General features: G+C 40.2%; 1 protein-coding gene across 2 annotated transcripts; it reads right to left on the reverse strand.

The window, feature by feature from the left end:
- Nucleotides 1-14,278: 14,278 nt before the first annotated feature.
- gnao1a (guanine nucleotide binding protein (G protein), alpha activating activity polypeptide O, a) lies at nt 14,279-121,455 on the reverse strand. 2 transcript variants are annotated; one of them, XM_073472366.1, is made up of 8 exons: nt 120,691-120,894; nt 119,788-119,830; nt 95,829-95,970; nt 48,437-48,597; nt 37,895-38,023; nt 34,775-34,904; nt 18,792-18,945; nt 14,279-14,556 (listed from the first exon to the last, which is right to left on the reverse strand). In XM_073472366.1, exons 1-8 carry the CDS (start codon nt 120,806-120,808, stop codon nt 14,369-14,371), a joined length of 1,065 nt encoding a protein of 354 aa, XP_073328467.1. In that variant the 5' UTR covers nt 120,809-120,894; the 3' UTR covers nt 14,279-14,368. The 2 variants fall into 2 exon arrangements, with proteins under 2 accessions (XP_073328467.1, XP_073328466.1); XM_073472365.1 differs by lacking the exons at nt 14,279-14,556; nt 18,792-18,945 and adding exons at nt 25,040-26,606; nt 28,001-28,154 and having other exon boundaries at nt 120,691-121,455.
- Nucleotides 121,456-121,896: the final 441 nt, after the last annotated feature.

Genomic DNA, 121,896 nt, shown 5'->3' on the forward strand with positions numbered 1-121,896 from the left:
ATGACAGCAGCAGGACAGACGCTCGGTTTTCAAACTGGTATTACGAACATTATGGCGCTGCTGACATGATCGAATGTGCTCATGAATATCAAAATATACTTAGTCATTACCAAGACAATGGGTTTTATATTAGCAGCCTTTTCTTTGGGTCGAGGAGCAGCAATACACCAAATCATATTTTTCCCAGAATGTCCCCACAATGAATGAGATACCCATCAGCCTCAGCTATAGGTACTAAATGTTGAGTGCTCATCCAAAAAGACGTACAGATATCTCAACTGAGAAATGAACCCAATACTATGTACAGTAGATACCAGAGGGAAGCAATAGGTCATTTTGTATTTAATTGACCTGGTGATATGAACTCAATGCATTGGTGTGAACCAGCTGTAAATGTTCTGTGAAACAATAATTAAAAGTTGTTTTGTGCTGTGTATGATCACTGTCACTACCTTGAAGATGAACTGGTGCTTCAGTGGATTAGAACTGGCAGCGAGCCAGGTTCATTAAATTGGCAGACTCCTGGCTAAACATCTCAAGGTGAATGATGATTGCTAATTCTGCTTGATCTCAGTGCGGGCCTCTTAAAAATTATTGCAAAGCTCTGACAGGTGATAAGCTTTGCACTCCCCTTTCTGTCCTCATCTGCCTCCATCTCTCCTCCAGCTGCCTCCCACCTCTCTCCTCTTTCCTCCCTGTCCTTCTCTCTGCTGCTGCACTTCCTCCTAAACCTCCTTAAGTTTTTAGTTTAACCTACACAGCTTTTTTTCTGTGCTAAAAAGCAATGCTAGCAAAAAAAAAGCTGCCTTTGAAATTGATGCGTCAGCCTCTATGCCTCTAATGTACCGTGAAGTACATCATAGCTTATACAGGGGAACATTTGCTATGAAAATGAGACAAAACGGAGCATAGTCACCGGGCTTTAAACTGATTACAACACAACATGTTTCTGATACTGATACAGGAGTCATGGGGTTAGCTACCAGCGTTAGGAAAAGAGTTTGCTGTGACTCAGATGATCCAGCTGTACAGTTTCATTCATACTTTCATTTATTACCTTCGTCAAGGAGGTCATGTTTTCACCCATGTCCGTTTGCTTGTTTGTGGATTACATGAAAACTACTGAATGGATTTCCACGTAACTTAGATGGAGGATGGGTCTTGGTCCAGAATAGAGCCCATTAACTTTTGGTGCGGATCCGGATAAAGGAATGAATCCTGGAAACCCATGCTGGAGTGTTATTTGTCGAGGATATTGATTGCCGTTTATAATAGCATTAGCTCAGAAAGTGAATTACGCCCCCCCCTGCCATGTAGCTAGACGTCAAAGTGACTGCCCAGCCATTAACTCCCAGTGAACACAGTCGATTACATGATAAGAAGGCTGGCCAAACATGGCCTGAGCAGGACCTGACACTGCAGCCAAGACTGATGGCAACCGGGAAAAAACCATAATTGCATGGCAGCCATTTTCCTCTGACGTCGAGGTCAGGGTGTGAACCTTAAATGTTGTACAGCTGTGTTTCAGGTTGCACGTCCTGTAAACACAGGGAATCTGTCAACTTGTTATAATTTCATTGCTTCCTGATTGATCACCAACTGAAAAGACAATGGACGGTGAAAATCCTGGGTAACATTGGGCCATATTTCAAGGTAAAACAACATATTAGCTTCTGTTAGACAACGATTAGCATTAGCATTAAACCACCTGAAAGCTAACATTAAGTATTTCATAGTGTTACACGATGCAATAGGAAAGGCATGAATTAATTCTACACGTCTTAAACACATTCATTTAAGCCTGAAAGTAAAACGCATGGCATGTAATCCAACTTGGCTAGGACGTGGGTGAATGCTAACTTTCGTTTTATCTTGAAATATGATCCGCCGTCGGTTTTGATTTTCCCAATTCATTTTCTTTTCAGTTGCTGATCAATTGGTAAGCAGTGAAATGATAAAAAAAATTGTCAGTTCCCCTACGTAAACGTGAATCAGAGAGAGATGGCCACCGTGTGACGATGATCTATACTGTACCAAGGTGTTTTTTTTGCCAGGTTGGGCTCCTGGCAACCCAGGGCTTAATGTTAGTCAGCTAATACAGCCACTAACTTTAGCTGCATGACTAAAAAAGCAAGTGATAACTGTCTAACAGCAGCTAAACTCTATAAACCACCTCAGTAAGCCCCACCAGGATTTTTTGTCATCAAACTGGTCGCAGTTGGTCTCTGAGTTTGTGTTTGGCCCTGGAGCCAGCCATTTTCACTTGGAGCTTAGTACAGTTAGCCACTGTTGGCAGTGACTTTAGCAACAAGAGAAGCCATCTGTTCATCAGGAAACTCCGTAAATCACAGAGCCACCAATGTCAATCACTGGCAGAGCAGCCGGAGGACATCAGAGGGAAAAACAGAAAACATTGTCTCCATCTCTGTTTATAAAGTTATGAAATTATGTTTTTGTACAGTGAGGCTCCGGCAGCGTCTTTCTGACATGAAATCATAGGTCTGTGCTACTCGCGCACTGATTTATGGGTGTATCTTGGGAAAATAGGTTTATTTGCTTTGTTGCAGAGAGTTAGACGTTAAGATCGATACGACTCATTTCTGCATGCATTATTTTGAAGCTACGGCCAGAAACCACTTAGCTTAGCTTGGGAGAATATGGGCTAAAAGCCGCTAGCATGGCTCTGTGCCAGGGCCTACCAGAACTAAAGCTAATATATTAACATATTTAATCTTAACTCTATTTAAACCATGTTGAACTCAACACACATTACATTGAATCCAAAAACTTAAGTGATATGTTGTTTTTTCTGAGGAGTCTTGTCTTGAACTGCAGTCTCTTGCTGTTTCACCCTATAATGTTCCCAACAGTTGCATGCGGTGTCATACACGTTGCCAGCCTTCCTGTCTTTAGGCTGTACCAGCAGAGATCTTAGGGAGGGGAAAGGCTTCTGGAAAGTGAAGACTCCTTGTGACTTGGAAACTCATGACATTGCCTCAGTGGTAAACACCCTCTAATTAAAGCTGAGGTCGAGCACTTTAAGCCTCATAATCATAGTTTAATTTCAAATTCAATAGTCTCCAGGACAAACAACGTGTCCGAGTATATTTTGCTGCTGAAAGGCAAATCTAACTGTACGTTTCATTGTTGGCTTTGTTGTCAGCAGGACCAGAAATGTCTTTTTAACTGTGTGGGGAAAAGCTCGACAACTCCTGACCAAATGGGATATTAAACCACAAAGTTCGCTGAATTAAACCTGACAGGGATTCCATTTCCATATACAACCCATCTTCTTTTATTGATCATAATAGCTTTCAGGCTGGCAATGAACATCGTATTTCAAGTATTACTTTGTACTGTTGGCTATTAAAATGACAGCTGTTGTAAAGAACCTGCACTGACTCATGCACACAGACAATATTATGCAGAACTAAATGTTAATTTCCCTCTCCCCAGTGAAAAACAGAAAAACATTTTGCATTGGAACTCATCATTATCAGAATAGGTTGATCTTTTACTTGTGTGCCTGCAAGCTAAAGAGTTGTGCATGCGAGGCGGCATGACACAAGATAATAAACACAGAGTGCTGTGTGGTAGAATGGCGTTTGCCTGTTATTTTCTAAAGCAGATAAAGCCTAGTTAGGAGGAGAATGCTCCATGCAGCACTTCCACAGTCCCAGCCTGGCTTGTTATTCAGTAAAAAATGATCAAAGTCTTCGCCACTCGCAGTCCTGTTAAATATGACTTCCATGTGTGAAGAAGGCACTGTGTCTCTTTCAGCTAGTTAAGCAGAGAGCTGATGTGACTGCTGTTATCTTCGGTTTCACTTGATGATTCATTGATGTTTTCTCCAGGATTTAAAAATATCTCACTAGCAGCGAGGAGGTGAGGCCACTCGGGGGTTAGGATTTAAGATTCTTGACAGTCGACTGTCTAATGCAGCTGTCAGTCAGTCGGCTCATCAGTCAGTCTCTTCCTGTCAGTCTTCACCCTGATAAATCAAAAATCAATACCTGCCTCTCTCCAACTGTGGCCTCTCTACTTCCTCTGATTTCTTTGGGTGTTTTTACTCAAACTTTCTGTCTTTAAATGATAACTGGTCAGTGATTGGTCGATTAGTTGATTAGGTGATGGAAAGTTGCCAACTATCTTGATAAGCGATTCATTATGTGAGTCATTTTTCAAGCAAAAATGTCAAACATTTGCTGTTTACAGTTTCTAAAATGTGAGCTTTGCTGCTTTTCTTTGTCATTCATGACAGTAAATAAAGAATCTTTGGGTTTTGGACCGTCGATTGGACAAATAAAGCAATCTGGTGACGTGACTTTGAGCTTTGGGAAATTGTGATGAGCACTTTTCACAAATGTTTTGAGACTAAATGATTAATAGACTAATTTGGGTAGATTAATCAACAATTGCAGTAAGTCTGTCCTCATCAGAAAACGGACCATATAGGTAAACTGAAAGCAACTTATCACAACCAATATTTACTTTTCTTGTTCAGTGGAGACCTTAAGTGGCCCTAGTAATTATTATTTTTTTTTTCACAATTTCTTTATTGATTTTCCATTTTAATTAACAAACATTCATTCCTCTTACAGTACCAATACTCCAGCCGTGTAACCCTTATTGGGCCATTCCAAGATCATGAAGGTGGTGGCAACAGATCTTGTCCAGCTCTAGGTTGCACATTCAAATTATTTATGAAGGTTAGGAAAGACAACCACATTTTGTTAAAGTCCTCAACTTTTCCTCTTGCCATGTAAGTCAGTTTTTCCAGTGCCAAATTAGATGACAGCTCTGTAATCCATTGGCCCACGGTAGGTCCCTGAATCTCCTTCCACTTTAAGGCAATCACACGTTTAGCTTGCAACAGACAGAAATTAATTAGTTTACGTTTTTTTACAGTCACTGGGAAGTTCTCAGGATATATGTGCAATAAACATATCTTAGCTTCAACTGGAATTACCTTTTCTATGAGTTTAGAAATTAAGTCAACAACCTCTTTCCAGAATATCTGCAGTTTTTGACAACTCCACATACAATGTAGCAGGGTACCAACTTCTTCCGTACATTTGGTGCAGTAGTCAGGAATATTGGGATCAAAGTGGTGCAATTTCACAGGTGTGATATAAGTTCTGAGCAACCATTTATACTGTAGAAGTTTGCATCTTGTGTTTATAGTTTGAGTTTGAGCCAGAAGACATGCCTTCTCCCAGTCCTCTATGCTAATGTCTGATTGAAGATCATTTTTCCATGAAGATAGATAAGAGAGAGAGTTTTCTTTAGAACCTGCTAGTAACAAACCATAAAAGATTGATATTTGACCTCTGCCATGTAGGTTGTTCACCATGAGTCGTTCAATAGTAGATAATGAGGGTTCTGAGGTAGTTTTAATCTGGGAGTATATGAAGCTTCTGGCCCTAGTAATTATTAAGGCAGCAAATGAGGAAGTTAGGCGAGGTAGTATAAAGAGCAACAAAGTCTGCATAGGGGAGGAGGAAGTCAGGGACGGATGGTTTCGTCCAAACAAACAGGATTCGCATCATTTGAGAGTGAAGTCAAGGTGTAGGTATAGGAGGAATAGGGGTGAAACTGGTGATATTTCAAAATTAATATTGATTTTGTATAAATAATACACATTTGATAAGATTGTGCAAATAACCCAGTAGTCGGTTAGAGTCCGGTGGCTATACATTGTATACATGGTAGCTAGCTAGCTACTACCTCATTGTGTGGCTACTACTCATTGATTTAAGACTGCCGTGCAAAACCATGACAAAGCCCACAGATGAGAGCGAGACCCACACCCTGAAAGAGTGTGCTCACCAGTGGGAGTTTTTTGGATTCTGAAAAGAGACAGCATGTCGGTGGACAGCCCAGTCTGCAGTAAATGCAGATCAACAGTACTGCAAAAGGGGGGAAATACCACCAACCTGTTCACCCTCCTTCGCCTCCACCTTCCTGCAGAAAAGTGGACATGACTAATAATAATATAATATAATATAATATATCTAATATAATGTCAGTGCATCACAGTACATCACAGTGGTTAGTTGTCAGCCTGTGACTCCTCTGCTCCCCACAAGTTATTTTGTTTCAATTGACACTGAAGTTATGGCAGATGTTAGGGGTTTTGGCTCTTTATCTGTTCATCTGGTTGCCTTGTCACTATTCATTGAGTGTAGTTGTTCTTTTTGTAGAGTTATGGTTACACAGACTCTCCCCAACCCCCAAACTGTGAGTGTACAACCAAGGTCTGGTATGTCTGTCGCTGGTACGCTGCAATGGTGATGTCGTTTTGGGAGTCACTGGCAATCGGCCTATTAAATGATTTAATAGGCCGATTGCCAGTGACTCCCAAAATGACATTTAATTTAAATCGTGTAGGTATGAGGATGTGTTGATGCAACTCTACTTCATATAATACTGGTTTGTTTACAAAACTGTGTACACAATTTTATTCGACTGTGGAAAAATATAACAGTCACAAATCATTTTATTTCACTGGTAGTAGACGTTCACTTACAAAGTAATGTGCCAGGACTGTGCACTTACACATATCTGACCGGCATGCAACAGCTTGCTGGATGACGGTGCACTACGTTGCAGCAGCAGCAGCCGTGACTCCACCACTTGCATGGCATAAGAACCTTGTTGGACGATAGTTACACACCTCAGACAGCTACAGTGGCTACTGACACCGCCATAAAATCAAAACTCAATAAGATGAAAACTGACACCAAGGTCAGCATATTGTTAACAGTAATAGTTATTGATACTAGTTATGATAATATGATGACTATAATAATCCAATAACAATGGTAATAATCATAAGGACGCTGCACTCTCATTGTCGTTATGTAAATGTGAGTTGGAGCTGATTTGTACTGTCAGCGTCTTAAATTATATTCAATTATTAAATTATGTGCACCGTGGAAACAGAAGCTACTGTGATACAACAGCCAACAGGCATCCAAATAAACAAACCAGATATTCGAAACTGTCAGCGTAGCTGTGAAAGAGCAGCAGAGAGGGAATTAAGAGGCATGGAGAGGGACTGAATGATTTTTTTTAAAAAAGCAATTAGGGCGAGTGGAGTCGATAAGATTCAGAGCTCTCCTTCCTCACACCTCCTCCCTCCTTCTCTGTAGCTGTTTGATGGCTCTCTCCATCTGCCCGGCCTCTCTCCTCCTCTCTCTCTGTTATGCTTGAACCCGGTGAACCAGCCTTTTCCTCGCAGCTACTGCCACGGCAGCGAGGATGAAAGACTCCTCTTCTTCATGTGTGAATGAATCCTGTCCAACACAACTTATCTCTCTCTCTCCGCCTGCTATCACTCCAGTTCACATTTACTATTCTATCTGCTCTGACAGTGATTCTTTCTGATCTCTGTGTGTGTCTATGATGTTTCCAGTCAATAGCACCTGCAGTGGAGTTGAAACGCACCTCTATAAGAGGCCAGAGTGTGTCATCTGGTGAAGTGTGTGTGTACAGTAGGTGCAGGATTACTCCCCTGCTTTATATCAGTGCACTGACAGGATGTGGCTCTGTGTACAATGTGTATGTGTGTGTGTTTGTACTGCAGACACACACACACACACACACACACACACACACACACACACACACACACTGTATATACATTATCAACACAGCAAATACCAATAGAGGATGAAGAAGAAAATCCTATTCCCTGACAGTGTGTGTGAAGAAGTTCAGAACTGATTGGAGGTAAAAACTAACTCTAGTAGGCATCTCCAGTGTGAGTGAGTGTGTGTGTGTGTGTGTGTGTGTGTGTGATCATGATGGAAAAAATGTGTTTGTGTTTGTCCTTCTGAAATATGTCAACACACGCCACAACTTCCTCCCACCGGGGGGTCAACTGAGGAGAGGACAGGAGGGTTGAATCTGTGTTATCATAATGTGTGTGAGTGTGTGTGTCGATGAGGAGGGACAGATATTTAAACCGTGAAAACCTTTTCCGGCATTTCCACTCTCCGTCCCTTTAGAGAGAGAATCTCCCCCTTTTTTATGACCTGGGTCTTCATGGTTCTCATCCTTGTAATTCAATAATTGTTCACTCATTTCATTACAGAAGTCTGGGGACACAGTGAGGATACTTAATAGAGCTGGACAAGGTAATGCACAGGTCAACCACATGAGCGGATATATTTAAACAAGAGCACTTCTTAAAGGGGCACTCTGTAGTTTTGGAGAAGAAATTCAAACTCAGAACTTTAATATTTACAATATTAATGAGGTAATAATACAAACTCAGAAATAAAAACACACTACACTTCTGCAGCTTCGACATAAAAAAGTTTCACGTGTGTGTGTGCGTGTGCGTGTGTGTGTGCACTTATGGATAATTATAACATTTCACGTGCTATTTCTGCAGCTGAGAGAAAATGTGGTTTTAACTGGTGATTTGTGAATAAGACAGTCTACAGCAGCTCTGTGAGAAGTTAGGCTCCTGGCACCGGATGCACAAACAGGACTTACAGCTGGTCTGAAGCTAAGTCCGTTTGAGTCTCATTCCCAAACTTGTCAAATAATGACGCACTGGGTTTCCAAACTCCTGAAAAACTGACGCTTTGGGATGGCGGCTGGCCAAACGAGTTGGGAGTGAGACTCAATTTTTCTTACAAATAGGACCTTTAAGCCTTCGTCTCATGAAGACCGGCTGTAAATCTTACACCTAGGCACATAATTGATGTAGTGACAGAGAGCCTACACGCTGGTACTGCAACCCACTGTGACAAACTGACACAATGTTTTTTATACAAAGAATTACCTAATGTATTACATTTGCTGAATTCACATGAGGGGACAAATCATTAAAGCTTGTTACAGACAATGTTTCAGTTTATCAAGTTTCCTCAATCTCACAAAACTCCATGATTTTTGGAGGGAGTCTGTTATTACGTTGGACTTATGGCAGTCAACATTTTATTGTGTCTACACAGATCTTTCATTTTCTCATCTCAATCTCTGTGAAATTGCCTTTTCCACAACGCTGCAGCCGATTAGAGATGATTAGCTACACAATGAGTAGGACAGTCTCGAGACCAAGATTTACTTTGGTCTTGAGAAGCTGCCTCGTCTACTTACTGACAAACTGTGAACTTACTGCTCAGCTTTCTCTGTTCTGCTTGTATTAGCCTCTCTCTCTCTCTGTCTCTCGCTCCACCACACACTTGTTACACACATTACACACTGCCCTATTCCTTAAAGTAGCTATACCACTGTTTTAACTAATGTATCCTAGTAACACAACTGTTCTTAGCCAACGTGGACAGGAAGTGTTAAGGCTAGGCCTTAGTCTTAGTCTTAAGGACTTGGCTTCAGTTCAGTTGGTACAACCTAAGAAACTAAGAATCCATTCTGGACCGATTCAGCAGTTAGGACCAGGCTTTGTAAAGACCAGTTGGTGCAACAGGCACCAGGCCTCTCTAACAGACATTGCCTTTAGGAAGTCATGGTAATGTGAAGAGTAAATGGATGGATGGGTCAAACACAGGACTTTTACCTCGGGCATCAGTCCTTCCCAGAAAAAGTTGTTGGCGTTCACCTACGCCGTCCATGTCTAGTCAGAACTCATGTGCACACACACTCACAAACACACTGAATGAAATCTATTTTCAGGTAAATTGTATCCCTGGTACAGGCAACATAATGAAAAAATGATTCCCTAGTCTAAAATATTTTACTTTATTTCTTCTTCAAAACCATCTGGCGCCCCCTGGAAAGTAACTTGCAACCTCTTTGGGGATCTTGACTCCAGATTTAGAACCAATGAACTATGAGACTGAGGTTTGTGTCCCGTGTGAAACCTAAAGTCCATGTTGACTTTTTATCTTTAGACTTGGTTCACTTTTTATTATCATTTTAAAAAGATCAGTTTTTACTCAGTTTATTTAGGTTTAGGAGAGCAATCTACTCGGTTAGGTTTAGGAAAAGATCATGGTTTAAAATGATAAGTCAGGACTCACCTTTGGTTTCATGTAGGACACAGACTGCAATTTAGGCACAGCGGTGCTTTAAGCTAAATGATAACATCAGCATGTCTCACAGGTAATGCCTACCTTGTTAACCACCTTTGTGTAGCAATGTTGATTACTAGCATTTGCCTTTACTCACAAAGTACAGACTGATGGGAATGTGTATTATAAGAACTGGATACAGGACTCAAAGATGGCGCCCAGTCACTTGAATTAAAATTGTGCTTGGCTGCAGTTCTGCTGCACACAGCTCTTATAATGATGGTCTAAGGGGGAAAATTCTTCTTGGCCACAGGGGGATTTATTTGTTGCAATATTGTGAGTGGCAACCAGGACACATTGGCAGCGAGGCTGAGTTGCAGCACTGTATCCAACTCTCTTGATACGTCCATGGTATTTGGTCAAACACCAAAGCCAATCAAATCACTGACCTGCTGATGGTGCTGGATGAAGACAGTCTGCAGAGTAATGCATCCAACAGATTCCACAGAGAGCCATCCAACAGTGCTTGAGATACTTCAGTCTAGACCAAGGAAGTGAGCCAGTGGAAAGATATTGTGAGGGGAGGCAGCCACCCTGATACAATTTGCTTATATATATTTTTTTGATACTGATATTTTTATTAGGTACTAGTCATTTACAGTAAACAATGATGAAAATAAGAAATGCATAGCCAGCCAGCCACTTTACAATCAGAAATGTCCAATCAGAAATGAGTAAAATGCTATCACAGCTGATGGGAACGATGCAGTTACCATGACTGTAGAATAATCCACTTTGTCAAACCTCCCAGGCTCATTTAGTCTCACTTTATTGCAGATGACATTAAAACAGCCTTTGACTTTAATACGTGAATCAAAAAGTAGAAGTAATCAGTCACTGTGAAGACAAAAAGTAAATATTTTCCCTTTGAAAAGTCCGAGTGCATATTCAAGATGATGCATGAGCTGAGATGAAACAATGGGCTATAATATCTGTGTAGAGGTGTTCAGGAGATTAAGTTGTGCTCGCTGCAAAGCTGGGTCAGCCCGGTATGTTTTACCGACTCCACTGTAAGTTTCGTCTCCTGAGATAATTAATTTTCTTCCTCTGTGACTGCGGCAATATCAGGCTGCCTGCTGCTGGCCATAAGACGCCCAGCTGTAAACAGCGAGAGCTTATTAAAATGCAATTAAAAGTGATCATCTGTGCTGTCTCACCGGGTGTCACATTGTGTGCCAACAATAATCCTGAAGCTGGTTTTGTTTCAGCTATGGTACTGGACTGACTTGATTTATATTTCTGCTGGCAAGCTTTTCACTCAGGTGTTTTAACGGTTTTGGTGCCAGCAAGCCATCTGACGACACGGTTTACAAGGTGTTTGAACTAAATGTAGCATATGTGACCCTAGCATCTACAAGCTTTTTTTTATTTTATTTTTTAGATTTTGTGTTTCACTTGCAAGGTTTAACTTTTTTTCTACATGGAAGCTAACTGGAGACTCAAAAACACAGACACAGTGATACTGAATGGCTTTTTTGTAGTCATGAAAACAGTGGCTTTTTAATGTAAACACTACATTCGATTGGTTTTTCCAGCACGGACATCCCACATGAAATAACAACCATTCACTAAAGAGGAGTAGAGGGAGAGAGAGAGAGAAAAAAAGCTGCACAGAAAAAAGCATTCACTGGGTATAGAACAGAACATAGAGGAGGTAAAAACAAAATAAAAAAAATTAATGAAGGTAACAGGAACAGAATGCCAAAGAAACAGGTATATCATGTCATTATACACAGTTGTTTTCTCTTTTAAAAACTAGAAATAAAGAGAGCAAGAAAGAGAGGTCTATATAGATAGATGGATAGATAGATTGATGAGGGGTAACATAGATTAGGTATGAATAGATATCAAATCTCCAAATCTACTTATTGTGTGTGTATGTGTGTGAGTGCGAAAACGTGTGTGTGTGACGTGAGAACTGTGCTTTTCATTGTAGACCTGGAAGTTGTGTGTCGAACTGAAAAGAGACAGAAGAAGAAGAAGAAGAAGAAGAAGAAGAAGAAAGGAGCATGACTTTATACAGCGTCGATGTGTGAACATGCGGCGTCTCTAACTAGCAGACGCAGCGAGAAACGTGCTCTCCCCAAAAAAAGTGGTTTGTCTTTTTTTTCTGAAATAATAAAAAATAGATATTGTTATAATATTATATTTAATCGTTCTGAGTCAGGCTAAAGTGAGGACACTGTTCTAATGCAGGGAAACAGGCAAAACGGTAGAGGAGAGGGGGTGGGCCACAGTTCAGAGCATTACAACAACACGGGGTCAGTCTGAGATCGTCGTGGTTCCAAATCAGCTCGCTGTCAAACTGGAACCCTTTGCAAAACATCTTTTTATTTTTAAAAAAGGGGAGATATAGAGAAAAGAAAACGTTTTGTAGCTACAAAGCACAAGAAAGAATATCTTTTGAGAATATTACAGGGTCATCTCGATCGCTGTTGTAATACCCACGTTCATTGGTTTTATTCATTATTGTAGTTACAGGTGTAGATTTTTTGTCCTTTTTTCGACGGTTTGAATTCTACTTGTCACTGTAAGAATCCCAAAATCTACACTTCTTCTTCCAAGCCTCCCACATGACCTTTCAACCCTTCGAAACTTTCGAATTGTATTTTCGTCAACCCCGCCCCGTCCCATTCAGGAGCCGATCATCTCTCCTGTTGTCACTGCTATCCGTCTTCTCAGAGTTTTTTTTTTGTATTTTTTTTCCATATTTTTTAATCATCTTTTGCTATTTTTATGAAAAGGATTTTTTCTTAAAAATTATTATCTCAACGGTATCTATGTGAAGCGATTTTTTATTAAGTTTTATTAATTAACTTGTCTCTTTATACAAAGGCTTGAGTATCTCATGCTATCTGCGTCAGGGCTTTAGGTAGAAGAGGAGAGGAGGAGGAGGAGGAGGAGGAGGGGAGAGAAGGGTGGGAAAGAAAGGACGGGCCCTGTGGCGCCGAAATCAGGACGGCAGGACACCGTGCAAAAAGAAGACCAAAAAAGAAAATGAGAAGGATGGAGGTGTGAGAAGTAAAGGCATGATGGTGGTGTTTAAATGAAAAGAGAGAGAGTGAGAGAGAGAGAGAGAGAGAGAGAGAAAGGGGTATGTGTAGGACAGGTGATCAATCAATAAATAAATTAATAAATTAATCAACCATTATCAAACCAGGAGTGAGTTTCCTTACATGGAGAATGTTAGTAGGTCTAGAGGTTATAACAGTGAGGAGGGTAGAGTTATAACGTTGTGTACTTGCTTCTAAGCGTAGCTATCTACAGTACAGTACCTGTTACATGGCACTGATAGGACATTTTAGCACATTTCCTATTGGCTCTCAGGCTCGGCCATGACCTGTGGTTGGCTAATGGCTAAGGCCAGGTTAGAGAGACAGGAAGCCTCACTTCCTGTCGATGAAAACCCAATTGTGGGGAGTGAAACAATACAAGTTACTCTAAAAAAAGAAAAAAAAGAAATTGACAACAAACATCTTAAAAATGTCTTGACTAATGTAAACAAAAGACTAATGTTAAAATCAGTGTTGTCAGTTTCAGCAGGTCTTTAGAGTTTTTTTAAGGGTTTTCTCGACCTGCCTGGTGTTTTTTAGGTGCTATCGACATTTTCACAAAAAATGTTATCACATCATCACTACTATGACTAAAAAAATAACAAACAAAATCAAATCATACACAAATAAAGGTGTCAAGGTGAGGCAAAATGTGAATAAAAATCAGTGTACAGACTGATACTCATGTAATAAATATACACACGATCAACAAAAATAAAACAGCAGTCATATTCATAGTAATGATACAAAAAAATCTGCAAAAAAAGTACAGGATTTGAATTTGTTAACAACGAAAAGACACAGTTGAGAAAGAAAAAGAAGAGGAGAACAGGGAACAGAGGCTTTCATTGACTTTGTTCAAGAAGTTTTCACGGCTGCAGGGTTTTCGTGTTTTCCACTTAAACAAATTTGTTTGCTTGGCAGCAGGCCAAAGAACATCAGGAGGAGAAGTCGAAGCGAGAAGAGAAGAGACAAGAACTAAAAACATTATATATATATATATTTATATATACGTATGCCTATTTTTTTTAAATTATCCTCATTATTAATATGTACCTAGTTGCATTTTTCTTTCTTTTTTCTTTAAATAATCAGCAGAATCATCACCGTCATCATCACTGTCATCATTTCCACAGCAGTGTCAAAGGAACAGGAACGGGGTGGGAGGAGGAGGAGGAGGAGGAAGAGGAGGAGGAGGAGGAGGACAGGAAGGGTGAGAGGGAAGAGGGGACAAAAGGGGGAGGACATTACGGGGGTGTGTGGGCGAGCTCAGTACAAGCCACACCCTCGGAGGTTGTTGGCGATGATGATGTCGGTCACGGCGTCGAACACCACCTGGATGTTTCCTGTATCCGTGGCGCAGGTCATGTGACAGTAGATTTCCTTATTTGGGGAGCGATTCTTGCTCTCGAACTGTGCTTGGATGTAGGCTGCTGCGTCCTCGTAGGTATTGGGTCCTGGAGAGAGAAACACATGATGCATTTATACGATATATTTGTTAAAATGGTGATCCCAATGAGATCCCTGTAAACCCCAGCCCCAGTCTGTTCACCCTGATGCTGTCTGGCAAGAGATACAGAAGTATCCGCTACCTCCACCAGACTGCAGAGCAGCTTCTTTCCTCAAGCTGAGAGATCCACACTCCTTCATAAAGAGTTTATTTTTGTGACCTATTTATTCATTAGTTTGTATAGTTTTTTGTCCTACAATAGAGAACTAAACTGCAGTTTTGTTCCAATCTTGTGTTGAATATTGAATCTTAAACTTACAATAGACAGCTTTCATTCTAAAGTAAATACTGATTGCACAGTGTAATAGCTGTAGCAGAACGACACCATCGGCAAGATTGGTTCCCTATAAACCTCTCTTTTATTGTGCAATTTGGCGTGGCCCCTGGGCTGGATTTTTTCCCAAAAAACGAAGGATGAATTACAGCACAAAGGAAGCACATCTGCCATTGTGCAACCAGAACAGGAAGAGGCATTGTGTTCCCTGGTACAAGGAACCTAAAAAAGAAGGAAGGGTCATTACATCACTGAATCTTGCTTTGGTGTCAGACTGTGGTGATAGCTGTGTAAGGGTCAATAAGAGACACATTGAGAAACACACTAAAGCACAACATATCACCCTCATATGACTTATGAAGAAGAAATGCCTCCAGAAAATTAAAGAACACACTTCAGAGAGTAGGTTAAACACATTTTTTTTTTCTCCAAATGATTGGCAAGGCTAATAATATTGTGACTAAATGGGGCAGGTTAGACCAAATACCGCTGATGAGACTGCAATTACACTGTGAACAATGCGTTGACAATGTGTTTTAGTGTGTTACTCCGTGCATCTCCCATAGACTTCAATACAGCTGTCACCACGGTCTGGCACCGAAGCATAATTCAGTGATGTAATGACTACACTCCAGTGTTGTGTCAAAGTCTGTTCCCCGATTGATACATGTTCCCCCTTACCACTGGGATTTAAGACGGTTCAAATCTGGCAGTCTTTCTACAAGATCCTAGCATTGAGATCAGGATTCTAGCATACAATTGTGATTCTAACGGTTGTCTTTGCTTTGTACAGTAGCCAGGTGGTTAGCGGTAGCCATGTTGCTTACCCTGTCTTTGAACAGTGAAACAGTGAAAGACGGGGGAAAGTTGAAAAGTTATCACTTTGTTTAAGACGATTTTTCTCCTTGTTCTGAAATTCTGATTCATGAACGGTAGTTAAGATTTTCCCTAGTTAATTTTGTTGCACAGAACAAGAAGTGAGGGTTTAAAAACAGTATGCTATTTGAAGAGGCTTCTCGCGGGAAGGCAGCAGAGGATGTGACAAGGGAGCAGGAAAGAGCTGCAACATGTCAGACAGGCTTACTGTGATTATCAAGGCAGTTAGCAGAAAGCGTGAGAGACAGAAATGAATAGGATCGACTGAAAGGGCTGCGTTTGTGTGAAGACGGCAGGAGACAGCTCTCACTTGCCATCACCTCTCTCCTCTCTTCATGGCTGACCAAGCGTGACTGTCTCCTGCTCTTTGACTCCCGACCCTTTCCTTTTCACTGCCACGGCTACATCTGACTCTCACCTCCACATGAAGAGATCTGTCTCCTGTTCTCCTCCTCACAGCTTTAATTTCAGCCTCTCCGCTGTTGCCCTCTCTCCTTCGTTTATCACTGACTACTTCTCTGCTATCCATTTAATCACAGTAAAGTAAATCTTCATGTATATTGCTCTTTTCTAACCGAGGTTACGCAGTTCTTCAAATGGGCCACATCAAACATTTGGTTATTTTGTTTCTCTCCTGCCGACACCTGATAATTCAACCCGACTCAACGCTGTAAACAGCTGCTTTGATTTAAAGGGCCGCATTTCTCCAAATGGTTTACGGCTCAGTGACAGTAAATGTCAAGGTTGGTGCTCGCAGCTCAGGAGGTACAATGCAGAACAAACTAACTAATCCGCGGTATCAGGCAACGATTAATCAGTGGCCAGAAACACGGGAGGGATTTCAGAAAGCTATTTCACTTCTGGGAATCACATCAAGATCAGACAGCTGGCAGTCATTCAGACTTTTAGATCAACTCTTTTTAACTCTCTTTAGCCCTCCCTCTTATAGTATCAGCTCAGCTTCATAAAGGCTGTCAGGCAGTTTTACAACATGTCTTAAGATAAAGGATAGTTCACAAGTTTGGGAAATGTGTGAAGACTCGACGATTTATACCACTCTTGTGTCTGTACAGGAAATTTTAGGCTTCAGCAAGCAGCCGTTTAGCGTAGCTTAGCATAAAAAAACAGAAATGGGGAAACAGCAAGCCTGGTTCTGATCAAAATCTGCCTACAAGCACCATTACAGCCCATTAATTATGGGCAAAATGTAGAAATGGAAATTCCCCACTCTACAGGGGTTTATGTGCTTTTTTTTACCAAACTTATGTTTGTGCACCAATTAAGCAGATAAGATTAAACTTGTAAATCAGTGAGCTTTAGATGAATGGCTGCTTGATCCAGCTTCATATTTAACATACAGGCGTGAGAGATTACCTTCTCATCTAAATGTTCAAGACGGCAAATAAGTGTATTTTCCAAAAACGTCAAAACTGCACTCGAGATACATTTTCAAGACTGACTTGTGCTCAAAGCTAGGACTGGTAAGTTATTCTAGAAGCTCTGTTATGTTTGAAGGAAATCTATTAAACAGGCTCTATGTAACAATTTGTAGCAGTGTACACGTATTCATCACCTTTTTATCGGCCATAAGCGAGCGGATTGTAACGCGACATGAAAAATGAGACCTTCCCCGTTTCTCTTGGTTGCCTATACAAGCCTGTGGATGATTTGTTTAAGTTGTTTAAGTTAACTTAAAGCTGCTGGACTGTGGGTTTCTTGTGAAGGACTCGAGTGTGAAGGCTGCGACAGTCCAAAGGATGTGAATTTATGCTTGTTCTCCAGTGCCTCGTCTCAGTTCCTCTGAGAGGAACAGTAGCTAACGTTAGTTTAGAAATGGAGTCTGCTAACAGAAACTAACGGCCGGCTTCCAGCACACCACAGAATCTCCACAGCTTGTCACACATGAATGGCAAAGAAAGTTCAACCAAAATTTCACAATACCAACTTGACATTGGTGAGTAACAATAGCCATGTTCAGTGTTAACATTCATTATGATTGATGATATGGTAGGTGTTTTCTTACATGTGAGTGACACATGAGGCAGTTGGATACAGTTAGCAATAAGGACACGCTGTGCTCACAGTACAGTAGCTAACTGAGTAGCACAAAGCACACTGCCTCTGAGGCAAAGAACCAAACAAGTGTGGCAGCAACAGACTTGTGCAGTGACTAAACCACCTAGCACAAAGCACAAACCTAGAGCAGCCATTCTCAAAGTGTGTTTTTAATATTAAATCAACTTGTATGTAAATTTAAACGTTGTTCTACTATGTTGTCAGACTTCTGCGATGTAATTGAACATTTTGTGACTATTTTGCAACACTGTCATCTAATTTGGCTACAATTTGTACAACATAGTTGTTTTTGGGGATGTTGGAAAGTTAACGCTAGGTGGTCCCTGAGTTTTTTTTTTATTGGTTAGGTTGTTCTTGGTCTAAAAAAAGGTTTGAAAAACACTGACCTAGAGCGAAGTGCAAACTGTTGGGTATACTTTTCAGACTGACGTACATTCTTGACGGCTATTTTGCTTGTGTTTATCTGGTTATGGCGTTTAACAGTTGTTTATTATGTATGTATTAGACTCAAAAAGCTAATAGAGCTCGTAAAATGTAGCGGACTAACCGCTAACTCATCTCCCAACTGGTCAGTGAGCGCTATGGGGCGGTGTCAGTGTAGTCAGGCAGTGCGTGTTCATGTGTTTTGGAGGAGTGGCTCTGGCTCACTAGTCTGCAGATGAGCAGCCCTGTGAACCTCTTTCCTCAGCAATGTGGGCGAAGTTAAAATGGTTTAGGTGTGTTTTAGACATGCTTTTCTCATTTTAAAGCCTAGAGAATCTGCCAAACAATTTATGATATATTGGGATCTCCTTTCCTGTCCTGTGTAATTGGATTCCATTTCACTGGTTCACATCTTTTTGTGTTCTTGAAGAAATCAATGTTTTGCACTTGTCAAGTGTTGTTGCTGACATGTTTGGAGATGTGGTATTTCTCAGCTCTACACTCAGAAACAATTTGTCCTTTTCTTTTCCTACCTGTGTATTCGGGGAAGCAGATGCTGAGTGCAGACTTCTTGATCTTCTCTGCGAACAGATCCTTCTTGTTGAGGAAGAGGATGATGGAAGTGTCGATGAAGAACTTGTTGTTGCAGATCGAGTCGAACAGCATCAGAGACTCGTGCATGCGATTCTGTGGAGGAGGAAGAAAGATGAGAGGGGGAGAAAGAAGTGGATGGGGAGAGATGAGAAAATAAATTAGACGATGAGGAGGAAAAAAGATGGATGGGATTAGAGGAGATTAAGGGGACAGGTGAAAGGAACAGAAGAGGATTAGAAGGACGGAGAATGAGATGAGGAGAGAGGGGAAAAAGGAAAAGGCAGAGGGCGGAGAGGGAGAGGAAGAAAAAGGGGATGGGTGATGATAAAGAGAGAGGAGGAAAGAAGGGGAAAGGTAAAGTTACCACCAATCTATAACCTTTGCATCGGGGCCAGACTGAGGAAACACTTTCATTGTTATGGACAGACCAGAGTTCAAACTCAACACAAATGAGACAACAATATTTTTACAGAGAGAGAAATATTTATACATCCTCTCTCTGTTCAATTAAAACTTAGAGAAAAGAGAGAGAAAAGAAATAAAGGGGAAATAGAGACATCAAGGGAAATAAAACTTTTTCTGCACAATTATTGCTTGTTCATCTTCAATTAAATTAACAACATTCTGATGCATATTATGCAGCGATTTCCTCGTCTCACACCCACATACAGTCGCAACAACATACAGTAGCAGTGTTAGTTTACAGAGTGGGTGTGCTCAGGAAATTGACACAGAAAATATGAAAAAAATTACAAACATCCTCATTTATTATATATCCTGCAAATGCAAAAACACACAAACACAGACACAGATAATTGGATCAGGAAAAAATAATCACACATCTCAAGTTACTCATGTGGTGCTTTATTATCATTTGTCTTGTATAAATACAACTTTCAATAAATTATCACAGCAGTGAGGGAGATACAGCAGACATATTTTACTTACAGTGCTCAGTAAAATACAACACACACTCACACACGCACACTCACTCATACACATGTACTGTACAAGCAAATGCACACGAAACAGCTTTGCAGATTTTGCTGTAGTTGATCTGTACAGTATAGTCAGGCCTTGATTGGCATCGACAGAGGGGGTTGGAGGGTTAAAGCCTGAAAACATTGCAGCAGTTGATGGTTGAGAACATGAAGAGCGAGGGGATTTTTACCACTTTAAACTCTGCCTCCTTAATTCTACAGAGTTCATCACAGCCTGTGCCCTGCAGCTTTCTGAATCCTCTCCCGGTCCAGCAGTGGATCACCACCTCCCTGGCTCTGCACAGGCTTAAGTGCTCATTTCATCAATTGGCAAGGTTGAGTGGGAAGTGAACATGTTATGAGACGACCAGAAAGCATTTACAGGCAAAACTATACTACTCTGAAGCATAAGTAGGTCAGCGAAAAGACACCACAGAAGCTTGTTTACATTGTGCTTGGCAAACATCATTTGGCACTAAACTCCAGGATCAAACTTCAGTCAGAATACTTCTTCGTTTGGCTGCCACTGCGGGAAATTGTTTATGCTAACTGACACAAGGTGCTAACATTTCTTTTGTGCCGCCACCTGCTGCCACATGAACTAGGACCTTTGTTACCTGAATGAACCACTGATTGTATTATTCAAATCAGAGCCAGACACACAAAAAAAATACACTATTGGCCATAAACCCTCTCTAGCATAGCCTCAGACTACATTACCCACAAATCTCTCCTTCACTGCAGCCTAAAGGAGTCCATTATTTATTGCTGGGGCTGAAGCAGCACATAAACTATGTTACCCACCATCTTCCTCTGGTTGTTTGGGGTTTATTGGCAGGTCATCAGGAGTAAGGACAGGTTGTGACACACACACACACACACACACACACACACACACACACAGACACACAGACACACACACACACACACACACACACACACACACACACACACACACACACACACACACACACACACACACACACACACTTCTGCTGGTAGTTCCACTCAGAGGAAGCCTGAACCTTGTCTCCACCTTACGAAGTACTAATGAGGAGAAGTTTAAGTATAATACACAAGAGGGGAAATTAACTGGTCCCATGTGAGGTGAGACACACTGTTTGGCTCCTGCCCTATGTGTCCATCCTCATTAATAAAACAAGGCTGAGCTGAGTCCACCAATGTGCTTGATCAAACTGCTCTCCTCCATAATCGTTAAAGAAAAGTCAAAGCTTTCAATTTTACACAGTGGGCCTTTTTTTTGTCCTTTTACTATACATTCCATACAGAACACTGTTTTTCCAGTGTGTGTTTTAGATTTGTTTTGCAGAAACATCAATGTTCAATGAAACATCAAGGGAGAAAAAAGTTGATGGTATAAAAATATGTTTTTTGAATTGTCCTGTTTGCAACAAAGCTAGAAAGCTAGCTAGCTTGCAAGGAAAGCTTATTTTTACCTCCTTTACAGATTCTTTATTGACTGAAATGTTGAATGCTGGCTGGCGTATAAGGGGTAGTTTTCTAACCAGCAGTACAAGTAGTCCAAATGTCACCAAGCCTCTAGAACAGGGCTGCCTGAGCTGTGGCCAGCAGGCCAAATATGGTATGCCATAAAGTTTGATTTGGCCAACCAGATGTTTTATTTCAATTTTTTAAGGAAAATGCTGTTTAACTATGTAGGATCCCAAATTTTGAATACTTTTTCATGATCTGCATATTGCAGCAGAGTGACACTGTGCAGTAAGTCTTTGGATCATCGTACCATTTTTGCATCATAACGATACAATACAAAAGATGATTGCCTTTGGCCCACTGACTGTCATTAAGTTTTAGTTTTGGGCCCTCCAATGGAAAAACTTTGGGCTCTCCTGCTTTAGAACCTCATCAACCTGTCACTGCTCACTTCCACTTCTTTTCATTCAACTTGCATAGCTTTGTTATTTGCTTGAGATCACCATCACCATGTCTGTGTTTGCTATAGTTGCAATCTAGGTGCTGTATCGTAGGCAACTGGACTTTCAGTTCAGGATGCTGTTTCAGTTCCTTGAAGACGTTTCACCTCTCATCCAAGAGGCTTCTTCAGTTCTAACTAACTGGAGGGGAGTTGCAGGCTGTTAAACTCTGTGTGGGAGTGTCCTTACAGAGTCATTAAGGACACGTGTGAGCTCTGAGTTTCAGAGTCGTTAAGGCCACTTGTGGGTTTCTAAGGATAGGTGAGCCCATATAGTTTCAATATTTTAGTGTGATGATGTAATAGATACAAAATCAATCTGTGCTAAGAGCTGCATGTTCACACAACAATACTGTCTACAAGGTGATTTCAAGGCGAATTAATACAACCAGAAGGCTAAAAACCCTACACAGTAAGTATACTATATGTGATATGCATATGATGCAAATGTGCAGTAACACAGTTATGGTCCTTTAAATTCAGTCCCCTGCTAATGTAGTAATACATTTAAGTGTTTGTTACTTGTTATGAATAAATTGAGGGATAATCTACTCTGACTGATTAAGTATGCCACTGATGAAGCCATACAACAGAATCTTGGATACATCCCGCTCTGTGCGCCGCCTGAGGTTAACACGGGCATGAAGGAAGTTGGAAGACAAAGCTCGAACAGTATGCTGCCATTACCACCCTGAGGGCAAACATAAATGTAGGCATTTCCTTTCATCTGAATGTGAATTGGAGCTTGTTAACTCATTAAGGAGGGAAATTTCACCAGCTCATGTTCCACAGCTCATGTCTACTGTTGGCTGCTCCTCGGGCTTTCAGGCACAAAAATAAGGACAGAAATGTATAAAAAATTTTTTTAAAAAGATTAAGGAGAGGGGTGTCTTCATTTAATTAAAAAGAGAAATTTCTCCACCAGCGTGCTGCCCTGCTTTAAGTGAGGAGGATGCTAAAATATACTTCATACAGACAATGAAACGTGTTATGACACTGTTACAGGGGCAGGGCGTACAGGTGAACAGAAGAATTGTTAATCTGTTTGGCTTTTATGCAAATTATAAAACAAAACTGGACACATACACACTTTGATAGGTACTCGAAAAAAGCAGGGAAGCTTCTATTCACACTGACGTAAAGAAGTGAATTAATAGAAATCTTTTATGTGGACTTCTTTTGACATCATTCCAGCACGAACACTTGATGTTTTATGTATATTTCAAGTTATGTCACCGTCGGCGACGCACTTCCTGAAACCAACCAGTAAGATCACTTTACTCTCTCATCATGTCATGGGTGTATTATATCAGAGGACACAATCATAAACTAAAAGCATTCAGCAGCTGGCTTCATTTGGCAAAAGAACCAAAGTCATGTGAGTCTCTTTGGTTCGATACGGTGGTATCATTTGGCACCAGCAAGCAAGGTGTTGTGACATTTTGAAGTCCCATGGGGGTGTTTGTGCCTTCAGTGCGTGTGTGTACGTGTGTGTGTGTGTGTGTGTGTGTGTGTGTGTGTGTACGTGTGAAAGGGTAGACAGGTGCCTTCTGGGTGATTAATCCACAGTTACTGACTCTACCACAACACCCATGGGCTGATGTTATCTCTCGCACCATGAATACATGTGTTCATAAGCATGCATGCAAACACACACACACACACAGATACACACACACACACACTGACCTTTCCTGTACTATCAACAGACACACATGTAGGTAACTATATACAATGGAAGGAAACAGAACCCACAGGGGATACACAGAGAGAGACACAGACAAATGTGTGCACACAAACAGACACACACAGACACACACACAGAGCAGGCTGATCAACAGCCGTAGGCAGCTCTCTGTCTCTAATTGGGAAAAGTTGGCACAGATGTGTTAGGAGGAGCCGATGACGTCATCTACCTGTTTTGTTTTTTTTTTGTCAAAATGTCAGCTTTGAGCGGAGTGTGGAGACACGCCGTCGCTGTTTGAGAGCCGAGGAAAGAGTGGAATATATAAATGCCCTGCTCATAAATAAATAAAGAAGCTCTCTGCCTCTGTTTGCCAGGGAGCACTCACAACAGTAACGCTGCAAACACACTCAGCTCAGTCAGACAAACAAAGCTCAGTTTCTATGTGGAGATGTAAACTGTTGCTTATGAAGAGAGAAAGGACAAGCTGATGATATTTTGCTGGCATTATACAAATCTCTTTGGCTTACAGATCGAGGCCCAAACTGGAGCCATTCCCACGGATCGCACACATCACTTTTCATTTCACCGAAGCTGCTCACTACAACAAACCTCAATCCTGCAGCAGCTCGGGGATGACCACCATCCGGCACAAATGGAAGTCGCTCAGCAGAAAGCAAAAACATCAGGGCTAAAACAAGGTTGACATTCTAGTCCTAGAGGAACATATGTACTCACCAACACGCAATCTTTCAAAGCTCACCTCTGGCTTATTAAGGCAGAGTGGTGGACAATAGGGATATTACACTGTGCAGCCCCACACAATAGATGCGTCCCCACGGCCCTATAAAATCAATGCTTCCTTTGAAGCATTATCTGGGAATGTGCGGTTGAGTCAGCACACTACCTCTTGTAGCTATTTTTTATAGTGATTTTAGAGTGGACCCATGCACTCCGCAACATGAGAAAATCAATCAATGAAGAAAGATAGCAGAAAGATTGCAGAGATAACAACTGTAAGACCATAAATTTAAATATAAGCAACACATTTAAGGGATTTTGCGAAGAAAACAAGAAATTATACTGTATACCTCCTCTAAATTTGATCAAAGCACGATTTTGATTGCATTCCTCAACAGGGACCAAAAACAAATTTACTCCCAAATGAAATGATCTCAAGGCCAAAACACCACGGCTTTGTGATAATGCTGCTGTTGAAACACATTCAGTTCTGCTGTATGAACTCCTGCTAGGTTGTTTTCAACAAAATGATAATTACTCAAAACACACGACGCTACCTAATATTCAACAAAATGACTGAACTGCCAACGACCATGACTATGCTCAAGTGAATGGACACCAAAAATATAAAATAAATATTTCTTTGAATAATTTTCAAAACAATAAAAAACAAAAATCAGAAATGTTCAAATCTTACACATAGGGGGGATTAAGCTGGATATAAATGTGGAACTAGTCGACCTAAGTTCTGTGAAATTCGCATTTAGTAAAAAAAAGAAAATAAATGTGACTATAGAAAAACAGTCATGTTTGACAAGTGGGATTACCTTTGGTCTCATTACATTTAATATTGTGAGCAGTCCACTCTGATAATCCCTCTCCTCCCACAGGTTTTCAGTGAGCGAGGCTTTGCTATATTGAAGCTGTTGTGAGGCTGTTTAGAGTCTGTGTGTGTCTTTGGGGAGGACAGGACGAGATGAACGGACTCTGGTTTATTAATTTGTCCTACAGTACTTGTTGAATCATTGTATTAAGTAACTGTTTGATATGGAACGACAAAATGGGCAATAATAAAGTGATGAATAAGACATTTTTATAATGAGACATATTATTGTCACTAAATCATCTTATAAAAAAGTACAGAAAAATATACAAACTAATACAATTTGACATTACTTTATACATAATTAAAACTTCTTACATATTCTTATTTTGACATTCCATTCCATTACAGTTCATTTTTATTTTTTAAAGCACTTAAAGCCAATTCAAAATATCAGTGACAGTTTTGTAATGCCAGTGTTACTGTTATCATTCTGCTGACCTCTCTCACATTAAACAATCACATGGTCTGATCCTCTTAGAAGGCTCAGAAACTGCTATGATATTAATTACTGTGAAAATAACACACTTAATAATGATGATGAGCTATTTTACAGTCATTGGATTTTTTCTGTATTTATTCATATGATGATTTAGTTCATAATGTCTTATTCATTTACAGAATATGGGTAACTGAAGCTCCATAATTAACAGAGCATGGCTTAGTGCAATGATGTAGTCAGACACTATGAAGCGCATCGCATCCGTTAGAGCGAGTGTCATCAGAAATCAAAATAAAACGATGTATACAATATATCAAAATAATTAAGGCAAAATACATAAATACTGTTTCTTTGCGCCTTCTTAGATGGCTGAACATAATCTTGTCAACCGTTTAATATCTTGTGCACATGATGAAGTCTGGAGAACATCTTTGTGACGTAAACTGAGATTGACTGGGACAAGTCGGAAAACATGCTTAAATTTTCAATTCTAAATCAAAGAATGACGACTCAAAATTAAATTAAAATGGTTAGAAATACTCCAGCATAGAGAAGTGATTGCTGCTATACCAGCTTTGGCGACTGCTGGTGATCCCCTAAGATGGCACTTGCTTGAATTTGCAATCAGTCTAGTAACACAGTACTACTGTATGTACAAACAAGTGTTAGGATCCTACAAAGTACTGGGTGAGGTAAAAAAGACAAATACATTAAAAGAAGTCTCAACCAACAAATGAGTCAACCAACCAAGCAGCCGTTCAACCAATCAATACATTAACTAAGTGATGACATCACCGATATGGGCCACATAACCCATGTTGTAGCAAGCAAAGGTAAACACAAGTCAAGCATTCTTCATCCATTGGCTAACATTGACCAGAGTCATCAATACAGGCCACACCCCCGCAGGTTATTAGCTATGATGACATCAGTGACAGCATCAAAGACAAACTGGATGTTGTTGGTGTCGGTGGCGCAGGTCACATGGGAGTAGACCTCTTTGTTGGGCGACTTGTTCTTGCACTCGTACTGACACTTAATGTAGGCTATTCCCTCCAAGTAAGTGTCTGGACCTGAGGAGAGAGACACAGAGAGAGAGAGATGACTTACAGTGGCAGTGAGATAAAGGCTTAAAAGCTGTTGTTATCTAAACCTTTATATCAGCGTGCTAGCCAATATTTTCCGTATCAGCACTATTTTCTGATATTTTCTAAAAACATGACCTTTGACCTTCTAGCTCAGCACACATTTTGCTGAGGTGTGCGGAGGGCTGAGCTTACTGCTGGCCAAGCTGGAAGAAATATGACACATGGACGACTTTTTCAGACAAAATAAAAAGGTGATTTGGGGCTGACAAATGGAATGTAATGGAAAATGTTATGTCTTGTTTTTGTTGGAAAGGTCTGCCAGTTTTGTCTCTATTGCCAGTGTATCACAGTCTTTATACAAGTGTGACAGATATGAGGTCCTAGAGCCAAAAGGATGGAACCATTACTCATATTGTACATTGATTCATTTTAGTCCATTATCAACAGCGAGCGTTAGTTCTGCTTGTAACATAAGCATTTGGCATGCAGTGGATTTAATCGAGAGCCTTAATTTGTTATAATGAGTTTGGAGTGAGTCAGATCTCGGTGACTGGAGTAATTTTTGCTCCAAGTGTCACTAACATCTCTCTGGCTCTCAGCCATCAGCAGCACTGTGATTCGTCTGTCTCATTCAGCGGCAGCGTCATCAGAATAGGCCTGAGGTCTGGCCATGTAAAAGGATGAAGAGAAGAGAAGAAGAGGAGAGGAAACAGGTTTGGAATCCTAATTCTCTCTTTCTCACAGTCTCACAGTTTTGGTCTCTCTCCATCTTGCTTTCCCACACTCTTGCTTTGTCTATTCTTTTTCTTTTTATTCTAATTTCCTCACACACTGCTCTCTTTGTCTTTCTCATATTCAGTTGCTTCCCCCTGTGTTGTCTTACAGTATCTCTCAAATTCTCTTGTATCTAGCACACTCTTTTACTTCGGTGACTCTCATCTTTGTTTTGTTCCACAATCTGAGCCGATCTGCTCTTTTCTGTTGCCTTCGATCTTGTATTTCCCATTCTGTCTGTCTTTCCCCTATTTGCTTTTGTCTGACAACTTTTTGTATACTTCATTCAGAGAAATAGTACTTTTTACAGACAGCTGAACTCTTTAGTAATTTATGGATATGTGCTGAATTCACTTTATTTATCTTACATCTTATCCTAAGATAAAGGCCAGAGTTGACCCAAGATGCTACAGTAACTGATTGAGCCAGCTGGTTTGTGTCCGTTAATTCAACATAGTCTTAAAAGTAGGATTATATTTCTTTTCTACTCTTTAAATGATCATACTCAACAGTCACGGTGCCTCCCTGTGTCTATACCATTATACAGTTCTGTATACACTATGAACTCGTCTTGGACTATAAATATCAAGTGTATGGATATGTACCTGTGTACTCGGGGAAGCAGATGGCCAGTGGTGACTTAGTGATCTTGTTTTCAAAAATGTCCTTCTTGTTCAGGAAGAGGATGATGGAGGTGTCATTAAACCACTTGTTGTTACAGATGGAGTCAAACAGCTTCAGAGACTCGTGCATGCGGTTCTGTAGAAGAGACATCAGCAAGGGTTTAACAGGATTTAAAACGATTCTCAAAGATTCAAGCATATGTATGGTGGTCGAAATCGACAAATGTGTTGCAGCTTCAGAAGATACATGCAAATGAACAGTCAAGTAAATTAAGAAAACATCTTCATCAATTTGACAACACATGCACTGCACATGGGGGTGCACAGTGTAATATCCCAACACAAGCATTTAGAAAAGTTTAGAAAATCTTGCAAATACATAAATGATGCAAAGTCAAGTGGCCTCTATGTGGAGCGCCCTCCACAGACTGCAAGAACCAGGACTTAATTCTGTTAGCAGAACACATGTTGTGTGGCTGATGTTGACATTTGGTAGTCACAGAGACTACATATATTTAAGGGAGCTCTGATTGACTGGCAGATATTCATTTTAAACAGTTTGATCGGAGATCTCTATAAAGTTCAATCAGGGGATGAATATGAAGATTCATCTCAGATCCATTTATCCCCTAAACTACAAACAGCTTGCTGGCTGGACCTTGCGAAGATGTTCTGCAGTAAACCAAGAGGGCACTGAAAGCTAGTTAGCTTTTAGCAGCTGGTGAGCATCAGAGCATTTGTTTGATTTTGACTTTGCATTGTTGCTATAGATCCACGCTTTCACGTTTTTTGGGAAGCGTGTTCATGTATCCGTCTGTTTGTGTTGTGTATTTGCAGCGCATTTCCTAAATGCTGTGCACGTGTTGTCAAATTGATGAACAGGTTTTCTTAAGTTTCTCGTTTTTTTCTATTTGCATTTGTTTTTCTTAAGCTGAAGCGCATTTGCACTTGTCGATCACTGTACACATAAATAATAAATGATCCCCCTCCAAAAAAAGAGAGAAAAAAATCAACCAGGCTTACAGAATCAATACACGTGTGTTCATAAGACACATGCACACAAGTAGCCAAATCAAGAACACAAACACACTGCATACACAAAGAGGAATTGAGTAAATACATATGAGGAGGTGGAAGTACTGAGGAGTTCCTCTTGTACATGGACACAGCATTTCCTTCTGCATGGTCAGTGTGTATTTGTGTGTGCATGTGTGTATCAACACATCAGTAATAGAAGTTATTAGTGAGCTGGTTGTTGCAGCAGAGTTAAACAAGCCATGCACTTTTAGCTTTTAAGCTGTGAGTCACTGCCTACTTTAACTGTAGTATGTATCCATGAATAAATGATAGATTAAAGCTACCCTGTGGAGTTTTTCACCACTAGGGGTGCTGCACAGCAAAGGCTGAACAGGGATTTACATAACTGACATTTCTGAAGACTGCAGAAGGCAGCAACAGCTTGTGAAGGTAATGAATTATAAAGGTAGCAGTGTACCAATGATAGAAGAGAAGAAGATGAAACAAGCTTATGTACACATGGCACATTCAATTAAAAGCTTTGAAATGTTTTCTGAGGTACACACTTTAACATGTTTTATAGGCCCAATACAACAAATGCATTTTGGTCAGAAATGTTAAATATAAAATAAAAATAAAAATTACTGAACAATAAAAACTCCACAGGGTACATTGAGAATATATATATACGATGGAGATGTAAGCATTGTTAAATTAGCATCTAAAATGGTAAGAACGCATGAAAACTTTATGATTACCTTAAAATGATCAATACTTTAAAGGTTAAAATCAATTTTAGTATTTTATGTTTTTCATCATTAGGCACTTTTTTGTGTTAGTGGATCATGGGACTTTTGTCAGTCGTTAGCACTGGTAGAATGCTTTGTTTGCAAAAGTTCTTCATACATCAGTCCATGCTGGCTTACTACACCATAAGCCACAGCTCTGTTTGCTAATGAACTAACTGTTGGCACTGCTTTTTAGAGCTCATGCAAAAAACTAAATCAGTGAAGAAACCAGTACATACTGCATCTCAAAGTGCCTAGTGATGAAAACAGGATCTGATTCTTTTCAAAGAATGAGTTGAAAGCAGTTTTTCTCTGGTTATGATCCTTTACTGCCTAGTTTAGGATGGGGGAGGGGAGAAAAGGTGAGTGATGGGGCCCATTAGCCCATCAGATTACAGGAAAACTGGAATTCAGATAAATTACTGCCAATTAAGGCAATGCAAACTCACATATGGTGAATGACAGTAGAGAGGAGGTTAGATAGCTAGTGCAATAATTAAGAGATATAAAGATGTGATCAGTCAGACATAGATAGATAGATAGATAGATAGATAGATAGATAGATAGATAGATAGATAGATAGATAGATAGATAGATAGATAGATAGATAGATAGATAGCATGCAATAAGACATTTGGTAAACTGAAAACAAAGCTGTGCAAAGATACACACACTCAATTCCTTGGTTCACAAACAGAGGTACTGCTTTCAACTCATGGTGAGTGTATCAACCTATTGAGAGGTTTCATACCTGTCTGTGGTTGGAGCATCTGCAGAAGATCTGACTGCTGATTGGTTAGAGAGGACAGTCGATGGCGAGAGTGACAGGAGGAGCGGAAGGAGCCAGAGGTGCTGCAGGGTGGAGCTTAGAGCAGGAACAGAAAATGCAAGGGACCCGCCCACCCAGCTACGTCCCACTTCCTTTTAAACGACACCCCCTCTGCCCCAGATACACATACGCTAAGAAGGTGTTTAGAGGCAGGAGGACAGGACTTCAGTTCACCCAGAGCATTTGTCATTTCAGAGTATAGTCTGTGTGTTTGTGTGTGTGCTTCACAGAAACAGGACAAGGAGAGGCAGAGAAAAACACAACGCAAGCAGTTCTTCAATAGACAGAAGGGAATTTCAAAGCGAAAGTAGTGTGTTGTATTGCATGTGTGTGCGTGTGTGTGTACACAGGTATTTATATAGATACATACAGTCAGAACATGTCACATTGGCCTAGTGAGGTGGTCTATCACCTCTTTATTGACCTCTCAGAGGGACAAAAACAAATTCCTATACATAACAGACAACCTGTTCCGTGATCATTTGCCCTGGCACAACCACACCGTCTCATACTGTACAGGTAGAGCAAATGACAGGGTTTCTCTGTTGTTTAACTGTTTAATTCCGTTTCCTCAAAAAAGGCCCCAGGAGGTATCAAAAAGTCTAAAATGACATTGACAAAGGTCTAAAATATTTACTTTTGCATTAACTGTTTGTTTTTGTATCCGATTGTTGGCTGTTTTGAAGCGTCATCCACTTCTAAACTACAAATGGGATTGTTATGACAGTGGATTGTGCTGCAAGAGGTAGCTGAATCCTTTTTTGAAGAGTTACAGTCAGCACTGCCACACCACTCAAGCTCCTGCTGGCTACAGTAGCATCATTTCAAGATGGGCAAGTGTCAATTTTATCAAAAACCTCAATGAAATGAACTGTTCATTTTCCATTAGTTAATCCATCGCTACTTTTAGGTCACTTTTCTGGGTCAAGGTCACATTAATTCAAATTATTATGTCATTACAGATTATTCCAATATGCTGCAGGGGAGTAGTAAAAAAAAGGGGACAGATATGAAAAGGCTGCGCAGCTGAGCAATAAAAGGTTGAATCCCTGTTATAATAATAATAATCATGGCCATATAGTCCCTACAGGATTCCATCATTCTTTCATACGTTAGATAGTGTGATCATAAAGCAAGTACTAAATTGCATTCCGTGTGTATTAATAAGGTTTTTGACTTGGCGAATACTTCAGAAATCATGAAATGAGAGAAGAGCAAAGAAAAAGTCTCTTCTTTAGGGTAACTGTTTAAGTATAGTCATATCAATAAAACTGTTTCAGCAAAAATCTTATTTGTTTTACTACACAGTGGTTAATACACTGTACATACTATTAGTCACAAGACTATTAAAGTCCACTAGTGTCATTCAGCCCACCCATGAAAACTATGCATACTGGAACTGACCATCAGGTAGTGTTGTAGTACTTGAGATCGGTCTTGGTCTCAAGACCACTTTGTTGAACATCTCAATCTCATCTTGGAATCGACCACATTTTCACTCAGTCTCGTCTTGGTCTACATGCTGACAATGGCTTCTATGGGAAGACGAGAGGCACCCAGGAAACCTTATGCTTGCACAAAAATTGTATTGTGTTAGGTCAATGGTAAAAAATGGAAAATCCATTTGTTTGTATTTGTTTGCTCATAGAACATAAAAATATAAAAAGAATCATAACAATGTTCATGTGTCCTCTGTGGGTGTTTAAATGCAAATGTGGATCTGTCAGATCAATTTTAGGATGCCTATGGCTTTATTATTTTATTGTACGTGTGTCATGCATGGTGGGACTCGCAGTGGTCTTGGTCTTGACTTGGTCTCAACCTCTCAAAGTCTTGGTCTTGTCTCGGTCTCAATACACTCTGGTCTTGGTCATGACTTTGCCTTGGTTTAGGTGGTCTTGACTACAACACTACCATTCGGAGCTCCAAACATTGCGACATGAACACAGTATGTGGGCATTATTTTATGTAAAATAAAGCCTCATCAATGAATAATAAATATAGATACAGTTTCTTAATCTGTAAGTGGCTGGTGTACTGAGAATTTTAGACAGGATTAGTATTAAAGGGAAAAGCTGTAAATCTAATTACATTCATGTCGTGTGAGTTACTTTAATGATCTGCTCTAAAGGGATACATATCTATTACTTGATCACTCCCATTACTGTAGAGGGGTTGTGATCTTTCCTGTCAGATTGTGGAATATTTTTTACTGTGCACAGTACGAGTCATTTCTGAATCACATGCCTGGTAGTGTGTCTGATAGCTGAGGACGTGGGCGCTTGCCAAATAACATTTGGTTATTTGCCTTGTAAATATAACTCCCACACTATGTTTGCTCTTTAATAAAAATAATAACACACAACGTCACAATGTTGATCAGAATGCTGTCTCACAGATGAAGAAAAAATAATAACAGTCCTGCCATTAATGCTGTCTACAGAGATTTGAATCTTGGATGTTGCTTTTTCGTTTTTGTCAAACCCACGCTGCTACATATTTCCTGGTGTCAGTCTATTTGAACTTGTGTTTTAACTGTGGGTTGCGTTGGTGGAAAGGTGATAGTGGACGCAGTATCACAGCGAAACGGTCCCTTTATCTTCTCGCTGCACTACAGTCTGATCGATTGAGGTGTAGTCAGAGAAAATAGTATATATGACAATGGATTTCTCCCTGGGAAATATTTTACTATTAATGTTGTATGTAGCAGCTGTGCTCAAAATATCACCTTGACCTTACATTACCTAGAGTTGAACGGATACGTGCGAGGACAAAAGACACCACGCATTGACTAAATAGACTGAGATATGGGGCACTAGAAGCTGTTTGTTAGCGCCTTTATGATGGATATTTCCTCTCCTCATGTGACGTTCTTGTGGTGCTCCCAGCTCAGAGGGAGGCTTGACGACATCTGCATAAATAGAGCAGCTACTGAACACAATTTCCCAGCTTGAAATTCTCAGAGGATACACTGCAGGCTTATAAATAGCAGTGAGCGCCGTGCATTCAAATCAGCTTATTTGTTTTAGGTTACATGGCATCGTTTTTACTGCCACATGGCACGTTGCGGCCTTTTGTTGAGGAAACACACAGCTACTCCATTGTAGATGTGTCTTACTATTTCAGGAGCCTTATTTTCCACAAATATCAAATAGGTGTACAATTTTCTTTTCAGGTTGCAGTTTTCATAGCTCTTGAAATACACACACATTGATAGTTGTTAGATATTAAAACAAAGTGGTAAAGCATTGTTTTGAAAAAAGAAACTATAAAGAAACAGTACTGTATAAGGTTTTTATTTACCTGTAATGTTCTATGCTCACTGTATATGTAAAATTATAACGTGAATACAGGCATCTCAACTACTTCATGAAAGATGTCTTTACTGTATCTACTGTATATCTCAGAATCTACCTAATTTGCCTGAACAGAAACCTCATGAACATCAGTTACCGCAAATGTCTGTCCTGTTGTTTAAAACAGTCATTTGCTTTGACAGATTTGCATGGAGAAAAATAAGTATTGTAAAACAGTGTCCTCTTTTTTGCATTGAAACCATCCAACCAAGAGACCGACAGGTATTTTGAATGTGACACCGAGTCGTGTTCTCTGTTGGTTTATTTACATGTTCTGTTGTGATATCAGAGCCGAGCGAGAAGAGAGGATCATGGAAAGACCATAGAAATGATTATGTATTCTGATCGCATGCAAAGTATGAAGGCAAACCACTGCTGATGCTTCAGTGTTACTACATGACACCAGATATGTCTGTCTGCGCCCGTCATTCCTAAATCATTCTTAAACATGTATATATAAAAGAGAAATATAAACATTTTAAGACATTCATGCTTTAATTCATTTAGCAGCTCATCAAAGAGCAGAGCAGACATTTATCCCTTCCTGTCTCAAGCGTTTACACAGACCATGTGTTTAATGTCAGCTTACACGTCGTTTCTACATATAGAACAAGCTTACACTCTATCTTTACACTAGCTGTTATATAGCCTGTGTCAGGGGACAACAACCCATGTTGTTACGTGTGTTCCAATATTTGAAAATGGGTCATAAGGCCACAAAAGTGACAGAGAAAGAGCGTCAGTGAGAGAGAGCATCTGTCCTTACCGTAGTCTCGTCCTCATGCAGCACCTGGTCGTATCCGCTGAGCGCCACACAGAAAATGATGGCTGTGACGTCCTCGAAACAGTGGATCCATTTCTTCCTCTCCGACCTCTGACCTCCCACATCAAACAGCCTGATGGACAGAGAGACAGACATGAGTAAACACACTTGTTAAAATGCACACACATACACAGAAAAACATTTTCATTCAAGTCATTCTTCTCCACATTACTTCCTGGTCAGTCAAATTTGGACCAATGAAACTATTAACCTCAGATTTGTAAACTATATGTTGGATACAGTATAGTCTATCTGTCTGTCTATCCCAAGTTGACCTCTGAAGTCTTGCAGCTTCTTCGGCATGCTCAGTTGGTAGGTCCATTTGTAACATGCCTGTTTCTGGTTTCTGTTTGTCTGCTGGCTCATCCCTCCAGCAGTGGCCCATTACATTCAGACTAGACAATCCTGGCCCTCTTCCCAGTCTATAAAGTGGTTTGCAAAGTTTCTCGCAATGATCGGATATTCTCAATTTTAGCTTTTATTATCCAACTTATTTTTTCCATACCCCAGTGTGTGCTCCATAAGTACCCTTTCCTCACTCAGTCAGACTCTCTAAAGTACATACGAGGGACAGACGATCTCAAACTCTGGCACTTTTCATCTTATTGTAATTGTATCCTTGGATTTGGTGTGTTATCAGTGGATATGACTAATGCCTTCAATATAAGAGTGTTACCACTGGTTTGTACTGTACTATACTGGCCATTTGAGATTTGTTGTTTTCTAGCTGTCTCAAGAAGGCCTTCTACTTTGCTATTTTCAGCTGTCAGAGACAAAAGTTGACAATTGTGAGAGAAATGTGGTAGAGTCTTCTGTAATGGATCAAAACAGTGGTCCGTGAATGCACTGTGAGACATGTCCACACATCCAGATTTGGATTTATGGTGATTAAAGACTGAACGATTCTGACAGTGTCAGTTCTGTAGTTTGACTGCAGCTGTGACCCACAAACCAACCGATCAGAACAAACTGCCTGCCAGCATGACATTTGGGTACACAGGGGCCTATTTGGGATAATGAGAATGATTTCCCTGTCCCTCTAGGCATCTGTCATCCAACAATGTAACAGCTCTTAAGGTACGTGATGTTTGGATAGAGGGTACTGGGCTCTAGAGATCTTTGTTTTTATATTCCATAGAGAGAGAATGGTGGAACAACCTCAAGTCACTGTCAAACCAAAACCTCTGACCTTCTGAGGAATACAATAGAGCTGAAAGAGTCAAGCAACTTACAGTTAGACAGTTAGAACCACTGACCATGAGCACCTCTTTGTTGTTAACGCCTGAAGAGTCGTTGGAGAGATCTCATGTGAGTCGTTGACACCCCTGGCCCTGAGAGAAAATATCTCTCCATACAAATAGGCAGCAGTAGTCTGTATTTAACATTCAACAAAGGAAACCAGAAGACTACGGACTGCAGATATACAAACCTGAGTCATGATAAAGCAGTGTTTTCTCACACCACTCTCTAATATACCCACTTCTAATTGAGAATTTGTCAAGTTGCAAATGGCAGCGTTGTTGTCAGCTTATCAAGCAAAAGAACTGGCGTGCTCAACTTCATGTGTCATGGGTGTCGACCCCGAAAAATTCACAGGGTTACGAATTAAGTTGCTTGCAAGTTAGTACATAATTTAACTTCTTCTTAATAACTTCTTAATAATGCACACCAGAGAAGAAGGAGGAAAGAAACTGACCCATTTCAACCCTAAGCTTTCCTCAGCATTACTTAACATTGTAACGCTGAGGAAAGCCTTTGACAAAAACGTATCCATTTCTTTCTGCTGCTTTAAAATATTTTTGGGGGCGGCTTTTTACCTTTATGACAGAGACAGCTAAAGAATGAGTGGATGACAACCGGAACTGAACCAGGGGGGTTACATGCCTCAAGGTGTGGCTGGGTGTGATGCTGCCTTGGGACATATTCCAGGACTACATTGTAAGTGGCTGACAAGTGATGTGGTAGACCTTCTCTGTTTAGTGATGGTTGTTCTAGCTTCCTTCTTACACTCCTCTTTCAAATCATTCGTCTTCTCTGGCAAAGATGTGTACAATGTTATCCTCGTTAGAGTGTTAATCATGACCTTGGAATGTCCACTTTCTCCTGTATATGTTGTATTTTTGTGAAATCTAAAATACACTTAAAGATACACTATCAGAGAGGAGTAAATCCTAAGTGACATGAACCCAGTCCTACATGTGATGGGCATAATGGTGGGAAAGTTGATGGTTTACACCTAGTACAGGAACACTGTAGACTCCCACACACTGCCTGACTGCCAGTAATAGCAATTGAGCTGACAAAATTTAGAGCTGCTCAACAAAATACACGCAGCACACCACCTACTCAACTGTAAGAGACACGGTATATTGAGCATCATTCAGCAGAATTAACATTTCTCTGTGTGTATAAATTGTGTGTCTGTATCTGAAAACACACAATAAATGTGCTGTGTGGATCTGGGAAAGACTGAGACGGAAAGTGAAACAAAGTTGAAGTGTGATGGTGCATCCATCCAGAAAAATTACTTGTGCCTACAGTTTATTAACCTCTCTGCCCTGAGTGCCTGTCAATACTTTTATGTGAGTGTGTTTGCACACACACACACACACACACACACACACACACACACACACACACACACACACACACACACACACACACACACACACACACACACACACACACACACACACACACACACACACACACACACACACACACACACACACGAGGGCCAGAAATGGGGGGGAATTAAATTAGTTCAGAGAAAGACTCCTCCCCTCTTTTCTCTCCCTTTGCTCTTTCCTCTCCTCCTACCATCCCAACATGCCCCACCGCTCTGTCATCATTCCCACAGCTCCTCGCTCTAATTGAATCAGGTCTCATTAAAAAGGCAGACAATCATAAATATAGACACTTGTTTAAAGCATTTAATCTTATTAATTACAGACTGGATTTCCTGCTGTATGCATGGATAGAGGAGCAGGCAGGAACATGAGTAAAAGGCAGTTAAAGACTAATCAGAATTTACAAATGTCACTGTCATGAGTTAATACCGACCTGAAGTGGAGGTTTTTGAAGGTAAAGTGTGTCTCGACGATTCCTGTGGTCTTCACTCGGGTCCTCAGGATGTCCTGCTCTGTGGGCTGGTAGTCTGACGCACCAATCCGATCTAGGCTGTCTAGGTAGCTGCACACAGACACACACAGCAAAGACATGGACTATAAATGAGCAGCAATCTACTACGGGTCACGCTTTGGATTCCAAAGCTCAAGTGGTGCACTCTCATTAAAATACTTTGGACAATTGTCTCCTTTTTGGCCTTTCCAAAACCAAAAACACAAGAACAAATGGCAGGGAAGGGATTAACAGAGATGATCTGCTCTAACGGAAAATACAAGCAGTAGCATGTCCGGCTAACTGGCTTTCTATCTTACAGTGTTATAAGGCGAATGAGCTTACCAATAACTAACTAGTGTGTGGGGTTACACGTTATCACATTGACTGTTCCCCACTATGTGGTAGCTGGTCCTGGATGCTACTAGAGTTGAGGCAAACGTTAGCATCCAGCTACAAATTGGATTTGACCACACTTGAACACACTTTTTGAAAATAAGACCAGGTTTGTAAGCCAAGCAGCTCAACAGGATTATGTTCAAACTAAATAAAAGTCTGACCTTAGCTGATCCATTTTTCTATTCTTAATACAGGGACTAACAAGGTTTCTACTGTTATACAAGAACAATGATGTTTCTATTTCCATTTCTTCAACCTAGTTCATGCTGCTTAAGGCTCAGTCTTTTTGCACAATATCACATCTGTAGCCATCAACTCATTTTAGCTGGGCTCTTGTTTTAATAAAAATCAGGTGCAAACATAAGACAGTCAGCCAGAGAGAGTAATTCAACCAACCTTTTGAGCTTACATTAACTTAATTAGATAGTTAGCTATCTTATAGACTTGCGAAAGTACAGTGCTGAGTATTATGGCTTTAAAATAATATTGTGATACTTTGAGCTTTATCGTTATACACAACATGTATCTTGATATTATGAAATCTCTTCAAATACACTTCATAGATGCTAGGACTGAGCAACAAACTCAAATATCACAACGTTTTTGAACAAATAGGTCGATGTTGATATTGTGACAATACTGTAAGGAATACTATTTTATTGGGATTTTTGATAACTAATTATTGTGGATATAATAAATAATCACTGGTTATAATTGTGTGTCTCTTTCTTTGAAGTGTCCCATAAATCCATTAGCAGCTCTGTGAATCTCACTTTCTTTTAGTCTAAGCTAGTGTAAGCCTAAGTAGCACAAAGGCTACATAGTTTGCAAATCACACAGAGTATAATCATTTAAAATGGATGCATTTGTTTTGCTGTAATCCATTTTGTGCTACGGTGTAATAATGTATGTTATGACTCAGGTGGGTGATACAGTAAAGACTACATAACAGAATATGTTATGCAGAATATGACACCCACCCACTGGATTACTGTCATCAATAATGATACTAAACATGCTGCTTTACTGGCTGCAGTGGGGTAATTTTCGATCTACCCGCTAACGCTGTTAGAGGTCAGAGGTCAGGGTTGGGTGTCAATACTGATAGATCAATACTGCCCAGAACTGATAAGAAATCTGTGCCCTCCATTTTTTGTTAAATCGAATAACTTAAAATTTCTGGAAAACAGAAAATAAGACTGTCAGCCCTAGTTAGCCTAAAAGATACACAAGGAAAGCACCACGCTGAGTAACCACTAGGTAAGGAGTAAGAAAGTGAAGCGGTGGGTGTGATGATGCTGCCCAGTTATGTAATGGAATATCCCTGAAAGACCTTTGTTTTTTTAATGGATGAGTATAAAATCAAATAATTCTGAATATTACAGTTTAGAGACTTATCTCACAGTCCATGCTGAGGGATGATCACTTTGCCAGCACACAACATTAATAACCCTACCATCAAGTAAAGAAAAGGGGAGACAGTGAGGAAAGCGCTGTGACTTGATTATGTATTCACTTTACACCATGGCCCCTGAGAGTCTCTGATTCTCACTGGCTGGCAGGTGTCCATCTTCTTTTAATGCCACGTTCTTTGCCTCTGCCTTACAATTGTGTAATGCCCACCTTGGAGGGTATCATCTCTCACTTATTCTCTTCTGAAAGACAGCTTCTCTTCTAAAAACCAAGCGGAGAGTGAGGGCTCAGCAATGCCAGTTACTTTTCCCACACAACTATTCAGACATTATTGGTATTCTGAGCCAACAGAGATAATACAGAAAGACAGATGAGCAGCAGCGATGAGCCGAACATATACATACACTATACAGCCTTTTAGCATAATGGTGTAAAGTTTTGATTTATAGATTGGTGAGAGTGTAGTTTCAGAGCTTCTAAATGGATGCTGAGTTACTTCCCAGAGAATGAGAGAAAATGATAAAGACGAGAGAGCGAGGAGATATTGGGCTGATGGTAAGAAGAAGTGGATGGCACACACACACAAACAAACAGGCATATAAACTCACACACGCACAAACACCGCACTCTCACACAGCTTCAGAGACGAGAGCTATTGATTACACAGAAAAGAATATGGGTTGGGAATATGGGCGTTTGGAGAGGATGTATGTGTGAGACAAAGACAACGTGAGAGGACTATTTTCAGGCAGCAGTGAGACAAAGTGATCTGCCAGACCTTAGACTCTGACTTAATAATGTTAGAGCTGTAAAGAAATTTGTTGTGGTTTGATCATTTTTCAGATTTTAAAAACAAATGGTTTCTGCTAAGATTATAAGAGCAGTCAAACATTGTCAAAAATGTTTAAAACAATCTACTTGGAACTTATACATAACCAAGATCTCTGTGATCAAGCCAAAGAATATTGCTTCAACAGACACATAAACCTGATCCAACCCCAGCCTGAAAACCTGTTTCTCCCCCCCCCTCATGGCTCCTATCCACCTGCAGTTGTTATCTTGTATAATTTCCTGAATAATGCTCAGCAGTGACCACTGGTCCCTGCAGTGACTTTCCCATTCATTTACTAGACTGATGTTTCAGAAATCCTTATTTAAAGAGCTGGGATGATGCCAGCCAACTACAAATGAGTACACCACAGAAAAATTTGAAAATGGAAAAAACGGCAAAGCTACATGACTGTGTACATAATTATCTAAAGAGAGAAGGACCACTCATAATCTCTAAAACAATGCAGTGAGTCAGAAAATGAAATCATGGTTGCTCTGTGGTAAACATAACGTAAACAGTCTTTGCTGTTACACTTTAGGATTGTGGGTAGTGTAGTTCATCTGCTTGACATAGGGAATACATTTTTTTCCTTGCTCCTTGAATCAGAATATGAATGGGAGTTTCCCTTACAGAACCTCACTGTTGAGCTCTATAAGACACTGTATATCTGTGTGTTTGGATAACACTGAATCACAGCGTCTCGCAGAGATTAAGTAGAGATGGAGATAACAGAACGAAGGTTAAATCAACTGAGAGCTGCGTTCGTCCCACTTCTTACCAGATACATACTTTTATTGTCTGCCAAGTAAAATAAATGTTTTACCATTTAAAGCCAATTTAGCTTTTATGTGGGTGTTTAGTTAGAAAGCTCTTCAGAAACTACTTGAAAACTGTCACGTGGATCCAACTTTGAAATAGTCAGCATTTTTGGACCAAGGTTCTTGGTTTAAAGATTATTGTGGTTTTGGTCCATACACAACAGAATGAGAGAGGGATGACCCAGGCTGGCAATGAAGAGCATAGTGGGTAGCTGAGTCAGACATACAACAGCTGTTAGAGCTGAGGCATTATGTTGATAATCACTTGACAGTAAATTAAACATCAACTTTTTAGTAACTAATTAAGCATTACATTCACTGATTCCCGCAATGGGTTGTGGATTATTAGTCAGATACGAGACATTTTAATGCATGTTGCTGGGTTTTGGGAAATCATGATTAACATTTTTCATTCATTTACAGACTAAACAATAAACTGAAGTTCACCAAGATCAACAGCAGAATAACTGATAATGATAACATTGCTATTTGCAGTCCTGATGTGCAATATAAAATGCATGTTCAGTACTCTCTCCTCTCCTCTTCTTTTTCTCTTTCCTGTCAGACTCCCTTAGCTGTAAAGAAATGATGAAAAAACTAGGCTGCACTTAGGTATCTGACTATTGAGTAAGAAAGGTCAAATTTGCTATTTTTATTGTGACTTTCATGACATTTACCACCACAGAAGGTTGAAACCTCTCTAAATAGAAGCAGTCGGCTCCTCCTGTTCACCCTGCAGTACCTATCCAGGAAAGTACTTTTGACATGAGCTTACATTAACACAAATGCGAACATTGTTTCACATATAGAACTGCTGTCCCCTGAGGCTGTTGTCCACACAGCAATGTAAATTACATCGAATCACGCCTGGGCAGGCTAATGACTTTTGCATGCTTATGTAGGTTTTTAGATAGCATAGAGAATGTAGACCATCACAACATTAGTCCTTTTCCTCATCCTGATATTACTCTTCATGGTGCACTAAATCGATTAACACCAGACCCCAGAGTATAGCTCTCTCATTTCCCTGGTGATGCACAGTATTATAGATTATCGCAGAAACAGTGTTCGGCACAAAAGAGAAACAAGGAGAGAGAACGTTATCTGTGTGCTGATAATGACAAGGATGAGTGTGTTTGTGTGTGTGCTTCCAGCATAGAAAACTGAAGAGTTCTCCGGACGATATTGTGGGACAATATCCTTAATTCCAGATTCAACACTTATGATCTATTTTGATTCTTAAGTATTGCGAGCCCATATTAGGTTGCATTTTATAAGCTTGTATGTCACTGAACCATGGGAAAAATATTGAATCATTCGCCTCTGGATACTTTATATCATGCGTCACGCTTCCAATAACAATGCTCATCACACATCAGTCAGTGTAAATCTTATTTCAGCAGCGCCATTGCTATGCTGCATATTAAAGTGGTAAATAAAATATTATATAGTAAACTAAATTGCTTCATTTAGCTGTTCCTGCTCATCAAGCTCATGCTTTAAGAGTTAAATAAACAGAACATGTAAATATATATACTGGAAATGTCTCTACCTAGCAGTGGCTGCATTTTTGAGCCCAAATTATGAGTTTGAGTTTTGACCCTTTGAGCTTGCTGTAGCAATGTGAAGTTAGCAGTCATTAGTTTGTTTCCACAGATCAAATGAAATGCTGTATATGCCTGCAAGTATGAGCACACGTGTTGTTTATGTTAAAAAGGTAAAAAGATCGTTTGATGAGATATTACTGTCGTTGCAATGCTAATTTCTATTAGCCAGTTAATGGTAATATACATTATGTGATAGCATCAAGCTTACTCACTAAGCGTTAGTTTTATCAAATTAATTCAGGGATCAAAGAATTGATTCTGAAATCGTAACAAAAAAGATTTTTTTCCCCGTCCCTACCCACAACCTGCGATATTCAGCATCATTCTCATTACTGTGAACACACTCCATCCCTCCTTCTGTTGTCAGTAACCTGCATTATTACTGCATGTAATGGGCAGCAAGGGTTACCACATTGACCACTAACTCACATACACTAAGACACTAGTGTCTTTAAGACTGTGGCTTGAGGCTTAAGAGGACTCATAGTCTTTTAAAGGCCAACACAAAGTGAGAGCGATGCAGATAAGTGTGCAAGTAAGCAGGCAAGTGGGAGCCAAGTTATAGCACAGTCATATTGATCCCTTGCTGTGTTAACACACCTCACATTAGCAATTTACATCAGCATGTGGTTACTACAGAAATAAAGTCATCATGCAAGGATGAGAAGGGATTACATAATACAGTTGCTTCACATATAAGGAGCTGTTGACAACATTCTGTATCTGTAAGTGTACAGAAAATCTGACTTGAACAGCAAAAACACTTCAATTATACAAAGTCATTTAAAGGCAGAATTTTCTTCCTTTGAAACTTAAAACATGCCTGAGTTGCATGTATGTTTTTGACAGCATCAGCCCAAGGGAGGTCGGCTCCACTGTCCTGCCTCATGGCTGTCACTGTTTCATGGTTAGACGTCTCCCCTACTGTGATGTTGCAACACATATTTACAAGCGGCACTTGTGACTTTTACAGAAGCTGCAGCTGCATGATGCAACACGATACAACCTGGCCACAACATAAAAGGGCTCTGAATCGACAGAGGAAGCAGCCCTTTCATTTATTTAGCCCAGAGAAGAAGAAGATAAACTGGAAAATCTCACACTGGCACTGTGCACTCGCCTCAAGGCATGTCTCAAATCCACACTGACCAGAACACAACATCTATGTGTAACACTTTATATTAACCATCATAGATGGTAAATCTATGTTAATCAAACTTTAGCTAATAGTTATTTGACCACATATTAAGCATTTATAAAGGTTTATAAACAGCAGTTGCAGCTTTATAATGGCAATCCAAATAATGTTTAAAACCTGTATTTATTAAAAGGTGCAATATGTAAGAATCGACCACCTGTCAGCATATCACCAGAGTACTGGAGAACTGTTAGCTCAGTTAGCCATGCAGCTAGTGGTATGGACTGGGGATCAGGGGAGTATTGTTGTTTACATCACTAGCACGGGTGCCTTGGACCTGTACAGGCTAGGGCTAGCTGGTTACCATGCTAACTTCAGTATATATCCCTGTAATAAAATACATAGACAATAATAAACAATAACAATAAACAACTTAAGTCTTTGCTGAAACCTTAATAACAACTAGCTAAAGTTTAATTAACCATAAATGTATAAATAATTAATGATTGTTATTATAAAGAGTAGTCCATCTATTTTGTTTTGTAGCGTTTCATGAAAAGAAACACGCTGAACTCAAAACATCAGAAAATAAAACAAACAACTTTCTAATGCCAGCAATGGACAATGAACAGTCTTCACCTGCAGCAGGTTGAACTATATCTATCAAAATCAATACAGCTGAAGTAGCCTTACAGTATTACCTGGTACAAAGTCCAATGATGCTAAATAATCCAATGCAATGCTCCATAACAAATTATGGAGAGTGATGCCATTTTGTCTGATAGTATCTAGCTTCAAGTCAGACTGCCTGCTATTAGTGGACACTATCACTATGCACTTGATCTATTCTATTACGTTTTTTACGTAATAAACCAAAACACCAAAGCAATGCTCAGATCCAGTGTCCAGTTAACAACTTCATCTTCCATCATAGACTGTGTGACTATTAGGCCAAGTGGATACATGCATAACTATATGTCACAAAGGCAGGGGCTGTAAATCATAAACAGAAAGCATGTGTATTGTGGTAAATAGGTCAGTACATGCAGGGCATTCGCACAGAGACACAGAGGGAGAGAGGTGGCTTCTGGCAATACTTGCTCCTCTCAAAATAGAGCTTTATGCTTTCTATGTAATACAAACACACATTACATTCGTGTGTGAACACACCCACACCCACACAAACACTCCCTACTTGTACCATAACCTTCACCAGGCCTAACTTTTAACCTAACTGTAACACCTGACAACTGAAAAAGCCTCCCCAGAGCAAAAACTGACAAAATGTCTTTACTTTGGATAATATATCGTTTACTTTCTTCTGCTGGGAGGGATTTTAGAGAAAGAGACACACACACATACACACACAAAGTCAAACTGAGTGTAGTCTTATCATGTGATATCTGTCCTATCAGTTCATTGGCTGGTTGGCCTGTTCTACTCCACAGGCCACAACATAATAGGAGGAAGTGTGCATCAATCTTTAATGTGACATTTAACACAGACACACAAATGGACATGCAGACACACACACACACACACACACACACACACACACACACACACACAGAGTGGATGTTGTTTGAGTTAACTGACCACATGTACGAGTTGATAGGAACATGTTTTCATGTTTCCTTCCCAGATTTCTGTTTTGGTGAGAAGTAAGTAAGTGCTGTGACTCTATCTCTATCCATCTTTTCTTCCTCGCTCATCACTCTTGATATTGACTCGCCCCTTTTCCTTGACTTTTTTGTCTCATTTGTCTCGCTGCCTGTGTCATTCAATCATTTTAATGTGTTTTCTTTATTTAGGCCTCTGTTCGAATTTACCACCTTTGACTTTCCCTCTCTTATCGCTCTGTTTTTTCCTTGCCATTTCTCTCGCTGTCTTTTCTTATTTTCTCTGCTCTTTTCTGTGATTTATTCAGTTTTACGTTGCCTTTACATTTGCAGAGCCGTTCATTTTGACTGATAGATTACCATCCATATGGTGCATACATGCTTTATAAACCATTCATCAAGCAATTGTTAAAGTTTATAAAGATCAGTTCCTACTTTACAAAAAAAGTTGCTTAAAAATAGTTTATAAAGCATTTCATTGTTTGTTAACAGCGAAATAACTGTTAATTCAAGTTTAATTAACTATACATTTACCTACTATTAATAATGTTTATAATAAAGTGTTTCCGAAAAAATCCAAGTCCCTGATTGTTGCATGAATACTATTTGTGGACTTGAGTTGAGGTGCACTCTGACACATCCTGCTGCCTCTATGTCAGCAAACGTCAAAATCTTATAATTACCTGACCAACAAACAACGGCAGCCAGTTAACTGAAGCAAATAATATAAAGAAATCCATGTGCAGGTAAGCTTTTGTATGACTGTCCCTATATGGATATCACGACAAAATGACCAGCTGACCTGAACATAATTCAATAGTGTTTCCAGATAAGCATACTTTGAGCTTTATCTCATTAAAACACACTATTGATTGTTGTCGTATGATTTAGACAGCATTATATATTGGTTTAGTACAGCTAAGAAGGATGTTTAATATGAATTCATGTTCATTAAACTGTCAGTGTGTTCACTACATCTGTGGTTCGAGCCAATCACAGTAAGTGGTGTACGTACAGTGGATGTACTGCACACAGCAACATCGATATATGACTCCATCTGTCATCTGCTTCAATTTCTCGTCATGTCACTGCGTAATTTGCATTGGATGTATGTTGTACAATTAAACAAGAGCTACATGCACAAACATGGCACTTGAGGGAAATGACCCTCCCCAGCCACCCTCCCTTCTGCTGTCGCTCTCTCTTTTCCACCCACACGCTGGCACTCAGCATAAATCAGGCTCAGTACTTGTAATGGTGATTGTGTGTTGAAATAGCTAGTGTATGATTTAGAGGATTATAATGATATAGTGGTGTGTGTGTGTGTGTGTGTGTGTGTGTGTGTGTGTGTGTGTGTGTGTGTGCGTGTATGTGTATGTGTTTGAGATGGTGGGATGGATTAAGGAGGGCTAGTTGGGGATGTATTGATCCGGATTTAGAAAATCGAGAATCTCAGCTGGACAGGTGGAATACGAACACACGCACGCACAATCACACACACAATCACACACACACACACACACACACACACACACGCACACGCACACACACACACACACACACACACACACAGTTTTGTCCTATCTTTTACTATAAACACACACCTCCACATGCTCACAGCCAAATGTGTACAAATTCAGTTTATCCATTTTCTGGGATGATGGTGCCAATAACATGTTAATTATAAGAGGAGACCTACAGGGAGATAAAGAGCAGTCAAAATCAGTGCTTTTCTGAAAATGTAATTGTTACAATTTTCTCCAGTGGGAGATCACAAATCCCAATTAACTTTAATTTCTTACTTTATTTCACATACACGTGCATATACACAGACACACACATATGTTCAGGCTGGGTGATATCACCTGAAATTAATATTGCAATTGTCTGTTTTGACCTAATACCTATTCTGTGTGATTAATATTTGACATATTCACTAACTAAGAACACTATAGTACATGTAAACAGGCTCTATTTCTTTTCTTTTGCAACTACCAAAGTTAATCATATTGAACTACAATTACTGCATTGTGATTGAGCAATGGTAACATTTTTTGCAGAATATTATGATGTCACAGCGCAATTAACCTGTGACCTTTTGGACATCAAATGTCATTACGTCATCATTTTATCCTATAAGACATCTGTATGTCAAATTTTAATGCACTTATTGTATGAATTCTCCACATTGTGGCCAAAGTTGTGCTTTGCTCTCGAGGAGCTGCAGCATTCATTCTGTGACAAACTGCAGCTCATAATGTAGCTGTACTGTTATATTTTACTGCTAACCTGACTCCTCTTCGATAGTCAGCACACCTGCCTGTGGTGAGTACAGACACAGCATCACTCTCCCTAGCACACACACAAACACTGAGCTAACCTTTAGCTTAGTTTGTTAAAACTGCTTAGGTGGAACAATGTGACTTGACTTATGGATTGATCCCTTAAGGCAAACTCTGACTAGTTGAGTACTGAGGCTTAGTGAGTTATTTTTTTTCTTGTACTCTCTGAAATAATTAATTTCTCAATTATACCAAAGAGGCTGACATTATGTCAGTTAGATTGATTTCTGTGACTTTTCCATTACTCACCCTACCCTGTAATACTCATATACACCTACACATACACACATACATATGACCACATGTACTGTACGTACTACTGCGCTGAATCGTTGAGCTGGTACTCTCGGGCGCGGCTGAAACACTCCTGGATGCCTGAGTCGGACCACAGACGCATCATGGCGGAGAGCAGCTCGGCGGAGTAAGGCTCTGTGTCCTCCATGCGACTGACCACATCACACACCATTTTAGCATCCGCCTAGAGGAAACACAAGAGGGGAGCAGCAGGAGGTTAGTACTCTTAGAGGCCTGAGGAGGAGCAGGGAGTTGTAATCACATTACCACTCAGACTGTAAAATGTTAGCATGGTAATTATAAAGTAACACAACCATCACAGAGAGAAGTCAGCCTGCTTAGTACATTCAAAACAGTGTGCCACACAGATTAACAGTCAGAACGTTTTTGTTCAAGAATGCTTAACGAAGATAAATAATGTATGTTATGTGACGGCAATTACAACAATTACAGGAGGTGATAAAAGTGGATGACAGAAGATAGAACAAGATTAGGAGAGAGGAAAGAATAAGAGCATTTTCAGCTCCCTCTGGTCCACCTTTTCTCTGAGTCAACAGCCTTCACAAGAGTATCATTTAAAATCCATGTGTCATTACAAACACTGAGTCAGTACAGAAGACATAAAAAACAAAGCTACTGCAGTTTGTGGACCGAATACTTTATGTCATCATATTGCAATGTGGGCAATCCTTCAGGACAATGCTCTAAAAATAGTGCCATAGGTAAAGCTGTTTTGTCTTTTTTTAGCTGCATAAAGGCCAAAGAGGAAGCTGTTGTCGTGCAGAAGTGATCTGGCTCTGGTTCCTTCAGGGGCAGAGACGGTTTGTCTGCACTGAGCTGCTTCCAGACAAAGAGGCAGATAAATCAGCTCCTGGTAACTGACATAACAGACCTGTCTATAAGCTACCAGCGCTGGCTCACATCAGGCTATTCATACATTTTTTTGCTTCAGTTCTTTTAAATGCATACATGAATGTAACAGGATTAAATTTTGAAACATTACTTTTCTTTTGTTTAATTTACATGAGCCGGTATGTGTTTATGGAAAATCTCACTAGCCACTTAGCTATGAATAAACCAGCTGTGGAGATCTCCCTTGGCCTCTGCTACCATTAGCAGCTTCTTATCTGGATCCAGCAGCTGATCCCCGCCCCCCTTCTCTCCTTTCCTCTTCGTTCTCATTGATTTCTTTTCCTAGCACTCACCTCCTGCATGGTCATTCTTGATTACAGTCATAATGCCAGGACACTGAGGCCCTGACCTTTGCTCTGCTAATGCTTGGTAGCTTTATAAGCTAATAAACTAGAAATAAAAGAGTTCTACATCTCTACCCTTAAACTGTACTACATAGAAAAATGATATACTCAATTTTTATTATTATTGAATAATGTCAACAAACATACAGACATGTATCTGTCAGGCCAGGAATCAAGGGTCAGTCCAAGCCAATCTCCACAATCACTCCATTCACAACAGACATACTGTTTTGTTCAATACATTTTTATGTTAACAGTTTATGCCATTGACATATAGTTTACCTTTAATTTAATCTGAGTAACTACAGATACTTAAACTTGACAGAAAAAGTATAAAAGATCTTTATGCTCCACATTATTTCCTAGAATATACATCTTTTGCTTTCGCTGCTAGTATGTTTTTCTTTCATGAAGACCAAACATGTCCCCTTCTCGTGAGGATATCTGTTAATTTACAGCATTTACATTATCTTGAAACTGCCTCGTTACAAGGGAAATTTTATGAGCAATCGTAAAGGATAAAAAATCTTTTTATAAAAGAGATAACTGTAATATATTGTCAGATTGACAGGTGACATTTTATTAGGATGCTGAAGTTCAAACAAAAGCTTGTTTGTGAATTTTGGATTCACTGTTATTCTACCAACTTAAAAATGGGTTTGTTTATATTAACATTTTAATAACCTGCATGACACATTAGTTCAATTATTCTTGTAGAACAGCTTCCTTTAAGTGTTGATGGTCAAACACCCTATAACATAACTTCCAAGATAATAAAACATCAATCTGTTATAGCTTAATTGGTAGTTAAGAAATACTCTAATTAAATCCCATTAGAGAATTTGACAGCCTCTGTTTTTAAATGCATTATGTGGTAGAGACTCAATAATAATCCAGATTCCAAGATTCTTAGATTGCTCAGTCAGCAAGCTTGAAATATGACCCCATCAGCTGTATGTTATGCAAGGAATCCAACATAAATAATGGATCAATGGACCTTAACATACTTCCCTAGTATATACATATGAAACAGAGTGGACACAGTTTAGAAACTATACTAAATAGCACTGAAATCAAATAATCAGCAAATCAGTTTTTGTGTCCCAAAGAATTACATTTTTTCTTCACAACTGAAACAGTATAGTGTCAGGATGAGTGTTGTTATTAATGTACTGTAATTGTATCCTGACATTATAATTTGATTACACAACACTCAGGCTGAATGTACCATAACTGAAGACAAGATTTGTTTGAGATTCCACATTTCCCTAAAATTCATAGCATGCCAAGCAATCAGGCAGAGATAATAACGGATTACAGGAGTTTGGAGATTTGACAGTATGCATATGCTCAGCAGCAACCTCATTAAAACTCACCCAGTCAGACACACTCCCACCTGGGAATCGCCTGATGCAACCAGTGTAGCCTCAACACATTTCATTTACTGGAGGATTTCACCAAGGTGCTAGGCTGACCCCGCATCCACCTCCAAAGCTCAAAAAGCTAATCATGTCAACAAAGACTTCTCTGTCGGGCAGAGGATGATTTCACAATGAAGCTTAATGATGCAATACTATTTATACTACTACTAGCTTAAAAATGGCTTGATTCATTTATCCAAATTTAAAAGATGCAGGCTTTGATATGATCACTAAAGAATGGGAAAGCTATCGCAATTTTGTTCTTTCTTTTTTCAATTAAGCCTCTGTTCTCTTCATTGATTTTTCCTATTTTTGATTCCTGTCCTTTTTTGCTTTCTTTCCCTCACTTGTCATCCATCTGGACCAAAATCAAGGATTTCCTTCATATACAGTAGCAGTGCTTCTGTAGACAGTAAAAATCATTATATGCTCTGGCTAAAGCTGTCCCCAATGAAATTTTACATCTATAATATCTATGCTGTTATCGTTATTGCACTTATTCAGTTCAAACAAACTTGAGTGTTAACCCGTTTAGGTCGCTTTGTTTGGACTGATGTGAAAGCTGTCAATCAAAATCAGGTGCGTACCATTCATGTGAACAGGGATCCTTCTTTTCAGCTCTTCAATGCAGATTTAGCGGTTGTTCGTTTGTGATAAAAGTGGACCAAACAAACCCAGGACTGTGTGATGGGATAAATTCAAAAGCCAAAGTACTTAAATCCATCTGTTTGGAGTAAAAGAGTTTTATGATGATAAAATGACTTTTTCTGCAAATGGAGTCCAGCGGCTTTGGCAAGTGGCTGTTTCTAGTTAAAAAAAAAAAAATCTTATTCTTTACAAACAGGTCCATCTCTGTAAGAACATTTAGAATAAACAAACTGACCCTGTCAGTGGCAAAAACAAGCATTTTTGAAGTGGACGTACTTAGAAGGTGTGTAATTGCCCACCGTGATCACATTGTAGTTTTTGCAGTTTCCGGCTGCTGTGGTCTCAATCAACACTGGACCAATTTCAACAATTGCGGTCCTAATTAATCAATTAGATACGAAGGCATGGGAGGTTGAAAAATACTGGAGTTCCCTTATAACAAGTCTAGGAGCCTACAGCCATGTTAGCAGCTGTGAAGCTGTACAAAAGTGCGTTGGGCTTACTGCTAATGTCAGTACCCCAACTTCCCCACAATAACATGCTGATGTTTAGCAGATATAATGTTTATCGTGGTCAACATCTTAGTTTAACGTGTTTATATGATAAAAAATTGTTAATTAGCACTGAACACTGAGTCCAAAGTATTGGAAGGCATTAATAATTGTCCTGATGATCGTGCTAGATGAAAGGTCAAGTAAAGAAAGTTCTTCTATTTCATCCTCTAAGGACCATGAATGCATGCACCAAATGTCGCAACAATCTATCAAATAGTTGTTGAGATGTCAATCTCATGGTGGCACCGGAGATAAAATGAGGGGAATACTGAGATTACAATAATGTATCCTACAGGGATAATGAATTAGTTGCTCTTTAGTAAAATCAGTGTGAACCTCGGGCAGATTAATGAACTGAACTACATCTATGAAGATGGCCTTCTTCTTCAGCTGGTATTGTTTGTGTACACAGTTGCTGAGCACTGTAAATAACATCAGATCATCATCATGTGAACTGAAACTGTCATTTTATTATTCCTTCACTCTCTGTATGGTGGGCAGTTTGCTCCTTCCCGTCTATCACACTCTGCATCTAAGCATAGCAACTCTCCACCTACTTCACCTCATGCAGTCAGCCAGTCTTCCTCTCAGCCATTAGCCACCCCTCCATCATCATCATCGCTGACATAGTCTCATTCTATCCAACCTCTAACTGCACTCATCTATTTATCTTTTTTTTTTTTTTTTTAAATCTGTCTGTCCTTCACCTCTCCTTCCATCTGCGCTCATGACCATGTTTATTTTGTCTCCCTATTTCCCTCCCTGGCATCATCTTTCTGTTTTCTTCTTCTCCTCTGTACTTCTGTCCATCCTCTCTTTCATACTTCACATCAGCCTCTCTCACTGTCCTTTGGTCAGTTTCCTATCCTCCTCTCCTCTCTCTGTCTCTATTTTTGTTTCTCCCTCCATCTCAGTCTCTCCTCTCTTTCAATCAGCAATCTCTTTTCCTTTCATAATGCTAAACATTGTAAGTGTGTGTGTATGTGTTTGTGTGTCCAACATGTGACACCTGTGTTTCTACATTGGTCCTATAGATTTGCTTGGATTGATTTACTTTAGTGTGTGTGTGTTTATATGTCCATATCACATTTCTTTCTGGAATTAAAGGCTCCATCCCCGTCCAAAGTACGGGATCAGCAGATATATATTCTCCATTTGTCCCCCCTGCCTTTATAGTTACAGTTTGATTAATTCACCAAAAGACCCCTAACTTTGTCATCTGACTGTCCCAACTGCCAAAATCCGGATGGGCTGAGATCAGTTGATCAGAATGTTAAAAAGTCAATCCTTGTTGGTGGAGGTTGCAGGAGCTGTATGTAGCTTGTGAGAAAGACTGAAGACATTATTATTATTATTGATTATCTTGACAAGTCAGATAATCAATGATAACGGATTTAATCATGATTTATTATTTGCCAGAGGATACAGATGTTTGAAGCTGAGAAAATTATATTTATATTTTATTACATTTATACACGCCTCACAATGGACTTATTGGGGGTGTATAAGAATGTTTCTTCATTGCAGATTCAAGTTTTGAAAGTGTTGTATTGTCTTGGTGAGCTGAGGTAAAAATGAAAGCAGAAATAAACAGTGTCACACACAAAGTTAACAAAAGATCACGTCTACCACATTATTCTATCACATACAGTTATTTCTGTTGCTTGAGTGAGAAGGATGTTTTTCTGTCTGTGAGACATAGAGCAGACTGGTAGCTGCAGTACAGGGGTTGTCTGAGGCCTCCTGTCTGGTCACAGTGACCTTTTAGATGTCTGAACTCTGTTGGACACACACACACACACACACACACACACACACACACACACACACACACACACACAACACACACATAGTGCAAGGGTGTTGAAGTGCAACAATTTAGTGTGTGTGTGTGTGTGTGTGTGTGTGTGTGTGTGTGTGTGTGTGTGTGTGTGTGTGTGCGTGTAAGTAAGAGTGATTATAGTTCTTCTACAGTTATTCTGTGCATGTACTTTTATGGTATTTGTAGTCTATAATTTTTCCATGTTGTTTTGGTAGTAAAATAAAAAAATGTGCACCCTTATTATAGTTAGTTATTAATAATTGAAGTGATACTTTTTTCAAAGGTGAAACATTTCTTTTACATATTAACGTCTCAAATAGTGTATTTCAGTTTATGATTTCTAGCATCTTGCTTTTGTCTTAGTTTTACTTTAAGTTGGTGATGAGAGTCTTGATAAATGTATGCAGGTGTGCGTGTTCCTGTCATTCAAGTCTAATGACAGCCCTGCTATCTGTTTGCCTGCTCTACATCCCTGCTTGGACACTGAATAGGAAATCAGTGGTGCCATAGTCATCATCATCATCATCCATCCCACATTCTCTCCATCTGTTTCTTTTTCTGCTTCCTCACCTCTCTCCCTCAGTTCAATGCCAATCAGAGCACTTTGGTAGCTACTGATCATTCATATCTCTGTCATTTTCTCTGATCTATAGCCAATCATCCCTCTGCACAATACATCAGCATACCGAATACATATATAATCACAGAGACTAACTACACCAAACAACATACATTCTCCAAACATGCATTCATCTATCCATTCATCCATGTGTGTGTTACCTAATGTAAAGGCTGAAGTGAAAACACCACACCTGTAATTACAGGGAACAATTTGAAAGCATTTCAAGACTTTATATCACCTATAGAGCTGCACACTTCTCTCTCCTCCTTCAACCACTGACAACACTTAAATCCTGTTAAATCGCTTCATTTATTTCCCCAGACCTGGAGTCAGGTGGTACTATCGTTAAGGCACAGGTCCTCAGATTCTGTTAACATTATATTTAATCCACAATTTCATTTAGCAGACTGCAGGGGTGGGATTACACAATGTGATCTGTTTCACAATCCCAATCATCATTTCTAAAATATTGCAAAAGAAATCATCAACAGACTTCCCTTTCATTTAATATTTGAGACTATTAAGATATTACATATTAAATTCGCAATGTGGACTATTTCTGGGCTGACAGTGATATTTGGGACAGGGAAAAATTATTTGTATTTATAAATTTTTTAATATAATCAAGACTAAAGGTCTACAGCCATGCTAACAGCTCTGTGAGGCTGTATTCAGGGACAACGGAGCTTTGAATTCAGTGCTAAAGACAACATGTTGTAAAGTCACAATGACAATGCTAGCAGGCTAATGTTTGGCAGGTAATATCTACCTGATTTACTGTCTAAGTTTGTTAGTATGATACCATTTGGTAATTAGGTATCTATAGTATTAGATAAAAACAAAAAAATGACTTTATGATGGCGCTGGAAGAAAACTGAAGGAAGGATTTGCCAGTTAAGGGGAACATGAATGTCTGAACCAGATGTCAGGGTTATACATCCAGTAACTGTTGACATATTTCCATTAGACCAAATCGGTGGACTGACTGGCAGACTGACATCCCTTGAGCTATGCTGGTGTGGTTAACTTGTTGGCACACTCAATTACAGTAACTATAATGAGTTTTACTTACTTGTCAGTGATCAATTTATAGAGGGAAAGTGTGACAGAGTTCAGCTGAGCAGGTTGGCTTTATAAGAATAGTTTATTTCCATGGCTTGGCTCCATTAAGAAACCCACCTGTGTACCGCTGGACACTGAACAAGGCTGACTCATTTCAACAACAACTTTATTTCAGCCCTCCATCTTTCCCCCTCTTCTAATCAAGGTGGTGGGTCATTCAACGCTGAGAAATAATTTAGAGGACCACAACATGTCTTAAAGATAAACGTTTTTGGTCAAGTTGTTTCTGTGTGACAGTAGTTTGCTACACTTTTGTCATGCACTGCAGATTAACATGTGCATCAAATTACACTTTTACATGTGACCGAGGAAGAGGTATACCAATAATATCATCCACATGAGTGTAATCCAGTGAGGTTTGTAGAAACATCCACACTGATGTTCTGTTTGATGAACAGACAGATGTTTCCTTCAACAACTTGTTGAACATAGGCTCTTTTCTGTGTGGTTGATTAAAGTCCTGTAGTTTTCACACAGCAGTAGGAATGATACGTGTTTCATCTACAGTCTGATTTGAGAGAAGGGCTGTGTGTAAATTTATACAGGGCATGGCATCATTAAATATCTAATCTATTATTAAGAATAAATTCCAAGTTTAACAGCAAAATCATTTGTGGTAACACAGCTGTCTGTCTTAAGCTCCGTCTTATTTGTCAGGACATTTTGATTAAAAGGAAACGTCTAAAATCAGAGTCAAAACATGTTCACTATCATATCAAGAGGAGGATTACAGGGAGTTTCTGTTTTGCCACTTCTAACCATAAAATTTGCAGCTGTGGCTTCTGTACATATAATCAGTAGCACTACAAAATTATCAATCCTGTATGCAACAGACAAATATAACATGTCAGTGAAAACATTAAATGTCTTTACTCCTTAGCAGACACCTGCACAGCTCCAGTTTGCTAACCACACTCTCAAAGCTCAACATGAACCAATCTGTTACCTTTAATTATCTCAATTATCAATCCTCAACCCGTTGATAGAAAACCTGACCTTGCCCATAATTAAATATAAGTTCAGTGCTGCTGCTGCTGGGGAGTGAGAACAAAAGCTGAAGGTGCAGGATACTGTTAGGGGGCACAATGACAAGAAATTATAAATAAATAGTAAACATACCGATACCTCCAGACCCTCCAAGTTTTCAGGGGGGTTAGGTTATCTCGTTTATGCTTCTGCTCAGAACCAACTCCACCGCACGAGTGCATGAATAATTAGTTATTATCCTTAAATAGCACAGACCTCCATTTCAACTGTTGCTGCTTCTTAAGGGGATGAGAAGGGCTTATGTGATTGTTCACCCCAACTCCACTTGCTGATTCTGAATCACAAAAATGGCAAACATTTTGTACGTGTGCCTGGAAATTTAGCTTTCGTTTGTGACACATTTCAGAGAAAAATGGAGCCCAACATATGTTTTAGCCTCAGTGTGACTATGTCTTTTATGGAAACACTATGTGACAAACATGAAAGGGGCTAGTTGTGATTCATTTGCCCTCTGACACTGCGGTCACTCATTCAAACCCAAAAGTCCATGGTCTGCTACTTGGCCTGCTGGGACAATATGACACCCCGAACAAGCTGCAGCTTGGTCCATCTGTCGTCTTCTACCAGGCGCCGAACCCACTTAAAGAGATTTGATTTGATGTAAATGTGTTTCGGTGGCGGGTAAAGTGCTGTTCCAGCTTCCATTTGCTACTGACGCTCCGTCCTGTCTGTCAGCAGCAACACAATGCCTCATATGGAATGACAGAGTGTTTGTTCATCTGGGTGTGAGTGTGGGTATGAATGAGGAGCAGTGTCAGAATAAACTGTGTGTGTGTGTATGTGTGTCCAGAGTGTGTTCCAGTTGGGCAGTGGGCCATAGACACACTTCAAACCCACAGCACAAGCCAAGGATCCTGTCTAAACATACATATTGTAAGACACAGGGTCAGTGTGTGTGTGTGTGTGTGTGCGTGTGATTGTGTGAGCTCGTTTCATAGCTTGTGTTATAGTAAAAATGCTACTTTATTCCTACGCAGCCTTCCTTGTACACGACTCAGACCACACACACACACACACACACACACACACACACACACACACACACACACACACACACACACACACACACACACACACACACACACACACAGAGTCACGCTACAGTTGTCAAGGAAACAGGGCAAGTAATTACCTTTTAACCTTTGCCCAATTAAATTAGGCACTCTTATCTAGGGATCTTGAGCCATCTGTAGTTGGTGTATAAAACACTGTAAGGACAAACCACGACCAAGGTTTGAAACATCTTTTCAGTCAACGCAAATGTCAAGTACCACGGACTACATTTGCATGCACAAAGATGTACCACAGTCGTGAAATCAGTCAGAAAATTATATGTTTCACAGTGAAAAAAGAGTCGTATTTTTCAACCAAAACTGCCAATTACTATATTGAAAGTAACCATGTTTTGGAAATGGAGTTGCTGCAGGAAGCAGCCTGAAACCAGAGTGCTTCCCTTCATGCAGAATTTTTGTCTAACATTTATGGAAGCAAAGCAGCTATAAAGCAGAGGCATCTTATCTTGTATCCATCTACTCCCTTTGGGAGCTCACTTTGCAATCGCAGTCAGCTTTTTATGCATCATCTCATTTGCTGTGCAACCATTTATCAACAGCATTAATCATCTGACATGAAATATTGACTTTGAATTATTTTATTACAAGCTTGAGTAATTTAGGGACATCTGCAGTAACGAATGAGTAATGTGTTTGGCACAAGGTATGACACACTAATTTAATTATTAATCAACAAAATGAACCTGAGCACTGAGTGATGTAATTACACATGAAATAGTTCAATACAGTGTTTTATGAAATAACAGGCCTCAGGATGCCTTTACCTGCCAATTTCTATCATGAAGTCAACAATGTCATGCAACTGTCATTATCTCTTCTCACTCTCATTCACATGTTCTGTGTGCAGCTGTTCAGTAGGTGTGTGTATTGTGTAGCTTTTAGCGTGTGTTCAGACAGGAGAGGTGGGACAGCATACAGAGTCGATGGAAAGATGTAATGGATGAAGTAGATGGTGACCACAAGTTCAAAAAGTCTTCTTGTTTATCCTGTTTATCTTAATGATTCTTCTTAAACATACAGAGTCCAGAGGAAAAAGTGGAAAAACAGAAAGAAGGTTTCTGGTTTATCATAGAAGGTACAGTGGGTACATCAGAGAGCTCGGCTCATAAATTGACCAGGCCACTGACAGTATGTGACCAATTATGAGTTAGATACTGTACACTCAATTTAGATTGTCCAGAGATTTCAACACTGGGAAATGACATCAATTTAAGAACTCAGGAGCGATCAATTTCAGATCCACAAAGGCCAGCCAATAAAGTACAACACGACTGACACGATCATGCACACACACTGTACACTAAACTTGCTCTGTGTTGTGGGTTTGTTAGTATATTATATTTGATAACCACTTTTGATTAATAGGTAAACAATTGTTTAATTTCATCAGGTGTCCCTGGCCTACGGAGGACTGAACCTGCCAAAAGCAGAAATAAATAAAGAAATATAACTGTGGCTCAATAATAAATAAAATGGAAAATTAAATGGGAAAGTGAATACATAGTTGAATTAATACAAATGTATATATATACAGAGACAAATTAAAGCAGAATTATCTATTTTTGAGTCATTTATATATTTATTTATTTTTGATTTCAGCAGATTCAAGCCTCCGTACCGGCCATTTGTTACAGGTGACATAAATTCAAACACATTTGTTACGTAGTTAACATGTTTAAAGGAACACACACACATGTAAACGACTGAAAGATGCATGAATAAAACACTGGCAGAGAAGAAACAATGTCTCAACAGACAATACAAAATGTTCACGTAAGAGTGTGTTCGTGTGTGTGTGTGTGTTGCTGACGTCACAGAGAGCATCAGCCATCAGATATCTCGGAGAAAAAAAACAAAAACATGGTTGGCATCTCTATCAACAATCTGTTCTCTCTCCTCTTTCTCTGTCTCTTTTTGCTCTCCCACCCCTCTGCTTTCTCTCTTCTATTTTGGGGCTCGAGTTCTCTCGTTCAATCATCTCCTTGTCAATCAAACCACCTCTCTTTCCTCTCCCTCTTTCCTCTCTCTCTCTCTCTCTCTCACACACACACACCTCCTCTATTATTTCACCTCATTACCATCTCTTTCCTCTCCTCTCTTCCTCTGTTGTCTGCTGGCACGCCCCACCCTCTTGCTCCATCTCTTGTTTTTTTTTTTTCACTCTTTCTCACCTCTCTATCTCTCTCACTCCTCTGCATCATGTGACTCTCAGCTGCAGTTGCCATGGTGACCATCCTCATTTCCCAGGAATGCAATCTTGTCTCTGATTCTCTCTCTCTTGTTCTTCTATCCATGCTGCCGCACCCTCCTCCTTCTCCTCCATCAGCATCATCCTTTCCTTCATCTGTCCATCCTCTCCATCTCTCCTTTCCTCTCCACCCTTCTTCCTCTCTTCTAATTTCCTCTCAGTATACAAATAGCTACATCATTTTCTGCTTCACTTCTCGATTACAATCAATTACATTCCGCTCATGTTATTGATGCAGATGCGCTGCCAATAGCTTGAGGTCCACGCACCGCCTCCCTCACCCTCCCCCTCTCTCTAGCAGTTACTGAATAATAGACGTGATGAAATATTAAATTGTTGTTCAGCCCTCCCGTAGACTGCCCCAATGGAGCCCTTACACACACATAACACAGACACACAAATATGTTTATATATGTCTGTGTGTGGTCCATGCCTTGCTCCGGTGGAGCTTCCGTTGCAACCCTCATGGGGCATCCTGCAACCACACCCAAGACAGCACCCACACATGCACGCACACGGAGGCAGGAGGTGGCGGATATGGGGCATGTACAGTCCGTGCTGTTATATGAGTGGATCGTTAAAACACACTTAGTCAATAGCAGCCAGAGAGTGCAGAAGAAAAAAAAATCAATCCCACTGTCCCCACCTCAACCCCGAGAGAGACAGAGCTGGAGAGAGCAGGAGGAGGAGGAGCAAGCACGGCTCTGCTTGTAATCATAAGCACGTACATGAGTGTGTTACAAAACATCATGTATGCAAAAACCTTTGTTTAGCTCGTGCACAGAGATGCAGGACTGTATATTCATGAGGGTACAATCAGTCTCCACCTACTCTGGAGTACAATATTGCAATGAAAGGTCTCTAAAACCAGAACAAATCGCAGCAGCAAATGGTGGATGTGTGATGAGCTTCACGAGCATGTGTTCACACCATTTGGGCTCTGGTGTCTGTTCTGAAATCTCAGATCTTTAATTTGAGAGGCATCATCTCTGCTGCCTGTCTTTTTTCACTGTATATTTCATCGAAGAGTCTAAGCTACCAGTCAACTTATGTTTATTTATTCATTCACTCTATAGGCAGCTCAGGGGAAGGGGTCTATACTCAGCTTCCAGCAATAGCTGTACTAAATATCTAAGAAGATTATCAAACTGTTTAAATTAAAGCTGAACGTGAATAGTTAATATGTATACAGAATATATTTATTAATTTATATTTCAGCGTTTGTGTTTTGGTTTGTCGTCTTCTCTGTGGTGTCAAGTGGGCAGAGCAAGGTTTGAGAAAGATGATCAGTAGGGGTGGGACAAAATATTAATACAATATATTATATCCCTTCCTGTTGCAATGCGCTTATCGATAGATTCCCTGATGAGCCACAGTTGTATCTGTATCCTTCATCCTTCCTTTAAACATTTTAACTTTGACTTTAACTTCTGTTTTTCTGGCAGCTCTCAGCTCTCTCTCTCTTTGCCAGTTTATGGCTATTTTACATTGGAATGGTGGCACACATGGATAAGCTGCAGTCAGTGTGTGATAAAGAGGTGCTAAGCTACGCCTCTATGCAGTCTAGAATTTAAAGGGAATGTCTGAAATTCATTTCTGCAGGTATGTGTTGAAAAAGTAGAAATCTTTTTGACAACTGGTTTCAATTTATTCCTACTCACACAAAGATGAGTAAAACAATAACAAAATCGTGAGGGCAAAGTTATTAACTATGTAGAGTTAAATTGCTATGGTGATGATATTCTGGTCTGGTCTGTCACACCTCCACATTTGTGCCTAACTCACACACACACACACACACACCATCTTCCTTCAGGTTCTCCTAAAGTTTAAACATAGGTGTGCAATGCTTCATTTAATTCAGCTTAAGTGTGTGTGTGTGTGTGCCCATCTACACACCTAGATGAACAACACTAAAGATACAAGCTGCATCCCAGACACCAACCAATCACATCTGTGGCAGTCATGTATACACACACCATCAAACATTAACTGAGAATATCAAATGAACCGTGTCACCTGTATCAAATAAACACTCAGGCCACACTCATCATAATTAGTGGTTGACAGTGAGAAATGGCTTTTTACACTAAGGACGTTAAGGCAAAACTAATAGGTGACATGAATACACTCCCTGGGAACACCTACACGCGCACACACGCGGACACACACGCGCACACACACGTGCGCGCGCGCACACACACACACACACACGAGGACCTCCATCTGTCTTTGTCAACACCCCTTCTTAAAAAAGGCCACTTCTCTGTCTGTCACATTCTGTTCCTACCTGTGCTGGCTGGCTACTTCTTATTAAAAGAACTCTCGGCTGCTGCACTGTTTCCCATCCTTTCAAGTCCCTTACGATGGGTTGAAAAATACTCTTATTTTACCTTACCCTTTCCTTTTTATAGCTTGCATTGCTTATTTATTCTGTTCTCTCCACCCCCAGTGATTCTACTGTGCCAAAACAACCCGATTTCTCCACAGGGATCAATGAATCTTAAGTTTCTCTCTTCATATCTGTTTCTGTGTTTTCCCACCTGGGATCTTCAAACAAACTCCCCTCCCTCTTTCCCTCTCTTTAACTGTCACCTTTTATGCTCTGAGCTCTTTCTCTCAGTTTCTCTCTTGTTGTGCCTTTGGAGTAACAATCTCTCGTCCAATCTGCCTCTCTGTCACTCACTGTCTCTTTTTTCTCACACTTCATCTATACTTAGATCCAAAGAGTGGGCTGTCGTCCCTTCTCTTTCCAAACAAACCTTGTCCTCCGCGTCTACTGTTATCATGGACACACATACAACAGGGCTGGGCGATATATCGATATTAAATCTTAATCATGATATGACACTATATATCGTCTTAGATTTTGGATATCGCTATTTGGTGATATGAGTCTACAGTAAAGTGATGTCATTGTCACTGTTCTACTTGTTCTCTGACATGGAAGCTTGGAATATAACCAATAATGTAATACTAATATCAATAGTAATAGGTTCTTATATTTCTGTCTGCACTTGCGATACTTTGAGTACTGTTATATAAAGCAAAGATAAACAAGTGAAGAAGAGCTGTATTATAACGAGTAGTTCCTATGTTTGGGTGTTGGCTCTCTGGCAGTTTAGCAGGCTAATTATACACATTATAGATGCGTGTATTGCTGCCTGTGTGTGTATAGTTGTAGCCTGCTGTCATCCATGCCCACCATCCATAGTGTGGATTCTTTAATTATGATGTTTATCACCTGCGTTGTGCCACAGTTAGCCAGTGCTACAAGCCTTTTGGTTCCAGTACACTGACTGCATATTCCAGGCATGACACGGAAAAACTGGGGTGTGCTTGTTTTGGATATTTATGGGCAGGATATCAAAGTAAAGCAGAGGTCTTTCCATAGAGATCTGTTTGGTGATATTAACCAGACATCTCTGCTGTTGATCAGACAGTGATCTCTGATGTCTTTGTGTACTGTCATAACTGTGTGTAATGAAGATGGAACTAGGATTAGAAACCGAGGTCTCAGGCCAAGATTCTCTCCTGGAAAAGATGATCCAGATAAGGGTGCAGCAGCTGACCCATGTGGAGTTATTTTTCCTGTTTTATTCCTTTACTGGGGATAACAGGCTTTGTCAGTTCAGCCATGATCTAGATACCCTGTGTTGCTATTTAATTTACCACTCAATCCTCATTTAAGGACTGAGTAAGGAGTTGAGTGATTCAACAGGATGTAGGTATTAAACACTTCATAGTGGCTGAAAATGGCTGAGATGGTTTAAGGTTAAGAATGCCTCCTAGGCATTTCCCTTCAGAGCTATTCTAGGCATGATCCACTTGGGAGCAGACTTCAGGAAAAATCCATGACGTACTGTTGTAGGACTACATCTCCCAGCAGGCCGTGGAGAGCTTGGGGATCACAGGAGTAGTAGGAAGAAGCTATTCATGAAGTCTGGGCTGCTCTGCATCTGCTGCTAGAATTTTGCTAGAGGTTGATGGAAGAGACTGAGGATATCATAAAATATGATCAGTTTTAGTTTCCTAAAGGGTCAATATGTAAGATTTTTATTTTAAAATGTCCAAAATGCACCTCAAGTTATCAACAGAATGTGAATAAATGGCAGTTTGACATTGTGATGCATATGTATTGTGTTGTAGAGAAGTCTACTTAAGTTAGCATGCTAACCAGCTAGCCCTGGCCCATCCCGGTCCAAAGGTCCTTTGCTAGTGGTGTACACACCAACACTCCGCATGGTCCCCAAGCTCTTAGTCAGAAGCTGCATTACGAACTGAACTAACTAGCCAAGGGCAGCTACAGTGAGGAGCAGTTAGCGGTTACTCTGGTGATATGCTGCCCCCTATTTGTTATGAGTATGATTTTGACAGTTGACCAATTCTTATATATTGTACCTTTAAGAAAATCTATCTACTCACTTGTGGTATAAAGCAAATGTCAATAAATTGGGTTCTACATGTCTTTCAGACAACAGATTTAAGATCTGATTAAGATTTAAACAAACAATCAAACATAAAAGTATGTTATGTATGTAAGATTTCTGGCTTTGTTTTCAACCAGATATCCATTGTTAAAATTATATAATATACAATTATATCAGACAAAAGAAAAGTCCTAAACAATAAATCAATTTAATCGAGTATTCGACAGATAATCAATGGAAACTATTTTGATGATCAACAGATTTCAGTTTCTCAAATGTGAGGATTTATTGCTTCTCTGTATTGATAATACACTGAGTATTTTTGATTTTTTGAGAAATGGTTAGATAAAACCGGGAATATAAAGATGCCACCTTGGGCTATTTCTTTAATTTACAGACATAACTACTAAAAATGAGGAAATATCCAGCAGATTAATCAGTCCTGGAAAGTGTAAGTTGCAGTCCTAGACTTAAAAAAAAAAAAAAAAAAAAAAAAACAATGTACAATTCATAACCGTGGTATCTGGGTCCTTTCATCATAGTGATCTACACCTGCAGGTCATGAACACCAGAGAGTCATGAGATTATCTGTGCTTGTGGTGGGGAGTGAAAAGCAACATTGAGGAATAACCTTAAAAGGTTGCTCAGTGTAGCTGACTTTACCCGCAATTTCGATGAAATTAATAATGTACAACAAATTGAAAAGCAAGCTATAAAAAAGTGCCTCAGTACATTTAGAGGATTGTTCATCATTCCAATGATTCCCTTTGGTCTCAGTTTGGAAAGGCTACATTTTCTAGCCCTTTTTTCAGCTAATGCTAATCAGCAGACTCCAACTACAAAATGTGTGTTTTCCTTACATACAGTCCATCAAAGCAGAAGTATCAAATGTGAATCCATGCAGTGACTGTAGCAGCATGCTGATGTAATGCAATCCCTGTGTTTGTTGAGCAAGACAGACAGAAGGAGAGGGGGAGGGGATAGAGAGATACAGAGGAGCAGGAGAGATGGAGAGGAGGAGAAGAGAGAAAACAGAGGAAGGCTATGAAAATGAGTCGAGAGAGAATTTGTTGGGGCCCCAATTTCCAACCAATAGCATGTCAATAGACGTGGCCAAAACTCAGCGCCCAATCATGTGAAAGATGGCTGGTCAGGTGACTGCATGGCTGCGTCTTTCATGGAGGTGGCCGGCTAGACTGGTTGCTACGGTAACTGGTTGGTATCCTAGAGACTGGCAAAGGGGCTTATAGAAAACTGAATGGTTTGACACCCATAGAGAGAAGGAAGAAGAAGAAACCTCATCCCGTATCTTACACACACAAACACACACAATTATTTGTGTATGCATTTAGGGTGCTGTGTCCATTAGAGATAAGAGCTGTTGAATCAGATTATCTTATATTCACAGCTACAAAAACACACACATATGTCCACACACAAGCAGCAAGGAGGCAGGGAGTACTACTAGCCAGGCCTGATGCTTCACTGAACTATAAATAATGTCCATGCTACCAAACACTCAAAGAGCGGTACTTGATGAGCCCAGCCTTGATATGCCTGTGTATGTCTGTGAATCATCTGTCAGTTAAAAGAGTTATGCAGAATGTGTGTGTGTGTGTATACGCGCGCGTGTGTGTGTGTTAGTGAATGTCATCTCATATTGCGAACACATTGTACAACATATTGTACGTGCCAGATCTGCCATAGATAACGTTAAACAGCTGCTTTTTGTGACCATATCTCCAAGGTTGATTTTGTACACATGTATTGTTTGTTTGGACAATTTCACAAGTTTTATATTGAAGTATTTATGTGACTATCAAAACGTTAGTATAGTAAGTGATGATGACAAAGGCAGAATTCACTCCAGCAAGCTCCTCCCAGCAGTTTAAAGCCTCACTCCAGTGTATTTTGGTATTTTAACATATTTCAGAGTCTTTCTTTCCTGCCAATGTTGATTACTCACACTGATCTCCAAATATTTTTTTGACAAATAACTTCATTTTGGTACTCAAACTAAAAAAAACACAAAAAAAACATAAAAACATAGTAAAGCTGTTGCTAAAATGGAATGATGAAGACGCACTGAAAAGACAGTTTGGGAAGCGATAAAAGCACTAACAGTGTCTCCCAAAATATGTGCCACTGGCTCAGGGGTATGGCTTATACAAGTAGTGTGGGTCCTAAAGGAACTGGACAGCGTGTAGTGTGTGTTACAGTTTGCCCGTGAGTAAACTCAGCAACTCCTCAATACCCAAAAAGGCCTTGCGTTAAAACGACCGCAATTGCTATCTGTGCTTCTGCTGTTGATCTGGCTAGAACAGCAGTCTGGTTACGATGGTAATGTGTTTAGCCTGACTATTAACCACATTCTTAAGAAAGAATGTTTATTGTTAAACAGGAAGAAACAGAGGATGTCGTTCACTGTACATATTGTAAAGCCCATTGAGGCAATGTGATTGTGATTTTGGGCTATATAAATAAAATTGATTTCATTTGATTTGATGAAACACTGGCAAGAGTGACGATTTAAGTCTATGACAGTAATTTCAATGTATATCATAGACAGCCACTTCTTTATTAAAAGGTCCAGTGTGTAGGATTTAGGAGCTAACAGCTAACATGCTAGCATTCCCTTTTATTTTCTATGTGACATTTACTCTTACCTTTCATTTTATAACCAGGAAGTTACATCATTTCACTCAATTAAGAGTAACTGAAAAGGGTAAAAAGTCCTCTGACTTAGCCCGCTAATGAGTCGACAACAGTAGGCTACAATTATGAAACAGTTATTAAAGAGACAGAGGGGGTTAAATAAAAGTTGATAATGTAACACAGAAAATGAGCTACGACAGCTTCCTTTATTTTGGACATTGTGGCTCTCCATTGTCGAGACAATTTGCTTTTGGTCAAAGGTGCAAATTACGTGTCAAGTTTAACTAAAGTTGAAGTCGTGTTTTGTGTGTGTGTGTGTGTGTGTGTGTGTGTGTGTGTGTGTGTGTGTGTGTGCGTGTATGTGATCACAGAGGTGGCTGTGGTCCCCAGCATGTGTGTGTGTGTGTGTGTGTGTGAGAGAGACACCCTATGCTGGTGCAAAAATGCTGGCACTTGTCTGGCTCTAACACTCAACCAACCATGATAAAACTGTGCAGTGTGTGTCAGCGCCCCGTGGGCAGAACTTTCTGCAGTACAAGTCTAGAAAGCAGCAGTGATGCACTAGCTGACTGGGTGCTTTAACAACAACACACACACACACACACACACACACACACACACACACACACACACACACACACACACACACACACACACACACACACACACACACACACACACACACACACCACAAGATCTTCCATCTTTTTTCCCCCCATTTCCCTCTTTCTCCTCTCTTCTCTCCCCTCTCACTCAGCCCATTACTCTGGTCTATTCAAGCTGCCCCCTCTCCATTCTCTCTGTGAGAAGACTGAGGAATAGTGAACAGAAGCGGCTACGGACAGAGAACAGCTCCATCACACAAACACAGACTCACAGAGAGAGAGGATTGGGGGGGGGGGGGGGCGTATTACTGTATGCATGACAGAACTCATACAAGGCTCACTAAGGCAGATAACTCATAAAGAACACATCGGACCATAGAGACATTAAGTCTTGCTCCGTCTCTATCCTGCAGCACTCTCTGTGTCACCCTCTTCATCACAAGAGCCTTCATCTTGACTAACAAGGCCTTCAGCTGCACAGCGGTTGTCACAAGCCGTGTGAGTGTTCACATACTGTACATGTGCTGGGAGAAATAAGCATTAAACTGAAACAACTTGAATGAAGACTATAAGCAAAAGGAAGAGTAGAGTTAATATGACATATAGTGTAAAGTCCTGGTCACATCACAAAGTGGAACAGGAAAATTCATATGCACATCTTTGGTTATAGAAACATGGCGATGAGGGCACAACATGCAGGACTGTAGGATTGCAATGGCTGGGTATCATTAAAATAATTCCGATAACAATACCTTGACTTTGATAATGGTTCCTGAACTAGACTTTTTTCAATACTGATTTTATAAAATCTAATTTAACAAAAGATTACATTACACATACACGACGTGAGCTCCATTTCTGGTTGTGACCTAGTGTTTTTCCTGCATGCTCAAGACAGCCAATCAACAGCGCTGTTAGATACTGGCACAGTAAGTATGCTACATACTTACTGGCTCACTGACGCTGATGAGATGAACATTTTTCAATACCTGCTAGTATCGAGTCAATTGGGTCGGTGTATCGACTTTCGATACCCAGCCCTACTAACTGCTAATTCACGTCATTTAGCTCAGTTCATACATTGTATTTCAAAATATGTGTTTGTACCATCGACTCCTGTCACATAACTACCTGTAACTGAAACTTTTCTTAAGCAGAGGTTCAATATAAGTACAAGATACAAAACAGCTAACAAGCTACAACAGTTTCCTCCCTTTTGGACTCTCTGACACTGTTCCCTCAAAGTTCACCACTTCCAAGACAACTTGCTATTTAGGAATGGAACGCATTCACAGGTTAAAATGAACTGACTTGACTGCAACTTTAGAAAAACATAGCTAGCCTTTCTATTGAGCTGGCAAAAGTTTTCCCCTCCCTCAGTATGACCATGCATCGCAGTCGTGGTACCTCTTTACTGAGTCCCTTTCCATCTCTTTCCCTTGGGCTGTCATAAAACAGCCAATAGCTGGCAGTTTTTCCAAGGAATATTGCTTGAATTTAAGAGCTGAAATATAAGAAAGATGCTAGGATAAAGAACAGATTGACTCTGGAGTATGAAAGATATCTCACTGTAGGACAATTGATGAGCCCACTAGCTGATAGTGATAAATAGCACAAAGATAGCATGTAATCAATGTAACTACTGCTATACTGATAAGCTGGGAAAAGATTGAGACATATTTATAATTAAATATGTCGCGGCTGCATGTTGAAGCAGATCTCCAAAGATATGCTAACACACCTTAAATACGCCCACTGGTTGTACTGAAGGAGGCAGGAGAGGAGGACTGAAGATGGCAAGGAGGAGGGGAAAGGAGACAGACAGGATGAAGATGAAAGAGAAGGGGAGAGAAGTGACAGCGAGAAGGGGGTGGGGGCGAGCACCAATGAGAATGGTTGAGAGGGGGAGAGAGAGAGACTCTTACCAGCTTTCCATTAAAAATCCAGACACGTTGGGGCCTATGTTATGTCATTTCCCAACACGCACACACACACACACACACACACACACACACACACACACACACACACACACACACACACACACACACACACACACACACACACACACACACACACACACACACACTTGAGTCTTTTCTCCTCCAGCTCATCAATAGAAGCAGCACTTAGGATTGCAGCACAAAAAGAGCTGGAGAGGGAGATTGCAGGAGGCCTTGGTAGAGGAAGTAGGACCAATCACACAGGCTGATAGGGTGCACCAACATGTGGGCTGAAAATCCAACATAATCAACAGAGAATTGATCTCTTATGTCGATTGAATCAGTTTGTTTGAAAATACAAAGGCTCTAAGGTCTACACTGAGTGCAGCTTTAATCCTCTGTTCAAGCATCTATGTCAACATGTACTGTATATGACCAATGGTATTCTAAACCCCAATTTATGCACAATACAGAACACATGTCTGACTGAGGAAGGGCTGAACAATTTGAGGAAAATATCTTATTGTGATTTTTTTTTTTTACCAATGTTGTAAAAATTACAATTCTTTCTCATTAATTAAAGATACAGGCCTGTATTTGTGGCTTAAATAGTAAACAAGGATTGACTGTACCACACATAACCACAAATTTATATTCTTTAATAATGTATTAATGGCCTTCAGAAGTTCTGCTTCATCTATTGTAAAGTTGTCACTTAATTTAAAGTATTAATGACAATGTTGAGGTGAAAAAACTGTGGAAAAAGAAAACAAAACTATAGTTCCCATGATGCTCCACTAGCTCAGAGAGCAGGCTGCTCATTACCACTGAAGTGGGAGTACCTGGAGGAAAAGCAGCTCTCAGCACTGCATGCATCTCAGCAGGGAGACAAAGGAGCAGGGTTCTGCTCTTGGTTCTGCTCAAAGACACCACTGGTAACAAAGACTTTAATTGGATTGGATTGTGCTGCTGGTAGTCATTAACAGTAAAGTATAATTGATGAGCTCAAGCAGCATATCAGTTTGGGTTTTGTTATGCGTTTAATTTAAAATGTTAAATTGAAAAATGATTTGATGATTGATGTGTGTTAATTAAGCACAAATGCTGCTGATAGAAGTTTACAAATTCTTCATTCACTTTTGATTGAGACAGAATTTTGATTCATTTTTTACTGAGAGTACACTATAAAATATGTGTTAAACTTATAACAGTGGAGAATATTAGTTTAAAGATTTAGTTGGTTGAAGTTAGTTTGAAAATAATACTTTGTATAATTTGTCCTTTGCTCTTTGAAGGTTTTCAACCTGATGACCAACCAACCAACTGCTGAAAAAAAAAGGAAAAAAAAGAAATAAAATAAAATGTTGTAATGAGTTGTCCTGTGCATCGTTTGAGGATTTCAGTACCAAGCCATTTTCAAGTTGGGCTGGAGTTGAGCAAACCTGATAATTTGACAAACTGCAAATACCATCTGAAACGGATGATACTGTAAATGATGCTGACAAACACCTTCACTTACTGAGAGTGACCACAGTCAAACTGCTGAAAAACGTGTCTGAAAATGTTCAAGAATGCGTCATCTTTCAATGTGTTCCATCACTATTTTTTGCATGTTAGGGCTGCAATTAACGATTATGTTCATTATCAATGAATCTGCCGATTATTTACAGATTAACTGATTGACGGTTTAGTCTAGAATCTGTCAAAAAAATGCTGATAAATGCTCAAAACTATTTCCCAATGCCGAAAGTAACAAATTGTTTTGATCTGTTTGACCAGCTTCATACATGAGAAAGAAAAGCAGCAAATCTTAACATTTAAGAAGCTGGAACCTGCAAATGTTTGACATTTATACTTGAAAAATGACTGAAACAATTATTCAATCATTAAAATAGCTGGTGATTAATTTTCTTTTGATAGACTAAACAATTAATCGACTAATTGGTGCAGTGCTATTGCGTAACAACTTTTTATTTACAAGCACACAGGTGTGCTGTCAGCCGGAGATATGATTTACTGTTGATGAACTGTGTTGAAACTACAAGATTTTGGTGACATTTTCAATCACCTTAAATGTTCTCTTTCATTTTAACCCTTTGGGTTTAATGGAGGCAAAAATTAGTTTAACAAAGCGGTAGCTGGGCATAAAAAGATGGATGCATGGATGGATAGATGAAAGTATGAAGCAAAGTTAATGAGGGAAGGTTGGAGAGAAGAAAGTATAGGAGGGAGGAAAGAGAGCAGGACAATTGATATATGGATGTTGTCTTTTCCATCTCACATGTGCACAGGGGGATGGGTCTTATTCCTCCAACCCCGCCCACAAGCACAGGGGACACCCCATTTAAGGCTCAATTATTTATGAACAGACAGATGCAGCTTTTTATGAAGTTAATAATTGAAGAAAAATGAATTTAAGGGGGGAGGGAGAGGGAGTGAGGGCAAGGATTGAAGAGAAGACAGGGAAAGAAGGCAGAGACAAAGAGAGGTTTTTTTTACAGACTAGTTAACCATAAACCAGCTGACCAATGGAGGGCTGCGCTGCTAACCCTCCTTTGCTCTCGCTGCATCTTCTATGTTTCTGTTTTCATCCATCTCACTTTCACTCGGCCTTCCTCTCCTTTTCCTCAGGTTTTTCCACATCAACACTGGTCATCTTCATTTACTGTTCAGTCTTCTCTTTATCTCCCCCTCCCTCTCAGGTGTCCTTGTTACCATGGCAACAGCAGACATCAGAATTAATCACCTAGAGCACTCCCGTCTCTTGCAGCTACAGTGAGAACACACAAACGAATACATACGCTTCAAGTTGACAAGACACTGTACTCATTGTCGACTGCAGCTGACTCGACAGAGCGGCAACATTTCTTTACTGTCTTCCTGGCATCACACACACACACACACACACACACACACACACACACACACACACACACACACACACACACACACACACACACACACACACACACACACACACACACACACACACACACACACAATGTGTGGTTAAGATCGCAGGAATATATTTACAGACAACAAGAAAGACCTTTGATAAAGTTGAAAAAAGTCAGAACATACATTACAAATGAAGCATTGTGGTGCTACAGAGAGTCCCCATCCTATAAATCCTATTCTCCAGACGTAAAGGGAACATGCTTATTTGGAATGGACCAAAGCGAAAATCACATGATAATTTTTGCATTTCATTTCACAAAAACAAAAACATTACAATGATAATTTCCACTAAATTGACTCATATCGCAATATTTGACAAAATAATCGCGATATGTAATTTAAGCATTTCATTCTTCTCTAATTTCATGATTGTGAATTGAAACATTATTCAAAATCTTTAAAAGGTAACTCCAATTTTCCACATTAAAGAGTGTTTACGGGTCTTGGGTAGTGCTACTGCATATGTGAGAAAAGTAGTATAAAATCTTTTGTGGTTCCAGAGGAAGTTGCATGTTATCTGATAAATTGCCTCCAGTGATGTCACTCAGTGGCTCAGTTGCATCGTGGGTAATATAGGCACTTGGTTTTGAAAAGGAAGAAGAATGTGAGGAATATAAATGCAATGCTAGACCAGTGGGCTGCTTTTCAAAACCTGTTGCCTATTACCCACAATGCAACAGTCACTAAGTGACATCACTGGAAACAATTTATCAGACTAAATGTAGCTTCCTCTGGAGCCACAAAAGGCTTAATACTACTTTTTCAGATATGCAGTAGTACTCCCCAAGACCTGTAAACATACTTGCATGTGTAAAACTGGTGGAGTTACCCTTTAAGTAACCCTTATTTATGATGCTGGAGTTCCAATGCAAAGAATAAATTGATAAAATGGGATTTTCTTGATAGAAATAAAATTCATCATAATGTAAAACTGGAGAGTAATCCTCTATTGTCATGTTGTGTTTATAATACTGTCTGTTTACAGGTAACAATGCAAAGACACTCCATTTATACCATCTGTGTGGAATGCTGCAACCAACGGGGAATGTAACTACTTGAGACCAGTGTGTGTGTGTTTCATATGTTTTTGTGTGTGTGCAAGTAGAACATATTCTCAGGGAAATGTGCCTCTGATAGCACGCTGATGTGTCAGTGTGTGTCCTCATGTGAGCATTGTGTGTGTGTGTGTGTGTGATATTTCTGCTCTTGAGGTGGACATAAATACAGCTCTATTGACCAAAGACAGGAAGAGAGAAGGGCAAAGAGAGAGAGAGCGCTTCACGCTGATGGTATCTGCTAACCTTCAATTAGCAGCGGTAGTCAGCAGGGCATTGATTAGCCTCTAAATGCCAGAGCACTGTGCAAACACCCACATCCACATCCAAAGACACACTCACACAGAGGTCCACATACGCTCGCATGCACAGGTGCATAAAAATGTCACAAGTAATTTTAAAAGCATTAAGATGTTCATTGATATGAGTGCTGAAATGAGGATCAAAAATGATAAATGAAATACTGTTGCAGCTTTAGCCAAAAAACAAGTCTCCACATCTGCATCAGTCCTGCATTAGGATGAAATTGACAGCAGCTTTACTCTGCAGGAAATCGGACAAAAGATGCATTTCTTTTATCGACTGCACTGGAACGCCATGTTCTTTAAATGTGTCAGAGGGTGTTGAGGTAATCATTTTTTACTGTCTAATATATTGTTAAAGGTAGCTTCATCTCATTCTGCTTGAAAGATACAACTGTAATGCCTTCCCCTGCTCGACACAACCCTCCCTGATTTTATTACATCAATAAACTGCCTTTTCCTTCCAAGACATTTTGCTGAGTGAACAATTTCTTGAGTGTGAAAATCTTCTTTCCGAGCAAATTCAGTGAGGCTTCAACAGCGCTTTACCAACACCCCTCTCCTCATGGTATCTATTGGTCTTCTGGTCTCCATCCCTCAGACATGATCAATTTTAGCCCTCTTTGACCTTTGTGCCGTCTCTGAAACCACCGATCACTGGTCTGAAATCTTAATCAGTGAGAGGACATCTGTAGTCTGTCTTGGTTTTACCCTGACATTAGAGAACATTGAGTGTTTCAAGATTATCATGCATGAAGTTGACCCATAAGGGACCTGACGACCTCTTGCTAGACTTCTCATTTTACATAGAAAATCCATGGTTCACGATATAGAATACTTATTCCAATTACGCTGGGATGCTATATAAAACGAGTGTAGATAAATTAAAGTGTCTATGTTTCTGACAACTTTTAATTTTATTCCCTACATCTTAACACAAATATGTGTATTTTCTACTCCTTACATTTTCAAAACAGGATTGTTACTTTAGTTTTAATGCATTTGAGGGGAATTATGGATTATTTGTTGGTGTTTAATGTCCTGGGAATGAGATTCAACAATCAACTATCTTTAATGGTGCGTTTAGGAACAACTCGGACAAATCCTACTGATTCTACCTCTAAGTTTAATAGTCTTTGAATTATATTAATGTGACGTGAGGTACAGTTAGCTTTGCACAGAAATGGCTGGTAGAAATGTCCTTCAGAGGGAAACTTTTTACATTTCAGAGACAGTATTTTCTTACTATTACTTGAATAAAGATGTTGAATCTGTACTTCTACATTTACCAGTCTTTTTTTTTTTACAGAAGTATCTGTACTTCTACTTGAGTAAAGGATGTGTGTACTTATGCCACCTCTGCCTGAAACTGTGTAGTAATATCCTTTATACAATCATATGTTTCACAAAGCAGCTTGTTAACAACTGAGCCTTTCAAGGATGTCCCTTTCACACCCAGTCATGATACTATCACCTGTTAACAGTGAACTTGTTACAAACAGGTGTTTTTTGGAGCGTTCCACAACTTTCCCAATCTTTTGTTGCTCTGTCACAACTTGTTTGAAACGTGTTGCTGCCATTAAATTCAGAATAAGCATATATTTTAAAAAAATCAATGATGTTGATGAGGTAAAAAATTCAATATATTGACTTTGTACTGTTTTCAGTTTAATATATATCAAAAAGGATTTGGAAATCTGAGGCTCTTGTACAGAAATGCCCCACTTGTTTCCACCACAATGGCCATGAGACTCTGTGACCATGATCTGAACCTAGATGATAACCACATATGTAAGGCAGAAAGAATCTGAAGATCATTATCACTTATCATAAAGACATTGAACCCTCATCATTTGTCCATTCATTACTTTTCATCTGATTGACTTTATTTCCATACACCCGAGAGAAAAGAATCTTTACTGGCTCCCTGTTCAGTTTATTGATTTTGCAGCTATAGGACATGTTGTATTGGTCTCTGATAGCTATTCTCTCCACTGCAGCTCTCCATCTGCCTGGCTGCTACAAAAGCAAGACAAGAGAAAAAATGTGTCCTTCGACAATCAAAATTAACAGCATGCTGACTGTGTTGCTTGCTGTGTGTGAGTGAGAGGTAAACTGTGTGTGAATGTGGCTGCCCGAGGATGCGTAAGCCTGTAGCAATACATCAACATCGCATGTCTAATACAGATATTTGCCTGTCCTTGTGTCTGAGGACTGGGTCAGCTCTGATTCTGTATGTGTGTGTGTGTGTGTGCGTGCGTCAACAATAGATCAGGGTAGACAGAGCCTTGCCGGAAAACAACTGAGTCAGTGTTTCATTACCTGGTCAGACACAGCACCAAGACGAGGCACTCATTCATTAACCTCCCCCTCCCTCCCTCTCTCTCTCTAACACACACACACACACACACACACACACACACACACACACACACACACACACACACACACACACACACACACACACACACACACACACACACACACACAGTTCATAGGTCACAGGCATGCAAAGGCACATTGAGATTCAAGGCTTGTGTGCAGAGAAAAGGTTGAATCATCACTCATATCTGACAGCACAAGAACAACCCCTCTAATTTGGATTGACCCATTCAGCTTTAACAGAGCGCTGACAGTACGAGCTAAACCATCTCCCCGTCAGAGGAAACAGGAAAAACATATAAAAAATTATAATTCATAATCTAACGTATCTGATGAAGAGATGAGAGAGGATTTCATCCACAGACGATGATGTTTTCGTACAGCTGAGTCACTTTCATTCATGTCATCAATAGCTGCTGCAGTGATTGGATATTCCTTCCTGATACAAGTCATTTAAATCATCTGAGTTATACAGCAGACAGGCACTTCGGGGAGCGTTTGTGTGTGCCTCAGTGTGTGCGCTTTTTCATTTTATATTTTGGATGAGCTTTGATCCAGAAATGAAAGTGTGAAGGCTGCAAAAAAGTGATTTTAAATGATGTTTTGAATTACAAAGCGGCTCTTCCTGCTAAGCTGCAGTGCAGATGCTCCGCTCTCTTGGTCGCTGCTTTGCATTCATTTCAAACAGGAAGGGGTTTTTTTGCCAGTTTCTCTGTACTCTACATATACATACTCTCTACATTAAACTGTATTAAGACCCTTACTACATGACTGTGACCTGAGCCAGTTACACAAGCTGTGCAAGCCCTGAAGAGTAACTTATCAGACTCCTGACAGCAGTAAGCCTCTGTGTGCTCAACAAAAAGACGTGGATTCAAACGCCAGAAATCATTAGAGGAGATTGCTGCGCTTCAAACAAGAACATCTGAAGTGAAGCAGACCTCTCAACTCCATGACAATCTCCTAGTGACTCATGCCGGTCAGATGTCAAATGGAACACGACTCACCAGATTTCAAATACACAGGAAATGATAAATTTAGTCTATTCAGAGCATGTTGTCACCATTTAAGGGTAAAAGGCCTCTACCTTATCTAGAATCATACTACTGATAGAGCCATTCCCTGGCCTAGAATGGGCCTGTGGGGATGATTATGATAGTAAGCATGATTGGACATTGAACACTTAGGGCCAGGCAATATAACTGAAGGTTTTATTTCACTTTATCGTTAGTTATTCAGAATTCTTAATGGATATTTTCAAGAAAGAAAAAAAAAAGGTTGACTTTAACCACTTTTTTCTTTTACCCTATTAAGTTCATGATTAAAAAGTGGTTTTAATTATTGATATTAAAGATATAATATGCAACATTTCTGAATTAAAATGTCAACTAGATGGTTGCAATATTTTTTGTTGAGTTTTGCACTTATCCTTAATGTTTCCAACAATGTTCAAACCCAAATTGCTAAGTTTAGCTTCACAGTGGAGCCTTCAGGCTCAGTCAAAACAATGCAGCTGAGCTGGCTTATCTAGTGCCAGCTGCATGTGAAAAATATAGCAGCTGTGAATGAGAGGAGACTTGACTGCTGGAAGTCAATTATGTTGTATTGAGGTTTATGTTCTGCTTGTTTAACAGTTGTAAAAATGCTATTAAACAACATTCGGAGAGGAATTAAATAGCTATTTTTATTATGAAGTCTTACTATTTAGGCGCTGTTGTTTTGTCTTTTGCCCTCACCAAAACCTTTTTCGGGGTGCCAAAAATTCTTCTGCGGGGAAAAACTCTAATATACACACATAAACACACATCAACCACACACTCAGAGTCAGCTTGTTGGTAACCAGTGAACAGATGTTCCCCCCACTCACCCCTAGTCCCTGCCACATCATCCACCTATGCTCCAACTTTGCTGCCTAGCACAATCAACACCAGCAGTTTTGCTGTGAATGAAGGCGACAGAAAGAGATATTAGCTCTCTCCTTCCCGGGTTGGTGAGACCGATTAGGTCAGTGAGGTCAACAAAACATCAGTTCTGACTTGCAACAACTCAGACAGAAGGGCCCCAGACTTCACTTTCTGGAGGTTGAGTGAACAAGCTGTACTCAACCAACCTATCTACTTATGCAAATGTATCCACCACAATCTGTCTTCATGCCATCAACCCCAATTACTGTTGGAGACATAAATTTCACTTTAATAAATATTTGACTTTCACTTCGTTTTCATAAATACTTTAATAACTTCATACAAACTCTTTGTTACTAAGAGTTGGCTGGGCTTAAACAAGTGCACCAAGTCTACTGTCAATTTCAATGATACTGAAAAGAGCTCCACGTGAGAACAGCATGAAGAGGCAAGTCTGACTTCACAACACAAAAATACACAATTGCACAGCAACAAAGGTGAGAAATACAATAGCAGCAACCCTTTACCCCCTATAAACAGACAGACACACATACACACACACACACACACAGCTGCTGCAGCCTCCCCACTCTGCCAAATGCCTGGTTTCTTAATAAGAGGCAGTCATCAAATATAGATTCAAATGTCCTTCATAATTTAAATCTACACGGCTCAGAAGGCACACACTTATTTCCCTCTCTCTGTGCATGTACTATGTGAGTATGTGTATACTGCATACGTGTACAGGGTATTGTAGGAAAAGTGGGACACAACAGAATCAAAAGAAAAGGAGAGAAAAAGAAAGCTATGAACAAAAGCTGCTCCCTCTCTGCCATCAGGTACAACCACTTCTCTCCTATCAAGTCAAAGTGAAGAGTCGCTTTTAATTTATTGCTGGAAGTCAGCAGCTTGTTGCTCTGTAATTACAGGTGTGCTTTGTCAGTGAGGCTGAGGTTTAAAGATCTCGCCTCAGTGTGTGTGTGATGGTTGGCTAACTGGGCTAATGCTTAGTGAGGGCAACAACATACGTAACCACTGTCCGTCTTAATATTTGCAGTGGAATTACAAGCACATAATCATGATGGATAGGCTGATAGCTACAGCAGCGGAGCAGACATAACACTGCTTTCACAGTACAAGGGGGGAGAGAGAGGATGGGAATGGGGAAGCAGAGAGAACATGTTAGACTGTTAAACATCTGCTTCAGGTTACAGATTTTAGAAAGAAGTCGATCATTTTTAAGAAGAAATGGGAGATTAAAGGAGCAATATGTAAGAACTGGCTATCTGTTGAATTCATACTCAAAAGGTAGGAGGCAACATATCAACAGAGTTCCTAACTGCTGCCAATTGTAGCAGCCATTTGCTAGTTAGCTCAGTTAGCCGTGCAGCTATCAGTCCAGACTAGTTGCTCGATGCACCGGGTGTTAACACTGCTGGCACAGGAGCTTTGGACTGGGACGGGCCGGGGCTAGCTGTTTAACAAGCTTAACATGCTTTGTTACAATACACTGACGTTATGACATCAAAACTGTTATTCCTTCACATTCTATTGATAATTTTAGTGAAGTTTTGAATGTTTTCAACCAAAAATTCTTACATATTGCCCCTTTAAAAAAGAGGAATTACATAAAGTTAAGGTCCAAAGCCAGAAATTCTTATACACTCAGTCTCTGAAGTTGAAATTTGGTAAAATATCTAAACAACTAGTGAATGGACTTGAAGCTTCACAAACTCTACTTTTGCCATCATGAGGTGTTGTCTTGCAAAATAACTACTTCCTGAGCACAAGATTTCAGGGTATATTTATATATTTTACAAGCTGGATTTTCTCATTACTTTTTTCCATTGTTTTTGGCTAGTATTGGACCATCCTGATAATGACCATCAGATCCGCTCATCCTTATATGTTAATCATATACCCTGCTGTCTATTTTTAGCCAAGCTTAATTACCAGCCGCGGCAGACTTAGCCTTCCCCCGGCCCAGTTCAGAAAATGGTTCATACAGCAGTTTCTACCAGCGCGCAGAGCATTGTGCTTCTACAGAGCCATACTTTAATTACATTAGTGTCTATTTTCAGACAGTTATAATTAACAGGCTAACTACGTTTTCAACAGTACAGTGCTATATAAGGGATACTAGCCAGGCACACTCCAGTACATGTTAAAGCCACGCTGTCACTAAGTTAGCTAACTCACCAGAGCTCGTCTCATCAAAGCTTACATCTCTGTGATGATTAATGGAAGAAATACCCGATTTTATCACATTTAATTTGAGTTACTTCATGGCTCATCAGTTCTCCTCATATATTTTTTGGAGAAAACCTTCTTTTTTTTTTTATTATTAATTTTGCTCCAAATAGGGAACACATGTTAGGGCCACTCTCACCACTGAACAAACTGAATTTTTACATGAAACATAAATTGATTTAATTTTAATTTGACACAAATGTATTCTGGTCCACTTCACCAGGCTCTGAAAGGCATACTTTGTAAAAAAAATGACCGGCCAGATAACAACAGCAGGCAGGAGATTTACACATCTGAAGCTTTGTATGACAGAGAAGATATATAAATCTTATAGGTAGGTGTCTATTTATAGCCTGGCCTAATTAGCTGCACCAGCAGTTGGCTGACAGATTGAACACAGAACAGAGAAGAATTCAAGCACAGCAATATGAAAGAATGTCAGTAAACAGAAGTCTTAATCGCATTGGCATTCAAAAACTGTAGCCATCTACATTTTCTTTTTCCCTGTTTGTTTTGTGATGGAAGGAATTGTTCAGACTTATATTAAATGTGAAGTAATGGTGAAATAAGGCAACACAGCAGCGTTTCCCACACATAGACTTTACTCGAGTGGGCTACCCAGGTGTATTAGCAGCTGCCTAAGCATATTAAGTTCTTTTATTTCTTTTTCTTTTCTCTTCTTTATATTCTTGGATAGTTTCGATAGGCTATATATTTTACGACAAGCTTTGGGGCGGCTTTAAAAAACATGCTGCTGACAAAGAATCTCAACAGACCAAACACATACCAGGAGAGAACAACGGAAAGGCAAGGCAAGCCAATGTGTGAGCATTACGTTGGGCAATTAAGGCAACACTTTGTGGTCTAACTTTTCAGGAAGATCTGAGAAAGAGATCTGCTTTTGAGTCTCATTCTCAGGTTGCCAAATAACAACAGGAAGACTGAACACAACAACTTAGAAAATAAGATTTTGGCAACCAATTCATTGGATGATGGAAGGAATATGCACCTACCATAAAAGAATATTTAATAGTGCCAATCACAACAATTATTACATTTGGTGTGAGAAGTGGAAAACGCTTAGAGGAACATTTAGTTTTTTTGTGCTTGTCATGACACATTACACCTCTATTGTAAAGCATATGACAATGATTACTATTAAAGTGGTTATTTGTTTTACGTCTTCCCCTAGGTAAAGATGATCTGACAAATTCAGGTACAACAAAAACCGTACAGATCCAATTTTACTTTATGAAGTTCAGCATGTCATTTTGCACATTTGCCCACAATGGTATAATACAGCCAGAGCTAGTTTAGGGACACTTTGGTATAAACCATAAAGCAAAATCTCTACCTGCAAACAAATCTGTTTTATCTCACAGTGTATACCATCCTATCAGTCCACCAGAGTGTGCATTTCTGTGTGTTGGCAAACAGCAATAACTGTATACAGAACAGAAGGACACAGTATCTGTGGTTTGAACTGAACTGACACAGCAATTGGTGACATTTGGCTGTTTTGCAGACGCATGGAAATGTGATGACATTAACACACGGTGCTTTATGAGCCTGATCCACTCTATATGCACACACACACACACACACACACACACACACACACACACACACACACACACACACACACAGGCATGTAATGGCATAGTGTTTTTGTGTGTGTGGCATGTGCTAAACCCCCAAGGACCATCTCCAACGCTCCCTCCCTCTCTCCATGTGCACTTTTTTTCTCTCCTCCATCGCTCTATTCATCATGCTTTACACCTGAGGGAGAATCTTTCATCTCTCTCCCTCCCGCCCTCACCCCTTCCCTCTCAGGGGGGTGTATGGTCCATGTTCTGGCTCTCTCAGCACCTGAGAACTCAATCCCTGAGGTAACTTACACACAGCCCTTGAGAAAACTCTACTCCTGGACGCACATACACACACACAAATAAATGCCAGTTGCCTTCATGAGTGACTGATCACAATCCTTCTCTAAGTGACTCGCTGACATATAACCATCTATTTCATCATGAAAAAACCTTCTGAACTGCTCTATAATGTTCTGTTGTTGCATGGATGTGCAGCGGAGCAGCAGCCTCAGTCATGAAAAAATACATCTGTCCGCTCTGTGCTATGTTTATCTAACAATATACTGTAGGACTGGTCTTATAACTTTAACATTTTAGACATGGCAGTCACTTTTTCCTTTCCCCCTTACCTGTTTGTAAAACAAGTGATAACATCAATCTTAGCTGCACTTTCTGACTAAAATTCCCCTGCAATCACTGAGAAGTCAGCTTATGGACATACAAGGTCTGGAGTCATTCCATGAAGTCACTGAATCTGTGTGTGTTTGCTTTTTGGGAAGGATTTTTCTCTGAAGGCAGTGCTTGGCAAACCAGCGCTGATGATTGGCGGCCCTGGTAACCAGGGGCGACAGTAGCGAGGCATCATGGTCCTGTTCTTAGCGGTGCAATGTTGTTGGCTTGGCATGGCGAGACGGGTCCATGTGCCTGTCAAATGATGCTGGCAGCACCAGTCTGGCTTACACACTGAGGAGGTTGGTAAGAGAGAGTCTGTCTGTCTGTCTGTCTGTCTGTCTGTCTGTCTGTCTGTGTATTGACTGTGGTTTGAGAGAGGCTGCAGGGCAACTTATGGAGCTCTGGTACAGACCCAGTTGTGGGTGGGTGCAAGTGCATGCATGTTGCCTTCCCTAAGGGCCCTAAACTGAGCCTTCCTGATGTTATGCACTGTGACGTTTTCTGCAGACATTATTCCATCTAAGACACTGCTGGGTCACAGACACAGACTGTCCAAGACAAGTGGGCAATGAAATTAGATGGTGTGGCTCAGTGCAGTCAAAAACACAGAGTGGGTAGCAATCATACGGACATACAGACTCACACACACCCTTCTTCTGAGAACCAATCTTGCCCTTCATGGTTGATGATCGCATAAATAACAAGCATCCTTTTGTCACAAACACAACCTCAGTCTCTGATGCTTCCTTTCATCACTCTAAAACCTGAACCCCCTCAGACAAATGAGACAAATGAGGCTCAGTCTATCTATTCAGTTTGTAGAGCTCATGAGTGGATTAACCAAATAGCAATTTGAGAAAAGGTTTTCCAATAATTTTTATGCAAAACTACCAGAATGGCACTTCTTCCAGCCACTTAAACATGCATATTTGATGCTTTCTGATATTCAACCATATGATATATGATGTTGAACTGCATGTCTTTGGGATTTGGACAAAAAGTCTACAGTCACGCTGACAGCACTCTGAGGATGTACGTAAGCAAGTTGGCTGTTTTGAGCTAAACGCTAACAATAGAACGCTAACACGCTCAAAATGTTAATGCTAACATGCCGATTGTGGATCTAGCAATTAATTAGATACAGCTTCGGAGGCGGAGACACACTCATTCCAATGAAAGCTGCTCAGTGGCGCTTGAGGACCAAAAAGCTCGACTTCCCTGGTGTCCCGGATTTTCAGCGATCTGGGGCCCATAGTGCGTACACACTAGAGACTTCTGCCAACCAAGCTGGCTAACTTCCGGTTTAGCTTCCGACTAACTTGAATGGGAATAAAATTGAATCTTGTGGCTCTCAAAAAAATGTATCCACCATTTAACAGAAGCTTCTTTCACAATGTAAGCTCATTGGAAAAAAAAGTATTTTTGGGCCCCAGTGCATCACGTGACGTTGTAATTACACGGTTTGGCCAGTAAGTTGACTTCAAAGCCTGGCGCTCTTCCTGAGGTCTTGATGCTGATGATAAGATGTTGTAATGTTTACCATGTTAACCATCTTAGCTTAGTGTTTAAGCATGCAGACATATGCTAATTAGCACCTAACAGCTCGGGTGGATGTCCTTAGCTTAACCGAATAGTCTTCTGAGCTGACGGTGGAGCTGGATGAAAGGTGAAGGGATTACCAAAGTTATTAGAATTCATTTCGAGGGAGCAAATTAGTAAACTATCAACCTCATTGTGGCACTAGAAGAGAATTTAAAAAAGTCATTCAGATTCCATGAATGTCTGTAGAAAATGTCATGGCAATTTGTCCTCATGGGTTAGTCTGTGTGTGTGTTGTAGAGATATTTCTGTGTGGACCACAGCCATCGACAGATGGATATCTCCATCCCAAGAGTAAGGACAAAAACACGCCTTTTGAAAAATATAACAGGCAATTTTAATTATTTTTTTGATACTTTACAGATTTTTTTTTTTTAAATTATTATAATCAAGAAGATAAACAGTAGATTACCTGAAAAAAACATTAGTTGTGGCCCTAACTGTGTGTCCGAAATAATTAGAGGACCTGATTCGCAGGTATCCCACTCTTGGGGAAATGCTTGTTTCCCCCTCACTAAGTATCGCTGAGATGTTACTGAGTCAGGCATCCATCCATTTCTAAACCGCTTAGCCTGTTCAAGGTCGCAGGACGCTGGAGCCCATCCCAGTGTGCATTGGTTGCCAGTCTGTCACACAGGGGCTGGCAGACACCGACAGACACATTCATACTCGCATTCACACCTACAGGCAAGTTAGAGCGGCCAAATCAGCAAACCTGCGTGTGTTTGGATTGTGAGAACATGCCAACTGTACACAGGAAGGTCCCAGCTGGTCCTGACTACGGGGTGACAGTGAAACAAGCTACTGAACCAGGCCCTGATGCTTCGGTGCAGCCAACAGTGGGATATGGCTACTGAACTGGGCAGCTTCCAGCGAAGTGATCCAAGTGAAACGGAGAATTTGTGGATAAAGGATCTTTTTGAAATAATAAAAGACAAACTGCAATATCTCAACATTTAACCTATAACACACATTGAAACAAACGCATACACACTCCCCAAATCTCAGGTATGGGATCACGGTCCTTTCTGTTGCTAGGATACGGTTCACTTCTCTGCTGTGACAATCTCACTTTCATGAGGCAGACTCTTTCTCTCTGTTCTCCCTCTCCCTGGTTTACTATATTTATCTCTCTGTCTCTCGCTCGCTCTCTCTGCATACGCTCAAAAATTCAGTACACACACACACAGCTGGCCTAAAATCCTCAGTGTGCTTGTGTGTGTGTTAATTAGCCAGCTGCAGTAAACCCACAGACTAATGACCTCTCATCACTAGGGTGTAGGATTAATGATCGAGTGGCCAGATGAATTGATGGAACGAGCCAATCAGGCGTCTTTTAGGATGCTTAGCTTATTGATCCATCGGAGTTGACGATATGGACAGAATGGATTGATGACCGTAACAATATAGGGAAATAACAGAGAAAACGTCAGTGGCAGGATTAAATGAGAAAAGGTGAAGGAAAGATGATAAGAAGAGATTAAAGTTATGGGGAAAAGGGAGAGAGGAGGGTGATTGAGTGGAGGAGGAAGGGCGGGGGAGGTAAAAGGTGAAAAGATGAAATGAGGAAGGACGTGATGAGGAGAGACAGGCAGAGGAGAAAGAAAAGGAGGAAAAGGAGAAGAGAGGAATAATGGAGAGAGGATGCGTAAAGGGGGAGAGATGCTGAAAATAACAAGAGAGAAGCAGGGGAGGGAGGGGAGAGGGAGGATACAGAAATCAAAGGGAGCTCAGCACTGCAGGAAGGTGGCAGACTGACACACACACTTCAAACACACACACTCACACTCTCTCAACAGCATACAGAAACTTCAAACATCTGAATGCGAGTGTGTGGAGGCTCTGTCCATACAATGACCTTCTTAACCTGGCTGGAAGGAATCTATAAACACGCGCACCCGCGCGCGCGCGCGCACACACACACACACACACAGCTTGATATTCTGATCAATAATCTCACATGCATGTCACAGGTTTGGGCGTACACACACTCACAGCGCAGAACAGTCGTGCTCTGTACTGACAACAAGCTGTGCTCAGACTAGAAGTCACATGCAGGTACACTGATGGTTTCATTAATGCCTCCTCCATTCACAGCTGCCCATCCTGTTTGAGTTGGCTCATAACAGTTTTTAAATCTTTAAATCAGAGTCATAGAAAGGAGGTGTCATTTTTCTCACGCTTCTCAAACTGTGCACGAGTGTTAAAAAAAACGAGCCACATGTTTTTCGACAGTAGCAGATTAGGAGGAGTGACAGGTCCTGGAGTTATTCACAGCACTGTGAAGTTGCATTTACATGTTTTACTTAACTCTGTAAACAACAACCTCAATAGCCACTAGCCTCCTGAATAATTAAAAGAACATATTGATTTTGCAGTTGAAAAATTATCTTTTTTCCATCTCTTTGGTGTGTTAAATGGCCTTGAGACCCATGAGGAACAAGCAAGATCTGTTAAAAATAAATGATTTACACCATATAGCATTTGCCTTATTGATCCCAAATTAATGCAACTATGAATGTATTCCAATTGTACAATATATACGTGTTGTGACAAGTATCACATAAGCAATTTTGTGTACTACAGTCACATAACCTTGTTTAGGTGTGTAGTTGAGATCATCTTCTTCTTTCTAGTAGGGCTGGGTCAATAGACGATGCCATCATCCATCCCGCTGACAGTGGGGCCTGATTACTGAGCCCTCTACCATTGCGACATCATGACTTAAAAGGCCCCCACTAGAGAGACAAATAGTGTGTCCTTTCAGAGTTGCTGTAAGGCAGGCATATTTGCCGTTAGTGACATGTGGGAGAGAAAATGAAAAGAAGTTTGTCACTGCTCAACACACTAACGTTACGTCTCCATGTCCTGCTTTTTACCTTCTTATTAAACCTTTCCATTTAGGCAAAGCCAAGTACCCCGGCTACATCGGTGGCAGCAGTGTTTCTTTTCTGAGGGCTGCTAATAGTGTTTTTCTCTCAACTATGCCATTGTTGTTTGTGTTTTCAGGTCTTAGCTAGTATAGCTAGTCGGCTAACTTTGTGTCAAACTTCTGAGGCTGAGCAATGTTATGAACACGTGGTGCGGGGATGAAAACCTTTTTAAATCCAGGCCAGGGATGTATGTTGGTGGTTAAAAAGAGACAGTTTTCTCGGCTGGGTGAGATCAACAGGGTGAAACAGCAGTGGTATGCTAATGTGCAACTCCTGCCTCGCGACAAACTATGCAGGGACACACTAGCCCCTTCAATGTTCTCTATCACAATGTTTCACTGTGGACATCTTCCTACGCCGATTTGGTAGACAGCGCCCAAGTCTAGTTTTTACTTTTTGTATTGCCAACAAATCCCATGAAAATACCACAACTGCAGCTGACGATCAATTTCATTATTGCTCATTGTAACAAAGGAACTTGTCACCCAGTGCAACAGTGGCTGATTGATATGTCCTAAATAGTTTTGGAGCTCTATGCCACAGACAAATAATGTACTCTATATTGACCCTGGGTGCACAGACAATCATTTTCAGTTTGAACAAATGATTGTTGAGTTTTATGTTTCCATTGGATTTGCTGACAGCAAGAAAGAACACCCATGAATGAATGTTTCTCACAGCGATGTTCTTTGGCTAGTAGCTAAATGACTGCGTCCAACAATGTGCTCCGAGGGACTTTGTTTCCCTATTACAGAAATCATATTGCATAGTTCTACCATCAGACTGCACTGTTTGACTAAAGACATTTGTGACATTTAAACAAAAGAAAACGTGCTCTTGAAAGCTTGCATGGTGTGCTTCTTTAAAAGGTTTGGATACTTCAAAAAGCCTAAATAAGTAAAGGAAAGGAAACCATGCTTACCTCCACTTTACACTACTCTGTGTCCATGTGCAGGTGGTTTTATTCTTTAACGAGCAGAGGGAACATTATCATCAGAGGGGCGTTGTCGACATCCCCCCAACACACGCGCGCAAACGAACGCGAACGCACACACACACACACACACACACACACACACACACACACACACACGCACACGCACACGCACACACACACACAAGGATAACTAACTGGTTTCCAAAACAACAGGCAGCCACCAGTCTGCCAGCTCCCTCTCTCTCTTCAATTTTCTCTCTCCCTCCTTCTCGCACTCTGTATATCCCTTCATCTCATCCCTCGACTCATTCCATCTCCCCCTCGTCTTCTTCCCCCCTCTCCCTTCAAGAGTCCATTGAGACACAAAGTGTTTTTTCTCGTGTCAGTTGTCGTGTGCGTGCGTGCGTGTTATGTGCTGCAGTTGAACAGCAGCTGTGTCCTTAATTTCTTTCTCTTCATCAGTCCTTCTATCTTCAAATCGTGTAATAGATGCCACAATAACAGCTGTAATGATGAAAAGAGAGATCTGAAGGCTGTGGATCAGTCCGACTTTAATATTATTGAAAGCTGTACTGAGAACACTCATCTTATCTGTCTTTCTTTATAATGAAGAATGATGACAATGACAAAATGATGATGAAATGGAGTGGATCTCCATCTCCAGCTTCTGCTATATGTACAGTACATATGCGTTTGTCTACCATTGGCACCATTCAGCCTCTGCCTTCATTTATTCAACAAGCAGATCTGCCGACATTGAACAAATAAGATTGAGCATGCATGCACACACATGATGTAATGCTAGGGAATTTTCACCAGAAGAATTGTGTGCATGCATTGAAGCAATTAGTGTATAGAAAATGGAGCCTAAGGCCGATGCATCAGTAACGCACACACTGGCACAGACTCAAGAAAAAAAACAAAAAAGATAGAAATCACCAGCTACCGCTCTAGGCTCGCTCTTAAGACCCACTGACGCTATTCAGAGAAGTCCGTACGAAGAATGAGATTGCAGTTCTGTATAATCAGTACAGTAGAGGTGAAAGAAAGCTCGCTGTGCCTCGACAATTCACTCAAGCACAAAGATCATGATGTACAGATTTGTTAGCAGGCTGCATTCACTGATTAACAATATACAGTTCTGGCATTCAAGCAAAAATTTACCGATATGCAAAAAAATTACTGTACATAATGGTTAAAAATGTTCAATATATCTTTATTTATATTTGATTGTTATCTTTCATGATTATGTTACACAGGTTTGACACTGACAATGAGGAGATTGAGGCACTCATTAATAAAAAAAAAAAAAAATCATCAATATGACCGTTGGATAAGGTCTGTCCCTCTTAGTTATTGCTGCTATACCTGGACACACTACATACAGTGTGAAGTTTATAGAGGTGATGGTGGCAGATCTACTACCCCACGCTTCTCATTTCTAGCCAGCTTTTGGTTGGCTGGAATGACAGCTAATGACTTCATCAGCTGTAGCTAGTTAAGTTAACTGAACCAAGTTGGTTGAAAACACCATCACAAGCATCACCATGTTTCTAGTAGACTCATTTTAAACGATAATCTTGCAAAAGGGGTTTTCAATATTCTCGGAGTGGCTGATGTACTTGCTTCAAAACTAAGCTAAATGTCTTATATCTAAAAATTTGCATCCTCATGTACTGCTGATAAGTACTAGTTACTACTTCTCCTGGAAGTGGTTGAGTGTAATGGTAAATTAGTAATTAATGAAAGTCACTCAGAATCTGACCAAAATATAAAAAAAATAAAAATAAAAAAGAACTTTAAGAAATCTTATTATATTATAAAACAACAAATATTAAAATCTAAAATATCTTTTTTTTTTTTTTACAGCCAAATACCTGAGGAAGTTTAAACAGTTATTCAGAAGCTGCATGGTCGCAGCTTCTTCTTTGAAACCTGGGTGAAAACTGCTTGAAGATTCATACGGCAGTGATAACACTCAGTCTATTTCAAGCGCGCTATCATTGTGTGACTGTGTGTGTGTGTGTGTGTGTCTAAGTGTATGTGTCACGCCGCCCTTGGACATAGGCTTGCGGAATGTGTTAAGAGCAAGGCAAAACACTGGGTTGCCACAGCAACTAGCCAACAGATAGGGGGTCCTATCATAAGACGTGGTGAGAGCAAGCAAAGGAAAAATTTAGTGGCACAGGTGGGGTTTAATATTTGTGATTGCAATTCACTGTACTGTAAAAGAGAAACAAAGGGAGGGAGATAAAGAGAAAAATAATACCGGAAAAATAACGTAGAACACACATTTTTACATTTAACACCAGTTTTATCAGATGTTCACTGACAAAACTTACAAGTTTATGTCTGAGTAGGTGTCCCAAATTTGAGCTATCCTCCTCATCCTTTATGGATTGAGTAGTGTCCTCTGGTTACTTTGAGGGGAAGTCAGATGTGGAGTTGTAGTTTAAACAAAGCTCAGTCTGGTCCATATCTGTTTCTTGTCCACTGTCACATTCTCTCCATTTTCTTTTAAATAATCTCCTGTCCTTCCTCTTTCCCTTTCAGCTTTTTGGCTTTTATAACAACTAAAATACGTCTCTCTTCTATAATACTTCATTTTATTTTTCTCTCATAACCTTCTGTCATCCCTCACCCTAAACCAGACCAAAACGCAAAAGAGAAAGCTATTTCTTAAAAAGTACTCATATATGTGTAGACTGTGCCACAGACCATAAGATTGTGACATTTATTGCAACTTCGACAGTATGTGCTGCCTTCCCTTCCACACACACCTCCGCTCTCAGCAGAGCAGTTCCGGTCTCTCTTTGCCTGTCAAAAGATACAGCAGCCTTCATTCTTGATATGCTATTACTCATGATGTGTACCCATTCAGAAAGTGCTGCAGTTCGGACATTAAGCGAGACAACAGTGTGGTGACCATGGATGTAAAAGAGCTTATAATACAATACTTTTTGCTGATCCGAAAAATAATCGGATCCATCACTCAAAACTGTGATACAATCCCAGCCTGAGTTTTGTGATCCGTTGCACAACTAGTATGCGTCACCGATTATTAAGGACCGAATGATTTTGAGCCGTTTTAAAATTGTGAATTACACCTCTTTTTTTCTATCAATCCATCCATCCATCCATCTTTTCTCACTTGACTGCCATCTCATCCTGTCAATTTTCAATAACTAAACCATATCCTGTCCTTTATACATTAAGATCCATTGCTGCATCTCCATGTGGGCCACTCCCATCATCTGTTTACAAGGAAGAGGAAGTTTTCTCAGGGTCACAACCTGTGGCACATTACTAATAACCACCTCAGCAGCACGCACGCACACACACACACACACACACACCACACACACCACACACACACACAATGCCTTCTTTCCTAAATGATTCTACGGCAACAATAATCCATCATGCCTGAGGCCCTTCCCTTCACCTTTGACTAGAAATGCAATACCAAGATATATTAAAACACACAAACATGCACACACACACACACACACACACACACACACACACAGATATCATATCCTAATCAATAGGTGTATTGTTATTTCAGCTCTCTAGTCTGTGTATCAATAGCTTCATTGTGATTAAAAATATACTGTGCCTTTGGGTAAGGTTAAGACCAATGACACGTGTCTGTTTATGTGTGTATGTGTGTGTGTGTGTAAGAGAGAGAGAGAGAGAGACCAAGAGAGAGAGAGAGAGAGAGAGAGAGAGAGAGAGGAACAGGAAATCCAAGAGTAATCCAGAGCCTCTTTTACTCAAATATTCAATAAACTTGCTACCAAAGACAAACCTGTGACCGCTAACAGGGTGATTTAAGAGACACAGCGATGTGCCGAGACTCATCTACAGGCATCACTGCATTCACTGAGGCATTATTAGTCATTATAAACATCATCATCACCACATTATAGTCAACAATGACACATCGTCAGCGTCACTGTTACACTGTACAAAATACATACACATTCTATGTCTTTAGATCATCGTTGACTGATTTTTTATGTCAAACAACCTAAATTAACAAACTCACTTGATTCATGAATAAACTGAATAAACAAACTGACCTTGAAGGACAAACAGAATTTCATACTGTTGACTTTGTTTATATGTGGCGGACCCTGCCACCTTTCTAGCTTCAAACAGTGTTCCGAGGACCTTATTTTCCTCTGAGAACAGCTTGTTTATTCAGTTATGGAAAAATAAAATATTTTTGATTATTTATTATTACCTCATTAATATTGTAAATATTAATATTCTGAGTTTGAATTTCTTCTCCAAAACTACATAGCGCCCCTTTAAGGAACTTTTAAATGCCCAGTTTCCTTGTATATAACATCACACAACAACAGCATTTAAGGCTTCACACAACCCACGTGAGGTTGTTTGATATGTAGACGGGGTCACAGGAGACTAATACAGCATACTGCTATAAATAATATCAAAATCGGTGCCAATTCGCCACAGAGTGAAAAGCTCTGACACATTGCATTCAAGAGCCAACATATGAGCTTGTATCTGATGTATTGCATCCATTTAATTAGAAAGGTCAGATATTATTGTATTTGAACGCACCGTTCCAGACTTCTCCGCCAATGTGCAGTTTTTGGCCAAGTCCATTCGTGTGGGCTTATAAATTCCAGACAGGAAACACTGTAATCCATCTGGAGCTCCCTCCACACCCAACATTGACGACAGGGTACAAAGGTACAGCTAATTCCAATCCTGATAACTCTGAGAATTTTGGGACCTAAAACTGAGACACCGGCCAGGAGAGGTTGGTATAATGCAACACTGCGTCTTCATGATCCTTACATCTGTAATTAACCTCTTACCATTGCTCTGTATTGAGATAGGACTGATGCTCTTCTGTGGATTAGACTCATAATCCTCAATTAGCGTATCATATATTGAACTTGTGTGCTTTAGGATTTAGAGGACTTAGAAGCAGGACTAACTTAGATTGGCATGAAGGAATTTTGGCACAAGCATGACAGAGTTCGTTGGCAGCCTTTCCCATTAGCCATCAAATCAATGCTGGTGTTGACAGTTTAACAAATGAAAGACCCAGCGCGATGAAGAGCTGACAATCAATAACAAAGTCACAGTCAGAGTTGGTCCTCATACTGTGGGATTTAAAATTACAACTGTTGTGGTTTCACCTCTTTAAAAATCTGAAATACAAAACAAACAAAAATAAATCTCCGTCGTCGTTGCATTTTTAACTATCTCGACTTTATCTCACAAAATACTCCATAAGGAAAATGATCAATATGTTGCTGTTACTGCTGTGTGACTGTAGTTTCTGCCTGAAATATGATGGTAAGCACTTAAGTATGATACCCAAACAAGGAAAAACAAGAGTAGCCGAGATTTCACCCCACGCTCAGCCACCTCCAGCTGACAACATAATATGTGCTGTGCTGCTGAAACAGACCCTGCTGAATTTACTTGTTTAACTCGACAAAAGTGTGTACATTGCAACACAAATCTGTCATAGTCCTGCGATTATGTGCTGCCTGTGAGCCTATGGCATGGTGACTGTAAGGTTCTGCCCTCCACTTTGCTATAATGCTGCTTTTGAAGATCTTTTGATTAGAGCCCGGTCGACACAGGATTTGTGGGGCCGAGGTCGATACCATTATTAGGGAGTAAAAAAAATCACAATTGATGATATATTAGTCAATATTATTTTATATGTAGTGTATAAACATAATGAGAGAATAAACACATTATCCCTATCAAGCATAAGTATGCTAATTGAGGCAGAATATTTTAAAGGAGACATATTATTCTCATTTTCAGGTTCATCATTTTATTTTTGGAATAGGTTTACATGGCGTAATGCTAAAAAAAAAAAAAAAACATCAGTTTTTTCGTACTGTCCAGCGCTGCAGCACTGTGTTCCCCATCTGTCTGAAAAGCCCTGTTTTAGCTCCTGTCTCTTTAAGGCCCCTCCTGAATATCCACTCTGCTCTGATTAGTCAGCACACACACATCTGAGCCCAGTACTGCTAACAACAACAGAGCAGCTGTGCTAAATTAATTCTTACGTGCCAAACTAGCTGCTCGCAAATGTTTGATATGGTTACGTGGTGTGATGTCACAAAGTCACAGAATTAAAGGGGGGGCTACTAACGAGGTGTTTGCGAGCAGTGTTTTCTGTGGGAGAGAGGAGCTTCTACATGCACAAATACCTACGTATATAAAACACTGAAGAAAAGGGGAAAAAACGAAAAAGAAAAATATGTCTCCTTTAAAGTTTAGACTTACTGTCCAAAATTACATCAATGCACTGAAACAAGCTCCACTGGGAATTTAATAATGATACATTATCCTGAGTGTTGAGTTATGCATTATGCTTTTTAAAAAGAAAAAGGTTATATATCAGGATATATCAGATAACATATACACTGATACAATATATCTGTCACAGGCCAATATCGGACAATAATATTGGCCGACCAATATATCGGGCTCTAATTTTGATGAATACTTATCAATTATGGACAATCACATTATAAAAGAAGTAAGCAGGAATAGTTCAAATCTCTAATGCATAAATAACAGTCTGTACAATTCGTTCTCACTGTGGGTGGAACATGCCATTGCATCAGCTCTCCAAAGCAAAGTACTGTAACAGCAGCTTTAATAAGCTGTGACATTAACAACAAGTTCCACCTACAGTACACTGCGTGGTTAATGTACACTTTTACAACACGCACAGTCAGCACGTACAGGGGGAAGTTAAAGTGCGTGGTAACTACAGTATTCTCTTGCCGTGACCCTGACAGACTCCCTACAATTATGGTGACCCAATAGACATAATGTGATATTCTTTTCATCCTCATACAGAGATGTATTTTTCCAAGAGGTCGGAGCAAGGACCTGAAGTTGATAGAGATCAGTGTCTTACTTAGAGACACTCTATCAGGTCCGATACAAGAGCTGGACTCCTGGTGCTTTGGTTGAAAGACAGTAACTCTGTGTACGGCACACTGTGTCCTCTCCCTGAACTGCAGCACTTCTTATTCATCCAGTGGCAACCAGCTGCATTCAGGACTGGGAGCTCAGGATGTTGATTGACATCATTCAGCCTTATTCAGTTCACAGTTATGGACTTGAGAATATAAACAATCTGTGATGGTCCTGTGTCTGTGCTACATTTCAGTGTGATTGTATGACATCATGCACTATAAATTTGGTGATAGTATTTGAAAAATAAAGCACATATGCCACCGTGTGTGTGTGTGTGTGTGTGTGTGTGTGTGTGTGTGTGTGTGTGTGTGTGTGTGTGTGTGTGTAACTGCTGTATGTGTCTGATGGACGTGCTTAGAAAGTGTGTGCGAGTGTGGGGGATGAGAGCTGACCTTCCGTTCTTTGTCTCCGTACTCCAGGCCCAGTGTATCCATGGCACGCACGATGGCAGCCAGAGATTGGATGGTGTTGCTGTAAACGACAGGCTTGTACTGCTTTACGTCGTCGCCAGAGAAACCGTCCTCGTGGATGATCCTGAACACACACAAATGCACACACATTAGTCGATGGGTAAAGAATAATAGGTTTGGAATTTCTTTTGTGCACAGACACAGTAACAACAGCCCCTTACATAATCCTTACACAGATATCAGAACCCTGAAAACAAGAAAATAAATACAGTCAAAAATAAGAAAAAATAAATGTGTGCCTATGATAGCCAGGTGTACTAGTGTGCAGATACATTGATAGTTACAGTAGACAGATAGATGTATGGAAATATATACATAAACTACAAAAAGGTCAATTTAAAGGCAACATTAGGATTTTTTGTTTTTTTCCTCTATTTCAGTGTTTTATAAAAGGTTCTTCTGCATATAAAAGATCTTTTAAGTTAAAAAGCCCCAAACCCGCACCTAAGGGAGCTCCACTCTCCCACAGAAAACACTGCTCCTTAAACATCTTGTCAGTAGTCCCCCCCTTAATTCCATGACTTTGTGACATCACACTACCTCACCATGTCACATAGCTGCATATTTTAAGCCAAGGGTCTAGTTTGGCACGTGAGAATTAATTTGGCACAGCTGCTCTGTTGTTGTTGTTGTTGGCGGTGCTGGCTCAGGCACGTGTGAGCTGACCAATCAGAGGAGAGTGGGTATTTGGGAGCTAAAGGAGCTAAAGGAGCTAAAACAGAGTGTTTCAGACAGAGGGGGAATATAGTGCTGCAGCACTGGACGGTATGAGAAAACAGATGTGTTTTTTGTGCATTAAAGCATGTAAACCTATTCTAGTAGTAACCCAAAATATAATTATGAACCTGAAAATTAGCATAATATGTCTCCTTTAAAGTTATCATAATGAGATTATGTGAACAGCAGGTGCATATATCCTGGGATATAGTAGAAGGTTTGGGTACATAAAGCAGGGAGAAGGTTTTGAAGAATAGGGGTGAAGGGTCAGAGAGAAACACAGGTGGTTGGGGGAGAGTTGCAACAAAAACACAAAAGAAAGAGCGAGCTGGACTGGGGGGCAGCAAGGGGAGGGTCCCTAACCAGTAGGCTAAGCTGACATTTAGACACTGCTGCTTTAAATGTCATGGTGTCTTTCACTGCAGCTGCACCGACAGACTCAAACGCAGTTAGACAGTTAGCCAGGCAGACAGGAGGTAAGACTGTACAGATGGACGGATCAGACAAAGTCAAACAGAGGGAGATGACAGAGAGATGGGCAGCCAAGAACAACAGAGAGGACACAGAGAGAAAACAACTGACTGATACAGACAGACAGATACAGGTTGGGGCAACAATGTGAAGCCATTCAGATGGACAACGTCCCCACACAGACATGAGTTGGGATGAACAAGATCTCCTTACAGAAAGGACTGAGGAGGACGCCTTTAAACATGTCTATCAACTTACAGTGTGGTTGTCTAGTCTGGTATCTGTTACTATCACCCATATTAAGCAGCTATAATTGAGGCTCTGCCCTCCTGACACCTCCTGACACACCACAGAGATAAGCCAATGGCTAAATCACCCACTAATCTCCATGATGAGGGGAAATACCGTTTCATCGGCTTGCCTACCACATGTATGCAACATAGACCATCACGAGTCAACATCTCGAAACAAGCTTTCTGATTTATGCTAATGATGTCAAAGTTCTTTAGTCTGTAACATAAAAAGTATACTTTTTACAGCTCAGTTTTGAACTTTTGAACGGATGAATCAAAGAGGTCCAAGTGTCACAAATTCAAAATCCTCCAAAAAACTGAAATTCAAAGAGAGTTTTTGATGGGAGTGGAAGAACTCAGAGGAAGCAAAAGGCTCATTCAAAGACAATTGAAAACATCATCGGGCACAGAAATTGCCTACCAAATCCATGATAGGTAATAATATAGAAAAATTATCAGCAATTGTGTTTGGATGGTTTTGAAACTGTACCTAAGTCCAGAGCTTAATTTGTGCTGAGTCCTGCAAGAACAAAAACAAATCTGGGACCTCCCAGATTGTGACCGGCACCCATTTGATTGGATCTATCACCTCCTTTCAAAATCTGTAAATACATTTAATGTGTAAATATTTAATGTCTCTTTATATCCTATTATTTCCTCTTTTTATTTTCAATTTAAGTTACTCGTTAATCATTTGTTTGCCTATTTTGGATGCGTTTTAAAAGTGATCTAAAAAAGAGAGAGCATGTGAGTGTTATTGTCAGTGAGGGATTGAGCACGTCACGTGAGCGCTGGCACGTGATTTAATGCTTTTTGGCGTCGAATATTTTGGAATATGATAACTGTAAGCCCCAAAAGGAAGTGGGCATTTGTGTTGTGAGCAGGTTATGGCTAAATTAGGGGGCACATGAGCAGGTGCAAAGCTGTCCACAGTATGGAAATGGAGCTGAGAAGAATGATCGATAGACACACAGATGGATCGTGTCACTAGTTCTGTTTCTCAGCCTGCTGCTTTTTGTGGATGTAAACAGAACTTTCAGCCATAATTGCAGCAACTCTCTGTTCAGATGTGCACACTCACCATTTATGAATGTGTATAAGAACATGCAAATTAGAACTGTAACTGCGTATTTGAACACATTTGTATTGATTCCTCTTCATTAATCAATCATTAATCAAGCAACTTTAATATAGTATTGTGCAGTCATAAGTTTTATTAGATCAATTTTAAACTAATCTGTGTTTGTGCAATTAACACTGCTACAGTAACACCAACATACAAGTGAAAGAAATGAAAAACAAATGTAGCCATTGTAGCAGACCCATATGAGCAGGACTGTTGAGCCCAGGGGCAACTGTTCAGAAAATCTAAATTAGTTTTCCTTTGAGAAGTTACAAAGAACCATTTTAACAACTTGATGAGAAGCATGGGGATTTTATTGGTTCTGCTGAGTAAAATTCAGGGAAATACTTGAAGAAATACTGCTGTGTGAATGCATGATGGCTGAATTAAAGGAATAGAAACATTTGGGATATAGGCTTACTTGCTTTCTTTCCAAGTTAGATGACAATATCAATCGCACTCATATAACTATGAAACAAATATATAGCTCAAGCTTAGCTTGGTTTAGCATTAAGTCTAAGAACATGGAAGCATCGAAAGCAATTGATGATGATAATACTGTATCTTGTTTAATTTGTACAAAAACGTATTGTATAAAAACGACAATCTGTCATTTTACAGGGAGCTTTGGGCCATTTTGTGCTAGCAGCTGACAGGAACTCCAAAAAGTTGGTGCTCCCTGCCAAATGAGTTAAAACATGCTAATTACTGAGTTTAAGAATTACTTGGCAGATTTTGTTACTTTTGGACAGATCCAGGCTGGTCAATCCAAGTCTGTATGTTTGTTAAGTGAACTGTATACTGACCCAAGCTTTATATTTACCAAACAAATATGAGAGTGGTATCATTATCTCATCCAATTTCATTAACATTATACTCTTCTAACATTGTCATACTTGCATTGTTATTTTTGTTTAAACTAGATAGAGATATCATCTTTTTTAGTCAATGAATTCCTGGTTGTCAAAACCTGGCACTGTATTTGCCACAATGCCTGCGGTTCAACCGGAGATTTAGGTCTGTTAAGCTAGGAGTGGCTAATGTAGCCTTAAGCCCCTAGCCTCCAGTAGAGATGATATGCAGTATTACTACCCAAGACTGTGAACACACTCTGATATGTGACATTGGTGGAGTTACCCTTTAAAGACTTGCAGTGAACAACTGGAGGACAAAAAGGTGCACACAAAATTGTTACTCACTGTGTTCCTATGCCCCTTCAAGATGATGACTTACATTAATTACTAAAAAAAAATATATCTTAAAATTAGAAAGTTACCATGTAAACTGCAAAAATGGCGACCACAGAGGATAAACCACTGTTGATTAATATACTGCATCTTTATAATCATACACAGTATTGCTGAAATTGCAAGGCAACAACGCTCTTAAATAATTAAGGGAGATTTCATCTATGACACACATACACACTGATCTGTCTTCCAAACACCTCAGAAGTGTGAGTTTCTGAACATCTGACAAACAAGTGCCACTATATCTCTGTACTCTATGTGTGTGTCAGAGCATGTTTATGTCGTGTGAGTCTGTGTGTTTGTGGTCTGGAGGACAGCACGGTCCTGAGCAGTGTAATGTTTCAGATCAATCAGGCAGCCTGCCAGTCCTATATAAATACACCCAGCTCCTGTTTACATCGTTGACTTTCACACAGGGGGCTGGAGCACAGATCTACACACTGGATCGAGGACGAATAAATTGCTTTATTCTTACGTGTCTGATGTCCACATCAGCCAGCGTGTCCAACAAAATTACATACAGAGCCAAAAGATTGCATCAAATGCATAAATATAAAACTGCACCATGGCATGAAACAGAATCTTTCTTTGTAGCCTCTATATACACTTGCCTGGTTTTTAGTCTTTCCTCTCGTCTCTCACTCTGTCTTAATGACTTGCCAACTTCTTCTGAAATTCTTTCTTTTCTTCCATCTTCCCTTACACCAGAGAGGTGAAACGAGTACAAACTCTTAATTGGATGCTGCAGTCTCTGCGGAAAACAGTGAGCTGAGCTGATGCCAGGGTGATGCATGTTTCAGTTACATGAAAAATAAATCACTGAGAACCTGAAAAATAGAATTTGGGACTCCTGAAAGCAGAAATATAGAGGTATATCAGGAGTCTACTTTTCTAACGCGATGCACAAGTCATATGATACATATATACCTGTTTTGTGTCACAACAATAACATCTGTGTGCATTATATACTTAAAAGATCCACAATAAGCATTTGTGAGATGTTTTTTTAAAATAGGAGAGCAATTTAACTCAAGGAATGATCACTGTCTTCCTAGGAAGCTGAGACTATTATCTTTATTAACCTGGGAAAAGAGAGAAAGATCGAGTGCCAGAGCATTGAAGAAATGATGGTCACAAAAAAAGAGAGAGCACAGTTGAAAAAAGAAGAAGAATATTTAAGATTAGTGTTGTAGCAAGATTCATTTTAGGTGTATCTGTCTTGGATTCGTGTGTGTGTGTGTGTGTGTGTGTGTGTGTGTGTGTGTGTGTGTGTGTGTGTGTGTGTGTGTGTGTGTGTGTGTGTGTGTGTGTGTGTGTGTGTGTGTGTGTGTGTGGTTTTGAGCTGGCTGGCCTGCTGACGTGAGCTTTCATGCATGAGGACCTTTTCTCATTACCCACTCTCCAAGGCCTTCTGTCAGCAAAGACAGAGCACTATGTGTGTGTGTGTGTGTGTGTGTGTGTGTGTGTGTGCGCGCGCGCACGTGCGTGTATGCTTCAGTGTGTTCGTGTGCAATTTCCTGTAGCTTTGGCACAGTCTGCACAGTGACCTGAAACATAGTTTAATTTCACACCGAGCCAGACAGATGGACACAGAGACAGACATATGGGCAATTTAACCACCATAATATTCCATGATATCATTACGTGGCGTCCGTGTTAGAAGCCAAATAGCAGGTGTTTAGTGTGATGGCAGATGTCAGTAAGCAATCAATAATCACATTAAATGATTGGTGTTTGTGCTTCTCAACCAAAATGGCCTTTGACATGTGATAATCACAAGATATCACATAACAAGTGTAAGTCAAGTTTGTTTTGTGTGTCAAACACCTGTGAGGCCAGGCATTTTCCACTAACAGGAAGTGATACAGCAAGTGTGTACGTCAATCAAACTGCGGTTTTGGAAAGTTGCTTCCAATTCAGCTTCACGAAGAGACAGCAATTGTCTGAGAAGCTCCTCCATTTCCTTTGTGCATCTCACTGTAGGAGAATAGTGTCCATCAGCAGCATACTCAAAGACTGGCCATATTTAGTATGCATGCTGTCTAGTTTAAGTGAGCTTCATTTTGTCACATCCCCACAGAAAACACTCAACATTAAAAGGTGCAATATGTAAGAATTTTAGTTTAAAACAGTATTTAAAAAAAAAAACAACTAAAATTATCAACAGATTTTGAAGTTATGTCAAAGACTTCAGAATGTTACAGAGAAATCTACTGAAGTCAGGATGCTAATCAGCAAGCCCCGGGCCTCAAACCTCTTGAAAAGCTGTTTAGACACCAATAATACGGGGTATCGTTGGTATTCTGGCGAGCTGCACAGCTAACTGAACTAACAGGCTAAACAAAGCTGCAGCTGAGGATGTACAGACATCTACACACATTTAGCAGCACTTAGTAGTTAAATATTGCACCTTTAAAGCTACAGCGATTAACTGATTAAAATATTAGTTGTCAACTATTAAATGAATGGCAAACTATTTTGATAACCAATTCAATTTTATAAATACAGTAACCAATATAGTCTGGTTCTTTGACACCCGTGGATAAAGTCCCAGACTCCCTTATAAAATTGCTCATTTTTGTGAGTTGCAGACTTAGAAGAAACTATCAACTTTGTCAGATGTCTACAACATATTATTAACTATTTGGGCATTCTTGTTAATTCAGCAAATGTTTAACATGAAGTTAATTTTTTTTCTTTTTTTTTTAGTAAACAACATTGTGCGCGTTTGTCCCACTGATGTACAAGTTTATTTGCATATAGAGCAGGGAAGTGAGATCCATTAACAAGTGGTCACTCAAGACGCATGTCAATGCCAGGTGTGAACTGACTGGCTTAGAGCTGTTCACTTGTGATTCATGCACTCAGGATGGATGTTAATACCATGTCTGCATTCCCTCAAAGATGGTAAGTACTAATTATACATGAAAGAGCAGTATTCATCACTTCATTGGTCAAGGATAGTGTTGTTAAGCAAGGCTTATGGGTGAGGAGAGCCACCCTTACGAGCAGCCGACGTCAGTCAGTCTGGCCCATGTGGCTCCACTAGCCATTAGCCATTTTATCATGCACATCACATCCTTATAAGTTGATGAATGTGTTTTTTTAAGCTATTAAAAAGGTCAGAATAGTTTGTTTCAGTAATGCAATTGCTTTCATGGAGTGCACTGTGGGGGGAAATGTATCTAAGCAGATCTTAGCATCAGCATGCAAGCTAAACCAGCCACGCCGAATGGTCATGCTGTAGGCATTGTCAAAATATCCCTTGAGGACTGTATGTGTGATGTCACAGATTCAGAGTCTATTATGACTGTCAGTCCTTTGACAAGTAGTATTTTACAACAAAATGTCAACCCAATAAAGATGTAGGTAACAAAAGAAGAAGTTTCCTCAGTTCCCCTAAAATGTGGAAATAGTTCCTTCTGTGTGAAGGTGACTCTGAGGCTGCTGTCATCAGATGACAGACAGACAGATGGTTTGGGCTGTGACATTTTAGCTAATCTAAAGCCAAACAGTGTACATACTAAGTGAATTACAATACGCAGCAGTGCTGAGGGGCAGTATCTCTGACTACCATAAACACAAACTGCTAGATAAATGACAACAAGCAACAACCATACTCAAAGAAAAGACTTTGTAGTCCGTGGAAGACTTCTGCTGCATGTGCGTTAAACACACATTGTATCAAACACAAAACGCCTGCCTCTCTCCTTTCTGTCTCCCATTATCCCCCACACTCATATTTTTATCCTCACACCTACTCATGTGAACACACACAAACACAAAGCCTACAAACCACACTGTGCAATTAGGTCTTTATCTCTGTTCTGCATTGTTTCTACCACTGTCCGTCCTGACACAACACACACACACACACACACACACACACACACACACAAGATCCTGCGTGATTGTTTTTTTTATCACTATGCTGCACATCCACTCACTTTGTGGTCTTTGTCGACAGAGCTCTTAGTCGTGACAGAGTGCACACTGACCAACTCCTGTCATCGCTGCTGGACAGAGTTAGTGACAGGAGTTGCGTGTGTGTGTGTGTCACTATGTGTGTATGTGCATGCACTATGTGGCTGTGAGCGCTTAGGGGAGCGTTAGAGCAAGTGCAAAGAGTGAAGGAGAAAGAGGGGACAAAAATGTGATGGGTGTGAATGAGTATGAGAGAGAGCATGAAAGAAGAGGGAGATAATCAGGAAAAAGAAGCTATAAATAACCGGTGTCAGTAATAGAGTCCCCATCCTGACTGACACACACACACACACACACACACACACACACACACACACACACACACACACACACACACACACACACACACACACACACACACACACACACACACACACAGACAGTGTAGGCACCAGCTGCTCTGTCATTTGGCTCCACTAACTTGCCATCACACCTTGAGGTCACGCAGCAGCATCCTGAGCACACAGACTCTCACACACCTCCAAGCTCTGAGCTTTGCATCTGTTTTTTTTCCCTTAACACCCATTTGTTAGCCTAGCTAGTGGCCATGCTCCAGGGATGGTTATGATAGTTGGCTGGTCCACCACTTTGGTCCAGCCATAATATACAGTATGTCCCCTATCAGGTGGATTGTCATGCAATTTGGTACACATATTTATTGAGGATGTTTCCTCCTGACTTTGGTCATAAACGTTTTCTCTATCTCCATGTCTAATAGATGAAATGGTGCGAACTTTTGTACATTCTTGGTTCCCAAAGGACGTATCAACTTGACTTTGGAGATCTCCCTTTGCCTCTAGCACAACTACATTGTTTGAAATTTGTGATATTGAGTATAATATTTCATCCAATGTTGAATGGATTGCCATGAAATTTGATGTTATCAAATCAGGGTGAGTCATTTACAGGTTTCGTTCAGAAATATAAACCTCACAAATAGAATATTAAAGACGAGTTTGCAACTAAAGTCCGCCTCTAAAGACAGACTAGAGAGTAGATGAGTAGCCATTTGTTAGCGACAGCATTCATCAAGAAATTCACAAATAGGGATTTTACTGACATATATGTCAAAACACAAGATGTGAAAATCTCTTATGCTTGTGTAAACCAAAGACCTTATTTCAGGCATTTAACCAAAAGCCTTTTCAAAAAACCCATAGACTTTGAGATGAGGGAAGCCAGAGTGCAAAAATGCAAACTTATTTCTGGGTTTTAGGACTCATTCCTGCGGCACTCTTTACCTGGTAAACATAAACATGTTGGCACTGTCATGTGAGCATGATAGCATACTAATATTTGCATAAAGCTCAAAGCACTGCCGCTCTGTGTACGGTCTCACAGAGTCGCTAGTGTGGCTTGTTACCACTTAGCTACTACTTCAGTTTTTGTCCTGTTGTCATCACCTTTTGTCATTCTGTCCTGTTAATAAACCAAATCCATGGATTGGATACAGAAGAGGATATACCACAATCACAGTCGATATCCTGTTACTATATTCTGGACTTACTAACACTGGATCAATAATAACATGTGAAGCACTTAAAGGTTTAGTAACATTTTTTCAAACTAAAACTGATCCACCTCCACGTTTGTGACTAGTCACATTTTCGACTACAAGTTAAAAAGAAAGAAAAAGTTCATGTCTTTGGTCACTGTGCCCCTTCTTAAATGTCACCTACATCTCATCCACAGTCAGTCCAATGTGGAGAGCCACAATATTTCCACTGTGACGGGAAGATTAGTGGTTTCCACCCTTGTTCAGTTTTAGAGTCTAGCAGTGTATCCCGTGCTGGGGAGGAGCCCTGGCCCAGGTCTGGTCATGTGCTAATGGATAGTTCTTGTGCCAAGGGGACACAGTCTGCCTTGCACTAGTTCAGCCGGGATGTTAGTAGCTGCACACAAGCATATAAACACAGGCAGATAGGAGAGCAGAATAATTACAGTTCAGTATTACATCTGGGAAGACCTCATTAAATCTGTCTGCCATTATCTCTCTGCTTCACTGTCACATGTTATCTCTATCGGCCTCTCTCCTCTGCCAAGTCCTCTTTCATCCCTTATTCTTGTGCTCCCTCTCTCTCTCTGTGTGTCTGTATATTCTCTACTTAACATCATACTTGCTCCTTGTCAGTCTCTCCCACTCACTGCCATCTTCTCTTTCCCCATCTCACTCCTCATTCCTAATCATTTCTTCTTCTTTTCTACTCTTCTCCTCCTTCTTGCTTTCCTTTTCCATGTGCAATTAACTATTAATTAAAGAATGCAGTGTTGACACACCCTTTCTTCCTCCCCAGTGACTGATTTCAACAGGGAAACAAACACACACACACAAAAAAAACACACACACAACCCATCACACAGTTGCTCAACTGGCAAATACTGTGACAGTGGCAGAGAGTGCAGTGTCATAACCTTTACCTAATTAACAGTTAGAGAGCAACAGCTGCACAAAGAGACACACCCAAAAATCTTGCACCGAGGCCTTGTAATCAAGTTGTTTTCATTTGTGTTTTTCTATGAATATTTGTAGGCCTGTCACGATAATCAATAAATCAATTAATCATACGATAAATTAAAATGAGCTCGATAATTTTGCCGGCCTCGATAATTTCCATTTGCATGCTTGTTTGTTTTCCTTGTGTCTCTCACTAGAACCCTCTTGTCAGTCACTAGCCCCATTCACGCAGCCGTTTGCATGCGGGGATACTGCGCCAATTCTCCGCATCCGCCTTTGTGTGAACGTTTCAGATGCGGTGAGGGGTGAAATTTCGTTGCGCCTCCGGAGGTAGTATCAGAGGCGAACCGAGCCGGCGGCGCGGAGCGAGGGCGTGTTGATCTGATGGTGTTGGTGTCTGATAACTCACTAAAAATAAATGTCCCACAAAGCAACGTTACAGGACCAAACAACAGGAACGTAGTAACTGGTCGTGTCTTTGGCAACTTATGTGAGGAAAAAAATACAGCAGTTATTCGTGGAGAAGTGTCTGTCAGCCTGTCGGTCTGACCGACTCTTCGTCACATTTCTGCCCGAAAAACAGCGTCTGTCCCCGGCAAAAAACTTTAACTCACCAAGTGTTTGTCGCGCGACGGTCAGTTACTGTTGTCATGGTGACGGTCAGCCCTCCCGACAAGACTCAGTAAACTTCGTGAACCCCGAGAGTGAAATAGTCAGACAGCGTCCAGTTTACTGATGGCGATTATGTAATTATGTAAATTATAGAAAAACGTAACTTTGTCACTTTCCAGGATGTTTGGTGTGTCAGGATCTCAATTACAACACATTATAACAGCATCCATATGATTATAAACAGACAGCTGGTACATGTTTAGATTAACAGGAGGACACCGGGGAAACACCTTGAAAAAAAAACACATACGTCATCATCATCACGTGTACCGTCACGCCTCCGCATCACTACAGACAATGGTGCTAACATTGTTGCTGCAGTAAGGAACCGTGGCTGGCCATGGCTCAATTGCTTTGGCCACAGCCTCCATCTTTATTTATTTTGGATATTTAAAATGTCTTTTTCACATTCCAATGTTAAATATTCTTTAGAAATAAAGGTTTATTGATCTTTGAAAGGGTGTACTTGCATTATTATGCCATTATCATTATATTAGTTGAAAAATGGTCTCAAAGCGACAATATTATCGTTTATCGCAATAATTTCTAGGACAATTTATCGTCCAGCAAAATTTGTTATCGTGACAGGCCTAAATATTTGTATGCCAAAATACAGCTTTTCTTATTGGCTGGAAAACCAGACAGCAGCATTAGTTTGTACTTTTGAAACCACAGGGCTAAGCTGGCTTAACGTTCATCCCTATTTTGCAGATGCTCCCAATCGCAATTACTTTCTGATAACTGTTAAATTCATCACGCCTGATTTTATTCATCAAGATCCACGCATTATTCCCTGAGAAATTAACAAAAATGTCCAAAAAAAGCCCTATCTCGCAATGTTAAAGAAAGTGAGACAAAATTATTGGATCTGTCCCGATATCAATATTGCAATAATATTGTTGGAATGATGACTGGTAGTAGATTTTTTAACAATAATCATCTGTAATGGGGATATAATGGTTAAGTGGTTAAAGGCAAGCATTAGAACAAGTAGAACAGTCCTATAAGTTTAGAAAATTACATAATTTTACTGTAATGCAGCCTTTAAACCGGTAAAGGACAACACGTATGTCATATCGCCATATAATGATATCCAAAATCTTAAACGATATATAGTCTCATGTCACGATGACGATATATATCGTATATATTGACCAGCCCTACATCCATCCATCCAACCAACCAACAAACAAGCGGACACAGGTGTAAACATGACCTCTTTGGCAGGGGTAATAAAGAAAAGCCGACCATGAGCACCAACTTTTTCTTTTTGCTACCGTTTAGTACACTTGGGTAGTTTCCTTGGTCTGTTTTCTGAGGATTTGGTCAATTTATTTACATGTTGTACCGTGCACAGTTGATACTTGCTTTTTCTTACAATTTTCCAGTTAATCTAAGCCAATTGTTGAGCCAAGATCACTTGGTGTTTTATACTGGCCAGTACTGACGGACCATGGCATCTCTAAAATGTCCCTTGTGAAATGCAGAAAACCAAATAGCCATTAAAAACAAGTATAAACAATGTAGAGGAGTTATTTTAGCATTACAGATAGGTAAACATGCATAAAGTGATTGATCTTCAACCCAGTCGTCAGTACAAATGTGCAAAGTGGTTGTTCCAGGAGCAGTTGATAACATCAATATTACGGCCAGTAGTCGTCAACATGTGCTCAGTTACAGACAATTTAAGTCACTGGTAAAGTGATGGAGCCTCCAGAAAGATTGGTAGAAGAGATGACAGACAGGCAGAGAGACAGACAGGGAGAAGTAGGGCCACAGGTCTAATCAGGTTGTCCTAGATACAAGGTTGAAATGTAATTATTCAGTTTTCCTGTCTTCCCCTGTGTCAATATTAATTACTTACTGTACTTTGAGGGATTCAAACCAAGGAAAGCCCACTTATTCAGTGGAAAGGGTGGGGCCTTCCTGAATCTGTAATCCTCTTTTAAAATTAAATTAATTTGAACCAATAACTGATTCATTCAAACTTGTTATTGGCCATGCTAGCTGCTCTAGGGATGGCAATGTCAGCCTGTTCATCCCAGAACCACACACATGGTTGTAGACCACACCTATTTAACTTTATTTATTTATTTTTTTTGAGTGGCCAGATTTAAAAAAAAAAGTGAAGTGCAAAGGGGCCGCACTTTTACATTCCATATGTCTAACCTGCAATGCCCAGAATTTGAATGTGTTAAAACAATGTACCTTTATTTCTCGTATTTGTATATTACTTTTTACAACTGAAAGTACAAGAAAAATACAATGCCTCTTTTTAATCTTGGAAGGCGGTTGTCAGTTTGATTCTTGTCATTCCCTCTGCTCAAAACAGCCTGGATTAAAAGTTTTTAATGAAATAAGAGTATTTTTGTGTTTAACAACAGACAACTAATGAATAGGCTAATTCATTTCCAAGAATATGATCAAAAAGCCAGAATGAGGTTATTACAAAAGGGACACATTTGGCCCATGGGCCACCAGTTGAATAAGTCTGTTCTAGACACTTGTGAATTGTGAATTCTATCAATGCTAAGAAGGGTTTTTTTTCCGGATATACACAAAGAAAAAAAATATCTGTATGATGTAATGTGAAGCAATGCAACAACAGCCCGAGTAACTTTCTGTTCAACTACAACTTAAGCTGCTGGTGTTTTTATCTCAGTTCTGAGGGTGTACTTTGTGATGACGTATCACACGGCATGATGCTAAAAAGTGTTTCTTTCTGACATTTTGTACACATGATTTACAAAGTCTATATGGAGGGAAACCCCTATAATATAATGCAATCCACTACATCAGAAACACAGCACCAAGATGCATTATCAATCAAATTGAATCAACAGCTGTCCAACAAGGCATCAAAAAACAATTTAAAGTGTAGAGTAGTATTTAATAAAGAGCTTCTGGATCTATTCAGTTTCTATTTCCTGAGATATTTGTCCTCACTGTTGTCAATAGCAACACAGAAATAAAAACATGCATTCAAACATACACTCTTCCAGCTACAAACCCAGCCACAGTGACCATCAGCTGACTTTCTATCAGCTGAGTGCAGTCACTGTAACAAGACTCCTTTGTCTCGCAGTGTGCTCAACTGATGTGAAATCTGCCAAATATGTCTAACACAAAAAACCACACTCACACAACTACATCAATATATGCACAAAAACAAAAGTACAGACCCTCAACCGTGCATAAGTGTGCAAGCGTGCACACACAAGCAATTTCCTGTGACAAAAAGAGCTTTGTTTTATATAAGGAGCCCTGATTAGCGCGGACCACACACACAGGCACACTGACCTGGTCTCATAACTGTGCAGACAGAGAGAAAGAGATGGCTTAGAGCAAAAACACCCTTTAATATAATATAATCAAAAAGAGAACAGCACGGGAAGGAAAGAGAGAAACAGGAAAAATTAGCTCTATACTCAATGCGATTGATGTTTTACCACCACTAACTAAACTACTAATGTGTTCTGACAGGAGACATAGTGTATGATTATTGGCAGGTTGACTGAAACCCCTCCACACCTGAGAAATTTGGAAAACTGTAGATTTGCAGAGCTGTGACTACATGAGGGTCTCCAGAGCCTTCGTTATTTTCAGAGTGGGAGGGTGAGAGTGAGGTTTTTGTAGGATTGATATAGTCACAAGGATCAGCTGATGTGATACCGATCATTACATGGTTCCTGTTCTACACCTGGTAGGAGCAACAACGTTTGACTCTTTGTTTAAGTGTAATGTACATTGGCAACTCAAGAGGACTGGCTGGCTATCTATCTGGAAGCAAGAAGGACAGAGTGAGAGAGGGATCGGCACTGATTTGAATTCTCAGTTGTGCTCGTTTGACAAGACACTACTAGTGATTCCACATATTTGATCGGTCCCTACTGTATATAGCTAATTAGCGAACTGGCTAACAAGCCGTCTGGAGAGATCAGTATGATGTCAGGCTTTCGGTTTCTGTCACAACTGTAATATACTAATGGTAATTAACTGCAGTAATGTACAGCCTCCAGGCCTATTTACACACAACAGAGTCTATAGTGTGTAAAAATGTACCTCCTTGTTATATCAGCTACAACAAAGTTTTAACAAAGGTTTTAAAAAACTTTTTAGGCTTTTATTTTAGCCCTTAGTCAATAGAACAATTGAAGCTTGGGGCAGGAAAACAGGAAAGACAGGGGGGAAGACAAGCAGCAAAGGGCAAGATACCCAAATTTAACAAACTTTTAGCATGGTCTTAGTAGTAACTTTCTCACAAACAACAGATCCTCCACATCTATTATATCTCTAAATGTTGTGTTTGTGTCATGATCGTTACATGGCACTGATGACCTTTTACACTTTCACTACACTTACTCTACAACATTTAAACACATTTAAATGTATGGCTATCCCCTAACATCCAACTAGACTGTTAGTCGATGATAACTGTCTCCTTTTGGGAGTTGCATCTTCTATTTTGGGACGTGATGAAAGTAGGGCTACTAATTGTAGCCACCAGTTAGATCAGTAAGCCATGCAGCTTTCCGGGGGTATTGCTGGTGTTTACAACACCAGCACGGGGGCTTTGGACCTCTGGGAAGAGCAGGCAGCGAACCAAGTCCAGCAGCAACCGACAGATAACAGTTTAACGACGGGGAATATATGTAGTAATGATGTGATTTGTAGTGGCTCCAACTAGGACTTTTGACTCCTTGGACAATGAAAGTAGGGACACGAGGGGTGAAGCAAAAGAGGAGTGAGTTGGAACCTAGTTATTCCTGTGTTTTGAACAACAAGACCTGTGTGATATATTAACGTTTCTGTTTTGTCTTCCAACACATTCAGAATAATTAACGTAAATTGAAAAACAGTGTGCACATGTGTATCATGTGGAGAGACTGCCAGCAGTGAGGTGAGTTCAAGAAAATTGACAAAATGAGAGGAAAGAGAGAAAGAGAGTGGGGAGAATGTGTGTGTCTGAGCATGTATGTTTTGATAAGGTTTGTTTGCCTGCCTATTTACAAAATGCAAATAGGATTTAAATGTTAACCGCACACAGTGTAATCAAAGCCTGGTCGGACGTGCCAGCGAGCACATGTGCACACGCAAACACAGCTATCATGAAATGTTGCCTCTCTGTTATTTCACAGCTCACTGAGGCAGCCAATCAAATCATTCTGGTGATGAGCACGCCCACAGCTATATTTAACCAATGAAGGGTGACTATGTGGCTGACGGGCTGTCTTAGATGACCAGTTACAGACTGTCTCTGAATGCAGGACTTGAGTGTGGTGCCAACATGTCCTCCTCCCTCCCTCCTTCCCCTCTCTCTTTCTTTTTTTTCCTCTCTCTACTTTCTCTCCTCGTGTCTAACCACACCTGGAAAAGGAGGCTAATAATTATCTGAGGGAACAGAGTCCAGGAGGAGTACCCTTTGCACTCTCTCCTTGACAACCCTGTCCTCGTCTCTCCCTTTGTCACTTCCTCTAGCTTGCTTAATAAGTGAGAATGTGTTCTTTCACTTTCCACTCCCTCTCCCTCTCTCCTCTTGCTCAAAATGGCTTCGCTTCTCTCCTCTTACCTCCTCTACATCATTCACACTCATCCTCCCTTTAGCCTCTTCTCTTCTCACCACTCCTGTTTCTTTTCACACTCCCTCATCAATTGAATTTTCCTCCCTGGTTGCTTTTGCTAGGTGTCCATGTGTAACTCTACTCTTTTTTTTTCTCTTCTCCCTGAGTCGTCTCACTTCTCTCTTCATCTCTCACTTCATTCTACATCACTCCTCTACTTCGACCACTTTATCGAGTCCGGTCCTGTCTATACGCTCTTGCAGAGTGCTCCTTTCCTCCTTCACTCCTTTCTTTCTACCCACTAGGCATTGCTTTCCTTCATTAAAACTCCCTCTCTGTGTCCCTCCGTCTACAACCCCCCTCTCAACCTCTCCCCCTCTGCCACTCTGCACAAAACACCACCTTTTTTTCCTCCATCTTCTTCCCCTTCCCCCTTTTATTCTCCTCTTCTGAGGCTTAAACCTAATTATCTCCTGTGCTAGAGAAACCACACACACACACACACACGGTGGGAACGGCCTGTGGGAAGCAGTGCAGCCGTGAGGGACGGACAGCGTTTGTTCTCCCTTCAGCCAGTCGCCTCCGATCATGTCAGCGTGGCACAAACACACACATACATTGTAAAAGAGAAAGGCAGAGATGAAGAAAAGGAGAAAGACAGAGAGAGAAGCTCTGTATATTCTACATACAGCGACCGAACGAGTGAATGGGTTTGAAGTTTCTTTGCTCAAATCCTCATGACACATAATAGGACACGTTTTTTCAGTGCAACTACACTCAAATCTAAATAATTTGACAAAAATATATCAGTGGATACAGGGTCGATTAATTTTCTGTGTATATTCATTGACTTGGAGGGCTGCCTTTAATAGATTTTGGGCCTCTCAGCTTACAAGATCCTTCCAAAACCCTGTTGGTAGAGTCAGTCTAAACAAACATGCATTTGCAAAAGCTGTCATATTATAATTTCTAGTAAACGCTCAATGGAAAATACTACAGACAACTGACGAAGACAGATTAATCATATCATAAAACCAGTAACCAAGAAGCAAAACAAAAGGCAAGAAACAAATGTGATTTGATTTTAGATTTGAGGTAGACAACTATTTGAAACATCTTTCTTTTCTCCAATGCAATTAAACAAATAAAAAATACAAATCTGTTTTCATCTGCAGGTTATTTTAAATAATACTGACCACAGCTACTTTTAGCAGGCTGTTTCAACATTGTTTTATGAGCTCTAATGCACAAATGAGGAATGCTTGTGTGTATCTTTGGTCCTGACACAGTCCTGACAGCGTCTATAAACAAGGATGATGAAATAGTGAAACTATAACATTGGCTATAAATTATGTCTGTTATCAAACTAAAATCAGCATTGTCCTGTGAGCAATAGAGGCCACCGCTATTGCTGCTGTCTAGCGCCTGCAAACTGCATTTATCCAATCATGTCTTATGGTCACAGTTTATATAGTTTTATATGGGTTGTAGAGTGTTAATGATTGCAAGAGATATTACCTGGAGATTCAATCAGGTATGAAAAGATGTCATGGTACAACTCATCTGGCTATCAAGAGGCCTAGACAGAAAGACTATCAATTGATTTTAAAGCTTAACTTGTTCCATTAATTAGGGGACTAAAAAGAGACAGATTACAGCAAGAATTGTCAAATTTAAAGCAGAGGCCCAGATATCCTGACGTTTTAAGCCTAGTACGGATAAAACTCCCAAAAAAGCTGCATCCTACATTTCCCAAAGGGCAACTTGATAGCATTTTTCATGATACTTTCCCCAACTGAACAGCCGAACACCCATGTCTTTCAAACATAATGCCCCAGTTTTTTCCTATTATAAATTTGTAATCTCCAAGCTCAAGTCGAGATAAGCCTGACGACATTATTAGGGTTATTTTTTCAAACTCTTGAGAACTCCTTCCAGAGCTAAGAGCTAATAACTGCTTTTGCAGCCTTAGTAGTACTAACCATGACAAGTATGCTGCTGAACTTGATGTGTTTACACAAAGAAAATAACCAATTAATTATATGTGAAACAAAATGACAATAATCCATACACTAATATCAACACAAAGAAAGCCACACCATATTTTCAGTTAGTTCAAGTTATCCATTTTTTCATTATTTCAATTTAACATGGTTTATACGAAGACTCTGGGCTTGAATGATTATTGATGATTAGTCTTTGGCTAAATATCTTCAGTTCAATGAAGTGCATATATATATATACACAGTGTATAGTTATGACATTTGTTTAGTTGTAAGCTTTTAGATTATGGAGTATAACTCACTTTGGTTTTCTTTCCCCAACTCACACAAACAGTATATTTTATCTTCTTGTTAAGCTATTTTCAGTGTCCCAATTGAATTCTTGGAAAAAAAACCTCTGTTGCGCCTTTGTAATCTGTATACCAAAGTGGCAATAAATTAAATAACTAGCTAACTAAATTACTTATAATTTAGCTAACTAACGGAAAGATGTGAGCAATTTCAGTTTCCAGATTTAAATGGAATTTTTGACTCTTATTTTTGACTAGACTCTCAGCGAGGAAGTGCATAGCTAAAGGCAGCACACCTCGAAAACTACCTAGGCTATGTTACGTTAGCTATCGAGTTCAACACAGGCTACTTATTTCAAAAAGGGAATGAGTAAGCCATGAAAAAAAACATTTCATTCTTTATATAGTAAAACTACTGAGTTGATGTTTGAAAATATATAATACTCTGTCTTTGTCTTTGTTCACTTGCTTGTTTAGTCACAAATCAAGCAAGCTTTCACGTGCTAATGAGCTAATGAGCTATAAAACAAATGATGTCTTCTGGGCATGTCTACCAGGAGTCATTCATGTCTTTGCTGGTCAAATTACACCAATCTCTGGAGTTTGCCCTTACAGAGCTACTCCTTCAAGCAAAGCCTTTAAGGGCAGAGAGCAAACAACTCACACATTATTAGACGAGTACAAAGGGGAAGTGGTCGCACTGGCAACCACTTCCTCTCTAATCTTTTCCTCTACTTTTCAGTGACTGTGCCAGGCAGAGCTTCCTTGCGTCTATCTATATATGAAAATAACACTACATTATATGATTCATTGTCAGTTTGACAGCTGGGCAGTGAGATAACCTTTGCACACGTCTAAACACACACACACACACACACACACACACACACACACACACACACACACACACACACACACACCATAAACAGATGGTGTCACACACAGACAGCTCTATGCATGAGATAGATACATGTTGTTCACACATGACCGAGTCCCTTGGTTTGCCGGCCCAAATACTACACTCACTGATAAGTATCTTGTGCAAACAAACGTTCACATTTTTCCTGCAAAACATTTATCCTTTAGATTCTCCATTTCTGCACAGTCATGTGTCTTCTTCTACGCTTTGTCATCCCTTCCCCTTTCTTGTCTTACAGAAGTAGTTCTACATTAGACTATGCTGTGGCTTAACACCTTGAGAACTCAATCATCCATGTACAACTGTAATCCACTCTCAGTCCTGTGTCTAACCCTCGCTCTCTCTCGCACACACAGCAAACCACTCGGTGGTTTCATCATCTCAGAAACTAACAATCGGTGTTTCCAAAAAAAAAAAAAAGTTTGAGGAGACACAACATGTACTGTCCAGTAAATGATTTTAGCCACAGCGCATTTCAAAAATAATTTCCTTAATTCAAGTCGAGTCAGATGTATTTAAATAGCCCAGAATCACATGCTCCACCTTCTCAGGGGGGCTCTACAATCTTTACAGTCCCTTTCCTAAAAGGAGCCTATAGAACAGATTCAAAACTTAAGGTGAGCACAGTTGCAGTAATTTTCCACTGGACTGTACAGAGTGTTAACAGACTCCTTACTTCCACTCACTGAGATGCCATACACAGCTGTGGCACAGCTCCATATACACACCATAAAATCTAAATCTAAATCTAATCCACTCATCTCTGTCTCTCTCTCTGAAGAACGCTCTCACACACACACACACACACACAATTGGTCACTTGAGCACGCCCCAGATGTTCAAAGCACTGTGAAAGTAAATGCAGTAAGGGCTTTCCACTCCTCTGATGCGGTTCCGGAAATAGCAGAGCGTCTCTGAACAGGAAAGTAAAGGCTTCCCTGGCAGGGCGCTGTCCACCACTTGAACAGCAGCTGCCCTCTCTTTAATATCAGATGTCCTTTGTAAAGACTACACTAGTATATTGTTAAAACTCTAAATTTGCCCCTCCTGCAGTCACAGTATATGGCACTCTATAAACGTCTGCCTGGTGTAAGGCTTCTGACATGGCCACAACAAGTCATTCATGGTCAATACACTTCATCAAGTAGAGATTTTGTGTTGGGGCACATTGTCTCACATTACCCTTGATCCAGGATAAGTAGGCCCGTGAGAAGCATGCAGAGTTTATTAAATAAAACCTTGCAACTATTAAAAGACAGTGTTGTCTGCCAGATGCAGTTCAATCAACTCATTAATATGCATAAGCAAGAAGAGCTTGGAGACTATAATCAGACAACAGAAACGTGGAGGTGGCACGGCTGGAATGACTGAAAGAAGTGAGCGTGGCATTAACCAGCTGAAAGGAAAGTAGCCCTCTCTGTACAATTAATTTAATAGAAGTGAACTTATACACCACATTATGTGCGTATTTCATGTCACAATGTGTGAAAAGTAAAACAGAAAGCAGCAATAACCTTATGGTTCACCTCCCATAATATCTGTAATATTAGCCTAATAGGCTCACACCTATGTGGACTAACACAGCCGTCCATTAACATTTATTTGCATCACTCTCTGTCACATAAATGTCTGATTTACAACAGTCCAGTGCATTCAGTGTATTCAGTTGCTCAAAAGGTTATGGCCTGCTATATATATTTAATGAACCCACTGGGAGTGTTGGTCAGTGAGTGTGCACAATGTTCTGTGCTGCTGGAGTGACCATTAACAGCTGAGAAACAGGCTCATCTGGATCCACTGAGTCATGTCCTTATGTGATATGTCACTATATGTCCACAACCAAAGCCTATTATCAGCTAAAATTCACTCTGCTGTCTGTAAAATGATGCAGCAGAAGAGATTGAGGAGAAACCATATGTCACGACAGGATTACTGATAATATGACGGGAGGGGGGGGGCATGTACCAGCTGATGTGCAGCTGACCTTAGAGAAATCCTGTAGATATATGATAGGATTATTGCAGTGATATAGTAAATACTAAAATACTATTAAAGTATTATACATTTACAAGGAACCCTGCACTGAGCACCATAGATAAGTCCCTATAGGAGTATTATAATGACACCATATAAGAGGGCAAAAAAACAGACAGCTTTAGTTAAGTCACTAAACTCGGTGATAAATACCACAGGTAGACAATTAGTCCCTACAGGAGTACTGGGTGGCATTTTAGCTGGGTTATATTGGACTGGTTAGTAAGTAAGCATTGACACAGCTAACAGGCCACGTGGTATTTACATGAAAATATTACAGGCTGATGGTGCCATAACAAAAACTGTCTCTTTCAGATTTTGGGATAATTTCCTAAAGCCCACGGTTACGTTATGTCTTGTTTTGTTTGACCAACAATCCAAAACCCAAAGTTATTCATTTTCCAACTATGTAAAATTGAGAAAATCCTCACAAATGAGAAGCTGAAACCAATAAATCTTCTAAATCACCCTAAATAATTAATCAATTACAAAAACAGTTGCAGATACATTTCCTACCGATCAACTTATCGATTAAATTGTTTCAGCTCGAAAAAATATAGTTCTATTAAGTTATACGGCAGCAACATAGAAGTGGGATTAGGTCACAAACACTTATTGTTTGAAGGATAATTTCACCCAAAAATGAAAATTCAGTCATTATCTGTTCACCCCCATGCAGATGGAAAGTCGGGTGAAGTTTCATAGTCCACAAATCATTTCTGGAGCTTCACAGCATTATACTAAACAACTAAAGTAGATGGGTTACAAAATTAAAATGGCTCCATATAGCTCTGGCATAATCCAAGTTTCTGGAAGCCCTGAGATCCCAAATTGATTTGAAAAGACGTTATGTACACCCTTGTCAAGCAGTCAAACTCTAGCACCCACTTCAGACAGGGAGCCACTAATAATTTTATCTTAGCAGCTACTGTGAAGACTTCGGCTTTAAAAAAGGTGTGAATTACGAGACTTGGATTGTGCCAGAAGAGCTAAAACAAGTCCTCATCTACTACATCTACTACACTTGTTTCACTGTTTTGCTGTGAAGCTCCAGAAATGTGGACCACGAAACTTCACTCGACTTTCCATCGGCATGGGCGTGAGTAGATAATGACTAAACTTTCATTTTTGGGTGAAGTTACACTTTAAGTCCTTCGGAGAGTAGTAGTGACTCATGTGGGAATATCATCACACATTTTTGTTAAGGTAGGTGGAAAATATTGAATAATTCCATGCGGTCTACACAAACTAACCCCTCCACATAGTATTACTGTCGCTTTTCATCAAAAAAGCAGAGTATATGCCATATCAGCAGGGTCAAAGTGGACAACGCACAATGCACAAGGGCGTGATCTGATGTTCCCTCTTCCCCTGAGATCACAAAATCATTGACAAAGAGGTGAGAAGCAGAGTAGATCTGAGGTTGTACCCTTAGGCAGTATCTATCAATGAAATACTGCCCTCCTATAATAACACTAAAACCAATAACGTGCGAGTACAACTAAAAGGTCATCTTAAATTAGGATTACTATCAATTTTAACTAGGTCTGGTGACACGGCCACACCTCAAATCTGAAACGTTTAACTAAAGCAGGAATAGCAGCTTTTTTATTGGACTAAAGTGAAGATGGCAGTGACATCACACATTTTATAAAAACATATATCATATAAAACAGCACCCTTTTTATAAAATGTCCATGCATACACAGCAGTAAATCACTGCACCTGCATACTTTTCTTCCCACACCCAGTTTCTTCCATCTCTCCACCCACACAGAGCAGCGTCAGTGATAGAAATGGTTGAAATACTAACGCTTGGGCAGATGTTTGACAAGGCCAGTTAGGGTTGAGGTAAGGGGTAGTATAGGGTCAACAGTCAGGTTTTTCCAAGAAAAAAACATGACAAAGGCAAGGTGATATCAAGCTACAGCTATAGACTCATTCTGAGATCAGGCTGTACATCTACTGTATATATGTGTGTGTGTGTGTGTGTGTGTGTGTGTGTGTGTGTGTGTGCCTTACGTGTGAGCGGGAGACAGGAAAAAAGAGTGAGAGAGGGACACACATATGCACTATAGGGTTATTAGACCGTGCTTATTGGAGACTTACTTCATCTGTTTGACGATGGTGCTTTTCCCTGACTCTCCAGCCCCTGAGGGATAAGAGACAAGAAGACAATGTAAACAGGGTGTATGTGTGAGTGTGTGAGTGAGTGTGAGTGAGACAGAGAGAGAGAGAGGAGGAGGAGGAGGAGGAGGAGGAGGAGGAGGAGGAGGAGGAGGAGGTGGGAGAAAGAAAGAAAGAAAGAAAGAATCAGCCTCTTTAAAACCTAAGTGAACAGCAGCAGCAGCAGCAGCAGGGTGGAGATACAAAGATGGGGAAAGTGGCTGCACCCTTTCTTCCTCAGCATTCCCTCCATCTATTCTCTCCCTCCCTCATCTGTTCGCTTGCAGTCAGACAGATTAAATACTTACAGGCTACTTTCTTTCCCACAAAGAGTCAATGAATCAATCTCCCAGCCCAAACCAATGAACCAACACAGCCTGTGCTGCCTGGCCCTCCATTGCTGCATACTGCCATTTTTTTTCCCTGACATCCATCTGCAGTTATCATCTCTGAATCCCACCTTTTACCTACAAACTGACTGATTCTGCACATTTAATAGGCTGTAAAACATTTTACCCACCTGTCACACCTTTAAAAGGATATAATCCTATTGTAGCAGGTGGCCACAAAGTGATGTAATAAAAAGGGCAGGGTGTGTTTAGGGAGAAAAATCAAGCACATCAACGCCTTTTTACTCAAGAATAAATGGATTTTCTTTCACATTGTTAGTTTCATGGCTTGGGTTAGACGTCACGACTTTCATTTATTTCCACCATCATCTTCACTGATGATCATCTTTAACCAAACACACACACACACACACACACACACACACACACACCACACCTAACACCCCCCTCCCCATGTCTCGAGGCTCACAGGCCCTACGGTGGGGACTTCTCTTACCGAGCAGCAGCAGTTTCACATCTTTGGCCGCGGTCAGACCGTCCTCCTTGAGGTTTTTCTCGATGGCTTTGCTCCGGTCCAGAGCCGCCCTCTCCTCTGCGCTCAGAGTACATCCCATGGTTAGAGAACACAGCTTGAACGCGTTACCGATACCGGGATCCACGGCAGAAAATGCAAGGGAACGCTGGATTCAATGAAACTTGGTGCGTGGAAACAACGCAGGGTGCAACTCCCTTTTTTTCCCCCTCTCTTGGTTAATTTCCTCCTTTTCTGTGCGGTGCCTTCGGTCCCTCTATGATCCCTCTTGTGTCTTTCTTTCGCTCTCTGGGCAGCTCCTTCTCTCTCGCTCTCAAGCCGGGGACACGGTACCGTTAAAGCATTTAAAATCAAGGATCCGCTCTGTTTGATCCACAGCGCAGAAACAACACGATGAAGCCACCGCAGTTGTTTGTTTCTCAAGCGTGGTCTCGGTGGTCTGTCCTTAAGTCCGTCCGTCCGTGCTCCGTCTGTCTTCTGTTTTTCTGTCGGTAAATCACGGTAACGGTTCTCCTCTTCACCGGTCGTCGATAGTCAGTGTTACTGGGCGGCGGCGGTGAGCATCGTTTGATCCCAGCACGGCTTTCTCTCAGCGGCTGACAGCGGACCTTCCTCGGTGTGGCTCCTCCGGGCGGCGGGGACTCGCTCTGTAATATCACTGCCTCCCGGTAGCTCCGGTGGGGGACTCGGTCCTTCGTTAGTTCATTCGTTCAATTGCAGGTTGGTGACGTCAGAAGAGTGAAAAAAAGGGAGAGGGAGAGCGTCCATGCTCCCAATGGCGCAGCCTGGTGGCACACTGTTATATAGGACCCTAAAAGGCTTTTTTAAGCCCAACACGAGGCTTAATGTAGAAAGAAATATTGCAAAAATAATTAAGTTGGGGTCAAGAGCCACAAAAACTACATTTGTAGTCACTGGCTAACACATTTCTCAAGCGCGTGCGTGATTTTTCTGTCAGCGCATGAATATTACCAACTTTGAAATGTTATGCGGTCGCAGGTGTGTAGCCAATCAGAGCTGAAGAAAACATCCCGAAAGGCATCGTTAGCTATCTAAGTAGCAAGTCTGATATCTTACAGTCATTTTCTGAAGTAACATCCATAAATGTTGAGTTTTATAAAACTTTAATTGTATAAATATTAGTTTTATCCACAAACAAAAATGTTAAGA

Source organism: Pagrus major, chromosome 8, assembly GCF_040436345.1.
Source record: "Pagrus major chromosome 8, Pma_NU_1.0".
NCBI lineage: Eukaryota > Metazoa > Chordata > Actinopteri > Spariformes > Sparidae > Pagrus > Pagrus major.

Excerpts from the sequence above, each read along its gene's own strand:
- gnao1a (XM_073472366.1), bottom strand. The coding sequence starts at position 120,808 with ATGGGATGTACTCTGAGCGCAGAGGAGAGGGCGGCTCTGGACCGGAGC. Across the intron at positions 18,946-34,774 it reads TGCATGAGGACGAGACTACG|AATCGCATGCACGAGTCTCT; the intron begins GTAAGGACAGAT and ends CCTCCTCCACAG. Across the intron at positions 14,557-18,791 it reads CTGCTTCCCCGAATACACAG|GACCCAATACCTACGAGGAC; the intron begins GTAGGAAAAGAA and ends TTCTCTCTCCAG.